This window comes from Tinamus guttatus, unplaced genomic scaffold (genome assembly GCF_059628265.1).
Source record: "Tinamus guttatus ecotype Peru unplaced genomic scaffold, ASM5962826v1 Tinamus_guttatus_pri_ptg000086l, whole genome shotgun sequence".
NCBI lineage: Eukaryota > Metazoa > Chordata > Aves > Tinamiformes > Tinamidae > Tinamus > Tinamus guttatus.
The window spans coordinates 2831914-2976092 of NW_028288620.1; the positions used below are offsets into that span (position 1 = coordinate 2831914).

At 39.5% G+C, this 144179-nt stretch overlaps 1 protein-coding gene across 10 annotated transcripts; it reads left to right on the forward strand.

Moving 5' to 3' along the window:
* Nucleotides 1–22088: 22088 nt before the first annotated feature.
* Nucleotides 22089–101492, forward strand: EYA1 (EYA transcriptional coactivator and phosphatase 1). Of its 10 annotated transcripts, none has more exons than XM_088520329.1 (18): nt 22093–22216; nt 23998–24066; nt 28733–28744; nt 35388–35468; nt 37342–37411; nt 37801–37943; nt 42118–42279; nt 48809–48891; nt 49333–49519; nt 61256–61398; nt 62381–62464; nt 67759–67848; nt 89940–89998; nt 90181–90341; nt 90545–90659; nt 90954–91075; nt 93130–93230; nt 100554–101492. In XM_088520329.1, the coding sequence occupies exons 1-18, from the start codon at nt 22093–22095 to the stop codon at nt 100632–100634; spliced, it is 1887 nt and encodes a 628-aa protein (XP_088376455.1). In that variant the 3' UTR covers nt 100635–101492. The 10 variants fall into 10 exon arrangements, with proteins under 10 accessions (XP_088376456.1, XP_088376457.1, XP_010223739.1 ...); XM_088520334.1 differs by lacking the exons at nt 23998–24066; nt 28733–28744 and adding exons at nt 22778–22792; nt 56847–56855 and having other exon boundaries at nt 22125–22216; nt 49333–49492; XM_088520330.1 differs by lacking the exon at nt 28733–28744 and having other exon boundaries at nt 22089–22216; nt 23998–24060; nt 37798–37943; nt 42142–42279.
* Nucleotides 101493–144179: the final 42687 nt, after the last annotated feature.

Below are 144179 nucleotides of genomic sequence, written 5' to 3' on the forward strand. Positions count from 1 at the left end.
AGAAGTGGTAGTAGGGGCTGCTGAAAGCTCAGTGGCCTTATTCTATAGTTTGCCTAAATAGTGTCTAAATGGTGTGTATGTTCGTATTCCAAACTTTTAATTTGGACCACAGTTCTTATTGAAGATAAATAAAGTTTACTGTTGATTTATTAAGAATGATTAGTATTTAAAAACATATTTAAAATCATATATTATTTAAACTTTGGCATAGACATGATGATTCCTGTATCTTGGATTCTGAAGTCTTGGCACTAACTGTTTGCTAGTGCTGTCAGTGCTTGTGGAACAATCCATCTTGGTCTATATTGAGAGCTGGTAAACTGACAACAGTTATTCCCATTTTTTCCGTTATTTATTTATTTGGCAGCTTGAAACTTTGTTTCGAAGTCTCCTTTAAGGAGCATACAGGCTACATACCACTGTATAGTAGCAAATAAGTTGAAATAAAGAGTGGAGACATGGAAATATGTGTGTTTGGCCATCTGTTAAAACTATAGCTACTCAGTTAGGACTGATGCATTGGTAAGCACTCTCAGGTTTTGATCCTATGCAAACTGAAGATTTCAGTGTTTGTAATTCAACAGTGGTTGCAAGTCCCCATGTGCTTCTCTCTTCCTTTTACATGTGATAATATCTTGTTTTTCAAGTGTTACAAGAAAGGTGAGTTTTCTAAGAGCTTCTAGTGCTGAAACAGTAAAGAAACTCTACATACACCTTATATTATGGAACAGGTTTCTTGGGTGCAGTATGGGTAAACTTTTCATTATGTTGGGTAAATTTCAACAGTTTCACATGAACAAAGTTATGATCTATGAGGAAAAATAGAAAGGCAAGGATGATATCAACATTACTATCAAAAACTTTAAATTCACAGATTCTTAACATAAAGCATAAAAACTTCCTTTGACTGTTTTATTTAATAAAGAAAACCATTAGTAGGATATTAAATGGGTATCAAAATGTTAAAAAGTTTAAGCCTTTCTCAGACTTTATTTATATGCACAGGTGATGCAAATATCTACATAATATGGCCCAGTTTAGCTTGCTGTTGCCTTTGGTTCAGACCTTATTAGTAAAGGACAGTTACAAGCTGGACTTATTATGGTTCCACATTTGCTATTATTTTAAAAATATCTTAAAAGAAAGTTTTTAAAGATATTGGATAGAAACTGGAATTACTTAGAAGCACTGAGTCGTGGAAACAATTGTTGTTTCTTTATTGCTTTCCCCTGCAGTAGCTGATTGGCTTGCAGACAAGTTAAGAGAGGGATAAAAAATATGGTGTATCACGGAGATTATGATAAAAGGAAAAACTCATAGAACAACGGCAGTGAGCTTGTTTTTTCAGAAAATAATAGAATGCAATAAAATTTGTAAGGCCCATTAAATTTGTCTTTTCTGTTCTTTCAGCTTTTAATTTTTTTTTTTAGATAAATGACTCTGTTGTTTGAGGGAAAAGATTTCCGGTTTGAGATTTGCCTATTTGAGGAAAAGACTCCTTTTCAACAGATTATCAGTAATTCCGCCAATACAAGCAGCCATAGCTTGAAGTTGTTCAGACAGGTCATTCAGTTAAGGAGAAAGGATCTTGTTTCCACTATCCCTTGTGTGCTTTTATTCCTTATTTTCAGGCTTCAAGCTGACAACATTTTCCATTTGCCTTGAAATAAGTTGATAGTCCTAAGAATTTCTGGTAGGCAGTCTACCAAAGCTCTTGCAAAACCTACTCGATTTAAAATCAGGTCATCATAACTAATAGATGGTGTCATTCTTGTGGCTTTTATTTCTTTTCTAGTAGTCTGATCCCTCACTACATTCCTTTCCTGCCTTGATATTATTTTCCAATATTTGTCAAAAGAAGCAATAGGTTAGAAAGGAAGATGCTCTTCAGTGATATCACTCTTACCTAATACCATGTGCTGCATGGGGAGGAAGAGAAATTCAATCTGGCCAGCATGCGAGAGAGGACACTCCTGCTGTTGAACAGAAATGTGTACAAAATGAAGTCTGAAATGCTAGTCTAAAAAAAAAAAAAAAAGATCTGTAATATGGAAGAAGAAACTTTTTGATCAAAGACACAGCTGGGTTCTGACAGCAGGAAAAGAGCAAACAAAGGGCAGAAGAGTTCTCTGTCATATTGTTTTCATTCCTTCAGTAGCTCTATAAAATGTTCTTGATTTCTTGAGGTACCTCTTTCCTTACATAGGTAGAGACTGAAAGGTTTTCCCTTGTCATTGGGCAGATCTTACGCTCAGGGAACTTATTTTCTAGTTGCTTTCTCAGCAAAGTGAGTGTCACCAATGTGAAAAAGTTCATTAAAATAACTAAATTTGAAACACATATTGGAAAGTTTCTTGTTATAATCTGGTTTCTTAAGGAAAAAAAAAGGCTTTTGCATTTATGCTCGTGCTACCTGTGTTTATAGCTGTAAATGTTTTTGATTTGTTGGGTAATCTCAACCAAGTTCAATGAAGAGTTAGCAGTTAGGCAGACGGGTGGAGAAAGGCACCTAAACATCTTTGACTGAGTAAAAGGCTAAAAACAAATGCGTATTTTAAGCTGAGAAGCTACCAGACAGGGCTCTGCCATTCTGGCAGGAAGACTGGAGGTGTGTGTGTGTCTTCAGGCCAGATCCTCCTTCCCCGTGAGGGCTCTTGGTGAGGTAGGGCTTTGTGTGTCCCTCTGTCCAGACTGGAGTTTTGGTAAGAGATGCAGTCATCCCAGAGCTGCTCCCACCTGAAGCCTCACATCCCCAGTGCTTCTCAGCACAGAGATCTCATATCTGGGCAACATGCATCTCGGAAGACCTACTTTTTCCACTTAGGTCTACACCATCCTCCCGTACAGATCTCCCTTTCTTCTCTACCTTCTGATTACACCCTATTTAAGGCCCCTGAAATCCTCTCTTAGGTTTTCCCAGTATAGATCCTTCAAACCTACTGCTGTTACTTCACCACCTCATTCTGCCTGTTTTGGAAATGCTGCATTGAGTCTCCTGTGCTGGCTACAGGTTTCACCACCTCTCTCTGAGAGGCCACTAAAGTCAGCTGAACCTCACTAAGTTTTCTGAGCAGGAAAGAAAATTCCTTCCTCCCTCACCTTTCTCATCTTCCAGGAGATGTAAAATAGCCGGTAGGAAGCAGCAACTGTGAAAAATGAAGCTTATGAGCTGGAAAATAGTGGGAGTCTCTGGCAAGACATTGTAAGTAACTCTAAGCTTATATTCTTTCTACTTATAGCCTTGCTGTAAAATACCCTGACTGACCTTTCTGGAATATTGTGAGAAAAGTTCAAGTATAGTCAAATGACAAAAATGTTCATTTATACCTGATTTCATTAGCTTTTGAGGGAGAAATGTCAAAGCATAGCTTCTGGGTCCATTTGTTGATCATGTCTTATTCTGGTTTTAGGGGTATCTTTGATCTTACTCTTGGTAATTGTACTTTTAATTACATCAGAGGTTCCCAGGATAATAATTTGCTATGTATCTAAACAAGCATTTTAGCAAAGGAATTAATGGAAACATCTTTAGAGATAAGGATTAAGAGTTGCATGAGAAGTTTTGTAACTTTGACTAGACTAGGGACTTTTTCTTTGGGTACAAAATGCTGCCAGAGCATCTTGATCAGTATCTATAGGAAAAGACTGAATGTCTCTTGTATATTTATAGACTGTAGAGTGGGAAATGCAAACAATACATAGTAGGGATTATACAGTAATTTTAGATGATGAAAAGCAGGAGGTAAGTTTTCAAATTAGAGTGTGAGAACATAACCATGTGACTTATTAAAATTAATAATAACTACATAGTTTAGTCTCTGTGCCCCACTTTGAAAATTTCCCTGGGTGTTTTGCTATGAATATTTATGCAATCAGAAATAAAATGCAGACAATGAAGCAAAAGCCAATGTAAATACAAAGTGATCACAAAACTTATGTTTTCATTATTTACATAAACTCCAGTTTTGCCCAATAATAAAATATACATATAACTGAAGAAAGAAACACACACAGAAAAAAGTTGCTTCAGCAGTTATTAAAGGAAGAAATGCCTTTCTGTTTTGGTTTCTAAAGGAGCTGCTAAGCCTTGCACTTTTGACAAAAAATACTTAGAAATTAGAGTCTTTTGTTAGTCATGTTAAAAAAAAGACAAATGATAGCATCACTTAAGGGCAGAGACATATGTCATTCAGATACCCTGTTATACATCAATTTCCTTGAACTGTACAGCAAGTCTAATTCAACCTCAATGGTGATTTAAACTGGTTTTATATATGCTGAAGACTGTATCTGCATTGAAAAGACCAAGTATTATAAGAAGGTGGTCTGACCCTGAGGAGGAATAACCCCAGGCACCAGATTAGGGGTTGACCTGCTGGAAAGTAGCTCCAAGGAGAAGGACTTGGGAGTTCTGGTTGACAACAAGTTAACCATGAGTCAGCAAAGTGCCCTCCTGGCCAAGAAGGGCAATGGGATCCTGGCCTGCATCAGGAGAAGCGTTGCCAGTAGGTCGCAGGAGGGGATCCTGCCCCTCTACTCAGCTCTGGTGAGGCCGCACCTGTAATATTGCAGCAGTTCTGGGCTCCACAGTACAAGAAGGTTGTGGAGGTTCTAGAGAGAGTCCAGCATAGAGCGACAAAGATGATTTCTCATCTATTGTTTGAGGAAGGACTAAGCGAGCTGGGCCTGTTTAACCTAGAGAAGATTGAGAGGGGATCCAATCAATATGTTCAAGTACCTGAGGGGTGACCGTAGGGAGGATGGGACCAAACTCTTCTCCACACTGGCCAGTGGCAGGACAAGGGGTAATGGGTGCAAGTTGAAACATAGAAAGTTTCATCTCCATATGAGAAAGGACTTCTTTCCTGTGAGGGTGACTGAGCCCTGGAACAGTCTGCCCAGGGAGGCTGTGGAGTCTCCTTCTCTGGAGATCTTCAAAACCCTCCTGGATGCTACTCTGGGGCACGTGCTCTAGGTGTCCCTGGGGCACGTGCTCTAGGTGTCCCTGATGAAGCAGGGGGGTTGGACTAGATGATCTCTAGAAGTCCCTCCCAATCTTAACCATTCTATGATTCTGTGATTCTGTGATTCTGTGTCCAATTCTCTCTGACTTACAAGAACATCTAGTCTGGTAATATTTGAGCAGATCATAAATGCTGTTAATTTTATTATCCACTTGATCTTCCGTTCAGCAGTATAAACGCAAAGCAAAGTAACTAATTGCAGACTCCTCACATAACAGTTCACTTCAGGGAAGGTGAAGCGATAGAGTTATTTCTGCCTGTATTCCACCCAAAACTCAAGACCCTCCTCCTCATCCCTAATTTCAGCTATCAGTATGATGTACCATCTTTGCTGTCCTCAAATGATTGCAGGTGGAAAACTAGCTGTTTTGCAGCTTCCTATGTGCTTCTTTGTCTGCCAAGTATTTTCTACAACCTGAAATCTTGTCAAAATGAGCAATGATACTCCGCAAAATAAACTCATCATCCATTAGTCTGTCATCGGCTTTGTCAGTGGAAAATCTAAGAGAGTAGCTGCCCTGAGAAAGGTGTTCGGCTTTTCTCTGAAGAAGATATTAAATGGCTTATGTAAAGAAAGAGAGAGATGATGTAGTGAGTACAGTACAGATCTAGAAATATGTCCGCTCCATCTCCGATATTCAGACTTAAGGGAAATAAGCTTCAACTCCATAAGACAGTCACCTCTGCATGAGGGAACTGGCTCTTCAGAAAGCACTTATAATGTGCTTACGAGCTACACACCATCACACTGAGTGATTCATTGACTTTTATGATAAACACTTTCTGAAAAGTAATTTCTGGATTTAACAGAGAATTATGTAAATGGAGAAATAACCAGATAAGGTGATCAAGACTGACAAAATTAAACACTTGCAGGGTGCAGTTATGAAAAGATGAGCAAGTAACACCCATGTGCTTATGTTATGTTGATATATGGGAATCTTACAAAATCTGTATGTTGCCATGTTTATTATTTATCATATTATCCTGTCCCCACTGACATCTCCACATGTACTTTCATGTTTGTTGACTGTTATATGACATCACTGCTTCCTAATTACTAGTAATGCTTAGTACTATTAATTCTCAGATGCTTAAGAGAAGGTGTATTGATTGGTATTATATGTGCATCTTTCCAGCAAGAGAAGTCATGTATGTGCTTAAACTTTTGATGTTCCAGCAGCTAAAGTTGGAAATTTGGCATAGAAAAGTGTAGCTTTATAAAAACAAAGAAACTTATGTCCTGTAAAGTTACAAGCAAGCTTAGGTGAGAGCAAAGATTTAGCAAATTGGTATTTTAAACCAATCTTTTAAATCACTTTGATTTATTCTTCTCTTTATTCATAGTCATGAATTTATAAACCAAACATAAACAGCAGCCTTCAGATCTCTTACTCAGGGACTCTAAAGTCCACTTCTACTAAATTAATAGGAAATATTTTTAGTGCGTATTAACTTTCAGCTATTTTTTCATTGCTGTTCACTTCAAGTCATGTTATGGTACCCATTCAAATTTTGAAAAACCACCATCTTGGCAGACTTCAGTGAGTCCAGACATGAAGAGATAACTAGACCTGTATCATGCCATGTGAGCTGAAGGAGTAGGCTCTGACATTGGCACACGGTCCGTTTGAAGTTAAAATGACTATTAATGGGTACGCTCATCCATCTTTTGGATCAGATTGCAGGACTGTGGCCACATCTGAAGCAAATTCTGCTCTCCATTAAAGCCACCAGCACTGGCTAACAGGAATCACTTAACACGGAGCCAGCTGAAACATATCTCATCATGTACATACATCAGATGGTAAAAACATCGGATCGTTCTGTCCTGCAGTGACTGTTCAATTCCCTACTGGCTGGCAGGATGGGGATGCTGCCCCATAAGGCCTCAGCCAACCTGAGCTTTACAGAGCTGCCTCAGCGACTGATGGGAGGGCATCAACACCAGGGTCCTTGTCCAGGCACTGGCTTTATTGAGTGTTTCCCAGGGACCATAAAGAATTACTTTAAGGAATGAGTCCCTATCAATATAGTTCTGATTTTATTTCATAAACAGCCTTCTCATTTATTTATTTATTTAATTGATTGATTTATTCCTTCAGTGCTTTCTTGGTTTTCTTTCTAGTCTTAAACAAACTAAAGTATGGTGAAAAATACTGGTTTAGGCTAAATTTTCCTAGATGCCTCTAATTTTGACTTGGTTGTCTCCCAGAAGAACCTTTTAAAAATCAGCCTACATGTATACAGGTACTTTGCTTATGCACAGAAGGAAGCGGTGCTAGATGCACAAAAGATAAATAGGCAGAACTGAATTGCACTCAGTGCATTCCATATACTGACAGTGGCCAAATTACAATGCTTGAAAATCAAGTGTAATGGTTAAAATCTGTTTAACTCTTCTCATCCAGGTCCATTTCGAGTTCTTTAAACAATTTTGATCTATTCTGTATCCGTGTGTCCCATTCTTGACCATGTCTGCCTCTGCTCAGTTTACAGTGCCTATGCTGTCTCCTTTGGCATATAAACCGGCATTCAGAGTAAGGTGTGTTTTTCCGGAGTTCTCTGAAGCAATAATTTATCAACGTTATTTAATTGTGTATGTTGCACATAGAAAATCTTATACTATAAGAGGCAAGATATCCGTAAGGACAGATTTTCAGAACCTTGGCAGGTGAGTTGCTGCTTCAGATCCAGCTGCTTTGGTTTTTGTCTCGTGTGTTATGGACACAAGACAAAGCAGCAGAATAGCTGATTTTTTTTTTTCAGATCTTGAAATCAAACTTGGCCGTTCCTAAATTCTCTGTGAATCCCTTTTGAAATCTTTATTTCAGTCTACCCGCCCCTAAATTAATGAAAGGTTTGTTAGAAGCAAAACTAGTGACCGCCTTCCATGATTGTTTTTACTTTTCTTTTTTTTTTGTCTGAGCCTAGGTCTGAAAGGAATTTATTATCTTGTGTTCAAAAGCTGAAAATATACCATAGAATTTGTTTAGGAATTAAGTGTTTAAATTGGGAAGATATATAGTCAAGCAGGACATAAAGGTGGAAAACCTGCATGATGCATTTAATTAAAGAAAAAAATCCGTATTAGTAGCCTGGAAGTATCCAAGCCGTAAAAAGAGTTTAAGCTTTGTTTACATTTTGGCTGCAAGAGGTGCCTCTCTTTAAGTATTTAGATAAACAAACCGAAGCTGCTGTTTTCATTAGCATGTGACACAGAGCCCAGTTTCCTTACCTCCGAGAACACTAAACTAAAATTCAGGGGCAGAAAGCAACCTGATCTCTTGCAAATATGAGTCCTGATAAACCTTACAGTATGGAAAAAGACTCCCAATTTTGTACCTATTGACATTGCTTAATAAAAACATCTCGAGTGCTGGTGCTTCTGGGTGTGTTTCCAATAGCAATGTGATTGCAGAGCTCTGTGGATAAAGTTACCGGTCCTTTGAATTCTGACCTTCAGTCTACAACAGCTTTAGAGGTTACTCTTTTTCCGATTTGGGAGATTGCAGAGAAAAAGTTAATGCTGCTGGAAGGAAGCGGGGGAGGGAAAGGGGCTTGTCGATGAGAACTGGGGCTTTGAAGCCATCCGAGAAGTTTTCCTCTGGCCTTGATTTGTAACAACAAATATTGGCAGCCTGACGCTCCGTAATTATTCAAAGTTTCAAAATAGAGTAGGCAGGAATTGCAGTTCTCTGAATACAATTCCTGTTGAGATCCAATCCTGCTTACACTGATTTTAAGGGAAATTTTACTGTTGGTTTCAAAGGGTAAATTGGGAGGTTTAGGGGACCCACAGCCACCCCAACCTGAAATCTAGTTTAAGTTGGTCATCTGTATTTATGGAGATAGCAAACCCCCAGATTAGTAGTGTCTCCCTGGATGCATTGCCAGAAGGGACTGAATATTTCCGTGGAAGAGAAAGGTTGGCACCATCATCTTAAATTAAGTGCTTTGTTTTATGTGTTTACAGGTAGCTGAGAGGAATCTAACTCTTGCTGAATAAATAAGGGTCCTGGTATAATCACTGTAAAGCTCAAAACCATTTATTGTGAAGAATTTCATATGAACAGTTTAAAGGACAAGTGTGAAATAAATTGCCCTCATAATGATTATTTTGATTTAGACTTGCATTTTTTCCTTTTCATTACAAAGCTCAAAATGCAGAATATTTTTCTTTTTAGAAGATACTTCGCCATTCCTGAACATCATAGGAAAAATAAGTGTGACTGAGTATTTCAATGCTAAGGACATACATATATGTTATATTCAACTAATACAAGGTCTGTGATTTTGGATGTGTGTTTATGAGACATCTATTCTAAGTAGCTTTCCTTAACCATTTGTCAGAGCGAGTTTTGAATCTAGTCCTATCCATTTCCTTCATAGTGCTAAATATTTCAATTAAACTTTTTTTCTCTATATTATTATTTTATATGCTTGACTGATCTCATGTGTCAGCAGCTGAAAAAAAATGCAATAATTGACACAAATAACTAAAATACGGTAATGATCGACTGCTCCATCTACTGTTGAACAGTGACATGAATAATGCTTCAGGAAAAGAGTATGGAACATGTTTAGGAAATAATAACAAAATGGAATTCGCAACAAATTGTTTCTGTGGTTAGTGAACAAACATATTTTTCTTGCAAAATTAAGAATTCTGAGCTAGACTTGAATTCAGAGCTGAAGCACAAAGAGGAACTTTCCATCTCCCTTTTCACCTTGCAGGAGGTGCTGACAAAACTGGTTTTGTTCATGTTAATGGAAAATAGTTGGAGAAAACAGTCTAGCATTACTGAGCTGACTCATGTTATATAGTGTACTGTATTTATGCAGCTATCAAAGTTTAAGTCATTGCTGTGAAAAACCTTGTAATGATTTGTTAACTCTATCTTTTTCTAGTAGCACTCCATGGAAGATGAGGAAGGCTTAAATAGTTATGGAAGAATGAACTATGGGAAAACTGAATGTGTGTGAAATGATGTGTTTTATAGTCTTTACAGGCTCAGGGTACTTGATTATTTTGTTAGCTAACTGGTAATTTCTTGTTTGTACTGCATTGTTTCACATGATTTAGTCTTCTGAGGAATTACTGATTATAGCTTTTATTGCCCAGCAGAGCGATAACTCCTCATCATCACTGGTGCATTTGATTTGACTTGTACATTTTTTTAAACAAATTGTTGTTCACACATCAGAAGGAAGGATGATTATTTTGGATTTGCTGCATATTATATATTCGTGTGTTGTTGGAGTAAGAGCTTGAAGTAAATGGGAAAAATTTGCCTTTCCCTCAGGATACTCATGGTTTCCAGCTTACTCCCATTTCATCCTTTATCTTGCAAACATCTCATTCTCCATATAATCTATTTCAGCAACAATCACATAGCCTTCAGTGGGATATACAAACAGTTACTGAAATGTTTATGCATCTTTCAAGCTGAGTTTTTTGGTCAAAAATATGTCGCATATGTCTCACTGATTCCTAGGTATCTGAAACAGTATTCAGTATCCCACTCTAAAGCAATTGAACTGGAATATGATAAATAATTGTCAGTAGTTCAATTTAAAATGCTGCTTTAGTAAAGGCTGTTGCATATAGTAGAGCTGCATCAACATGACTCCTGAATGAGAAGGAGAGTCTTGATCTGGCTGCTATGCCAGCAGCGTGTTGTGGCCTGGTCTTCTCTGTCTTTAGGGAAAAATGGTGCCATTCCTTATGGGTAGAGTGTCTGAGGTAGGCAGAGCATTTACCTCAGATGATCTAGAGACAAAAATTAATCAGTATTGTCATGTGGGAATCAAAAGTGTAATTCCGTTGATGAGATTTCTAGAAGAGAAAAGTGAAGTGGGAGATGCTCTGTTGGGTGTGATAATGTACTGGAAGGAAAGAGACAGTATTAAACACATACAAAGCTTTCCTTCATGTTGGGAACCTTCCTCGCCCCCTGCTAACTGCTAATGTATTTTTCAGTTAGATTACTGAGTACGTTTTTACTTTACACTGTTTGTGGACATAAGTACATATAAAGTATATATAATATATGTATTTGTTTCTTGTTGCATAATGTTTTTAGGATGTTCTGAATGTATTGAAAAACATGCATAGCTAGACTTTGAGAAATGAAAAATTGAGAAATGGCAATGTACTGCTATCAAATTAGAGTTTGACCATTATTCTGGAGTAAAGTCTGTGAATTTGTTTTTATGATTATTTCAGAATGATATAAAGTCATGAGTCCCCGTAAAGAAACAAAGTAATATCTACTTCAAGAAAATAAGGATTACTATTTCCTACTTTAAGTTATATGAAATGATCCCATACTTTGTATTGAAGCTGTTGACGTAAAACAAGAATACTTCCGTGCAAAATAGTGAAAACACAGTTCATACACCTCTGGAGTATGGACTACAGTTAGCAGTTTGCATACATTTTTATAGCACTTGTATCTCAATTCATTATTCATTTTAGTTGGTATAACTTGGAATTTAAAATTGCCCTTCTCCATCACACTGATATTTTTCAGCTAAGGCGGTTTAAGTGGTTGATTTCTGTCACTTTTTGCTGGCTTGTAATTACCCAGGTCTTCCTACTTTTGCTCTCAGCAGCACGAGACAATGAGGACCCCTGTCCAACGCTGCAAACCTCAGCTACAGCCAGGCACGTAGCTAGGCAACAGCTGCTATGTGTAAGATAAAACTTGTCTGGAGACATAGGAAAGCTATTGCCTGCTTCAGAGGGCTCGACGCTGCATTACAATTGTTATGGGAAAAGCCACACAGCAGCTTCCGTGAGCATCAGAATGTGTCTTTAGCTTTAATAAAGTGCAGAGGTTTTTTTTTCTGTGTATATTTTTAATCTTAAAAATTTCATTAGCATTGCCTATTTGCAGAAAAAGATTCAGCTACTGCATTCCACTATTTCATACCTCACATATCTATTTTTCATTAATTATTTGTACATGTGTAGTTGTGGCATCTAAATACCCAGTAAATACCATGCACAGAATAGATTCGTTTTACTTGTGTTAAGCTGGTGACGCTGCTTATGCAGCTAGAACTGTATTGCATGAGTAATAGTTATAAAAATACAGCCAATAGCTTGTTGTACACTTGATATTATGTAACGGGCCCGGTCCTTTACTTCTTGTGACTCTTGAGATGCCAGCTGAGTCAAGAGGAATGCATAATCAGGGCAAATTCAGACTTGATGTAAACATACACAAATCTCACTGAAATCTCTATTCCAAACCCAGTGTTAGGATAATTGTGGTTTAAAATTAAGAGTGGGTGACAGCAGCAGAAAACCTAATGTGCACTGATTTGGTAGTCAGCTATCTGGAAGAACAAAACCCAAACGCGAAGTAAACAGATCCCTGCTTTCCGCGCAATGAATGCATAACCTGGTTTCAAACAGGGTTGTGTGAGGCTGGCATAGTTGCTTTATTGTTATAATAAGAAAGCTGCACTCACCCCAAATGAGGATCTCGTCTGTGATATCAGCCGTATGATAAGTTCATAGGTTAGACCATGCCATGAGGTAATGATATAGACTAATCTGAAGTCCAATCTTCAGACATCAGATAAAGAACTTTAAGGCACTGTTTAATGGCTGTATAAACACAGAGGACCGACTTTATCTTATATCCTCCATCTACTTCATTTATATGGCTTCAGTTCCCATACTATCTACATGCCATCCTACAGAAGAGATTAAAAATTCAAAGCCAATTCTTCTCTTACAGAGCTTCGTCAACACCCTTTTTCTGATCATCTTAGCCTCAGTGTAATTCATCCCATATTTATCATCACATCATCAAGCTCTGTATGTGTGTGGGGGGGATCTGTATTAGTTTAATTAAATACAGAGACTGGGCAAGCTCCTAAAGTTATTACTTAGACAAAATTCCCATTAGGGACTGCAAACTCCAACAGGAAGCCCATTTTGGTAAGCTTGAGTTTCAAAATGGCAAAATTTATGCACATATTTGAGATGCTTGATTTTTTTTAATGTAAAATGAAGTCGATTCTTGTAAAAATTAATCTGCGTTGCTGAAAGTCCCAGTCATTGATTTTTAAATCTTTTTTTGCATTTCCATGGCATAATTTAAATATCGCTGTTTTTGAGAGAGGGTTTTGAGTTACATTTCTCAGTGTGAGATTAGAATGTCACAACAATATGATGAATTTTTGAGATTTTTTTCAGAAAACACTGAGCTGCTTTTTCATAAAAGTATGTGTTTCATTTTTTGCATGAGCCATAGTGCTCCTAGAGACACTGAGGCAGGACATGTGCTTAAGCGTACGTGGGATTAGACAGACTTTTGTTTTTTAATGATCTTATTAACACCAGTAAATGCTGCAGGGGTAAGTATTCTTCAGGGGATCAAGGCCCTTCCAAGGGCTATGTGGTTCAGAGTGATTACATTTGCCTGTATTTCAATATTTCAGCAATTTTTACCTGACAAAACTGCATAGCTCTGTAATGAGTAATTTGTATTTCTTTCACAGTTTAATACAGAACATCACAAATAGCCTTTTTGGCAGGAGGTCTGTTTTGTGAATAGAAAGAAGTAAATGAATTCTGTTTGTGCTGGCTTCACGGACAGGCCCAATAGAAATCTGCTTATTTTGACATGAGTTCCCATATATGGTATGTGACCGTCCCGAGATCCCTTTTCTGCACTAAACAAAATGAAATCCTAGGTGCGTTTTCAGCTGGAGGTTGACTTGGAGCTTTGCAAAACGATCTGCTTGCCTGAAGTATTCCCAGTGTACTTTCCACAAAATAACGTATCGCTCACTCGGATATAGTAGCCAGAAGATATTTCTCCGCTAGAAGTATTGCTTTCATTCACAGATTAGTTTGTTGAAGGTAAGGATATATTAGCAGTGAGTAGCATCAGATTTTTGAAAGAAAAAAAAAGTTCTCTTTGAATCTACTTATACCATGTGGAGCTGTTTTTTTATTTAGTGCATTAGAGCGGCATATTAAGACCTTTTTTTTTACTTTTTTTTTTGTGGGGGGAGATACTGTTTTCCTCATCATATTTGGATTACGTGTACTGAAAAAGTGTAGAAAAATAAGAGTTACATGAATCGAAAGATATTCTATGTGAAGTGGAAATGCTCCAGAGAGCCCTGGTCAAGTTTAGTCATTGTGTGTGCTATAGTTATTGTTAGCATATAACTTGGTGTATGTATTTTTATATATCGGTGGTTTGAATTATGAGTGCCTGAAAGTGCTGTATTAGAAATGCATGATATGTTTCAGTTTAATGACTTACTAATTAAATTATTTAATTACTTATTGATTGGTAGAAACTACGCTTTTAAGGGTTGCCGTTAACTTCATGCTCAAATTTAACTCCCCGCAACCCTCTCTCTCGCCTTTGGAAATACTTCCAAGGTGCGTGGAAAGAGCCATTGCACGGTTTGGAATAACAAAGCTCCAATCTCGAGAGCTGAAGATGAGCAATTTAAAATATAAGTTGACTCTAATGCTGTTTTTAGAAGCAGCTACCACCTACCTGCACGGTTTAAACTATTTAAGAAGTTCCGGAGACTTTATTTAAGTACCTATACCTCGGGAGAAGGCCGCCTCTAAATACTTTTAGCAGACCTTTCCCTTTACAAGGCTGCAAGAATCTCAGATATTCGAGAACAAATCTGTGACACATCCAATCAAAGCGGCGTGTCCAGACGGGCTGGGGAGCCGCCGCGGGCGCGGATCCTCGCTCCCAGTCCCTCCTATTAGCGCGCCTTTTCGCGTAAACCCGGCTTATTAGAGGCGACAGCGCTCGATTATTTATTTATTTATTTATTCGATTATTCGATTATTTATTTATTTCCTCCTTCGCCCGTGGCGGGCGGGGGGCCGCGGGGCCGGAGGCGCGTTCCGCGGGCGCGCAGCCCCCGCGCCGCCTCCCCGGCCCGCCGCGGGGGGAGGTTGCGCGCGGAGGCCGCGCGCGCGCGCCTCGCTTCGCCCGCTGCTTCTTTTAAACCAATAAGGTCGGGACGAGGGGCGAGAGCTGCGGTTTGCGTTACCCAAACAAAAACAAAACCTTTAAAAAAAGGGGGAAAAAAAAGGAAAAAGAGAAAAAGGAGGGGGGGGGGGTGTGCAGGGAGCGGGAGAGCCGTGGTGCCCCCGGGCAGAGCAAAGAGCCGGGCGGGCTGCAGCCGCCGCCGCTTTGTGCTCCCGCTCCGCGCCCCGCTCCGCTCCGCTCCGCTCCGCCATGGGAGGCGGCGCGCGCTGAGCGCGCGGAGGCTCCGCGCCCGACGGCACCGTGAGTAGCGCGCGGGCGGGCGGCGCGGGGGCTGGAGCGGGAGGAAAGCAGGAAGCAAAACAGGGCGGGAAAGCCCAAACACCCCAAATCCCCCCCAGAAAGACGGAAAAAGAGGGATGGAGAAAAAACCTAATCGCGGAGCAGCCCGCGCTTCCTCCAGCAGCTTCACCTTGCCCCCCGCCCCGGGGGGGCCGCCGGCCTTCCCCGATAAGCGCAGGGCGCGCGTATAAATCAGCGGGTCCGGGTGATTTTGGCCGGCGCTCGCGCTGCCCGCGCAGCAGATGTGCCGCGTTCCGCGCGCCGCCTCCAGCCGCGTCCGCGCCGCTCCTGCCCGGGCTCCCGGAGGGCTCCCGGCTCCCCGGGTAGGAGCAACGCGGGGAGCGGGGAAGAGGAGGGATACGTAACGTAGGAAGTGCATGGATCTTGCTAAGAGAGACGCGGGAGCGTGAGAAAAGAAATGATAGAAAAGCTGGAAGGCAGAATGCACGGCAGAGATTTTGACAGCGCTTTGTGGAGCAGGAAATCCTTTTGCTTAATATGTTTAATTTTTCCAAACACCAAGCAAAATATGCAGATCCCCAAAGGGGAGATTTTCTAGATGACAGAATAAACATCTACGCGACTAAAATATTTGACTTTTGTTGACATTTCAGGTGGCTTATTTAGAGCCCTAAGCTTAGAGCTAGGGAGTTACAAAGCTTTTAAACTCTCACAAAACTTTGTGTCCTGCTTTTGAGCAATCGGGACCCCCAAAGCATCCCCAAGTATGTATTTCTCTGGGTGCTTTCTGCAAACATGAGTAAGAGGAATGACTGATTTCTGAAGTGAAAACTTGATCCTAGAGAAAAAAAAAAAAAAAAAAGGAAAGGTGCCAATGCCTTTAAAAGTGGTTCTTTAAAGTTTGGGGGGCTTGGGATTGGGTGGTTGGTTTCTTTTATTTATTTATTTTGAGACCAAACCCTTAAAACCAAAAGGCAAGTGGAAAAGTGAACAGCTTTCGGTTAGAAAGACTGGTGTAGTTCCTGTCATTTGTTTAAATTTAAATTAAGGCAGGGATTTGGAGAACTGAGTGTAAATATTGTTTAGTGCACCCCTGGAAGTACTGAGTACTAGATACTGCTTATAAAAAATCCGTCTCTTATTTTCCATCCCATACCGAGACAGTTTGGAAAGTATCTACCCGGACACAGGCTGCTGGTGGGATGTGTAAAATAAATAACTATATGTTTCTGTGTGCCTCTGTAGTGTATAAAAATGCACCTATCTACACGCACACAGAGCCCATTTTGCATGTTCGCAAGTAGGTGGAAGGCAGGACTTGGGCAGCCTCCTCCTGGGCCGTCCGAGGCTCCCCAAGGCCTGGTCGGCTCTGCGGAGGAGCAGCCGTCGCCTCTCGCTGCAGTGACGGAGCGCGTGAGTCACGGTTCATTCCGGGAGCGCGCAGGCAGAAAGGAGAAAAAAGAATGAGTAATCATTTTGTTTGACTTTCAATAAGTATGAAATATTCCGTGGGAGCCAAAAAATCTTGGAAAAGCAGAAGGTCATTCTTAAATTTCTGCTCATAATAGCAGCCTTGTCACTTTGTAGCGCTCCTCTCTTAGAGCAAGGAGCTGGGTCGCCTCGCGGGGCGTTTCGCTCCTGAGCGTAGGAGCTGAGCAGAGGGGAGAGCACTTTCTGAAGGATTTAAACGGGTAATTAAAAATTAAATAACTGTAATTATCCACTGCCGTTTTAATAAGTGCAATTTGTCTTTGAAGCAAGCACCTTAGTGAGAAAAGGTCTACCCCGCGCTCCAACAATACGGTTATACCAGGAGTGAAAGTATCTCAAAGTTTTATGCGTTGTCAGCAAGGTGCCTTTCGGTGGCCAGTTCGTGTTTTAATTTCTTGCCATTGCTGAAATCTTTATGGCTGTAAATACTGATTGCATGGCACTGGCAAGGCGGAAAAGAATGCTGTTTGGGGAAAAACACTCTTCTCTGCCTCCCTGCCCCCAGCCCCGCTTGGAAATGACAGGGTTGGTGGTGTGGGTTTTTGTCGTTGCTTTTTTTCTTTTTTCTTTTTGTTTTCCTAAGGAGAAATTTTCTGATTAGAAAATTGCCATTGTCTTGGAGATTTGAATCCTTGAGTAGAAGTGTGTTTTTTAAAAAGCAGAGCTCATATAATGTCTATATTTTTCTAGGTTAACTGATTTTTTTCACTTAGAATTTTTCTTTTCAATTGGAAAAATGCTTTAAATTATAGTCATTAAAAAAAAGTCTCTAGCAAGGAAAATAATGCGGAAAACCTGTAATCCAAACAAGCACCTACATTTTATTCACTCTGTGCTGCTGAAATTTAGAATCCCTTCCCATTTACAGTTTACTTTTCACAGAACATTATTAACTTTTTGGCTTCATACATGATCTTCTGTCAGATGCTTTTGATTTGTAATTTAGCAAAGTATAATAAACAGTGCAAAAGTCATGAATTTTCCTCTGCATCCTGAGCTCTGTGGTAGGGAAAATGTGATAAAATGTGTACCTTAAGTCTTGTTTGATGATCTCTCAAAGCAAGTTTGCCTTCTGGAAATAATTTCTGGGGTTGAAGAGCATGGTATTAACAGATTTAATGTGGCTATTCAATGGATTGGTGGAGTACTATGTGAGGTTTAACAAAATGAGAGAGACAAATTGAACATCAACAAAACCTACATCTGTGAGGAATTATAAATTTAATTAGAAAAAAGGCAAACTTAAAAGACCTCATTAACTAATCAGAATTTGATGTTACTGATTTAAGAATCTTACATGGATGAATTTTAAGTAGCTTTGCTGTCATTGTCCTTTTTTTTTTTTTTTTCCTGTTCAACCACTACCTACTGCCAGTATCTGCTGACCATATTAAGGAGAAAGATGTGAATGTTGCTTGAAGCAGTCAAATTATGCAAGGTCCTATTTTTGATGTATTAAGGAGAATATGTACGCTGCCTATCATTTTTTAGTTTAAGCAGAGCACGGTGGATCAAGTGTGAGTGATAGCCACTTTTTTTTTTTTCATTTTGAATTTTATGTGCCCCTTTGCCTAGACGCGTAGGGCCACTGCATTTTTTTCCCCACTTTTTGTTTGATATGCGAGTTATGCTGCAGAACTTCAATTATCCAGAAATCTGTTGGCAAAATAGGGGAGTGTAGGAGAACAAGCACACGCCACCCAGAAATGTTTTTGTTCTATGAACTAGTGGTCATAAGTGTGGTTCCTTACTACATTGTAATTTTGTACTACACATAAAAAACTGAAAGCATGTGAAGTGTAGCATTTTGTAAACTGTAACTAATTTCACTCACATCTGTGTCTAATTGTTGTCTGCATTCGCATTCTTGAGAGTAGATTTATTTTTCCTGGACCACTATGTGGATTCAGCTGACCAGCCTAAGTGAGGATTAGTTGTTTTAAAGTTATTTTGATTAAAGAGTCATTTTTAAATATGGTAACGTGCAACACATGGTTTAAATAATCTTTGAGACACAAAGGAATATATCTAAAGTATGTCTAATGAAAATGAAGATTGTGGATATGAATTTTCACAAATCGTAGGGTGTAAAAGGACATATAAGGTATATATTTAATTTACTCAGAATGAGCTGGATTTTCTTCTGCCCTCTCCCGTGAATCCTTAAATTGAATCTCTCTCACTGAACACACAAACACACATGCATGCACGCGTGCACATGCACATGCATAAGTATATATAGAGGTAAGGAAATTATTACTTTTTTAGGTTTCAATAGATAAAATAGTGAGGAATTGATGTATTTTAGAACTTGGTGAAGTGTGAATAATACTAAAGGGTACTTTGGAAAATATCAATTAATTAATAAATATAGTTGAAAAAGGAAGCTTTTTACAGGATAAGAGATATGTTTTTAATGATCCTGCACAAGAGGGAGTGAAGATAGCTTTGTAAGCAAACTTAGTTCTCACCTATAATTTTTTCCAGGTGTTTAGAAGGAACAGCAGAAACATATCCTAAGGCACTCTGTTGCAGTTTCTGGAGTAAAGAATGGAAAAAAAAAAAAAAGTTTTTTTTTTTTTTTTTAAACAAAGTGCACAGTTCTGAGCATATCTGCTCCTCTGCTCTTATTTGGCATGCTGTGACAAACTGAAAAGCACGTTGCACAGGACTTTAAGTACCCAGTTGTAAAAAGATTGATGTTTTTCAGCGTGCGTCGGTGCAGGCTCCTTGACATCATCGGTGGCGTTACGCACTGCCTGGCTTCCCCCAGCCCGTGTTTACCCTTGCTGGTAGTAACTCTGCTCGTGATTAAAAATAACAGAGAAAAGCTACGGGCACATAAGTGAGATTCGCTCGGATGGTTTTTGTGGCACTTGAAACATCTTGTTGTCTCCCTCGTCTTTTGCTCTATGATCATTTGGAAGATGTGGGCTCAGGTTAAATGGAAGCACGCTTGAAAGGTTCTCTGTGTGGACATTAAGGCTGTATATATATATATATATCTGTGTGTGTATATATATGCAGACACCCACACACACACACGCAGTTTCTGAGAGAGGCTTGTGTATGCTTTTTAAACGCATAGTGTCTCTTCACCTGAACTTTGTCACCTGCCACGAGACCTTGCGGGCCGTGGGCAGGAGCCATTGCCCATGCAAGGCTTTGTGGATAGGGCAGAAGGGCTTGTCTCCCAACTGAACCCAAAAAGGAGGCATTTTATCTCAAAGAAGGGAGCCGTTGCTGGCTTTCCCCATGGAAGCAAGTGAACGTGGCGGCTTCCTCCTGCCTTGAGGACCTTTGGAGCCACTGTATCCAGACCCTTGTCAGCGAGCAGGCTTTTTATGAGGCGCGTGGGTGCCCTTAGCTTTAACACCCCCCGCGCGGGGAGAGGACACCGGATGGGCTCCCATGGGAAGGTGGCAGCAGGTAGCGCCCCAAAACACCTCCCGCAGGCCCTGCGGCCACCGCGGCGTCGGCGCGGGGCTGGCGCGGGGGCGGAGGGAGCCCCTGGGCAGCTGTCACGGGCCCCTGATGAATCACTGCCCCCGTCATTTGGCTGCCGTCTCGCGGCCTCCGCGGGGAGGAGAGGAGAGGAGAGGAGGGAGAGCGACCTGCCGAGGGGAGCGCGCCGCGGCCGCCGCGCGCTCGCACACAATATGCCTTTCAGGGCCGCCCGGCCCTCCTCCTCCTCCTCTTCCTCGGGGTTTAAAGGCCCGAGTTGTCACCCGCGGTGATAACGCTTGGTCCAGGCGGAGGCTGCGCGTCGGGGCGCAGTAACGAACGCGTCTGTTCGCTTCCCTCCTTGCAGGTGCAAACATCCCAGGCCGGCTCCGATGTTGCTGTTTCCTCAAGTTGCAGGTAAGGAGACTCTGGAAAACTGCTCTCTCTCCTTTTTTTTTCCTACGAGCTTTTCCTTTTGCACTTCGGTGAGAGATTGATATTTATTGTTGGTTCCCACATCAAGCCTGTAAATCCAGAGCTTCATATGTGAATGCGGGCAGCAAACTCTGTAGACTATGGACGTGTTTGCTTTTTCACCAGTATTTTACTTTCAAGCAAGCGACTGACTTTTTTAAATTCATTGTGGAATCATGCGCTTTATTTCACGTGTAGGTCCGTTTCAAGAGCTCTAAAATTAAGGATTTGTGTTTAGAGTTTACACTAAAAATCTCAATTTAAGGTGAGAACTGCATGGTTGAAATAACACCAACATTTGAGGATATTTAAACCATTCCCGTGGAAATAATTTTTTATAAATTTTAATAAGTCTTTAAAAGAGCCTAGCCATTTCATTTAAATAGAAAAATTACTGGTTCAGATGCCTTGGAGGCACCGTAACCTATGAAATTTCTACTGGGAGCAATTACTTAGAATAAGTACATCAAATAACATTATCAGATGTTTTAGGTATAAAAAGACGGAAGTATAGGGCACCGTGCTTATAATCTTCCCAGACATAAACCAAGAGCTATGTCATGGTGGTGATGGCTATTGGCCTTTTATACAAGGCTATTGAAAAGGTGAATCGGAAATATTCAGCTGCCCGCGTGCTGTGTAACTGCTCGACGTTTGCGCTGGATCTGAATCGCTCTCTTATTATTTTGCCTAAATGACAGCTGAGATAGAGCAGAGTGCTAAGGCATACTAACACCTATATGGATTCGCTGTATGTTGGACATATCCCTTTTCAACTGGGCACGCTTTATGTAATCCACAAAGCAAACAAGCGAGCAGACATAATAATGTTTTAATGCTGCATTTGTTTCAGCGGAAACAGAGGAACAATTAAGTAGTTTGCCAGAGTAAACACATACATCAGGAATATCTCATTCCCTGTCACTAGACGATGGGTTTCCACTATTGCTTCGAGTGTTTTATTTGGTTTGGAGGCCCATTATATTGCCACTGAGTGCTAAATCATGAAAAAGCCCACTGCTAATTTCTTTTAAGAGAACGTATTTCTTCATATATTGGCGAGTCTGTCTTTGCATACACTTTAAAATATCTGATGACACGAATGTTTGAATCTCACTACTCTATCCAGATTTCCTTCTATCAGAAAATGCAAAAATAGTCATGACAGCTGGTTAATATTTATGTATATGGAGCAACCATAAAAGGGTTAACAGGAGAAAAGATCCTGTCGGGAAAAGCAGTTCATTTTGACCTAAGTGATTTTAGGGTGTTTGTTAATAGTGGGCAGTATTTCTTCCAGGCAATTCCTCTCTAATCCATGTTGAATGTGTCATTAAAAGTGGTTGCCTCTTGTTTTCAGGTCTATGGAAATGCAGGATCTAGCCAGCCCTCATAGCCGACTAAGTGGTAGTAGTGAATCCCCCAATGGTCCAAAGCTTGATAACGCCCATCTAAATAATAATTCCATGACACCCAATGGCACAGAAGGTGAGCTATCATTTTTTCAGTTCATTCATTCAGTTTTTTTTTCTCGTTATTCCCTCAATGTTCCTACAATCAGTAAGCTAGAGAGAAAAAAAATTAAGTGTTATGCGTTCATGTATTATGATGTATGGAAGTTATGTTCAATGTTTCACAGTAGTTTCTATAATCAACGTGCAGCAGCAGCTCCTGTTCCAGGTTTATGTTACTTTCATGTAGCTTGAGTGCATTGAGTAGGTACAACATTGAGTAGGTTCAATGTGCAACACTTAAAAATCCTTCTAGAAAAAAACAAAAACATATTTTATCGATGAGAGAAATGGAAGTATCCGCAATTATTTTTTCTATAAAATACAATCTTACCTTTTTTTTTTTTACTATTTCAGTATTCTTTTATGTTTGTATTTCTTGCAAGCTCCCAAGGCTCTGAAAGCTTTGTCAAGTCGCCTAATAAAACTGAGTGTTGAAATTTCCTAGGGCTAGCTTGCTGCTCTGATGGAGTGGCCAAAATTCAAACAGGTGTAGTAATTCAATGGGGTAAACTGATACCTATTTTTCAAGAAACAGTCAGTCAGTTGATAAGTTATGTTTGTTCTCAGTAGAATACTAACAGCAGAACAACTTTTCTGCTTTGCCAGTAATGACATATAATGAAATACAGAAGGATTTATATAATAAGCACTGAAGAACACTCTTTCGAGTAACATTGCTGTGGCGGTAGTAGGAAAGATCATATATGGTTTTTGGCTAGCTGTATACAGAGAGACTTTAAAGAAACATGAGTCTAATAACTAGTAATGCATTAAATACAACTTTTTGATATAAATGTATAGTTAAGCAATTGTTGTAGCAAATATATGTCTTCTTTTTTTTCTTTTTTATTTTTTTTCTATAAACTGGATCGTATTAGTGCTGTCAGGCTGTTTAGGATTTTGGACATGCATTGCATTCTTCCAGGAAAGGCACATGTCAGTCAAACAGATGTCCTCCCCCCTCAATTCCCCAAACATCTCTGTTATTTGTTCTAATTGGAGTCCTCTGTAACTGGGAGGGCTTATGGGTTATCAGATTAACAGGCTTTTGTGCCAGAGTTGTGTATAACTTACTTCTGCTGCTGTTGTAAAAGTATTGTTGCAAATCCAAAACTTAAGCAATTTGGAAAAAAAATAATGCTTAATGTGTTAAAGCAGAAAAGTATTTCACTTCAGTAGATGAGTCTTCCTTTATGATATCAAGAGTCTTAATATATTTTTATTTAGTAGTATCGGGTATATACTGATTTTGCTACAGGACAAAATTATCTGACCCTTTTGAATCAAAATCCTTCTTCAACACTAGGGGTTTTGCTGTAAATTTTAATAGCTTTTTTACCTTGTGTGTGACTCGAATGTTCTTTAGTAGCCCCGAAATGGGAAGTGTTCCTTGAAACGCTGAGAGACATTCACCATCTGTCTACGCTTTTTGTTCCGCATAGTTGTTGTGTGTAGACAGACGCTCTGAACATTGGTTTCTTAATATTGCTTTGTCAAGAAATTAGTTTTATATTGTATCTATTCATGCACTGCTCTCACGTAGCAAGTAATTCTGGAAGTAGTACCACTGTTTGTCAATCCGAGTTTATTGGCAAGTGCAAATTAAACTATACTAAATTATTTCTCTGACATAAGAATTTTGAAGTTCAGGTTTATTCATTTGGGGTGAATTCTCCCCCCAAAATATAACTTGAAATACCCGTTTACCATCAGAGATGATGTCAAAGCTTTCTTTTGTTTGCAATTTCCCCCCAGGTGACATGATTCTCCTCAGCACCGCAGACTGGTTACTAAGTACCAGCACACAAACCGCGGCAGGTTTGTGTAGCTGTGGTGAACACACCAGCAGTGTGCTGTTAGCATGCATTTCAAGGTGTTGTCCTAAAGGAGTCCTCAGGAATAACTCATGCTCGAGGAATCTGGTCTAAACTTTTTAATGTTACAATTCCTGTCTCTGGTTGCTCTCAAGTGGCAAATAATGAAAAAAAAAAGAAAAAAGAAAAGAAATATTGTAGAATCATTTGTTTTTGAACTAGATGTGTGCTAAGAGTCACATTTTGCAAGCTAAATAGATGCTTAAGAATCCATAGGTGGAATTTTGCTGTTAATCTGTTTTATCTTGAGAAAATGTTTGGTTTGGGTTCTTCTAGCTGCTAAACAAGCCTAAGAAAAATATGGAGTGAATGTAGTGACGCTTTCATTTTTAATGAAGGGTGAAGTTAAATTTTTTCTTTTCCTGAATTTCTTGGAGCAGAATCTCACTGAAGTGCAAATCACAGATATAAGGATGCACGTGTGTGGGGTTGCCAAACACCTTCCTTAAAATGCTCCAGTGTGGTTTGCTTGTTTGTTGCACGTGGAATAGAAATTGGTGTTGCTGAACATTCACTTGTTAAGCAGGCTATGGGAAGCTGACTTCTGACTGATGCACTCATTTTTACTGATAGAAAAGCGCCCTCCTCTTTTGGCATGAGGGCTGTCATGTGAATGAGAAATGGGGCCTCCAGGTATATACATATTTGCATGTTATAAATGTGTTGTAAAGATATGTTAAATTTGATTTGATTCTGGGTGTGATTTAGGCAGCTTTCCATACCCCAAAGTGAAGCATATGTTCACTAGATTAGAAAAAAATAAAAAAGAAAAAGAAAAAGAAAAAAAAAAAGGGAAAAGAAAGAAAGAAAAAGAAAAATCTGTCCCGAAGTGAAATGGCCCTGTTTCAAACAAATGTTCATTGATTCCTCTAAGGCACACTTTCAGACTTGTCTCTTATTGATGTTGTTCTACAAGAGGATGTGGTTGGAAGATAGCTCGCTGTTATTAGCTGGATTTTTAAGCTTCACACTTAGTGGTAAATTTTCAAAGGACTGAATGGGCGTTTAGTTGTGTGATTGAATCTTAGATTAATCCCTGCATGCAGCTTTTATATAACTCTTTGTGTGAGCTTTTATGTAACTCTGGAGTGCTTAATTTCTCATGGGTAGAACAAAATCGTTATAGTGCAAAACTGACCAAATAGTGATGTCCACGGCCCACATCTGGAGAAATTCTTCCTCCTCTTCTTTTATCTCATTGTCTTTTTTTTAAGGCAATTGCTATTTAGTTATTTTCTTCTATCTAAAAATTTCTAAACAAATCAGTTGACTAATTCTTGCGTTGGACAGCAGTTCTTCTGTGAACTTCTTATGGAGTATAGTTAGTTCTCTAAACCAAAACTTCCTTTAAGCTCATCTCAAGTTGTGAGAACAGCTGTGGGCCTCTGCATTGTGAGAGGAAAATAAAATTTCCTTATCATTTGGGTTTAAAAAAATCATAAATATTATTAGGAAAATACTGACAGTAAGAAATCCGTTTGCTGGCATTTGTTTTTTCCTCCTTTACTCTGGGCCAGTCAAGCAGCATGGACCTCAAAGCAGTTCTGGGGAAATTACAGGAAAATTATTGATCTTATTCAGTCAGGAATTTCCCAGGTACAAAAGTAGAAGAGTAACAAAAAATGTTTGGCTAAAAGTATTCAAAAAAAAAAAAAAGGACAATCTTGTCATATTAAGAGGGACAGGATGGTCTATCATAAATAATGCAGGATTTGAATGTTTCATGATCATTTAAACATTTGAACCTTTAAAGTATTTTTGAAAAAAAAAGTTCTCTGTCTAAGTGAACATCAGATGCTCTGGACACCTTTAAAATTTGCCCCTGTGTGGCTTGCCTAGGAAAATCTGTAAATAAGGAGAAAATGCCTTACAATTTTAAAAGCCGTGCCTTATCTCTAAAGTTACTTTGTCAGCAAACAAGTTGCTGTGGGGGGTTGATACAGAATGACTTAAAGAACCAATAACCTAATTGCCACTTATTAATTTTCATCAGGCAGCTACAGGCTGTTCCAACAGCAGGACCGACTTTGAAGGGGAAAGGCTGGGAGTAGTTAAAAGATTGTAATGACATGTAAAGTTGTTTTCCACAGAGGCCAGTTCGATGCTTTCTACTTAAAATGATCTTTTCTTTTATCTTAAGAACGTGAATCAATTTTCTTGGCTTCCATGTAGTGAGAAACAGAGGCCTCTGACCCATGATTATGGTGGTTTAGGCAACCATCATGAAAAAGAAGAAATGAAGACTGGGAAAAGACGCAGTGGTTTTCCAAGCAACTACATTTAATTTGTATTAGGAGTATAGAGGTGCTTCCACCCTTATTTGAGTATACAGAAGGAAAAGAGAAGACATTTTTATATCAAGTGGGTAGGGAAAATGAACAACAAATTGAAGCTCAGATTTTCAAAGATAAATAGGGAGGGAGGCTTCAAAGGCAGTTGGACATCAAAATTCCTTTGGAAAGGAAAAAAAAAAAGCTCCTGCTCTTAAAGTACCTGCTGCAACATGAGAATGAGATCCCACACAAAGGCACTCAGAGCTCCCCACCAGATGACTACCAGGAAGGTGGCCATTAGAAAGGTTGCCTTAAGTCTGGTGAATGTAAATTCGTCCTCAGGGTTCAAAAGGCAGCACTACTCAGCAGGTTTGCTGTCCATTTGTAATATTATAGAGTGGAGAGACACTTGTATTAGGCATTGTCTGAGGACTTGCAAAAAAAAAAATCTTACCTGCCTTTTCCCAGAAACTTTTGAAAGAGATCTTTGAATTTGAAGACTTCAGTGGCAAATTTCTTTTCGGTAGACCACCATTAGCCGGCTGTGCCTGTGATCTATATATCAGCAGTGAAGTTACGTAGATGCCTCTGATGAGCAACAAGGTCTATCAGGTTGGGCCTGTTGCAACATTTAAGAGCTGCAGCTACAGAGGTCCATCTGCATTCGAAAAAAATCAGAAAACTCTTTAAGTTTGTCTGTTCCTTTAATGAAAGAAGAAAATAACGTTACAATGAGTTTACATATACATATACAAAAGATACTTCACAGTCAATAGCATATTCAAAACAAAAGCCTTTGTCTAAAAAGGAAGATATAATTTACAGCATTTTTCAAGAAACAGCCCCACCAAAAATCTGTTTTCTTCCTCAAAACTATCCAAGCCATGCACTTGTCCTAATTTTTCATAACTAATTACCTCATCCTCAGTTACTCGCTATCGGGCCAGCTATTGCACCTTGCTTTGTTTTGCAATGGATGTTATTTTTGGATTTATGCTTTCTGAGATGTTACACTCCTTATTAAATGTGTAATTTCCGTAAGACTCTCTCTGCAAAGTAGTATGATAAACTAGTGGAATAAAATATTGACACCTGTAGAGAGAGTATGAGCTGGTTGTCACTGTGGCACATGTTGTTCACATGGTTATGTGGATTTCTGCAAGTAAAAAGACACCGAGTTGTCTTTTATTAGTCTTTTATTAGTCTTTTATTGTTGCAGTCAATCTTGTGCATGAATAGTTCTTCCTTTTTTTAACAATCAGTAATTATAATTTTTTGTATATTTTAGGGTACATATTGTGCGAGCTGATGCCAATCAGGCAAAATGATCCTCTTTTAGGAGACTGTTGGCATCTTTTAACGGCTCGTGTCTGGAGTTTCTGCCAGTTGTGTATGTTCAAGTGCTACACCTGTGTTTGTGAGGAAGGACTTGGTGGTGTGAGAATTTTAATTGATACACCTCCACATTTAGACAGCCTGAAATAAACCCCTATGGAGATGGAACTAATATTTGCATTAAGGGGGGTACTAGTGTGAGGAATTATTGATGTGGGAACCATGGAAGAGCACAAGAGCCTCTTGTGTGGCAAGTGGTCCCCATCCAAGCAGCCCTGCAAAAGCAACCTGGGGGCTTGTAGGGGCTAGTCTCTGACCTGGTGCCACTTCTGGAGACTGGAAAACAGATACTCATCACTCCATCTGTCTATGTGAAGGCAAGGGGGAGACTTGGGCTGCCTTTCTCTTCCCCGCTCCTTACCTTTTTCCTGCTGTATTACCTTGGCTTCCTTCCAGACTGTCTTATCTGTGCTTTTGTTCTGCTTCCCTGGGAGTCCTTCCGCCTATTTGGAGCACATGTAGCATAATGCTCTATTATTCCCCTTTCAGAGCCTTCTGGCCAATGAAACTTGTCTGTCGCCTCATTCCAGCAACTTCTTTTGCAAAGTCTTGAGTGAGGAGACTGACCTCTAAATATTTGTATATTCCTCACTTTTTCAGCAGGTGTGTGCATGTATTTGCGAAAAGAAAAAAATCACCACTTTATTTTCCCCTGCAGTGTTTTCTTAAGAGAAAGGGGAACTTACTTAAAATAAAATAAAATTAAAAAAGCCAGTAGCAATACTGATTCCCAGAGCCATTTGAGAGAAAGAAAATACTCCAAATAACAAAACTACTTAAGAAACAAAAATGCAAAAATGAGTGGAGTGTCTTGGAAGCATCATTATTTTAATATCAGCCCTTTTCACAGGCTTCTCAGAGTATGTTGTTTGCAGCAGGTACCATTCCCGGCAGTGGGCAGAGCAGAGAGACATGAGGCACTTGCCCAGAGTGCATGAGGTCCCCAAGCCCTGCTGGCACGTGGTGGCTCCATGAAGGCTCCATGCCAGGAACCCGTGAGGACCTTCACTGCGTAATCAAGGACTGTGCCTGCCCTCCAGGCTTGTCCCGTGGGCCTTTCCAACACGTCTAGGCTCTATGTGATGCATGATCTGCATATGTGCAATTGTAGTGGTAGGTGGGTCACCCTCTGCCGCAGATAAGCATGACCAGTAGTGCAGAACAGAAGGAAATCCAGCCCCCTCTCTCCGTGTGTACTGGTAGGAACTTCAGGGAACAGGCAAAAGACATCCAAGTGCGAGCTACAAAATCCCGCCTTAATAGAAAATAGGGTGACAGCATCTTCAGGGTCCTGTGACCCTGCAGACATTGTGGTACTTCCATTTGGATCTCATAGACTTCTGAAGGGATTTGCTTATCATAGGCAGATCAAAAAAGATGACACTTCAGAGTTAGCCGATGCCCGAACTGGGCCAGTGAGTGCTGAAACCGGGCAAGCAGCACCCGTGCCACGTTGTCTGGCTGGACAGCCCGGGAGTTTCCTGCTGCTGCTGCAGGGAGGGGAAGGCCGGCTGATGCTGTCCCTCCTCGTCATGGTGAATCTGGCTCCAGCTCCATCAGCCCTGCAGTCCAAAGCCTGGCTAAGGCTTGTGAAAGGTCTTGCCCGCCTTGTCATTCTGCTTCTGCTGCTTATGCCTCAGTGATGCATCTTGTACACCAAAATGGTAGAACAGGCTTGAATTCCCCATGAGGTCCTCTGTTCATTGCTTGAAGACCTCTGAGGATGCTGCAAGGTAGCTGAAGCACCCCCCTTTGCCATTAACGGCTCTGGTAGATACCACGTGTGCTCCTTGTGGAGAAAACTACTGCCCATGTGCAGAAGGAGTTTCTGTGGTCAGATGCACAACAGAGGATCTAAGAAGAAAAAGATAAAATAAAAATATATACCATAACTCCTCTAAAAGGGTTTTTTATGGGTATATGCAGCCTCCATTTGGGCAGGAGATTCTTTGATATAAATTGACATGAAAATGTCAAGGGTTAAGAATGCTATGTTAATTCAGATATTCTGATTTCCTAGCCAGAGTGAATGAAGCTTTTTTAGCTTATGGCTGTGCTTATCAGATAAATATTCAGATTTAAAACTTGATTAGCAGCTACAAATATTATCAAAACTTGCCTCCACCCAATTGGGGTTTTGAGTTTTCTTTATGATTTTGTATTGGTGTGGTGGTACCATATCTTTGTAAATTCAAGAATTTTTGCTTGCAGATGAGCAGGAAGAATTAAGTTAAGGCTCTTTCAGTTACAGTACACAGTACAAGCGGAAGATGAGGTTTGCAGGGGAAAAACATGTGCAGTGAAAGCTAGGGGCTAGCGGTAGCCAGAATACCACAGGATTTGTGGAGACTTCTCACATCAGAGGAAGATAGAGCAGGATATAGTCTGGGCTTGAACTAGAATGTGCTTCTTTGGGTGGGGACTTTCTTTGAAAACTGAACGTAAATTTAGTCTGGAAATTACCTTGCAGTAATTACCCCCTGGTAATTCCCAGACAAATGAGACTCAGGAAGAATCTTCTGGTCGGAGAAGCAGGAGCAAGTAAGTTTATCGGGCTTCATGGCCAAGAGTTGACCATTTGATTGTCTGTGACAGCAGGAGAGGATGATGCCCTCAATAGCAATTAGTATAATATAATAGCAAATATTTATTAAAATATTGGAAGTCAGCTCAAATTTCAAATTTCAACAAAATATTTGAAAGCTTCATTTGCTTAGAAATCAAAATTTTTGTACCTTTGTTATTGACCGATAATTATCTTTGAACTTTCATGTGAGATTTGGGCTTCTGTTGGGTACCGAAAGGGCATAGTATTAAGCAAAATAGTGTATGGTTAGTAATCAACACATGGAATACTTGATCAAGATATACCAAGGCTGTGAAAAGGTGAAAGGCTGTATTAACATACTGTGCAGTTACTAATGTTGTTTGAAGATTGAGAATTTGTGAGCATTATGAAATTTTCTGTTTTTAAACAGTAATAGGTTTAAATTCTGCATTTGCTTAATGCTAGTGCTAGAAAAGGGGGAGAAAGTGAGAGAGATACTAAAGGTGTTATCAGATGAAACCGAAAATAAGGTGGAGCCATGATTAAAGGATAAACTCTGCAGACTGGAGGAAATGCAAAATTTCAGGGTCTTTTAAAATATAAATTGCAACTGTAGGATTTTAAAAATAGATCAACCTGTCTAAGTGTGGTAAATTTTTTTGCTAAAAAAAAAGACTTTGTAACATCAAAGGAATCTAAGTAAGGAATATAAAGTGGATATGTTTTGTGTAGCTTTAATGATACTGTTAAACTCTAGACATGTATATGTCTAGACATATCAGTGCTAATCTTTTTTTTTCACCGAATGTAAACAACACAGGAATAACATCCTAGGAGAGTATTAAAACTGTTCAAAATTTTTGATTTTTAGTTCAATTATATTAAAGCAATTCTTCTCACACAATATATCACCTTGAGACAAAACAAATTAGGGCCTAAGATTTGTATTTAGAAGCATGTGTATAAATTAATCGCTTCATTTATTTTGTTGAGACCTTTGTGCCTCATGAATACTGAGAGCCGTCAGCCAGGACGGATTTCATTTTGCTCATTTATTCATATAATACAACCACATGAGTTTGTGGGTTCTGATATCAAGCACTCTCTCCTAGTGGAGTTCAGAAACTAATTTGTAATTCATCACTAACCACCTCTTGCAATATTGCTGACAAAACACGGCGCATAGTGCTTACGTTCTAAAAGTGTCTTAAGATGAAGCATTTTGACAACCAATTTAGAGCTCGATCAGCAGTTATGCTACCTGAGAATTTTTGTGCTTCATTTTCCATGTCTTTTATAGATTGATTATCTGCTAGTCTTATTTTTTTCCCTATTATTCTTTTGTGTCATTTTCTTACACAGTCTCTTTTTAATTCTTGTTTTTAAAACCTCGTCAATAAATAGGAAGAGAAAAATAATAGAGAAAAATATCTTTCCGGTGACACAGATATTTAACTCTCTCAATCAAATCTAAATTAGTAGTTCTCGATAAGTGTTTAATTTTTGCAGCAGATGAGGAATCCATCAGATTTCTTGAAGTTCTTGTTCATACTCTGTTTTCTTACAGAGTGAGTCATTCGCCAGCATTAAAACTTAGTAGCATATTGATAAAACAAAGTCTCTCTCTGATGTGAGCCTAATAATGTCTTGCTAAGTTCTACTCTGGTACTGGAAGAGCAGAAATGGGAACTCTTTTGCTTTGCTCTCTTTGGCATCTGCCAGAACTGTGCATGCCGTTGGGAATGCCTGGAAAACTCGCAACGCGTTCTGTATAGAAGTGACACAGATTTGCCAGTGTCCAATTGTGAAAGCTTAGAACGGGTTGCAGGAATATTATTACACTGGAAAAAGAGACTGAGCCACCATCCGGAACATGTTTACGGAGCACGTTACTAGGCCCTGGGGAAGAGACGCAACATGTAAAAAGGGAGTTTGGGATCTGTGCTTGCTGCACACAACATAACCCGGGACCTTCCAAAACTTTGCTTGCATGGACAGCTCCATATTTTCATGTGATAGATACGGATTCTCGGACACTTGCCACAGTAGCAGCTCCTTTCACAGTTCTCTTTCCACATGGCTCTGGGGGAAAAGTCTGCTATGTTGGAGGCCTGTTTTGTCTAGGGCGAATGACAGATCTCCATCTACAGTGAGAATCCTCATGATGGAGTTTTTCTGATGGGGAAAACCACGGCTGTTTCTTCTTAGTTCTCCGCTTTGTATAGCAAATTTTTATCCTTTTGAAACATTTTTTAGGCTGCAGGCAGAAGGAAATACATAGCTGTTTTCTGGCATTTTGATTAAAGTGCGTGGGGAATGGAGGGTTTTCCAGTCTCTATCCATCTTTATTAAATTCTCAACTAGTTGCAGAACAAAGGTCTGTTAAGGTCATGGTCATTTCTAAAGAAGGAATGATAGGGCTTGTTTATTCTGACCTTACTAACATATATCCAAATCAGGAACAACATGGGCAGCCTTTCTTATCCTATTTTTCATATATTCAGGAAACACAACAGTTGAGAGAGGAGGAGACTGAAGCAGCTGTTATCAAAAATTTAGTGAGCATATTAATCAGCAAATAGAATCAATTTCCATGAAGAAGACACTGAAGTGTTTTTCATATATTTTTCCTATATCCTAAGAAGCAGTGTGTCAAGTAAACAGATTCGGCTCTAGCCACTCTTATACTAAAATACTGCTCATGAGTCCTTCCATTTTGATTAGATTGTTCCTCAACTCATATCTTTAACAAAGGTGTCTAAGATCCAGACTGGGGGCGAACGATACTAGGTCTCTGTGTTGTGGGAAGTGTCTCAGCCTAGTCCTAAGGCTGCAAGTTACAGTGATCCAAAAGAATAGTATTTTATTTTACAAGGAATAAAATAATCATTTCCCCAAGATAGAACAAGGAAAGAGTTGGAAGAAGGCACATACTGAAATCTTTCTTCCTGTGAACCTTTACCCCAAATTGGGTTGATCTTTCTTCTCTTCCTTTCTTTTCCCCCCTCTCAGTTGTCAGCTATAGCGAAAAACATCCTTTCTTGCTATTCCCAAAGGTATAATTGCATTAAGGAAGTTAGGCTAGGAAGACTTGCAGAGTTTTGGGAAGGCTGGAGCAGTTTTTGAAGCTGGACTGATTCAGAGCCTCATTGCAAAATGCATTGGTGAAAAACTTTTAAGAGAAAGCAGAAGATAGTGTAGGTGTAACTCCGGATCTCTGCATTTAATGTAGAACATTTGTAAAATTCTGGCAGTTTCCTGAAAATGACTTGGACTGGACACTTTTTTTTTTTTTTTAAATCTGTGTATTAGACTTTACATATTTAGTAGTGAAATGACTGTCTGGACAACCTTGTGTTCCTAAGCAATAGGTTTGGATTGGAGTTGTGGTTCTGACTGTGCTGTCTCGAAGGCAATCTCCTAACCAGGAGTGCGGCCAGTGTGCTCCAGCTGTTGTGGGCACTGTGTCCTTGGGACAAGGTTAAACCTTGTATGAAGTAATGCCCCTAAAACAGCCAGTTGTGGCTACCAGACCCTCTGCACCAACTGCTTCTCTCTATAAATCTCTTCCCATTGGGCTCCACTTCTTTCTGAATTCTGCGTGGAGCTACTACTGATCTCCTGAGTTAGCTGGCACAGACAAAACTTCTGTGTGAGAATCAAATGGAAGTAGAAGGTGATTCGTAAAATCTTGAGAGACTGCATGCAAATCCCTTGGGTGAGGTCAGGTGAAAGAAATAGTGAGATGTGGAAATAAGAATTTGTATTGACAAAGAAGAGAAAGGTCCTTCATCAAAAGGGAAAAGGTCCCCTCCAGCCTTTGCAAATCTAGTGAAAAAGGGTCTATGTTAATGATGGTTGCAATTCCTATCTATATATTCTTACAAAGACAGGCACACACACACACACTTAGCGTCAAGGTGACACTAAGGCTTTAGGTGTCAGATAGGATGTAGTTCACCTTATTTTTCCTGGATTACTTTTCTGCCATCTTATTGAACTGAATTGCCCCACTGAAAGGTCAGATATTTACCAACGCCGGTGCGTAGGAAGCAGTGACTCCATGTCAACAAGATCCTTCTCGGGATGCAGATCGTAAAATCAGCTCTGTTGCTTTGTGAAACACCATCCTCATGCTTGCTTTCGTATGCTGGAACTCCAAAAGCTGCGCGTGTGAGACGGGAGCTGACACATGGCCGTGCGCTGCCGCAACTCGCTGGGAATGGGTGCTGCTTGAATCCATGCCGGATCAGCCCTGTCTCTGGAGACTGAGGCACTGGCATTGCACCGTAGCAACAGAAAGTGAGATTTGTTAGCAGAAGAGAGGCTTTACTAAAAGCCAGTAGTCAACAATTAATTAGGATATTGCACGAGCCAGGAGTGAATCTCTCTTACTCTCATCCTTTTTTAGTCTCTGACAGCTGTGTTTAATTTCTGATGGAAAGAGAATAAAATATAAAAGCATTCTTTTTAGTAAAATATCTTCTTTATCCAGTGCTGCTGAGTAGGGAGTTCCTTTTTATTTTCAGAGCAGAAATCTACTGTGATTAAAGCATTTTTTTTTCTTTTATTTCATTTGAAATTTTCATTTTTCCTCTGCAAATTAATTTGGATTGGAACATTTTCACTAGAGCTCTGACAAAACCATTTAAAAAATATATATATATTTTAATCTTAAATCATTGTGTTTCAAGCTTGCAAATGTCTCTTTGACCTGATCTAAATGTAGCTCCTTCTTGCTGGGTCTGGAGGTTTAAGAGGAGTCAAGACAGGTGCAGAGAGTTGCATGGGGACTTCTCATTTGTTACAGTGGCTTTTATTCCTTGGGGACAGAAATAACTCTCTTGATCATTTTATATGTATGTGTAAATCGTAGCTGCCAGTATTTTGCATTGTCTGTACACACAAGTACATAAAATGCAAAATATCACTAGCCATGATTTAAACATTTTTGGCATATGTTTGTTTTATTGAATTTGTGACTGTGAGCGTGTGTGCATGTGTGTGCAAGAGTACTAGGTGCATATAGAATATATTTTATTTATATTTCTATAGTTAAAACAGAACCAATGAGCAGCAGTGAGATTGCTACTACTACTACCGCAGACGGGTCTTTAGACAATTTCTCAGGATCAGGTAAGAACAAAACAAAGGTCTTAATGCTCAGTGGTCTTTCACTCATTATTTTCTTTTCCCATATGGCCTAAACCTGTGCACAAATGTTTGAAAAGTTTGGCGCACTTTGCAGCTTATCCCTATTTCTGCTCGTCTTATTCAAGTCAGTAAGAGTTTCCCCTGAGCGAAAACCATATAGTATCACTGATGTCCACTGGTGTCTTCATTAAGAGTCTCACCGGGGAGCTGCGGAGCAGTCTGGCCCAAAGTAATTACTCTTTTGTTTTCTATGAGTAAACATATCTGCCTCTGTGGTTTGTGTTGTAATTGAGGTGAAAGTCTTCTTCGTTTTTCTGTTGTAATTTGTTATTATCGAGGTATTTTTGTCAGTCTTTTTTTTTTTTTTTTTCTTTTTTTTTTCCCTCCTTACTGGAAGCCAAGCACATCTTAGCTGCTGACATTCGTAAGGCAAATACTGTGAGAAAGCCCCAAGATGTTTGCAGTTTTACATACCTACGGATTAACAGTGGTATTTCTAGCACATCGTTTTTATGGCACAAATCAAAACAAAGCAGGGATCTAGTAGTGGCATTACATTTCCAGAGCAGCAAAATTTGACATCTCACAACCACTAAGGCTGCAAGTAACCAGCCTTTTCCTACCCTGCTGATATTCCTCATTTTCTGTGTATGCAGTTGAGGATGAAAGGGGCAGACCTTAAAGGCAAATGAGGTTTCTAGAATATTTTAAATCTTTAAAAGAAGAGGAAAGCAGTAGCTATGTAGGTCTGTGGTGATGTGACTAAATCCTGGGCCATAACATTATATATATATGCATCATGTGCCATGAAAAAAGCCAGAGTGCGGAAGGATGAGAGAGCAGCTCTCTGCTTTAGTCCCTGCTTGTTGAGCGCTCCCGGAGCGCAAAGATGATGGATTTTCCCTGTAGCTGGCCAGGAAAGGGGTAGCTGGCCAAGGGTAATTATCGGTGCCTTGTTTACTTGCAGATACTTAGCGGTGGGGCCTGTTGTTTCTCCAGCTGTCTGGTTTTACAGTAGTCTCCTAACTCGCAAGCGACCCCTTCCTGGCAAAGGGCTCCAATACCCCCTTGGGACAGGGAGCAGAAGTGGCACCCAAATGGCAATCAGAGCAGGAAATGCTCTCTGAGTAGGGACCTCCTGCAAACAGGGGGAAAATGGGAGCAGAGCACCCATTGCATCCGACCCGAGCACCCCTAAGTGCTGGAGGCTTCCCACAAAATCTTGGTTTGCGAGGGCTGCTTTTGGGGAGCTCTCAGCATCTGGACCACAGGAAGGGAAGTTCAATATTTAGCCTTTGTGCACTACTAAGGTCTAAAAGCATTTTAGAAATAAGTAGATAACATGGGGGAAAAAAAAAGAGAGAGGGAGGTGCAGTATGGTAATGCATCTTATGCATTATGAAATTATTTCAGAAAGAGGCACGTGCGCTGAAGCTGAGCATATGTTTTCAATAGAGGCATGCATAAAGCTCCTTCATAAAATGTAGGTCTTAAAAATTCTAAAAGTTAATAAAATGTTGCACTTGAGATATCACAATCCTTTGAAAGTATGAAGGAAAATGTTTCCATTAGGAAATAGATTGTTTGCATTGAAAATGTTGTCTGTGTGCAAGCAAAGAATCAACTATTGCTCTGGAGTTGTACAAAGGGGCAATTTAGCATTTGTAATCAAGATTTTAATGTTAAGCATTCTTGCATAGTTCCTGATAAAATATTATTTTCTACCTCAGGTATCAATTATATTTGAATTTAATTAAAGTCTTGTTAATATTCTGAAATTCTATTAGGAAAAATAATATTTATCTTTGGTGTGTGTATTTACACTTCTGTGTGCTTTCTTTTCTCCTCGGCGCAGCAATTGGAAGCAGTGGTTTCAGCCCAAGACAAACACACCAGTTCTCCCCACCACAGATTTACCCTTCCAAGTATGATATCTTTTAAAAATAATAATAATAGTAGTAATAATAATAACTGAAATAGGCAGATTTTAACCTCATTTAAAATAATAATTGGGTCCATCTGTTAAGTCATAATTTAAACCACAGCGGCTTCTAGGAAAAAAAAAAATGTATTTTTTTTTAACGCTAAGAATGTATTTGAAAAAAATATTTGGAAAAGTCCTTATTTTACTTATTCATTTATTACTGATTTATTGTTATTGTTTTGTCTTTGCCTCGCAGTTTCGGTTCTCTAGTGCAGCCTACGGTTGTGCGTTAATGAAGTAGCGGGGTTGTAATAAGGCTAAAAATAAGTGCTGGCCTGTCTCTCTAACGCAGTGCCTGTCCTCTTTTCTGTCGTTTGTAATCAATAGCAGACCATACCCACATATTCTCCCTACCCCCTCTTCGCAAACCATGGCTGCGTATGGGCAGACGCAGTTTACAGCAGGGATGCAGCAAGCTACCGCTTACGCCACCTACCCGCAGCCCGGCCAGCCCTACGGAATCCCTTCGTATGGTAAGAAACCGCATCCGTGCCGTTATATTCCTGAGGTAAACATTTCTGAGCAGATCGCGTGGCCCTCACGTCAGCGTTCGGTGGGGCAGCTGCGCGCTCGCAGGTCGTGGAAAAGCCGCATAGAGCTTTCCTATCGGAGCGAGCGCGGCTGGACGGGGGTGTTGGAGAACTGAGAAGCCACTCGAGGCCTGCTCCGATCTCGCTAAACCGGTGGGTCAAGGAGAGAAATTCGTCAGGCTCTTACCAGGGGTGTAACAAAGGCAGCGCTGAAATGGGGAAACAGAGCTCGGGACTTCCATTACACCGGCACAGCTCGTGGTAACCCCCACAGGGCTGTGCTCGCCAGCATTGTGATAGAGTAAGTTCGTAAATACATTTCGGCCGACCTGGATTATTATAATGACAAGTAAATCAGTCAAACTACAGTGAGTTTGATGGAATGAAGACCTGATTCAAAAGACCCCCCAAAATCTCGCTCGCAATGCTACAGAACTCCCCAGAGGTGGAAATTGAGGCAAATTGCCACTAAAGCTCCGTTTGTGTGATGAGGAAGATAGTACTAAGTAACAAATCTTTCCCCCAAAATTTAATTTAAAAACAAGCTGCTGTGGGTGAGACCATTTTGCTGCCAGACTGTCTGCTGGCAGACCACATAGCGGTTCAGCAGTGAAGATGCATTATTAGAAAATAGGTCTTATATTCCTCTCGGGGAATATACCGAAAATATATGATCCACGTGCTTTTAGCAGCATATTTTGTAAAAGTACATTCAGATAATGTAAGTTTTATACCCAGGGGGACGGAACTCACAGTGTAGGCTTGTGCCCCTTAAAATTATTAAAAAGGGTAAGTGCAAGACTGGTGAATTTTTCATCTTGAATCTGCAAGTTGAAATGCACAGGAGCATAAGCATATGTTACAGCAGATTACTGTGGACACTAGGTAGAATAAATAGGTTATTGTTTTTCCTGACTTTACAAGATAAGTGTTTCATTAGTTTTCTCAATAATTATGATCCAAAGTAACGTTCTTCCTATGGTTTCATTCCTGATTACTTACTGCCAGAAATATGGTTATAAACATGAATTGGACATCTCAGACAAACAAAATACTTTAAAAATATTTTAAATACATTTTCAAAACTAAGAAGATGGGAGTTCTCTTCCCCCACCAAAAAAGAGAAAGCTTTTGTTCCCGATGAGTGCGTGTCTGTTTTTTCCCACTGTCTCAGGTGGTCCCCCAACAGACAATATCTCTTCCTACAATCCTTTTCCTGACACGTCTGCCCTGTGGACACCTCGTGTTCCTATTTGGCTGTCTGGTGGCTTGGCCAGCCCAAACAGTGACTTTTTGTTTTTGCTTGGTTCCTCTGGATGAAATCCTGACCTCACTGAAGTCAGCTACAAAACTCCCACTGACTTGAGCGGGGCCTTCATTTCACTGCTTCAACGTAGCTGTCTTCCTGCGTCGCAGCTATAATTGAGAGCTGCTTTCCTTGGCAGTTGCTAGCTGGGGGCTAACATGCCTGCCTGCTCTTTTGTTTTGTTTTGTTTTGATTTTTACTGAGCCCATCCCCTGTGCCTAAGACTTTGGATAATTTTTACATTGTAGAGTTGCTTTTACTGCTGAGCCAAATGGGTCTTTATACATTTCGGTCTCTTCAGACAGAGCCTCATGACAGGGACCAAGGGGCTTCTTGCTGGTGTGCTTTATCATCTAGAAGCAATATTTAAAAGCAAAAAACATTTAGAATGTTTTAGGAGTTACCACCATATATATTTTCCACACTTAAGGTGCATCATATAATCTGTGTTCCTGAAATAAATTGCTTGGGGAACAGCGGGATGCTCACTTGCACAAAGCAAACAAAGAAGGGAAGCCTTGTTTAGAGCACGATTTCTCCTCTTGGGTCCATAGCATAGATCTCATGTATCATATGCTCTGCCTCTCTCTTTTCCAGGCAGAAAGGTTCCAGCAGGTATAAAGACAGGAGACTTATGTGACAAAAAAAGCTTTGAATTGGGGTGTGGGAGGGATTCTTGTGCTTTTGTTTCTTGACTCTGGGACTTGCTTAAGAGTGAAAAATGTCCTTTTAAGTTCCTTTTTTCCTTTTTTTTTCCCTTTTTTTATGCCACCTATAATTACACATTCACATATGGACCTCCCTCAAGCTGTTCCCTTAGGGCACAATTTGGGAAGGTGCTGTCTTGAATGCATCCAGCCTGTCTGCTTTTCCCCACCCACACCTCGACCATGCAGAAGTCGGGAAGGCAGGAAAGGGGGTGGTGGGAATGCCAGGGACAGCTGTGCCTGCCAGCGCGCTCCTGGCGCTGCTTCATCCGCCAAGCCGCTGAGAAGGCTGCAGAATTTCCTGGAGCTCCCTTCTCCTGCCCGCTCCCGCAGGACCCCGCGGAGGGCTCCTTTACCCGCTGCTTCTCCTCCTCAATACTGGCAGTCCCGTTAGGTTTTCTTACGCTGATACTTCCTGCTTCTTTGAGTGTTTTAGAGCTGGTAGCAAGGAAAGGAGGAAGGAACATGGGGACTTAGCGAGTGAAGGCCTTGTAGAGGAGAGCAGGTGAGCAGAGTGGGTCTCCACAGGGGAAGGGCTCCTCAGGGCTTGGAGTTTGGCAGAAGGGCACGTCCTGTCAAGCTGTCTTCACTCGAGTGGCATCCTCCTGCCGCCACCTCTGATCAGCTCTCATCTGAAACTGAGCATTGAATCAGTCTGTTAAAGCTGGGCTAGAACTTTAAAAACTGATTTAGTTGAACTTTCTCTAAGCAACATTTAACCAGCATTTCAAAAGTCCTTAAACAGGCAACAAATGGGAATCGTGGGTACTAAAACATCCATAGCAGGAGGTTCCCATTGGAAGGAAGTGTCGAATCCATCAGTCTGATTGTTTAAGTGCAACATGAAATAGAAAGGGAAAGTAAGCACCAGGGAAAAACAAGCAAACAGGGTTAGCCTGGCAGCTAGCGAGCGTGGCAGAAGGAATTAAGGATAATTAATGACCCCCATTGGCAAATAATCAAGAAAATATGCTGCCATTTGTGCATTGGGAGAAACTGAAGTTTTGCAAACCCAGTATCTTCTAAGCTCTGTCTCACCTTCAAATATGGTAGAACATTTTTAAACAAAAAATCCAACCAGGAAATGGACTTAGATCAACAGACATTTTCAAATGACTGTTACTAATGTTTAGTTCATTCTGTTCAAATAATGGTGGTTTCTGAACAATGAGGTATTACTGAACACCACAGTGACACATAAGAGATTTATATTACTTTTCCATTTCTTTGACTCTAGTGTTTTTAAATGGCTTAAATGATAGTTCATGTTGGGACATGGATATTAATAAAAGTAGATGACACAGGCTGAATTGTGTGCATTCCTCAGTATGCCATTGGCTGATATTTACTTGCTTACTCATTTACAAATTTATGCAAAAAATACTGAAGTTGGGAGGCAAGTCATTCATTTAATTGGCCTTTGGGTTATTTCATGACTGAATTTGGAAATGAGAAGGTGATGTGTAATGGATTTCCCTGTCAGTGCAGATTAATGAGATTGCTATGTTTTTCCTAGTTTGGGAGATTGCTCTAGGAATATTTCATATTTGTATGTGTTTATTGGTTAAAAGATTGAATGTATGCTATCATTTTAATTAGCTTTGAAAATCCACATTACTCTTGATGCTGAAAGTTCTTTTTATCTGCTTTTAAAGAGATGTTTAATTCCTTAGAAAGCTATGGAACTGGGGCCATGTAATTTTGATGCAGGAATATTATACAATGCAAATCTGAGTTATGTCATTAATGGGTAGATGGCAGGAGAGTTTGGCTATGTTATGCTTCATTAAAATCATATAAAGTTGCTAATCTACCTCTGTGAAATGTCATGAATATATGGAAAAGTTAGCCTCTGGCAGGAAAGGAAAAAAAGAATAATGCAACTTCCTGTTCATGTATAAATTTCTTTTGCAGTTATTGGAAACACAGTTTTAAATTTAACCTCTCCCTGGTGAAATTCAGTTTTATGTGTACTTTTATACTGCCTTTACTCCATCTATTTGTTATACACTCTCGATACTCCTTCTCTCATGCATGCAGTAGTTAAAAGTGCTATTAATGAAGTGATTTAATTTTCCAACCCTGTTTGAATATGAACAAATAGATTTGCTGTCACTAACTGATTTAGGTGCATTGTGGGCAGGCATCAAGACAGAAGGTGGATTGTCACAGTCTCAGTCACCTGGACAGACAGGATTTCTAAGCTATGGTGCAAGCTTTAGCACGCCTCAACCTGGACAGGCTCCCTATAGCTACCAGATGCAAGGTCTGTATACATAGATACTACCATTAATTAACTAACACTGTTTGATTTTTTTCCCTAATTTCTTTACATTCCTAGAATAAAAATGCATGTTTAACTGAGTACTGGCTTGCCTCTGATACTGTTGCAGCTGGAACTGAAATGCTGATTGCCTCTGCTGAGAGTGGTGACAGGCCAGCTCGGCAGTTTGGAAGATCCCTCACTTCAAGACTTCATTAGTTTTTTAATATTGAAGTGTTTTAGTTTTATTAAAGTAAAACTCGTTTCTCCAAATAGCAGAAGCTTAAAAAATAATGAATGTGACAAAGTGAGTCCCGGAAAATGTGTCAGGATTATGAATTTAGGACGTGCCAAATATAATTTGACACCTAAGTGTGTTTGGGGAGGGAAAAGATAAAAATACCTACTGCAGCTGTGGAGGTAGCTAAGTAATGATTGAAGTCCTCTTGTTTGAAGTCTATTTAAAAGCTTTAAGTTCTATTTTAAATCTTTAAGTCTTTGTACACGCTGGCTACTATTATCAATTATATTTTGTTGTCTTGTTTGCTTTACTTAATGTCTTAAAAATCTTTCCCTCTCATTCTACTCTTTCTCATCTTCCTCTGCACTCACTCAGTACTAGTTGACTGCTGGGTGTGCCTGATTCTGGATTTTCACCACTTTGCAGATATTTAAAAACTCCTTTTTTTTTTTCCTCATACAAATAGCTAATTTTAGATGTCCACTTTAGGATCCTTCAGTCCTGAATGAGAAAGCACTGCAGATAGAGATTCTAGCAATGGGGAAATAAGTACCCTGTGAGTTCCAAATCTTACACATAACTGGACCATATTTTTCTAAAGTTTACCTCCTTTCTTTATTATCTGCTTCATTAAAACTGTACATCATCCTATTCACACTCTGTGAAATGTCTTGAGGCAGAAATGCATTCAGAGATTAAGTGAAGGAAGTTTTGTCTTTGTTCCACAGCTTTAAGGGTATATTGATCCCGTTCTTTGCTCAGACAGGAGAGGCCTTTTTCTTTCTTTCCTTCCTTCCTTCCTTCCTTCCTTCCTTCCTTCCTTCCTTCCTTCCTTCCTTCCTTCCTTCCTTCCTTCCTTCCTTCCTTCCTTCCTTCCTTCCTTCCTTCCTTCCTTCCTTCCTTCCTTCCTTCCTTCCTTCCTTCCTTCCTTCCTTCCTTCCTTCCTTCCTTCCTCCCTTCCTCCCTTCCTCCCTTCCTCCCTTCCTCCCTTCCTCCCTTCCTCCCTTCCTCCCTTCCTCCCTTCCTTCCCTCCTTCCTTCCTTCCTTCCTTCCCTCCTGTCCTTCCTCCCTCCCTTTTTGAATTGTGAATGTTGAGCAGCTCAGTATGGCAGAAGTGACCATCTCACATCTGAAGTGCTACTTACTTGTAATGCACTTTGGCAAGGAAGAAGAGGATGATATGATTAGTATGTTACCTTTCATCTACCTGTTGATTAGGAGTGAACTTGTACTCATCTGCATAGACAGAACTCTAGCCAGATCAAAACCATAGTTTGATTTCAGCTGATAGCCTATGTAGGTATATATGTAGGTATAGATAGATTTGTTAAAAGAGAGAGACACAAAAGTGTTTACCTGTGGTTATGAGGAGCTCCTCATGAGGAGCTGTCTCATAATGAGAGACAAACATCCAGCTTCTAAGGAAGTGCATTCGTGGTCATTAGTAAATACAACATATTGAAAAATCATGTCTATATGGTTTACAATTTCTACTGTCATAGTGCCTTTGTGCCACAGTCAGGTATTGGGACCCTGTTGTTCTGACTTGTGTTGGGACTATATTTTCATATGGCTGCATAACTTGGAGACTTAAAGTAAAATGTAGAGGTTGCGAGAGCCTAAAGTAACAATGAAGCTGTTGGTGCTTAGATATAAAAAACACTACTCATCCCATATGGGTTATCAAACAATTGTAAAGACAGCTTTTGTTCTTTGTTTGGTAAAATTCAGAGCAGAGAGATGTCACTAGAAGGGGATTTTGGGGAGGACAGTGAAGTGGTTTTGCAGATGTCTGTGGGAAACTCATTCAATAGCGGGAGGAAAGGGGGAGCGGCATAGGATAATGTGAGAGTGTTTCTTGGAAAATTTTAAGAGTAAGCAGTGAACTCTGGCATGAGATGAGCAAAACTCAGACTCAGTCAGTGGGCTGCATAGAGACCTGTCATAAAGGTCTCTATGCATTGTTTTATGCAATACACAAAATAAATATCAGATGAAAATTGTCATCTGATCTTGTGTCAGTTGTCAGGACAGGCAACAGTAGGGTTTTGGAAAGCATTTCAGCCATATGCATTGATAGACCAGGTTCTAAAACTGTTATACAAAGAAGCATATTAAAGACTACCCAGTTGTGAAGCCTTGAAAAAGGAGGGGCAATGGCACCACCATGTAATCAATTTCATGCTCATGCTGTTGACCAACGCTGAGGCAGGAGGTGGTTTGTGTCTCAGTCCAGCCTGTACCCTGCACTTCGGCTAAGGGCTGGCATCCGCGGAAGGTGACGGAGGGACTTGGTTGGGTTTGGGTAGAGGAGCCGCAGGTCAGCAGCGGGGGAGTGTGGGCATCACCGCCATGTGTTTGCCCGGTGTGCGGTGCTCACGAACGCAATGATCTCTGCATGGCCTGTGGGTGCAGAAAAGGCTGGTCGGCTATAGGGACCCTGCAGCACATAAGGATGGAAATAATAAGGGGGGCGTTTCAAATGAAATATTGGTGGAGGTAGAAGAAGGTGAAGGAGAAAACCTGGTAACCACATCCTTCTTGCTGTAAAGTGTTCTCAGTATATACCTATATTATTCACTAGAATACAAGCCTTTTTAGTGCTTTCATTAAACTAACTTTTGTATTTCAAACAACTCTAAATTGTCCTAATTCCTCCTTATGATTGAGTAGATGTTAAAAGTAAATGGGAACATTTGTTCCCCTCTCACACTTTCAATTTTGGAAGGAGAAACTTCTCATAGTCTGAGCTATTATTCTAGGGTAGAATTAATTGTCTTCCCAGAAAACCATGGTAGTGCTGCTGCTGTTGGGTTGTTTGTGCAGAAACCTGCAGCAAGGGAAAAGAGCTCACTCTTGGGATAAATCAGGACTTACCAGCAGCCTAGCAGTTGTGGTGCTTGTGCTCCCTGGTTGGGGGTTACCTCGCGCTCCAGAGCCCTGGAGTTATTCCCCTTCTCTTTGTTGGAGCTACCAGTTAAGCGCCATGCGCTCCCCAGCCCTACTGAAATGACAGCATGGTCAGTCCCTGGACGATGGCTGAGGGAGAGACGGTCACATTTGGAAATCCTGAAGAAAGTCACTGTGTGGGACTCCTCACTACACCTATGCGGATAATCGGCTTTGGGTTTCTTATATTTCATCCCTACAGTGGAGCAGAGGGAGAGGGCACCATCCTCTCCCACTGACATGTGCTTTCATGGACACGTCCATGAAGCTGTTTCTCATGAGTTCCTTCATGGACGTTAAAAGGCCCCGCACATGAATAAGGGGAGTGGGAACAGGCCGTGCTTGCTGTACTGACAGGATGGAGGGAGCTATGTGAGGAGAAGCAGTGTGGAGAGGGCAAAACCGGAGCAGGAGCACCATTCACAGCGGTGAAGGGCCCTCATGGCCGTGCGTCCCTGCGCCCCTCACGTGAAGGGCCCTCACCCTGCGCAAAGCGCCCGCGTTGCTCTAGTTACGAAGCTTGTTATGTTTCTGAATATGCTAACCCATCACTTTGGGAATTCGTCCATAAAAAGTAAACGTTAAGGTATTTGGTTATTATTCTACAGCGTAAAAATATTGTGCTGGATGGCTAAGCAGTTACTAGGACAACAAAGGGGAGTTTGCCAAGGGTTTTTAAAACACTGTGAGCGAACGGAAGAAACCTTGATTTTAAGCAGCCCATCTGGCCCGCTTCGGCTCTCCCGGGAGAGCCGCTCTCAACCTCCGCCGCGTAGACGGTGCCCTGACGATAGACACGGCCTGTGGCGAAGCGCCGGCGCCGAGGAAGCAAATGGGCTGGTGTGGGAAAGCCCCAGGGAGGCCCGGCCGCCCTGCGGAGCCGGAGCCCCGGCGGAGCGTCCCGCGCGCCGCAGCCGCGCGCAGCAGGTTGTGGCATTCCTCCCGGCTGCCGGAGGTTCCCAGCTTTAATGTGGGCCCTCGCGCTTGGCAAAATAGACCTTTGACCTGCGATTTACGGCTTTTGTCACGTCGCAGAGCTTGCTTCGTCGGCCAACTTGTCACAGTAAAACTGGCGCCTTTCGTAAAGAGGCCTTATATATTTATCGTGTGCGGGCGTGCAGCCTGCGCGGGAACAGCAGCTCTGTGCCATCCCGCAGCTGATTATTGAAAAAAAAAGCAAAAAAAATGAAGTATTTTAAAAACAATTTAAGGCCAGTCGTTCTGGGTGGCCCACAGAGCAGTTTCTGAGAAACCTGCTTCATGTTTGTTACGGTCTAGGAGACCCCAACCCCTCCTCCATAGGAGCCGGCACTGACCGTAAGATGAAAGGCAGAGATCTGTGCGTCAGGATGTGTGTGTCTTTGTGTGAGGGGCAGAGATGCTGACTGGCATGTAATTACTTCTCTCATTTGCTCTTGCAAATTATTTGCCAAACTTTTGATGGAAAGAGAATGTATTCTTCCAATTTTTTTTCCCTTCCCTTTCAACTATAAAAAGTCTTTTCTCTCTTCTTCAAACGGCTAATGCCACACACCTATAAACATTACGCTTAAACATATTACGGCATCACTCAGAAATAACTACAGAAATGAAAAGAGACATACTGACTTACATTTTTCCAGCCAAAGCACTCTTAGAAATAAAATAGCATTTCAAAGTTTTGCAATTTAAAATATTTTTCAGCTGTATTCTGGCTCTGGGGTTTGTTATAATAAAAAATAACATCTGTTTTCCAATTTTAAATTAAATTTAAAACAACATGTTTTTCTCATTAGTACTATTTATCTGTACTATCTGCTAAACTTGGATGTCAACTCTTCTGTTGAAGTAATCTGATTTCAGTCCACAGGATTAGTAGCATCTATCAACAACCACAGAACTTTAGCACTCAGAGCAAACAGAAGAGAAATGTTTACAGTCATTATCACACATTAAGTTTAAGGCTCATTTTTTTTACTCCTGCTGCTGTCAGACATACTTCACATTTCCTACTCTGAGGCTTAGGCTGTGTATGTTTTTAGTAACTTTTGCGATCAAACCATTTAAATATTTTTTCCTTCTGACTTCTTAGAGCTAGGATGCTTTTTTTTGTTATTATTTTATTTTACAGACAGTAAATGCCCTTTAGGCGTTGCATTAAGCATGCAGCCCTGTATTCCTTGCAGTTTGGGTTTGCAAGAACCATTACTTTTCTAAACATACAACTGTTTTGCAGCATTTGGCTGTTAAGGCGGTTGCGTTGGGCGCAGCAGAGGCTCAGTGACTCCGCTCACCTGGCTGTTCCCTAGTGATTTTCACCCCGGTCAGTCTCTTCACCTCCTTTGCTTGCCCCCGGGTTTCTCCTCCCAAGGTCTCAGCATCTCGTTGTGTGAGGGGAGGACTCTGCGGAGAGGGACGCCGTGAAGTTTAGCGCGAGTTCCTGGCTCCCTGGCCGTCTCCCGCTGCACGAGTTCAATAGGTTGCCTCGTTGCAGGCTTTCTCGGGGCTTTATGTGGTTTCACCCTGTGCATCCATATGTCTCAGCTGGTAGCTGTGTCGCTCCTGGGTTAGCAGGGGCAAGGGCAGAACAGCTGAAAGGGGGGATGCTGCCCTTTCGCGGAGCGGCGTCTCAGGTTGGATATTGTACAAGAGCCCCATCTGTCTATTTCTGTCGGCTTGCAACGGGGGGGAGGGAGGCCAAGCCAGTAATTCAATTTTTGGTCTTGCTTTTAAGAGAGGTGCTTTTTCTCCTTTGTGTCGCGCTCACTAGACTCTGTCAGAAAAGAAGAGGTTTGTGGCCCAAGGCTGTCTATGATCGATTAGTGAATCCTAATGGCTTCACAGTTGGATGGAGATTTTAAGAGCAGGGAATTACTGCTCTTCCCACTCCTTTAAAGCACTGCAGCTCAGTGATGAGAGGTGCCAGTTCTGGATGGTGGCAGGAGGAGGAGAGCCCACGGGCCTGAGCAAGGGCACATGGCATCTCCCAGGACAAGACATGGCTAAACAAAAAATACACATGAAAAAGCCCTCATTACTGCCCCAAAGTTGGGGCCAAGAAGGGCAGAATACCTGGAACCTGACAGGCAAAACAAGCAGTGAGATCTGAGGTGGCTCTGACGCCCATCTAAATTTCCATGGAAGAAGGTTTTCTTTTTTATTGAAATGGTGAAACACAGGGCATAGCACCAATGAATTATCACTTTCCTTATATTGACCTGTTATGCAGCTGATGAAAAGCAAATCAATCAACATACAGGGAATGTTACGTGGAGAATATTATATGGGGAATATATCTCTTGATGGAAGCTATTTTCCAATACTGTGTTTTAGTAATTCCTATAATTTTTCATTTCATTTCAGGCAGCAGTTTTACAACATCGTCAGGAATATATGCAGGAAATAATTCACTCACAAATTCTACTGGATTTAATAGTTCACAGCAGGTAAATTTGTAAATATGAGCTGAGGAAACTTTAGTAAACTTAGGCTTCCAATTTATTGGAAAAAATGTACTTGTTAAATAGCTCTCTGTAAGAAATTAGCCTAATTTCAAGCTAAATGAATGTTTATAAATGATTTTCCTCAGTTTGTCATCTTCTAATAAAAAGTTAATTGTCTGTGTTTTATGTTCTTATTTATGTATCTTAAGTAATGTGCCTAATAAATTATTTGTATGGGAAGATATGCTAAGTTATGTGTAATTTAGATTTAGTTTTACTGCCTCACAGTTTTAGTCTTACAGCCCAGAAAGCATACATGCTGAAAGTCTGACATATGTTTGCAGTTATATTTTGGAATTTATACTAAAAAGTAGCAAAACTTTGATAAATTATTTCAGTTGATCTCTCTTTTTTTTTCCTTTTTTTTTTTTCTGTGTCTTGCAGGAATATCCCTCTTATCCCAGTTTTGGCCAGGGCCAATATGCACAGTATTATAATAGTTCACCGTATCCTTCACATTACATGACAAACAGCAACACCAGCCCAACGACACCCTCCACAAATGCAACATACCAGCTTCAAGAACCACCATCTGGCGTCACCAGTCAGGCAGTTACAGATCCTGCAGCAGGTAATTACATGGATTTTATGGTCCCTATGAGGCACGTTTTTGCGAGTTGAAAGGGGTTTCGATTGGATTTTTTTTCATTTAGTTGTTGATTTTCTTTATTATTATTGCTTAATCCTGGGCCTGTGGCTCGTCTTTGCACAGATTCTAGTAGAAAACAGGCTAAAGGAAAACGTAGATCAGTAAAAGTTTAAGGCTTTTGCAAAATACAGGTTGTTTGTATTGATCTGCAAGCCTTTTTGGTAAAATTTGCAGAATATGGGAAAGTCTTTACAACAAGCCACAGCCTGATACTTTTTAAGCTCAGTCTTTATTAAGATCAGTTCCTTTGGCTTTTCCCAAGTATGACTGGAGTTGACTATAGCCCGACCGTCCACTTGAAAGGGAGCTTTTATATTTTTCATTTTCAAAGGACATAATAACGTTTGTAATGGGTAGTTGAGATTGCACAAGTGTTTTCATTTTAAGAAAAGATTTTCAGTGGTTTGTATTTTTTCCCCATTGTTTTACCTCTGTTTTTTTTTTTCATAGAAATTTGGCAGTCCCTTACCAGTTAAGATATTTTTTGAACACTTAGACCAAACTACTCTAGCACTTTTTTTTTTGAAAAGAAGAATGAAAAATATCTTTCCTGTTATTATTAATAATATTATTATTAATAATAATAAAGTATAGTACAAGCATGACTGGAGTTAGTAGATGGCAGGAACTTGAAATCTGTCAGAAAGAAAGTACCAGGGTCAGATGTGTTTCTCAGCAACGTGGTCAAAAGCAGTTATGATTTGGCAAGGTTATGAGAAGGTTTTGTTTGGGAGCTTTGCTGGTGGGGGTTGGTTTTATTTTTTCCTTTTTCTGAGTACTTTACAGGAGCTGTCGTGCATGTGCAACATGAGCTTTTAATATAACGTGCTAGCACTCTGTTTCTCTGCATGTGTGTACCTAAAGAAAATGTACATAGTTTTGTTTCTTTTGATACATTTGGTGAAGGAAAGGCAGACTGTTTGGGACTGTGTGTATGCGCATATAATCACATATATATACATAAGTGTATTAGAGACAGGAGGCTTTTTAAACGTATGAAGGAGTGTTGGAGTCTATGTAGTTATTTTGCTTTTCATTTTCATTTTGCTTTTAGTTTTGGGGATTTGTTTTCTTGTGTTTTTGTTTGCCTTTCTTTTTCAATTGGAAGCAATAAATTCCTCTTGCACCAAACAAACAAATGTGGTCAAGTTTTAGTTGTCATCAAGGTTACGGAAATTGATTTGTTTTATCATATGGGTCTTGATTTTTGTAAAATCTTTAGATATATATTTGTGTGTATGTATTTTTAAAAACTATTTGATTCCTTCTAAAAGCAGTACATTGTATATGGGGAGAGGAGGAATATATTTCCCAAGATCAAACTTAATAGCTGAGTCAAAGAGTGTCTTCAAATTTAAACAGCTTTCTCTGTGGAAAACAGAAGAATGTGTTTTTGTGTGGAAAAACACAAGCCTCCCCTGGGCTTTTCTATCAGTTGCTTTTTAAGAGGTCTTTCTTTTCTCCCTCGGATCTGCTAAATTCTTGCTCAGTCTGAAAACTTGAATCATTTTGCAGGCTTTCACATGGATAGGTCCTGAACCAGAACCCTCCTCTAGTTTGTGTTCTCTTGTGTATTGAAATCTATGCAGACACTCGTGGTTTACCATTGCTCCACTTACATTTCCCCTTTCCTTTCGTACATGCACACCTAGGCTTACATTACTGGGCCTGGCATCTCTGTCCTTGATATCCTGATGTTACTGATATAATAATTCTGGAAAAGCTCCTTCTACCTGCTTCCAGGAACAAGAGGTTTCGTGCGGCTATGGATTATCTTGGTCTATCATAGCGGACTCATTTGGGAGAGTTCATCCTGTGGACCGCTCTCCATGAGCAGGAGCAGGGTAGGAGTGAAGCTGTGTTTCTCTGCCACTTAATTGCCATGGAAGTTGTTGCAGAAGGGGCAGGGTTAGGCCCAGGTTTCCCCATTTGTCTTTATGCCCCTAACTTGAGCACATATCCACTTAGGCTCCTTAGTGGAAAGAGATGAGCAGCTCTAGAGCAATAGTTAGAGTTCAGTTTAACTACAGTCTTAATCCAGACATGCCAAAGTCTGTCCACTAGTGTGAAAGGAACTTAAGCTGAATGGCCCACCAATGTTATGTTCTCAAGTTAAAATTAGGTAGAAATAATACAGCACCTTTTGTGCTTCACAGTCTTTGAAACCTGGAAGAAGAGAACCAAACAAACAGTCAGTAAATCCAGAGCTGTGCCTGGTATTTTCTCTTGGGCAAAGTTTTTGTTTGTTTGTTTTTCTTTCTTCTTGCTCAATATAACTTTATTTTATACGTGTGTGTGTGTATAAATGTAACTCATTTGTAATTACAAGAGTGATGGGCCATTTAAAAACCAAAGGAAATGTTGAAAATCTTCCAAAAACAGATCTTTCCTTCCAGATCTTTGAAGAGTTAAAGTTTTTGCATCTGTAAGCATATACAGGCCTTGCTTATTTTTGTGTATGGCTAGTTTCAGGACTGTCATCTGCAATAAAAGATAAAGCAAATCATCAGTTGTCATCTGAAGCAAGGCTTTGCTGGGTTGGATGTGTTCATTTATCTAAGGGTGCTACTGAGTTAAATACAGGATGTACAGGAGAGAGCTAAAAACAAGGACTGGCTCAAAGATAAGGAGGAAGAGCATGGAGGAAGGCAATTCTGGTGGCACAGGGACAAGTGAAAGGCACATTAGAATCAAATTCACAATCAGATCAAAATCACAGAGCAAATGAGCAAATTAACCAATTTTTAACAGTGATTAAATTTGTTACAGTTATTCAGATTTCTGTAGAATATCTTAGCTGTCTGGTCAAGTTAGAATGATGATTCCCTTCTTTTTTCTTTCTGTCTTTTTTTTTTCCACAGTTTGAATTATGAGTTTGAGGGATGGCAGGGAGCAGTGCAGAGCTATCAAGTTCAGACTGCTCTCCCCCTTCCCTAGGATGGACTGCAGCTGCTGAACTGCAGCTGTTCTCGCTAGATGTTGATATCCCTAAACATCTTTTGTTAAAAAGAAAGAGAAGCTGTGTGGTTCTGAGCTGTGCCAGGCCAAGCACAGGCTTTACAGAGTCACTTCAGCAGACATTGGTGGCTCCTATGACTTCAGCCAAGAAGTGCAGAAGAGCAGTTTGCTAAGGAACATGCAAGATGAGAGAGATTAATTATGTGCCCTTGTGATATTTTAGTACAGTTTTGCAGACTCAGAAGTCTCAGATAATTGTCTTTATGTTAAATTCCTTGTCAAAGTATAAAATAATCCTTTTATGCTTTCCCATAGTTCCTACTTAGAAAAAAACAATGCAGGGGTTTGCAGGGGTTGTTCAGGTTTTCCAGGATGGCCAGCGATATGTGTAGAAATGTTTGCAGGAGAACCTGAGATTTCCCGTGCTCAGTAGTTCTCCTTTCTGTTCCCCTTGAGGGTCTGAGAAAAGGCATTTTGTGTAGCTAAAGTGTGTGTGTGTTTCATTGTGGTTTGGAGAGAAGTTTCTGCACTCAGAATAGCTGCGCCACTGGAGATTTCATGACAAAGTCATCTGATTATGCAAAGGTTGGTAGTCCCTTTCTATAAAAATCAGCTATGCAATTTGATGTTCTTTTCTTTAATGTTATTTGCTACAGAAAGCTGTAATTTTGCTAGTGGAAATGGAAGCAATCATAAAATTATTAAATAGAATAATAAAACTTAGTATGACATCTTGTACTCTGCTTTAGATTTCACAGAAAACTTCATTATCAAAAGTAAGATTTTTTTTTTCACTTCTAAAATTCTAACTTTTGGCTTTCAATAAAACATGTTCTTCTTCAGAATAAGAGGATAATATTAGTTTCCTTCTGGGATGAGCTCTCAGTCTATACTGATCCCAGATATGAACAATTAGCTGCCAATTTCCACAAAAGACTGAAGAATCTGAGGCATCATTTGAGGTGCAGTATATAAGATATGTAACAATAACTAAACAGTGGAAAGGAATGAAAATTGACTTTTGACAGTACATCACTATTCCAATGCAAAAACAGGAGGACAGTTAATCAAAGTAGGTTCCTAGCCAGCAAAAGGCAGTGTTTCTTCAGGCTGCATATGGTTCAGCTGTGCAGCTCCTGGCTGTAAATGTTCTGCAGTCTAAAAGTTTGGGCAGGTTTGAACATTGCATTGACAAAGCCATAGTTTATATGTACACAGATACCAACATTGATTTGAGAAGTTCTTGATACAAAAATAACACTGCAGATGCTGGATGAATTAGCACCATATAAATTTGTCCTGCTTGTAGAATCATAGAGTCATAGAATCATGGAATTATAGAATCATTATGGTTGGAAAAGACCTTCAAAATCATCGAGTCCAATCGTAAATCACAGTCTTCAAAAGGTTATCTTACCTAGATATTTGCTAGTGACCAATATTGAAATTTACCCTAGACTAGACGGAATTTTTCTCTAATCGATTATGCCAGGCTCTGTGATCTAACATGATCTGAGGAACATCCATAAGAGTATTTCTAAGAGTTAATGAAGAAAATGAGCATTTTTTTTCTAAAACTAATAATTTTCCTTTACATATCCCTTGGATATATCGTCTCCCTCATCATGGCAGGTAATAACAAATTTTTGATTTATGCAAATTTTGTTTTAGAGACAGAGATCTATATATAGATATAGACCATGAATCCAAATTTATTCTTCTATTTCATATGAAACTGTATTTACGATATGTTAAAATGAATTTCTTTCAAGAGAGATGTGTTATTCTTGAGCTTTGATCTCTTTTTTTTTTTTTTTTTTGCTTCATCTACTTTCCTGTAAGTTCTAAAACATTACAAGAAGTTGTTTTTCTTGTTACTCACATGTTACCATGCAGATTAAAAGCCTCACAAGAAATGTTCAATCCCCCAAAATTTGTTCTTGGCCTTGGGTCACCATTTTACAGGCTAAACTACATTTTCCTTAAACACTGTGTCATATTTAGTACTGGAGAATGGAAAGTTACTTCTATACTTGCTCCTTACCATATTTCAAAACAGTAAATCAGAAATAGTAAAGTGAAGCAGAGCAGAGAAACTATGTAGATAATTTTCCACTAATACCTGTACAAATAGTGAGTTCAGAAAAAGACAAACTGTGGAGAGAAGTCCTATCCATCCATTATGAGACTGCTTAACCCTTGTTTTCTTCTTCTCAGTTGGAAGCAGGAGAAAAAATATGGACAGTTGAAGTATTTGTTGATACAGTTGTTGTCAAGGCAAGACTTGGGAGCTTTGGCCAATGCTTGTAGTAGCTTATTTTATCCTAATATAGAGGGTTTCTGTTTGAGTTACAATAGTACTATACTAGTCCCGAATAGACAAATGTGAGATTAGTTTTTTCAAATAGAGATCTAACTTTTTTTTAAAGAAACTAAAAATATCCTCTCTGATCCTGTCAAGAGGTATTATTGCTTTTCTTGCAATATTTACCTACTACCTTTACTTGCTTACTCTTACTACTAATGTAGTAATACTATATTTATTTGTAGAGAATTTAAAAAGTTGTCAAATACATTTGTTATTCTGCTGCATTTTTGATTCTGATACAGTTTTATATACCTAAGAGTGGTATAGGAAGATTTTAAATGTTAATGAGATTCTGATTTTAGATTTATCTATGCAAAAGTAAGAAAATAAGCATGAGACTGGTATACTAGAACTACCTATATATTTATGTATACATGTTTATTTTGGTGTACAGAAGTTGAAATAACATTAGACTAAGCATTTAAGATATTTATTCAAATTTAACTAAAATTTTGTGGAAAACATGCATTATGGCATAATCTAAATAGAAAATATTTGTACATACCTATTTGCAGAGACATTTGGACCATCTCATCAATATGATGTTCATTGAAAGATGAGATACTCTCACTTTGATCGTATGCATCTACTATTGTTTTACGAATTGTTTTAATTTAGTAGGAAAAAAAATGATGATTAAATTTGCAATGTTTTTATCATCAGCAAGAGTCTCACTCTGCCCTCATAGTAACCAGAGGTACCAAGCAAGATGAGCTACACTTGGTTTTTGGGATATCTGGAACAACTAAGCTTCCCCAGAGTGGATCATTTCATATTATTTCTGTACAGTACATTGAAGTCATTAGCAATAAAATACAACAATTACTAAGTTCCTACTACTTAATTAAAAATGAAAATGGATATTGTTATTATTATTATTAGAAAAATATGAAGGGAGAATTTCTGTAGCAAACAAAGGAATTACAAAATATGATGTTGCAAATGGTATCTCTGTGCTTCTATTGTCTATTCACAAGTAATAAAAGTATTCTACTTATGAGATGATGGAAAATTGTCCTACGTGACACAGTGCTGTGGAAACTGCACACAGTGATGTATAATGTGCAAGTATTTTTCCATGGCATTTTAGAGCAAGTTGCAACAACAATGCTTTTGTTTTTGCAATATAAGGGAAAATCATGCTATAGTAGGCTTCATATCTTTTGTGTATAACAAGGAAAATATTTTAGTTTTCACAGTTAAGTAGAGTTTTTGTCTTGTTTGGGAAAGGAGATATACATTTGGGTTAAATTTGGTTAACTTGGGTTAAAAGTGTTTTTCTTACTAACAAGAAGTTACTAGATTTTTCCAAGATACTGGTAGAGCATGCGAAGCTGGAACAAGCTTTAACATTTGGTGTGAGAAAGCCTAAGGCAAGGGAGAGTGTGGAGAGGTGCCACACAAGAGATCTAAAATCAGATGTACCTATTAACAGATGCAAAAGAATAATTTTTGCTACAACATTAATATAGTTTTGAAAAGTCACAGGTAGACACAGGAATGACTGTAGTGGTCTAGAGCAGTGGAGACCCAGCCCCTGTCCTGGCTGCCCTACGCAGGCATCCAGAGAGTAGTGAGGACAGGCAGAGCTTATGTAAGAGTTGCCCTAAGCTGTTTTCCAGCTTCCGGATGTTTTCCTGTCAGGAGATTTCCTAAGCTGATGTTGTTTGTCTGCTTAGGGCGTGCCTACACGAGCATTTTAATTTGGACCAGGAGTCTGTCCTGCTCCCGGCGCTCCGGCTTAGCAGAGCATCCCAGAACATGTTGGCTGGGAGCCTTTCAGGAGGACCTCACCTGAATGATGTGCTCCTGGACCTAATTCTTCCAGCTCTAACAAAGATGTTGAGGCCAACAGACTAGATCTCGGCTGAAAAGATCTCACACGACCTGGTGGTTGTTGGCACTACTTGTTTGGGCTTACAGACCAGCCACGCTACTTGCTACTGAAGACATGGCCATCACAACCCTGAAGGCAGGGACTTCTCCACGCTGCTCTTGACCCTGTGTCATCTGCTGTGAGCCCTGCATTCTTTGTTGAGAAACCCTTTATTTTTTGCTTGACTTGGCTTCTGCAAGCTTCATTTGATGCTGTGATACTTTTCATATCAGAACAGATGGCGAAGAGCTGATCCTGTCCAGCTTTTCAGCTTGTGGTTTTGTAGAGAGTTAGCTTTTCTCCTGCACTTCCCTGTTTTTGTGGAGCTCAAGAACAGGATATAAGTAAATTCAATGCTTTAGAAAGATAATACTTTAGCTAATTTTACACTATGCCTGTTACTGTGAAGGTAGAGCAGTTTAACTTCCTTGCATAACAGACCCTGCACCTGTAGAACAACGGGTGCACCGCTAACATATGCATTTCTATATAGCATGACCTCAGCAAGGCTTTTGTTGCCCTAAAAATTATACTTTTTTTACTTAGCAAGTTTTTAAACAAACAGGGGTAAAGTGGTCTAGAAGAGTGACAAAAATTTTAAAAAGTCATGTTCAGGGAGTAGTCAGTAACAGCTCACTGGTAAAGTAGAAGGGTGGCTACAGTGACATTCCTCAGGGTCTGTCTTGGGCCCTCTACCAGACCACATTTTCATTAATCATTTAGATGACGGAACAGAATGTGTTTGCCTATTAAATATGGGGAGGACACCATGCTGTGCAGGGCTGTGAGTTCTTCAGGGACAGAATGAGAACTCAAAAAATGGAGATGTGATCTGAACAGGAGCAGGTGTGAGGTATACATTTAGCAGGAATGATGAACTGCACAAATGTGGAATGGGGAATGTTGGCAGCTCCTTCCAGACTCTACCTTTCCCTACAGACCTCTCTTGGTGCTCCAAATATTAGCGACACACCAAGTTTTCTCACGCGCTGGGTTTTTTCTTGCTCCAGGATGTATCAGAGACAAGGCTTGGGTTTGTCCAAGCTGCAAGCTCGAATGGATACTCGCTTCTTTGATTGGGTTTCCTTATGTGCAGCTGATAGCAACTGGCCTGACTGTCAAGCAGCCTTAATCCAAAGAATACACGCTGTGGTTTCTCTTTACATGCATAGAGTAAGTTTCTTATGCACTATATCACATTTTCACCCATTGGTTAATGCCATGTGTGACCCTGCGTGTGCAGGTGGGTTGGACTAGATGGTCTCTAGAGGTCTCTTCCAACCTTAAGGATCTTATGATTCTGTGTGTGACTGATGACTGTAGCTCTTTCCAAAGCATACTCAAAAGCTCCAGCTATCAGTGTATGCAGTTCATATACAATATTTGGCCACCTCCATATATCCTCAGAAAATGTGGTAGATGCCTGTTTAGCTTTCCATTACTCTTTTGGAAAACTGAAAGCCTTCTGTCCCAGCAGTTCTATAGCTAAAATGGCTATAGTTAGAATTTCATTGCTTAAATTAGCATTTAATCTTTGAGAAACAACCAGTTAGGTGACACTTCTTCAGAAGATGACCTAGGGAACCTTACGGAAATATCTACTGAAAATGCTGCAGACAGGGCAAATGTCCCCTGCTAAGCAGTGCCCAGAAGGGGAGTCTGCAAAGCCCATGAAGTAAAACTTCACTGTACTCAACCATTTGCTTTAGGCTGCAATGTGGCCAGTTGACAGAAACTGTAGAAAACAATAATGTGAGCCTAAAACGCAGGATTGCTGAAGGAAAAATTGGGGTCACTTAACCTGATAAACAGCAAAAGGGATATGCTAGTAGTCTTCAGATGTGTACAGATACACTGAGGGGAATCGTTTCTTCTCTGCCTTTATCGATTGAGCTTAAATGGCAGCAAGGAAAGCTGAGGTCGCCTACTGTTTTCTAATGGTATGGTTGTAAAGCAGCAGAATAGATTGCCTGAGAAGACACGCAAGAACAAATTAGCCAAACCTCTACTGGGAATGATGCAGGTACAACTGGCCCAGCAAGGTAGGCTAATGACCTCGTGTACTCAGCCAAGCTGGGGTCTCCAGGAAAGCTTGAGTGTAGTTGCATTGAGTGAGGAGCTGGTCTGGTCAGACTTGCGCCTGGAAAGGAAAGATGGGAGAAAGTCCAAATTACAGCCAAGTGTTGGAAAATTTGAGTGCAGGGTATTGAAATGAAGTTCTTGGTGGAGGTGGAAAGCTGCATGTGTCTTATAAATAGATATTCTTCTCCATTCTCACACTGTACACCACACACTGTTGTACATGCTCGCTCTCTTAGGTTTACTTGCTTTTATTTGTACTAAGATTTTATTTATATTTTTTTCCGTGCTATCCATTCCCTGTTTCATTTAGTGTTATTACTAAACCCGAATTCAGTACTCAGGAATTTTAGATATCTCCTATCTGTGACTTTCAAAATCCCAGATTTGAAATTACATGGCTACAAATATGAATATTATGAGAATGTAGTCAGAAACAAGGAGCATCTCTTGTTTGAATTAGTCAGTAGGAAATACAATTGTCCATTATGTCAGAATTTTAGAGCACTTATTTAGAAAATGATTGGTCATTATACCTATTCAACAAATTTTTGTCTACTGACTTTACGAGGTTAAAGCTTACATGAAAGCTTTTGTGTATTACTTTCTTTCTTTAAGCTCTTAATAAAGTTAACATACAGCAGATAGATAGGAAACTCATTTAAGATTAAAAGGTTGCAAAACTGAGTACTGGTTGAATTAAAATTTCTTATTTATGCTTCCATACAGTAGATGAAACATCAATCAGCATTTCAAATATTAATCTAAAAAAATATCTTATAGTGTGCATTATCAAGGAAAATTTACATATCTATGCTGTAAGAATGTCCATGTTCTCTAAGTTTAAATAATTAAAGTTTAAATAAGCCATCTTGCAGTGCCTAGCAAGTTTTTGTTTAAATCTCTTCTGACTTTAGTTGTATGGGAGAAGACAGCGAAAGTTTTTTATTCAGCACATGCCCCAAATCATTCTTTTAGGTATAGGCCAAGTCTCTTTTGAAGAGTCTTTGTTTTACATGGTGTTACATAATAACTACTTATTCTGCCTTGTTTAATGTTATCTATCTGAGATATTTAGGGAAAAAATAATCTTTTTAGCTAAGTGTAGGTTTGAAACCAAGCACGAGACTTTAAAGGTTTCTTTTTTTAATTCAGCACAAGTGATTGTTATTATTTCAAGATACTCTGAATAAGTAGTGTTGCCCAGATGTCCAAAGTCTCCTGCTGTCAGCTGTAATCCACCCTTTGACCTCAGCTGCTCGCTTTTTAGAAGACAGTGTAACTTCTGTGAGATATCTACCTGCCTGCTCAAACTGCCGCACCGTGGCCTAGACGGCTTTAAAAAGTAAATTGGTATTGATAGGAACAGCAACTTTTATTGGAATCTGAAGAATCATTTGTATTAACTAGATATTTTTTAGAAAAATAGTTTAATAATAGCCATGGAAACAAAAGATAGTCTTTCCTCTGCACACTCCAGACCATGAAATGAAGTCATGTAGTGAGCTTCAAAAAATGTGTTGCTACTTTTCTGAGTGGCACATCGCATGTCCTAAAATGAGTTAGGAGGGATATCTGCTTTGTTAATGTTGAATCACTTCCCTGTTACCGAATGTGTCGATTTGAAAGCAGAAAAAAATGTCTTCTGACTAAGGTGTTTGCAGAATAACATTGTTCTCGGTTATGGAAATCAACACTAGATATTTTTGCAAATACATTTGCCTAAGCATAACAGTGTACTTTGTTGCTCATAAAGAATTGTGCCTTGGCTTGGCGTGTTGAGTAGGCCTTTGAAAAATATTTATGCATCAAATATAGAAACAAGATGTAAGTTTCTTAACCGAACCTATCCTAAGAAAATAAAACCTCTACTTGGTGCCTTATTTGGAAAGGTTCCTATTCAGTATTCAGCTGGTTAAAATAAAGTCATTAAAAATGAACTATCTGTGACCAAGCAACCTAGAAAAGTTTTCAGAGGTTTAATATTTAACTTTCTATATTTTTAATTCATATCTGGATTTTTTTCTTACCAGTCAGTGACATCAAAGTAGCTTAAAAAGTATTCTGATTCATCTCCCTTCCAATTGTTCATTTGGGGTTTAAAAAGAATGTATATAGATAGGAGCTTTTCCATGATTTGGTATAATGAGAAAGTTACAGACGAATTTTTTATTTATGGGTTGAAATATTTTTTTCAATGATTACATATAGTCTCTCTTTGATTTAATTTATTTATTTATTTATTTATTTATTAGTATTTCCAGTTATCAATTATGGATTTATTTCAACATCCTATTTTTCATGTTGCATCCAAAAAGCAGCCTGAATGCTTGGAAGTTTAAACTGAAAGGTAAAAAATGTCATTTCTTTACCACAGCAGAGTACAGTACAATCCACAGCCCATCAACACCCATTAAAGACTCGGATTCAGATAGATTGCGTCGTAGCTCAGATGGGAAATCACGTGGACGTGGCAGAAGAAACAATAATCCTTCACCACCACCTGATTCAGACCTAGAGGTATATCCTATTAGATGTTTTTCACTTGTTACGGACTCTGCTATTTTTACCAGCATTTTGCAGAGAGATATTTTATATACAGACCAAAAATCCAGTGGCATTAGAGCTAATTTAGATTTTTTTCTTTTTTCTTCTTTTTTTCTGAAAGACTGATTTTTTTACCTAAGCAGTCTTTCTCATAAAGAGGGCCTAATTTCTGTGGAAATCCTTATGTTGAGAACACATCTCCAATGCTACACCACAGCTATGAATGTCCACATTGCATTACTTTTCCTTTCCAAAAGTTTAGCCCATTAGTCATCTTGGGAAATACAATCCCACCAAGATTCAAAATATTTTTCATTAAAATATCATTTCGTGTGTGGTCAGAGGACAAATTTGAAACATACATATTTTCCAGATGGGTGTAGGCAAAGGAATTATTTACCATTGCCATAAGTTCTCATATATACAGCATCTAAATTCACCATTTGCATCCTTCAGGTGCCTAAAACCCATTCAAAATGAGCCCAAGTTAAGAGGATTTAAGTGTTTAGCAGGAAATCTTTATTCTGTTTTTAGAGATAATTTTTTAAGAATAATTATATGAACTTTGTTTGGAAGTTTTGCAGAAAGGCAAAATTCAAACTCAGAAGATATAATTTTAAAAAGCTTTTCTTCATATATTTCAATTTTATCTCACATCTGACTTTAAAATAATATATTGTTAAATATCATTTTCTGTCTGTATTTGACAATAACTGTAGTTCTATTCTAAAAGAATAACTTGAGGTAATAGCAATTGTAATAAAAATCTAAAAGATTGTATTGCCCTATTCTGGAAAAGAAAAACTAGTTCTGAAAATAAATGGCAAGAAAACTATGGTTTTAATATATAACAATTTCAATACAATTTTCTTATTTATGCACTTATCAAGTCTAAACTTTCCATTTTATATATTAGTTCACAGAGGAACACGTTGATTTGGTTCTCTTTTTACAGAGAGTATTCATTTGGGATTTGGATGAGACAATCATCATTTTCCATTCCTTGCTTACAGGGTCCTATGCTAACAGATATGGAAGGGTAAGTGTCAAGAAACTGTTGTTAATTTGCAGCAATATTTACTGTTTATGGGGAGACCAAAATATTAGCTAATTTTCCAGAGGCATACTAGTCCTGATGGAAGATGGAAGAAGATCAAAGGGTTAAGCTGTTTCACATGTCCATTTTTTTTTGCATTTACTCAGCTGCTGTACGTAATAAATAATTAAGTAGCACTGGGAGTAAGACGTGAGGTTTTGGTTGCAGGGAGATGCAGAGTGCCTGTAAAACCTGTTGATAACACCAAAATGTGCAAAGACCTGGCTCCTCTCAAAAAATGCAGAATTTTCAGGGGTGAGTTAAACCCTAAAGTAACATTTTATACATGGACACAGACACATGAGTTCAACATTTTTCTCTCTCTTTTTTTTTGGTGATCTCCCTATATTGATGTTTTTAAAAGCTTGCTTCTGTGTCAAATCTTTGTTACACATAGTCCTTAACTGAATTTTTGAAAATGTCTGTAGATTAGGATTTTCTAGGTAGTTCTCAGAAGACAAATGCATTTTTAGGTGAATAAAAGCCGTTTTTGAACGGAATATCCCAGTGAGATTCAGTTTTGCTTTTCGAGGGCAGTATTTCTGAAGGCTAATGTCTCAGCTCGCACCAAAATCTGGGTTCTACCACTTCAAAATTCACATCCTGTGAGGTATAAAACAGATTTTATTTTATTTTTTAATATATGACAAACTCCTTCCAAGAAGAGCTTTTGCAGATCATCCGAACATCTGATATTTCAGTTCGGGCCCATATGAGGAGAAAAGTGCCAGTCCTGACGAGGAGCTCGGTGCGAGCAGAAACTCACCACTTGCTTCTGGGCAGCAGAGCGGTGCTGGAAACCTGCAGCTCGTCCTTGCCCAGAAGTGCTTGTGCCAGCATATTTTTTCCATTTGTTAACTAGTTCCCAATAGTGTTTTCATTAATTAGGGCCTGAACATAAACACCTTTTTTGCTGGATACGTGAGGCTGAAGACAGTAGCTGGTATTCAGGTGCACAGAGACATAAGTAGGTGCATTGACAGGAGGTGAATGACTCCTGCCTGCAGCCCCATCGCCACTGAGGCTCTGGATTGGAGCTTTAGCTTTAGCCCAGATGCCTCTGCTTGTGCAGCATGGGACTGAATACTGCTGCCTTTGCTCAGTGGAGTTTTATTGCCTCACTACAAATGAATATAGGTAAAATGGGCATGATGGACATCCCCTGTGCTAGGGGAAACATGCTTCATGCGGAAAAGGACAGGCTTTTATACTGGGAGTGAATGCATGTTAGAATGAATAGTTAGCAATATCCATAGCCATCAGAGGGTAAAAGGAAGATAGTGTCAGATGTACTCAGTGAACATGCTGAAACAACACGTATCTCCCATATAGGAATTTTAGGCTTAATTTGCAACAACCGAAGTTATACATCTTTTTTTAACAGTTTTGTGTTGCTCTCTGTCCTTTAAAATCAGAAATTGTAAATCATAGGTCAGTCTGGAAAAAGAGCAAAAATTGTTGAGGGAAATTTGGGGTTTTTTTGCCTGCCGTGTAACATCTAACATCACTTTGTCGTGTGTTTCTCTATTATGGCAAGGGTTAGATACAGACTTTTAAAAATAAAACTTGGCCTGCTCATGTAGCCATTAAAATACAAAAGCTGAATCTTCAAAGAAACAAAAATATCCTAATTAACTAGTACGTAGTATTTGACTCTTTTCATAATGCATACAAGAGTTTCTTGGTGAAAGACTATGAATGATGAGCCGCCTTCTTGCTGAAGGGATAGATTTTTTTTCCTTATTCTCTCCCTCATTTCTGATTTTTGCCATTGTTCTCTATATTCTTCCTTCCCTCCTCTGTTTTTATCACTTACTTTCCTTTTGCTGCTATTGTGTTGTTCCCCTCCTCGTTTTGTAATTCTTCATTGTTTGTACAAAATAATACCCTTGTTTTGAAGTTTGCCAGGTTATAGTATAAACTGATACATTTTTATTTGCAGCTGATTTGAGTTTTGTGAATTTCATGGAAATGTATGAATGTACTATAGAAATATGATGTTGTACTTCCAGGAAAAAAAAATGTGAACAACTTTTCCATTAGCATTGAGGGGAAAAAAGAAGAAAAAAGATGTACAGAGAGAGATCTGGTGACCAAGTACTTCAAGCTATCAGTTCCTTTAGTTGGCACTAGTGCTTTGAACACTTATGAAAATTTATGTTTTGAGCCAGATGCCTCTTTATAATGTTTAGAAATTTGGAAAAAGTTGAGTTCTTCCTTTGGTGTCGATATTGTGAAGCAGGTGGAAATATGTCTCAGTACTGGCACTAGAATAATGTGGTCTTACGAATTTCCATTCTCCATGCAAACATTTATATTCAACTGCTTTAAAGGAACTTTCCTTTAGATTATAAGCTGCTTTAACATGGTTTATTATATATTCACGACCGAGAAAAACAAAACCTGGTTTCACTTAACCCTTCATTTGTGACCTGTGGGCTTAAGTGGAAAATAAGCCTTGTACCCAAAGTGAACTTTCCTGTTTTTCAGCTTCTTGTTTCTCCACAAAACAATGAAATCAAGTGGGTAGACTTTAGAAATGACATACAGACAATGTTTTGGCTCCAAGAGCTGTATTGCAAACAAGAGGCCCGCTTAAGCAGTCTGACATTGGTATTTCTTTTCTTTAGTCAAGCTGCACCTCCCTTCAAGATTGGTACCTGATTTTGACCATACCTGAAAAGACACTCGGGCTGAACCTGCAAATCCCAATAAGCAGGAGCAGATTGCTTGGCTCGCCTTCGCTTTGTGTGGCACCTCGCAATAATTAGGTAGCAATTAGTGGCTTAAAATTGCAAAAGAAGGCTTGGCATGGGATTTTTTTTTTCTTTTTTAACCGTATTCTAGCCCTGTCTTACTTAGAGTTTTCAGCCACCACTGTAATGCCTGACATCAATGTTTAATCTCCTGGAGTGCCTGAGGCCACGTGAATCGTGGGTTGTGCCCTCTGTACCAGAGCATTTGTAAGACTATAACAATATACGGATCTAAAATCCTAATGTAGATAAGGCTGTTAAATAGGTGGGTATACAGAGCTTCATTTGAACACAATTTTTATGCTAAGTGCAACTTTCTATTCAGGGAGATTGCATCTAATGAAGAAATTACAGTTTATTTGAAAAGAAACCTGTTTTGTTTCTTCTCTTAGACTTTATGGCATTTAAACTGACATTTTCAGTAGGTGCCAATGATTTTCTTTTTTGTTTTCCTTCTAATTAAATTAACCCAGCCAATGGCATTCTTCTATTATTACTTTGGAGAAATCCTTGTTTTGTATTGTGTACCTTAAAAATAACTGACTCAGATTGTTCACTAAAAGCATTACAAAAAGCCATCTTCTCAAAACCAAATGTGCGATGAAAACTAGTAAAATGTTTAGTTTAAAACTTGCATAAACTGAAACCTAAAATATATTTACAGTTATTTATTTAAAATTAACCACATGGGTTCAGAGCAAAGGTGATGCTCTGCTCTCTGCCGATATATCCTGCTTTTGCAAATAATATTCATATTCATGAATGGAAAACCAGGATGGGATTAGCTCTCTACTGTCATGGGAGAAGCTGATAAGCGCAGTGTAACTAGCAATCTTTATTTGCAAGTTAGACACCTCAAACAGCATCTAACTTCTTTTAAAAATGAGAGTTGGGAAGTCTGTTTGGTGACACGTGCTCAGGAGAAATGCAAATTAAAAAATGGCTAATGATGAGATTGTAACTGGGCAAAAAAAAACGATGTGCAGGAATGTGAGAGGGAAAAGTAGCCTCAGGTCTCTACTGCAAAAGAATCACCTACTTTTCACCCAGCTTGCCCACAAAATTAAAAATAAAGAAAGCAAGACATAGGTCTACAAGCATAGCAATATTAAAATAGAGTGGCAAAATACTTTGTTCATATTTTAAAGTCTTTCCATTTGCATCACAAATCCAGATACTCCTTTTACCTGGTACCAGTTTAAATAGAAGACTTATTTTTAAGGACAGAATCCTTATTATCAACCAAATGATTTTTTCTGTCCCATTTAAGGGCTATTTTTGGATACTAGAAAATGCATTTAGTCCTAACGTGTCAGTTCAAGAGTAGATGTTTTCTCTGTGCCTTTTAGTTCTGTTTCTATATTCTTCTTTCCAAAATTCTTGTTTCTGGTTAGCTTTATTTTGTTTTGGGCATTTCCCAAAGACAAACAGGCTGACAAATCACCGCACTTTTCCAGCTGTTTGCTACTGTTATGATTTGCCTTTAAACCAGTAGTTATAGAAACACGTCTGAAAAGTTCAGAGATCATGCTGAAACACCTATTAATTTGATTGAAAGGTGGAAAAAGAAACCATGGATTTCATCTTTTATTTTTAACTTGAAGTTGTCATCGGTTTTAGAATATTAACATATTTTAAGGAAAGTATGGGTTGTCGCTTCTGCAGTTCTATTTAAAATATAATTCCAAACAAACTAACATTCTTAGTAGAGAACATCATGAGATAATATAACATGTTCTTTCAAGCTTATGCTTCTGTGCCCTTGGATGTACTTGGCATTATAAATGAGAAACTGTTATATATCAAATATACATGTTAGGCTTTCTTTTCAATTTTTCAGATTGAAAATATATAAAACACAAAAAAAATCAAAACAAGACAAACATCTGTAATGCATTTGGTAACCACAATGCTGAACATGCTTTTTGAGTTTATTAGCTCGGTAAGGAATAAGTTGTTATGGTAATTTCTGTAGAGAAGTTAAAGTGTGTTACGTATTAATAACAAACAATAGATTTGTTCACTCTGCATGGGTGGGCCGAACTGAAAGAGTAATTAAAGCATGGTGTTGTGGAGAATCAAGGAGTGGTTTTAAATATAATTGTGATTTGCAAATAAAATATTCATGGAGGTTTTCTTTAGAGCTGATAGGTACTCCCTAGATCAGCTCCTTTCCCTGGAGCCAGTGAGAGTTTGCTTTGAGTAGTGATAACGTTATCGTGCCCCTGGCTGATTATAAAATACATAAACAGTTGTAAAATCTGAAGAAGTTTGAGGTGAATCAGATTTGAAGGGTAGAACCCTTCCGTCTTTGCAGTGCTAAACCTACATGGGAATACCCATAGCATGCAAATAAAGTCTATATCTAAAGTCAGATTTCAAAGTGTTACTGATAAGTGTTTTAGATGTTGCTTTTACTATACAAAAATGTAGATATTCTGAATGGTAGTGACAGTGTACTCTTTTAATTTCTTCCTTAAGGATCCACCCACTTCAGTTTCCCTTGGACTCCGAATGGAAGAGATGATTTTCAATTTGGCAGACACACATCTATTCTTTAATGATTTAGAAGTAAGTGTTCATTATTTTAAAACACGTCATGATTATTTGACATTTCTCTCTAACTATGAGTTATTAGATAGTTTGAAAATCATTTTTGGTCATGTTGTTTTGCTATGGAAATGCTAGAAAACAGCCCTATATGAGTTAGTCATTAAAAGGTATAGCAATAGCTACACTAAATGTCCACATTGGCATCTGAAGGTTGCAGTAGTTTGAACGGTAGCTTTTTGCCCCCACAGGTCTTTGTGTTATGATCACAGTAGACATCTTGTAGAAGTGGAGACAGAGACACCAAGCCCATCTATAAACATTAGAATTCAATAGTCTGTCCAGGCCATTAAATATTGAACTTCAGCCTCTATAAACAGTTAGTCACTGGGTACAGATTTCTCACTTACATCCCACTGTGGGCAAGTATTACCTTAAACCTCAGGGAAATCATTAATGTTGCATACGCTGTCAGTCTCCGTGGCTTATTACACTGGGTCTTCTGCCTTCCCCGGTGGCAGGTACCATTTGTTACGTGCTCGGGTTTCTGTGCTGCTCCTGGCTGTCTCCTGCAGCACGCTGAGTCGCTGGAGTGCGACTCACAGCAGGGGCTCTTGCAGCCAGCGCGGCCTCTGGTTCGGCCGCTCTCATGAGATCACTCCAAAACTATCTGATCTGCTGAAAGAGACTGTCACCATCATGCCTGGCCGTTCCGCCTTGAAAGGGAAGAAAGCAATCTCCGATCATATTTTAATAACAAGAAAACATGAAAACAGTCAGATTTCTTTCCCATCATAATGAAGACAGCTGTTTATTTAAAATCCAACTGTTAAGCAAGCTTGTGGTGGGGCTGCCAACACACATTAATCATCAAGTTGTTGTTTTGCTGGATTTTAGAAATGTGTGTTATTCCAGACAGGCAAAAGAATCTAAAAGATTCAAATGCAACTTTTGCTGATCAAAGTTAATTGGCAGCAATTGGCCTTTAAATATTTCCTGATGTTTCCTTTTTCAAAATCAAGCAAAATACACCTTATTTAATAGATGAGCCAAAATCATTTGAAAAATGCCAGTGTGTGATAGACCTCAAATGCGGTTTGTCTAACATCTGTCCTATATTTTGATTTCTTTTCATCTAAAAAGAAACCACTCGCAGATGAATTGGCATCTTGCAATGTAATGAAATTATTTAAATGTGCTTTATTTTTTCTTCCATTCCTTAGTGAAGTATTTATTTTTATACTTACAATAAAGGACATGATTTCTTGCAATTTTAAAAAAGTGTTTCATTTCATTAAGGGTATTTAAAGATGTTATTGTTTTGGATACAAGTAATACCATTAGTAAGCGATATGTATAGGATTGATTTTCAGACTTGTAGAAGAAAAAACAATGCTAGTTATTTTCCAGATCTGTTTCTGATTTATGGCTGTGTTACATTTTATCCAGAGCAGGAAGAGAAAATGCTACCATATCTTGCCAGCGTGTTCAGTAAAGTTCATAGTGTTTTCATTTGTTGTGCATAACCAGATATTTAATAGACATGTAGCTACTTCTCGATACATGTGTGTAACTGTCACTGACTTTAATGGCAGATAATCATATGCATTTTAGGGCGAGTAGATTATCTTCCAGAAATCGGTATGTTATGGCCTTAGCATTACATCATAGCATTATATTCACGGAAGAACTTTGAAGCTATGAAAAAAATACTGCTGTGTGTCCTTCTCTAAGTCATGGGAGCTCACGGCATTGGCTTGACTCTTTGTGATTCCCTGGTAATGAGGAAATTAGTTAAGTGAACGAGAAGATACAGCACGGTACCTTCTTTGCATGCAGCACGTGTGCAGGTGAGCAGTTGTGTTTGTTTGGGTCAAGACCAAATTCTGGATTTTGTCTTGGGTGCGCTGGGAGGGGGCAAGGAAACCATCCTCCCCTCGTGCTCGTCTGATCCGCACTGCATCACAGCAACTGCCCTGTCCTGCTGCGCTCCTACAGCTTTTAGGATGGTAATAGTCAAATTTCATCTGAGCTCTTCAGACAATAAAAATAGATAACAGTTCATGTGGGGAAAGGGAGAAAGGAAATGTCCATGCTACTCCCTGGTGGCCACATGACCCCTGTGAAGTTTCATTACTCTTAAGATAAGAATAGGGGAATGAAGTCATAACTGAGGAACATGAACTTTAATCTGAAAGACAACCTGGTGTCCAGAGGAGTGAAGAACATGCTCTGCCTGCAGAAGAGTGGGAATGTGCTTATGGATTGGCAGAGGTCTACAGAGGAGTATAGAGGAAGGAGCAAGCACAGAGCTTGTACTGTGCATGTTAGGCCTAGACCTGGCCAAAGACTAAGGCTTTCAGTTCCCTGGAAATTTCTTCTTTCTGAAGTATCTTGTGGACACATGGTATTATGGAAAGAACGTACCCACCTGGAGCTGCTGACTGTCCTTGTGGAGGTCACCATCAGTAGGACAGGCCTAGTCCCCAAGCCCTGTGGATTTGGAGGAAATTCCCCACATCCACCCCAGACACTTTTAAGTTCTTGGGTCTGTGGCTTGGATGTTCTGGCAGCTTGACCGCTTTCCATCAAAACTGTGGGCTGTCATCTCAACCATGCCTCAAGCTCAAAGCATCATTCCTCCTTTCTTGCTGCTAAAGGACTGATGCTGAAGGACTCATAGCTGGTGAGGTCTGTCTGAATTAGTGTGTGGATTGTTGCGGGTTGAGAGGCAACTCCACTCACCAGCCCCAGAGGCTTCGGCATTTCTGCCTGGAAAGAGCGTGAAGGATCTGGATTTGAGAACGTGTCTAACCAGCAGTGTAGATTTATCTTTGAGCTTAGGCAGAGTCTAAAGAGGGAGCCTGAGAGGTGCTGCTCCCTGCCGCCGGGCTTGCAGGCTGGCAGTCATAACTTTGCTTTGTGATTCACAGTTTTCCAAACACCACAAAATACTGTTTTCTTTCTTTTTTTTTCCCACTCATCTTTTTACCCATCACTTTCCAGAAGGCTCTAATCTGAACTATACTCCTGTCACCCAAGTTAGGGGAGAAAAAATTTTTCTTCTTCTAACCTGCTAAAGACTGCCTCATATTTTGAGTGCAAAGGACAGAGTTGCAGTAGGAATCTCCAAAGAATCACTTCACCTGCCTGTTACCTAACCAGCTTTTCATATCCTAAACTTCTCAAACTACTAGAGATTCATTTATTTTTATTAGGTTACATTATAAACTTCAACAGTGATTCCATAGATTGCATAAATTGATTCAATGCTAATAAGCATATTGGGGCATTCAGAACTCCAGCTTATCCATCTTAATTTAGTAAGGGATAAGGCCAGGTTAAATGAATTAGCTAATTTCCTATATGTTGTTGTAGTAATAATAATAATAACAACAACAACAGTGTGCTTTAAGGAAGGTTTTTTTTTTTTTTCCTCTGTGAATATCTCTAATTTTAGTGTAAAAAAATCTGTGAATCCATTGCTTGGTATTTTTCAAACTCGATGAAAAAATTTAGTCAAATCTCGCTCTCTAGTTCTGATGTAAACATTCTGTATATACATAAGTGACCTATACTCAGATTTCCAATTAGTTATTGCACCTCACTGTGTTGCAGGTCTTCTATAATGGCTTAAAAAGGAAAAAAAAAAAAAGAAAAAAAAGGAGAGATTGTTTGTTTCACTTTGCGTCCATTTCTTTGGAGTAATGAAACTAATTCCAAATTGATATATTAATTTGAAATACTGAAGTAACATTTATAAACTATTTTGCAATGTGTTAAATGTGTATGACAAATACATACTGAAAGGAAAATATTTACTAATGTATAATTTGGAGTAGGCACTCTCACAAGCAATGTTTTATTGTTTTAACTGTATTTTTATAATTGAATTATGGAAGTATAGCAGGCTAAATAAAAGCCAAAAATAAGTACAGTGTTTTCAAAACATAGACTCTGAAGTCCCTGGAGGTCCAAAATAGGTGGCTTCACTTTAAAAAATGGCAGGCACCTGTTGGAAGTAAATGTGACTAAGCATATCTTACTGGTAAGCCACTCCGTTTAAAAATATTTTGTGACAGAGAGCATAAAATACAATATTTTTATGATATTCATGGACTAATTATGAATATTAGGTGTTTTAGAAAGTATGCTAAAATGTTTTATGGAAATCAGAAAATTTATGATTGAACTGAAAGGTAACATCAACCCTTTGCATTTTTAAAGATTGTATGCATTTAAGCTTTTATATTGGCGCATTTCAGCATTAATATTGACCCTCTTAAAAATTAGTCTTTCATTTCTTTGAGGTACCGAATGCCCATTATAGCTTGATATGTTATAGGAAGAATTATGTTGATGAATGGACACCTTTTCTAAAAAAGTGAATTCTCTGCTTTGCAAATTCTATTCTAAATGATAATGGCTCATTAGATCTGTTCTTTAGAAAGCTGTACTCTTCTTTACTGCAGCTGGAAATATCACTTTACTCATTTCCCAGACTGATTTTTTTAAAGCCTTTTAAAAAAAATCTTACCTAATTCTTTTTTATAAATAAGATACTTTCCTTTTATCTAAGTGATGAATTTTATTACAGGCGTTAGAAATCCAAATAGTTTGTAGTTTTCTTTCAGAATTATTTGATTTCTCTTTCAGGTTTTTTACTCTATTTCTCTTTGTTCATTTCAGATTTTCTGGGAGGGTTCTTATGAGTTTATTTTTTTTTTCCAAAATAAGATTTTACTTTATTATGAAACTATAAATAATTGCATTTTGACACCTACAAGAAAGGAAACAATGTGTAACAGCATGATAAAGATGACTGGCATTCTGTTTCTTCCATTAAGGATACATAATGCATAAGAGCTTCACAATCCGCTTTTGTTTGTGAAGTCCCCATATGCTAAGTGCTGATATGTTTATGAACGTCAGTTATTCTGAACGACAGTATGGCATGATTTTTTCAGCTACTTTAGTATCTCTTAATGATAAAAAAGAAGAAGGAAATGTATTAGGCATTACTGTAAGGCAGTAACTTTTGCTCTTCAGGAAAAATAAAAGGCAGTTAATGTTACGTTCTAACAATTAGCATTAGTGAACTCAACTACTTTCTTTACATTTGCCATTGTAGCTATAAAGAGAAAGAACAAATAAGGGCCGTGAGAGAGATAGTAGCCTGGAGATGCAATAGAGATTTATATTCCATTCTCACACAGAATTTTTACTTCAAATCCACTTGGATATTCATTAGTGTGCTCTAGATGGACATTCAGAGCATAGTCTCTTCTGTGATTAGAAAAGAGCTGCATAACTGCTTGAGGATAGAAGCAGGAGCTTTGTGTTGCTTCAGTTTAATCCACCGTTAGAGCGTTGCATTGGCGCATTGCGCCAATCCAGCCCCCCTCAAACGCTGCTGCCTTCGGGGTGCAGGTCATGCCCACGATGAGCAGCTCTCTGTGCTCTGGGCTGCAAGCAGCAGCTCGCTCCCCACTCCTTGTCAAAGGCCAGGGATCCAGTCTTGGCCAGGCCTTGTTAAAACACCACAAGTAGAAAGAGAAGCCTGCTGAGCTCCTTTGTGCAGAAACAGCAATTCAAAACTGTATTTTATCTGAGGTCATTGCTCGAAACTCTGAACAGGCTAAGCACTTACAGGTCCTACTGCGTGCATTTTGCATATATGTGTGTTCAATGAAGAGGCCCGGGATCCATTTTTTGTAATTGCTATTAATTTGTAAATGCTCGTCAATCTTTTTATTTCCCCTCTTTATGCCTTCATCCCTTTATCTACGGAAAAGATGATAATAATGATGATAAGGGTGGTATCACTTGACAGATACTGTCCTCAAGAGGGAATCACAGAATTCAAGAATGGCTGAGGTTGGAAGGGACCTCTAGAGATCATCTAGTCCAAACCCCCTGCACACGCAGGGTCACCTAGTAGAGCACATGGCACAAGGTGTCGTCCAGGTGGGTTTGGAAGATCTCCAGAGAAGGAGACTCCACAAGGAGCCTCTCTGGGCAGCCTGTTCCAGGGCTCTGCCACCCACCCAGTGAAGAAGGTCTTCCTCACATGGAGGTGGAACTTCCTGTGTTTTAAGGGAGACAAGGGAAAGGAAAGCTAGGCAGATGCTGAGGCTGGAGGCTGGGCTAGGTTTACTGTGTATAGTAGTAGCTGACTTGCTGAGAGTGCTTCCGTTCAGCCTCTTCAGCTTCTTACATACCTCAGGGACATTCAGGAATAGCCTCTGTGTTGACACAGAAAATTCATGGATGCAAACAAATTACAAAAAAGATCTAAAGTGACATAAAACATTGCACATAGTCATCCAAGAATTTTTCCATTTTTCTATTGCATTTCATGTATTTCCTATTGTATCTCATTTTCATTTTCGATGATTTTTGATAAGTTGGAGTTGTGCAAGTTTGAGTGATTCATGCACACCATTTGAAGTCCTCCTTTAAAAACCACTATAAAAATATTTAGATAATAGGAGCATTAGTCACCATTAGTCACTGCAGTATTTCGGGTGGCTGTGGCTGTGACCTAGTGATCACTGTGAAGTCCATGGAGTCTGATGTTTGGTAAGCAGAGACTTCTGTTTGGGAGCCTGGGATTTTGCTGCATTACAAGTAAGCCAAAGAGTAGGGAGGCACGCTTAGTGATGAAATGCATTGATTTATCAAATTATCCCACATCGTAAAGGGCTTTTGTCAGTGGCATCCATGCTAATGAAAAAGGATTTGTGATTGACAGCAAATTATTTTCTAGTGGTATTAATCCCTTTAAAAAAATTTATACCAAAAAAAAACAAAACATGTTTTGTCCACTTACTCACCAAATTGCACATTCAGAAGTCTTCCTTCAAGTGAAAGACTATAAAAGTCTTTGTCCCAAACCCAGCAAATGAAATATCAAAATTTACAAGCTTTTTGTGAGTTGCTACCCCTGGGTACCTTCACACTGCAGCTTGGTCAGTAGAGCCTGAAGCAGCAGAAGGCAGGTTTAAAGACCTGCTGCTCGAGGTGATACCGAATTGAAGGGCAGTGGTGAGGTACTGCCAGAAAGAGAAGTACAGAGACAGCGTCAGCCTCTGGGCTCTCCAATCTGCCCTGGCTACGGTCGCTTTAACTGCATCGCTGCTGGGCTGCAATCTCTGGCTCTGAATTGTAACATAAAAATAGCAGTGTAATTAATGACTATCCCGTGCAGAGCCGATCCACTGCTTGATGGTTCAGTGCACTTTAGATCCCAAAGCAGGTTGTGACGTGAGTCATCCCCAAGGCCTCTTAGCGCCAGAAGTGCCGTTTCAGGTTGGAATAGACCCTTTTAATTATGAAACTCGGCCCAGTAGTCTGTAATAGTAAAACAATGGAACCTAATGAATGTGCAATTAGCTGATATTAATGGTACAAGAGGCTAGTGTTACTATTAGTGAAGGTATTGCTTTCAGTTTATTTGTGCACGAAGAGCCTTCTCTTTGACTTTTAATATTTCAGGGAGCTGGCGTGAGCAAAATGTTTTATACATTTTCTTTAAACATTATGAATAGCACTGGAACAAGAACCTATCTAATACAGATGTAAATACTATAGTTATGACTCATTCTATATAACACATTCATAGCTTTCCTAAGTAATCTATTATTGATTTGTAACCTCAAAATCTAAGTTTCGCAAATTCAAATAGCATTCCTGAGCAATAGATTTTGTGTTTGGGTCTCTGATTTAGCTGACAGATGTGTAAAATCTCATGCAGCCAGTCAACCCCCTCATGCAGCTGCATATGCTGAATAGCGTGAGTTATTCCAGCTAAGATCAACATTAATTTACACTCAAATATCTTTCCCAGCCCACCCTTTCCATTCATATAGTGCAGTTATTTTGTGCTGATTCCACCACTTTGAGGCAAACTTCTTTTCCATAACAGTCTCTTCCATTCAAAGTGGAGAAGAGAGCATAACAGTCACCTTTAAAAATATATATATTTTTTCATGTTGCTTTAGGTTCCATCTTAGACATCAGGCCACAGATTCGCATTGGTCATGTTAGAGTGCATTAGTCTCTGAAAACCTTGTGCCTTTTATTTTAGGAAAGCTTGATGAAGTCAGTGTCGTCCTTTTGTGCCTTCTTCAGGGCAAGGCGGCATTAGCCAGTCGTAAGAGTTAAGCACAAAGGCCGGATACTCAGAGCAGGCATCTTAGCAGTGCTCGTGGTAGGTAGTTGCTGTCAACATCTTCCGCCTCGGCACGGTTTTAGCCTGAATTTGCAATGTTATGAGTGCAGATTTGTGGCATCTTGCGAGTTTGCACTGGTGTGCCTAGTTGTGACTAGCAGGATTCTATTTCAATTGTAGGGAGATATGCACATACATGTATTTTAAGCAGATCTTGTTTTGTGCTTTTTTTTTTTTAATTTGGTAGAAATCATATAAAATATTGCTACAGGGAGAAAAATTAAGTGTCTTTCATTCATTTTCTTTGAAAAGCCCGAAAGTAGTGCTTGAAGTTGGTTCCCAAAATGTTTGAGTTTCACAGTCTCTGGAGATTTCTACTGTTTCAGTGTGGTTACAATAAGGGCTCTATCTGAATTTCATCCAGTTCAATGGTCTAATGAAACTTTAAAGAAGGGGTAGGGGGACTATTCCCTTTACTCATTGTGGTACCACTTTAGGTTCTCTGCTTTAAAGTAAAATATGACTGCTATTAATTGTCTGTATTTTGAAAATTTGTCTTTAGGTATAGTCATGGAGCCTAGTTATTCTGTAGCTAAACAGAGCTATCCAAAATTGTACTATTAAAAAGTATTTAATAAGGATTTTAAATATATAAATTAAAAGCAGCAACAAAAGAACCAGCAAAATACTGAAATAATGAAGTGTTTTGTTTTAATTTTTTTTCCACAATCCTCGTTGACTTACAGCAGGGCAGTTCTGTCAGGAAGTCTCTCTCTGTACCCTTTCTGAATGTTGCTTTAACTAATATGCAGTTATGTGACTAGAATTATTATATATTCAATAACAGTGAAATACAGACTGTTGACACTAATGCTAAACTAATACTAAAATACTGTTGCAGCAAGAAGAAAGAGGTCAAATGTATCTAATCAAATGAGCCTTTCAGAATGCTAAAAATATAATTTGTGAATTGAAGGTTCTCCTGTTTTTTTCTGTGCTTTTGTATAATTCCCATCACCAGTGCAAGAGGTGGATACACAGGGAAATAACTTGTTCTTTAACATTGCTAGACACAGAGAAAAGCCAATTGCAGCCATTTCTAAGTGTTTGATCTCACTGAAATGTTTAAAAAATCAGTAAAATATTTTAATATTCATTTATAGGACAAATATGTGTATATATATATATATACAAGTATATGTATTTAAAGGATATTTACAAATACAAAATTACTATTATGGACATCTCTTGGCATAAATTAAGCCATAAACAAAAAGCATTAAGAATCAGAAGAAAAAGCCAATGAAAACATGGACATAACTTTTTTTTATTCCATCACATCACTTTAATAAATTCAGATATAAACTTGAGTATAAGCAACCTTGGACTCCCAAACTATCAGGAGAACTCACTAACAAAATAAATGTCTCTCTCCTGAATCTAATCTACACTAGTGTTTAATAAAACAATTATGATGACTAACATCTTTCACAAAGCTCATAGAGCAAAGGTTTTCTTTTTTTTTAATTATTCATTATGTTGTAAATATATATATCTTTCTTATCATAGGAAGGGAGGAACATAGGAAAAAAAGTGTCATTTGAGTGGAAACTTGTATTATCATCAAAAATAGTTTCAAGCATCTATGCCAATATAATATTTCGGTCTTGGGAAAGGATCTGTAATTTAAAATATAGCATTATATACTATGAAAGAACCATGACTATTGTTTGTTTGAATCCAATTCCATCTCTTTTTTTTTAATTAAAAATGACATACTATGAAGAGGTGATTTTAAAAATAACAAAAATACATTTAATAAAACAAGATAAATCAGCAACATGTAATATAGATTTTATATATAAACTTCATGTGGTTATACAAAGGGTTAAGCTGTGTGATTTCAGGATAAAAGGTTTCCTGAGTTGACTATTATTCCTATGGTCTGCCAACAACTTTGCAATAAATGGAATGATTTTTATGGGAATGTGGTTATTCACAGCAAGACTACAGTTGGTGTCAGTATGAAAAATTCTTCTTTAGTAGATTCTCTCAGCAGGGATAACAGATCTAAAAGAAAGGCAAAAAGTAGTTACAGAGTGCTCTGGCTGGTGTTGGTGACAAATTATGTTTACAGAATGATGGGTTAACCCACTGAAAAGGAAGAAATCAGAATAACAGTAAATCAGAGCTTTGGTCTTTTGAGTACTGCTGTTCCAAAACAAGATGCTTGTAGTAATGTGCCTTGTTTAGTAGCTGCCCTTTCTCTTACCCAGAAAGCAGGTGAAGCTTCCAGGCTTTGAGCTGCAGTTGTGCAAAACAATTCTGCAGAAGTCAGTAAAATTACTGCCAAGTTGTGCCGCTGCCTTTGAGATTACAGTCTCACTCGTAACATAAAATACTGCAATGTAGGAGTTACAGTAACATTTTTCACTTCTGATTAGATTTTTTACTAAGGTATTCTTGGTATGAAATTTTCATTTATAAACTTTTTGATGTATTTTGAAATATTACTAGAAAGAGTGTACTGTGTTAGTCACAAGTGTCCAGAATACTCTTTAAACAGTTGATTAAATCAGTGGAAATTCCATGATAACTCGTTTTATCTCTCATTAAAAATGAGGAGTAATAAAGTTGCATAGAATTTAAGTGGTTCTCCCAAAACCGTACAACAATTTCACGGGTTTAATCATTCACTCATTCATAAATAAAGTTGCTGAAGTGTCTGTTTTTTGTTGCTGCCGTGTTGGTTAGGATTATTTTTGTAAGAAATGCTTAGCAGCTGTTTAAGGGGTAAGCAGCACCACTGAGTGCATCCCGCCCTTAGTTTCTGTCATGCACAATTACCCCAGCTCTATTTAAAACCGTTTCATTTGCAAACCTGTCACAGAGCTTGGCGAGACCTCAGTGTCGCACTGAGGCATGAATTTCCTTTGTTGTGCAGAGATCACCAGCGATAAACCAGCAAAAAAGAAAATTAGCCTCACTGTGCCCGTGTCAGGAAAAAAGTGTTTATCAAGGACAGAAACACAGTGTTGGTGATAGGTGGGATTAATTTCTCTTGAGGTGAACAGATGGGTTTATTGATCCAAAAGCAAATATTGACTGAAGTGGTGCCAAACACAAGGCCATTGCACTTTATGTTCTCTTAAACCAGAGGAAAAAAAAGTGCATTCTTACCTATTCTAAATATCTTCATTAGAAACATTTAAAAACACACTGAACGATATATCTTTTGTTTGAAAATAATATTCAAAAGAGCATGGTTGTACGGATGTAGTTGAAAACAGAATTAACTCTTGATGGTTGTTGAATGTGACAAATCATGTTGATTGTGTGATTGTTTTTTGCTGGTAACATAAAAGTTGAAAATTTAACAGTCCAGCTTGTCATAAAATGATGGGTGTTGCCAGATAATCTTTACTTAGCAATGAATGTCAGGTCTGGTTCTGCAACAGTGAGAAATAGCTATTTTCATGAAGGACCTATCTGGTTTTGGTGAATTTACTCTAATTTGTCTGTGATTATAAGAAGGATTATGGAAAGTCTTGGCAGACTTTTAATCCTTCGCTTCCCAAGTGTACCTGAATGTTGAATAAGAAACAACTGTAGCCAACTGTTACCAAAAACACAGGCAGACAGGATTGTAGAACACACTGAAAATAGATTTCTTTCAATAAGCTTTATTCCTAGTGGCTGTAGAGAGAGGGAAGCTCCACATAGAGCTGGCTGAATTATCCTCCCCCATGCCCCAAAAACGCAGGGATGTCTGCTGAACTAATCCGGGATATGGTCTGCAGCATCCAGGGTCCTGCAGGGGAATACCGATCCCCAAATGCCTTTTCTCCTTCTAGCTGAACTGGGAGAGTGTCTCATCCTACTGCTGGCAATAGCAGTGCCTGGGACTGGCAGACCTTGCTGGTTCTCTATATGAGGGCCCCACCGTGAAGCTTCTGTTATTTTACTTTCAAACTTACAAAAAAATCTGGTAAAATAGAATCCGTTTTCTTTAAAAAGGCTTCAGTAATGCTTGTGTTTTTTTAACATCACTATATTCAATTTTAGATGTAATCCTAAATTTCAAGGTTCTTAAGTCCTCTGAATAATAGCAGATTTTGCTTTCTAATGAACCACTCAGTGGTTGTGGACTGCCTTCCAGCAGGCAGCACAGGAGTCTTGTTATTATTTGCTTTTCTACAATAGCAATCCAAGATTGGCTCACTTTGCTTATAGGAAAGAAGGAAGGAATAAAAGGAAAAGGAACAGGAATCTTGGTGGGGAATTTTCCCTGGTATGTGTGTGAGGGAATGACAGGAAATAGTTTCTCATCTGCTTGACACTACAACCGTGGGTGACTTGCAGACGGCTCCGTGGATAAAGATAACCATAAAAGCGGTCACTTCACGACCATGGAACTAGATTACGCCGCCCGCGTAGCGCTAGGTAAGCGGAGAGCCCGGTGCAGTGTGTGCCCAGAGGCAGAGCGGGCGGCGCTGCTGCTGCCCATGAGCTGCTGCACGCGCCCCGTCCCGGAGCCTGTGCAGCGCCGCTGCCGCTCGCGAGCCCTCCAGGTAGGGATAATAACGGATACGTCCGTTAGCCACTGGAGAAAGTGGCTCCTATAGGGCCTACATAACCTGTTAACCACATAAATCATTTCCTTATCTCACTGGAGATAAACATTTTATGATTTCCTCCCTCAAGAAAGCCAGTTGGAGTGCTCCTTAAGCTCAGCTGAAATCTGCAGGAGCCTGCCAGGCTGGCAGCATCCCCTTTGCTTACCTGCCTGTTGCTTCTCCCCTTTTCTAAATGGCTGAGCTGTAACATGGCACAAAATATTTAGTTACTGGTCCTGCCTAGCAGTGGCATTCGCAGAGCAGTCACAAAATCTCAATCCCCTTTCTGCTGCTGCTGGGCAAGGGCAGTGCTGTCCCAGCTGACACCCTGCCTGTAGCACAGAGCATCGCGATGGGCTCCACATCTGCCTCACATCATTCAGGGAGAGAAAGAGAGAGAAGGAAGGAAGGAAGGAAGGAAGGAAGGAAGGAAGGAAGGAAGGAAGGAAGGAAGGAAGGAAGGAAGGAAGGAAGGAAGGAAGGAAGGAAGGAAGGAAGGAAGGAAGGAAGGAAGGAAGGAAGGAAGGAAGGAAGGAAGGAAGGAAGGAAGGAAGGAAGGAAGGAAGGAAGGAAGGAAGGAAGGAAGGAAGGAAGGAAGGAAGGAAGGAAGGAAGGAAGGAAGGAAGGAAGGAAGGAAGGAAGGAAGGAAGGAAGGAAGGAAGGAAGGAAGGGAGGGAGGGAGGGAGAGAGGAAGGGAGGAAGGAAGGAAGGAAGGAAGGAAGGAAGGAGGGAGGGAGGGAGGGAGGGAGGGAGGAAAAAAAGAGAGAAAGAGAGGAAGGAAGGGAGGAAGGGAGGGCAGGCACAGGTTAGCAGAATTTTATTCCCAGTCTTTGTCCCACTAGCAGGTAATTAGAAGGATGGGAGACTCACTAGCTCGAAGCAGTGCAACTTGCGTGTAGAAATGTGCATTTGGGAGATGAGCCACAGCACCAAGGCACAGCTGGGCTAAACCAATCAGTGACACAGAGCTGAGACGAGTTCACATCTTCTTGTGAACCACAAGAATACTCTCATTTCCTGAGATGTGAGACTTAATTTTCTAGCTTCCAGAGCAAGTTCATTCATTTCATAGGTTTAATTTTAAAATTGTTTATAATTTAGCTATATCTAAACGATTAGATATAGCTAAATTATAAACAATTTTAAAATTAACCTATGAAATGAATGAACTTGCTCTGGAAGCTAGAAATTAAGTCTCACATATCAGGAAATGCAGGGTCATTCTTGTTGCTTAACACAGCAGATTTGAACTCGTCTCAGTTCAGTAGTCACAGGTTTTTTTTTCTTTTTATAAAAGCATATATCCACAGATAACATGAATCATGTCGTAAAGAAGGCATTTACAATCTGCAGTGCAGAACTTTTAAAATAAAGTGAATTTGATATTTAAACATAACACTGTCCTTTCCAGGGACAGACTCTTTAACTAGATAAGATCGAGCGGCTTTTGTCAATTCTATCTATTGGCAAAATTATTTTTCTGGCACCCTCTCCTTCCCCTTTCCAACCTTCAAAACATGTAAAAATGGACTATTAGGGTTTTTTTTATCAGAATCCTGGCAAGAATTGTTAAAGTGATAGTCTGAATCACTTCCCTGAGTATGAGTAGAACCATATATCACAGAAATAAAATAGTTTTACTTTTTATATTTTCTGAACAACTCCAATTTAATGAACATATTCATGAAGTAGGGAATATCTGTGAATTGGAACCAGAATAAAAAGATGAAGTCTAATGCTAGAGATATAACATTTTGATCTTCATGATACATTTTGATCTTCTTTTTCAGTAAAATATAGAAAGCTTTCAATATATTGGCGGATATATTTAGGAAAGAATTGAGACTATATCAGTACTGAAAATACCTGCTCCCTTACACTAAAGAGATAAAGAGCAGATTAGCAAAAGAGAATTTTCTTCTTCTGTGGGATTGAAATGAGCAAAAGTTTATGTCTGTTCAGTCTCAGGTATTATAGTTGCTCTATAGATACAATTTTAGTTTAAATTGGATTCTTCCAGTAACAAGGTACAGCTGAAATGAAATGTAAACGCTGATTTTAGTGTAGCTACTCCAATGAACACAAATTGCAAAATTAGATCAGTGTATATTTTGGAACAAATACTGTTTACTTTGGGAGCAGCATATTTAATTCAAATGCACTTGCTCGTGTGAGCAAGCAAAATAAGATTTTAATCACTTTCTCTGTTACAAAAGAATGGGATCCATTGTGAGCTCTAAAAGGGCTATGTTTGGTGCAGAACTGCTAAGCTATCGGCTGTGAGATATGAATTTGTTATTTCAGTTCTCAGTCCTCATTTTTTAGAATATTAGCTTTTATCTTTTTCCTATTACTTTATTTAGTGCACTATAAATTTGTGCACTTCTCTTTGCATTCAAAATTTAAAATGGGAAGTAGGAGTGTTTTACCAGCTTTCACAGCCTGATTTAATTCCTTGACTGTTCATCCACAAATTGTCAGACAGAGTGAAGTGGATTTCAAGAACTCTCTTTGTTCTTCATATCCTGTGCCTGACCCACAGGTAATCTGCACCTTTTTCTTCAGCACGGAATAATTGTGGTGGGAAAGAAGAGAAAATGTTAGGGTCACAAAGTGCAGGCTAGACGGAGATGACAGGTCCTGCCAATTGACTGCCAGGGCTGAGAACCTGCGAACCGGAGTCTCCGCTTTTTCACATGGATTTGTGTCGTATGTTAACAGGCATTCCATGATGATGGGTTAGGAAGTTCAGCACTTAAGCCTTTATTGCCTCTGGTTGAAATGTAATGCAGGGGTTTTTGTATATTTAGCAAGTACAGTAGAGGAGCTTTTGGCACAGCCTGCACCTATCTATGGGGTATAAGATGTGTTGTTCTATTTGATATTCATTTTCTGACCTGTGTGCACATACTGGAGAATTTGCTGTTTTTCTAGCTAAGTGAAGAATGGACATCTGCTCGTGAAGTTTAGTGACTAGAATTAAAAAATGTTGGAATCATGTTGTTTCTCTAAATTTAGAATAGAGATTAGTTGGAGTAATTTTTATTTATTTTTATTTATTTTATTTCTTATCTTATTAGATAAGTATAAGTAAAAATAAAAAAATAGAAACTGATAGAATCATAACCAAGAAAAAAAAAAAAAACAGAAAAGGACATTCACAAACTAGCTTTGGTCTATTCAAGTGTTGCGTGGGGAAACATACCATGACAGTCTGTGAATGTATGTTTATCAGTGAAGCATGTTGTGATGGTTATAGAAGTGATGAGGATTTGTGAAGCTGACCTTCATCTGAAGGGGCATTTTCTGACTTCTGGAGCAGGTATATGCAGAATTACTCCTGTTCCGCCCCCCAAAAAAAAAGAAAATACCCACACCGCAACAGCAAATGCAGTAGCGTACACGTGAGGATTTTTTTTAGTTAAGGGTTTTTCAGACACATCACATTTTATAAAGGATTGCAGCTTTAACTTGTTATGCCAGATCTGTTCTCACATGGACATGACCAAATTTCTCTACTGTTCAGAGGGAAAATGAAGCAGTGGATATAATTGCATAATGACAGATATGAGAGGAACAGAGAATCCCAGCAATCATTTCCTGTGAGTTGGCCAACTTCCAGGGCGTCTCAATGGACACACTGATGTAAAGCAAAATGAAAATAGCTTGTTCTGAAGGGCTTTTTTTTTTCCCCTCTCATTTTACTTTGCAGACTAAGGTATTGAAACAATTAGTTGACAGCGTGGTGTTAGTTTTCTCACGGTAAATTAAGAAGATTAAGCAAATGTGGAAATGTATTTTAGCTATAATCAGCAGATTTGGGACTGTAATGCTTCGGCATCCTCTGAGGTCATGCTCATAATGTTATTCACATTATTCTTTTTCATAAGGTGCAAACTCGTCCAGAGTTATCTTATACTCAGTGTTTATTCAAAGACAGCAGAGTTACTAGGTTTATTTTTGTTAGTTTTGTAACGCAGAAATGTAGAGGATCAGCACACTAGCCGTTACATCACTGCACTTGGCATGTGCTATTGGCACAGATAAGAGGAACTGTTGTAACAGCCTTAATCTCTTTTTTTATTATTATTAATTTTCCTACAGTAAATTGAATAGTAAGGCATATTTTACGTAATTATGGCAGAAGTGCACAACCTGACGGGTGGTAGCAAAGGAGCAAAGTAATATAAATATTTGCAGAAGGTTTCTGCCATAACTTAATGCTTTGCATATGAACCTTCATAAAGATCCAGAGTTAGCTTAAAGGAATAAATCCAGAAGTCTACATGGGTTCAGACATTTTAAGAGCTGTGAAAGATGACTGTGGAGCATCTCGGGGAATTTTTGGCCCATCGTGCAAAACAGAAAAGAGAAGGTAGAAAGTTAGCAGGGAGGAGTTGGCAAAGCCTTTGGGAATGGAGGCGGGAGAAGACACAGGCTTTCCGTGTACGAGTCTTACGCCAGATTCATCTATTCATTTGGGGATTGTTGACTTCTTTGGCTAACTGCATTTCGCTGGAGACATATTTTCACTTAGCAAACGATAGAAGCATTTCAAGAAGCTCCTGCAAGCACGTATCTCCTGTTGGTTCAATCCCCAAAGCAGAGCTGATGGAAGGGAATGGAAGAGCCAATCTCCATCGTGAAGTGCAGAGTCTGTTGGTGTAATTTTAGCTGCTGCAGACGTATTTCCAGCAAAGTTGTCAGCTGTGGCATTCAGGTGGCTGAGGGACACAAGCGTGTGGTCCTGTGCAACCAGCTCTGCGGAGAGCACAGCAGGTCCCACCAGAAGGACAGCATGCACAGTAACTCCTTGAACGACCCTAGGCAGATTTGCAAAGTTACGTGTGCTAATGCTCTCATCTCCCCCCAGGCTAATCAGTAAGCCCACAGAGAGGCTCACACCATGTCCCTTTTCAGCTGTGTTGAGCATGCTCCTGAAGCTTTCAGGTCCCTTCTGTAGAGTCTTCTCATCCACACTTCAGTTTTAAAGAGATATAGGAAATCTCACCCTTCTCCCATGTGACAAGAGCTTTTGTTCAAGTCTCCTTCCTAAAAGCTTTTATATCCTACTTTTCATGGCGCTCACTCTTCCATTGCCATTCCTGTGCTGAAAAGCCCCGCTCCCTCCACTCGCAAAATGTGACTTTTCTCTCTGCCCCAGGTTCCTTGGTGAAATGTAGCTCATGCCCCGCTCGAGCAAAGCTGCCCTGCCTGCAGCTTGTACTTGCTCGTGCGACTCTGCGGCCGCAGCGTAGCCACGGCGGCTGCCACCAAGGGCAGCCCAGCTCGCACCCAGCACTGCTGGTTCCTCTGATTCCTGCTGTTGTAACTGTAAGGAAACCAGCTCCTCTGGGCAGGAGACTTGAGAGCGAGAGTCCAGCCAGGGCTGTCTGAGTCTGCTCGCAGACAGGCCTGTCTGCATTGGCTGGGGTTTCAGAGCAGCCTCCCTTCCCGTCGTGATCACCCTGTCCTATTTTGTATTTTCCCCTCATCTTCAGAAATTGCACAAATAACTTATTTTAAAATTTCTGCATGTTTTAGGAGTCTGAATCCCATTTTCAAATGTGAGTTAAGCCTGTCAGAGACTGTTTCATTAAAATCAATGCAATTTAGATGGGCCCATATAAGAATAAGGTTTAGACTCCTACCATTGCTTGCACTTTTGAAAGTGTAATCCCTAAACCATACCGTGGGCATTTTGCTTTGCTGTGACTACTCTCACAATGCAGAATTGCATCTCAGTCTGTCTGACTGAAATCCAAACCTTTAGTGCAAACGTGTCATCACTTGTTCCTCATGAAGATTTCAAATTAGATGCACTGAAGTTGCAAGGTCAACACCTTTAGGAACAAAACACAGCTTGCTGCATAATCTTTATACATAAGCCGCAGGCTCTTTTGCTCCCCTCCTTGCCAATCCAACCAATCCTGAAAGAGAATCAAACAATTTTAATATGCTGCTTTACAGCTGACTGCTAAACTGATTCTATCATTAGAAAATACATCTGCATTGATAGTGTTTTTAAAAGGACTTTCAATATTTCATTTAATATAACTCTTTGCAAAAGAAATTGGGGGAGGATACTAATACTGCATTTACTATTTAAATCTTAGAAGCATGAACCAAACAGTGAAGGATTAAAAAGATAAACCTGCAGACAAAACTTTTTTCCTGAGTAGTTGCCTAGCTCTAACAACTCGCAGTTACAGAAGGTTCTAGGGGAAGTACTGGAGGATTTTCTGAGTCTTTGTATTTTTATTAAAAGACACCTTTGCAAAAATATACTGGTTGAGAGTGCATTTTTTCTTTATCATACAGCATCAAGCTTCATTTTATCATATCCCTGATTATGATGCACATTGAGTAAACTAATCAACTTTCAACTTTTTGCTGTGTGACCATAGCCTGTGCCTCAGGTAATTGCCTTTGCCAATGAACAAAATGCTGCACGCAAAGCAAGCAGCAAAAATAAACACAAGGCATTTAAATAGAAAGTTGGTATCAAGCAATTAACAGTGGACAGGTAATTGCCTTCTTTGGAAAGAATTTTCCCTAAATAACTTTACTGCTAGAAGAGTAATTGCTATATCAACATGTTTGCTTCCTGTGTTGAGGGATTGAAAAACACACCTATTGCTCTCCAAGCCAAAGTCTGGGTCGGTGTGAAAAAATACCTGGCGCTTGAATCTCATGTTTAGCCTCAAAGCCCTGTCCTGCCACTCAGGAGGAGCAACACAGTTGTGCACTGTTTGTGACCTTCCTTTCCTTGTAAGGTTGTGTCAATCACATTTGTCTTAATCCTTTCCAAATTATAATGTGTATCTCTTGTGCTTTTTTTTTTCTCCTTCCCTTTCCTGACATGACTTTTTCTTCTTTTATTACTGCCAAAAGATGACAGTATGGTTTTCCACTATATTCAGTATTTCACCTGAAATATGTGATGTTCATGACCTTTTCTTCACTGTGCTTACTGTCTCGACACAGTTTCTGTGCTATTACCCCACCACTTTTTAGTCTTTGATCTCTTTTCTGGGTTTTTCCTCTTCAAAATCCCTCTCTCTTTCAATACCATAATTGCTATTTCAAATCCTTTCAATTTTCACTTTTTACCTAACAAGCAGGAGAAAAATGAGCGTGGTTAGACAAAATGGGGAAAGACTTGCAGTGCCTCGAGGTTTTTGAAGGCCCCAAGACCTTGAATGTTTAATTTAAAAAGTTCCAAGTCCTCTGGCCCTCTCTAACTGTGGGATCAAAGACACGTCATTCTCCTCCTCCCTATTTCTGCCTTTTGCCCAAGACAGTGGAATTAGGACATTTTTAGGGTTCTTCCTTCTTTCTGGATCTCCTATGAGAAGGTGATCTTCTACTCATTTTCTTTGTTTTTGTGGTTACTACGAAAGAGTCCCTAATTTCACTTTTGAATCCTCTTTTTTAACAACTTGTTCCAGGTGTCATTCATCATTTCTGAACTGTGAGAGGAAGCTATTGACTTGATAATTTTCATTGCCATAGTGACAGTTCAGAATTAAGTTTTCTATCCTTGGAGACTTAGAGAAATCACTGAGTAGTTGGAAAGACACTGAAATGGGAAGCTCGCAGGCTCAGGAGGATGTGACTTCATTGATTTATTCTCAGTTCATATTTGAATCATTATCTTTGCCTGCATATAGGTTGGGAATTTCCTTTTGATTTTAAACGAACAAACAAATCTATGAATTTGCTAACTTGCTGAAGCAACTTCCCGCTTTCCTTAGACACATTGATTTTGAAACCCTTAGTACATTCACACTCATAGTTTCAGCACTGTCTGAGCATGTAATCCATTTTTTTTTCTGCTTGAGAAGGAAATTTACTTGATAGTTGAATATGAGCAAATGTAGTAGTGCCTTTCGTATCCTGGCTGCATGTCTTTTCTGTCCTGGTTTTCTCTCTTTCCTTTCTCTGTCTCTCTCTTTCTAAAGCCAACTACCACTATATAAAATACAAAGCGCTATGTATAACAGTAAGAATAAGGACATGACCAAAAGACCACCCCTTGCTCTTCCAAAAAGGTTTGAAAAGTTCCTGAGGTGTTTTTCATAGACCAATGTTTTTAGAAATCTAGAATCCACAACCATCATGTGAGGCCAAATAGACTTCTGCTTTTTTCTTATCTGAGGTTGTTGACCTCAGGAGAGGAGGAGAAGGTTACAGGGTCAAAGTCTTTTCCTCCTTGGAGCTTGCTGCTTGCTGGGAGAGGGTTGGCTGGAAAATAGATGTTTTAGAAAAAGGGTTGAGGGTCATGATTTTAATTCTGTTAGGGAACAGCTGGTTTGAGTTTCTTTTCACTTCTATCTTCCCTCCCTTCCTCACAAATCCATGGAGAGAAAAAAATTTGTTCAGGGGAAAGCAGTAACACAAAAATAAAAGATTCCAATATTTTCATTTTTTAAATATGCCATGTTTGTTATAAGATTCCACATTAGGAGAGAGAAGAGGAAATTATTAAAATAATTGCAACCCATTGTTATTTCAGGGATTGGATTGAGATTGATCTACAGTGCCACAAGTTTATTTGTTTTCCTGCTAAATGTCAAATTGTTAGTAGTAACGTTCTAATGGTTTTTAGTGGACAAACTATGCATTATGATTTTTAAGTTAGTGATAGATAAAGCCAATAATGTGCCATATTAGTTTGTATACAAGCCACTGAAGAAAGATGGTTTGCTTTGGCTATTTCTGTTCAGATTTTCTTCATCTTTTCATGCTGCTTTCATGCACTAAGACCAAAGAGAGAGAAGGAAACTCACAACTCTCAAATGAATGGCAAACTAGGAACAGATTTTTTGTCTGCACTCCTCTGAAAAGCTGGCCTCAGGCTGTGTTGGTGTGTGGCTCAACAGCAATCAGAGGTCATAATTTCATTGGCGGTTAGCATCAGGTTTAATTTTTCTAATATGTTACATTTACCAAAATGTCTGGTTTCAGTTACACTTATGCACTGACTGAATCAGCTTTGAGCAGCGTGATGTTTTAAGGTACCTGAAAGGCTACAAGAACATTTATGGAACACATATGCTAATTGTTTTTAATCCCTTTCCTTTCTAAACACAAAAACGTGTTTTTGGAAAGCTATTTAACAGCAGTAGTTAGTGATGGTGTGCTTTTATTCTAAGAAATGAGCACAAGGAATAGGTAAAATAGTTGTTTTAACAAGACTGCCATCTACTGATTCACACAATTAAAAATAATCCTGATGAGTAGATTGTTCATTTTTTTATAGCTTCTTTTTTGAAGGTTTGCAAGATAAAGAAAATCATAACATCTTTCTGTCACCTCAGGAATGCGACCAGGTTCACATTGATGACGTGTCTTCGGACGACAATGGCCAAGATTTAAGGTAGAGCAGAACTGAGCAAGATAAAATGTTACTTTTCACGTTTTCTTCCTGGGAAAGTGGTGAAGGGTTGTTGAGTGTTACAGCAGTTTATCTCTGCCTTTGCAATTTATCTGTCAATAGCTCATGGCAGAACTCTGTCTCTTACATTTTGTAAATTTGGGGATTTTCTTGTATCCAAATAGCACCTATAACTTTGGAACAGATGGCTTTCCTGCAGCAGCCACCAGCGCTAATTTGTGCCTAGCGACGGGTGTGCGCGGAGGAGTGGACTGGATGAGAAAACTGGCTTTCCGCTACCGACGAGTAAAAGAAATATATAACACCTACAAAAATAATGTTGGAGGCAAGTAACTATGAACTACACAATAGAGACAAATTACTATTAAAAAGGAAAAACTCTTCTTTTCTATTGCTGTTTCTAACATGGTAATGTTTCTTTTGTGAGCTGTACATTGTGTGGAAAAACTTTCTGAACTAACAAAAGCAAAGGAAAATGGCAGAACATTCCTTAATTTCAGTGCAGACATGCCCTTATCTGTTCCACAGGTCTTCTCGGTCCAGCCAAGAGAGAGGCCTGGTTACAACTCCGAGCAGAAATTGAAGCTTTGACAGATTCCTGGTTGACACTTGCACTGAAAGCACTCACACTTATCCATTCAAGGTGTGTACCAAGCGTAAGAACTAGACAGGAAACTCTCAGATGTCTATCAGTATTTTAGAAACTCTGCCGGGTCTGGTGCACAAAACATCTAAACCGGAGGACCTTCTCCTCATTCTCTGTTCTGATTTTACCTTGCCACTGTGTGCCTTGCTCTCCTCTCAAGTGAGAAAAGCTAACTTCTTTGCAAAGAAAGTGTGGCAGCAGTAATGGTGAGGGTTTCTAGTGAGAGGGCTAAGGTGTTTCTCACTTTGTTTTGTTAAAAAAGGATGGATATTTCTGTTTTCTGTTCTACAGGACAAATTGTGTGAACATTCTCGTAACAACTACTCAGCTTATTCCAGCTCTGGCAAAAGTCCTGTTGTATGGATTAGGGGTTGTATTTCCCATAGAGAATATTTACAGTGCAACTAAAATAGGTGAGTTATTTGTATAAAGTGATATAATTAAAGTTGTAGTTCTAAATAAAAAGCTATGTTAGTCTATATTTATTTCTGAACATATATTCCTGTAGCTCATGGAGAATAACAATGACTGATCTCATGAAACACTTCTCATACTGAGGCATCCTAAATCTGCTTTAAAAATGTGCGCCATGATCCAGCACAGAAGACTTCATACATCTCCATAAACACTGAAGCAGCCTCTGGTAGGAGGCAATACAATAGCTTTTTGACATCATTTCTCAGAACCATGAGACTATGGAGCAGTTTAGATCATTTTTTAGTAGGCTGAAAACTCAGAGCATTCAAGTAATCCTAGCTTAACTGAGGAAATTCTATAATTGAAAGCCTTGACTGAATTCATTTTCATATGCTATGAAGCAAATTTTGATAAATAATTTACCAGAAGCCAGAATGTTTTGCTGCAGAAGGTAATTATTTAAGTTCATGCATATTGAATATAATACGCTTCAGCCAGAAATGTTTATTTCTGTTTTCTGGTTCAGTATATAGGATGTTATTCTGAGCATGCAGAAGTACATAGTACCATATGGCATGTGTGCTTTTAGTGTTTAACATGATTATGACATATCTGTTCTGTCTCAGATTCCCTCAAAATTGTGGGCTACATGAAAACATTTTTCATGTGTTCTTAAATATGTATGATACAGGGAAGCTCAAATGTCCAAGAAAAAAATGGTGGGTTATTTTTAATTGTTTGTTTTTGCTTTTAAAAATCTTGGTTGATAATTTGATGTAAAAATTCAAAAGTATTGCTATGAAAGTTGTAGACCTATTTCCTAGATAGGATCGGTGCTGTACTCTTTGTAGAAACTTTAAATTGAATCTTTGAATTATAATACTTTAGATATACACTTTAGTTAAAACATTTTTAATAAATGTTCATTTTTGATTTTAAGAGCAAGACAAGAGGGAAGGTTATTTTTGGAATGCAGGGGGGTTGGACTAGATGACCTCTAGAGGTCCCTTCCAACCCTAAGCATTCTATGATTCTATGATTCTATGCTGAGTTCAGCCATCACAGGCAATCATGAGATTTCTATAACATGAAAAGATACATAATTTTCAAGCACTAGTTAGTGTTGGACTTTGTGTCTTGTGCTATTATTTAAGGGTATTCTTGCATAGTTTTGTTTCTCTCTTGGATAGAAATCTTTGTTTAATTTCCAGTCTATTCTTTTTTGAGCTGGCATTGTCCTGTAGTAGAAATAACTTATTTCTGAGACTTTTTCTTTTGGATGCCTTAGACATACAGTAGACACACAGGTATGCGTGGATTTATGAACAGACTGAAGAAATCTTTCAGAATGGGAACATTTAAGAACATTTCACTTTACAGTTTTTCTAAGTTCCTGGTATTAGCACCTGAAACTATGTGTAGGGTTAGAGTATTGGGGTTCATTTCGCTAGTTCTATGCAATGAAGTAAGGAGCCCAGTGCTGGATCAAGGACCTTGTCCATGTATTGAATTGCAGGTGTTTAAATCTTTCTGGTGACCCTCTAAGGCAGAATACTACTGTTTCAGGAGCTGTGATTAATCTTGTCACAGGGCGTAGAGAAAAAGCCAGAATTTCCACTCAGATTCAATCAATTTACTCTGTTCAGGATCCTCGGCTGTAAGCAGCCAGTGGAGAATTATGCTGGTAGGGAAATTCCCTTGGAAACCTGTCTCAGATTAGTTCAGGAGATATGAAAGGTGATACCCCAAGGTGGCTCACTGGTTGCCCCATTTACCATGTTGTGGGTATTAAAAGACCTTACCAAGCAGATTTTAAGGATGCCTGCCAGGTGCTCAAGCGGCAGGAAAGCTGCAGTGGGCCTTGGGTCATCATCACGCTGGCGATGCTCCTTCCTATTCATCCTGCAGGAGAGGCTTCCCTCTCATCCCTCTCTGTAGTGCCAAACATGTACTGGAAGTGTCGGGGTGGTGCAAACTAAAATAATTTTTAAAATGATTTAATTGTTTCCCATCACCACCTATTCTGAATAGTCTGATTTTTTTCTTTCAGGAAAGGAAAGTTGTTTTGAGCGAATAATTCAAAGATTTGGAAGAAAAGTAGTGTATGTTGTTATAGGAGATGGTGTTGAAGAGGAACAAGGTGCAAAAAAGGTAATGGCCCTTTTTCAGTGCAGGTTGATTTCAAGAGTTTGAAAGCAAAAATGTCCTTTCTTACACATGGAGTATCGTGTACTGAAATTGGATTTTTTTTTTAATCTTTGCTTTATGAAATATGTTTTGGTCGTATCTGGTGGATACGTGCATAAAACTGTATGTAACGATGTGCCCCGCTGTTATCCAAAGGACACTTTTGGGTAGCTATGTGTGTTTGATTTAGTTCGAAAGGGAGCCAGAAAAACGGCCCCTGACTTTTGTGCCAAGAATTAATAGTTCTATTTTCCTTGGCATCCCAAAATACTGAATAGGCTGTTATCAGTGCAAGTAAAAAATGGTAGTTCTTCTGATTGAAGACATTGCAGTAGGAAAATGGGCATTTCTGCCTTTGCTCCATTTTATAGGTAAACCAATTTTACACAAATTCTCTTTTACCCTTAAAATCTCTCTCTGTGGGGCTACTGTAGCCGTTTCCACTGTCACCTCCTAAATGGAGAAGTGCAGCTAAGCGGAGCGCCCGGCGTTTTGTGAGAGGCACCGCTGGCTGGTTTCCCTTCACCAAATGGGGGGTTTGTCCCTGGCGGGTTTCGCTCCATCTGATGTGGGGGTTTGTCCCTGGGAAGGGCTCCGGGTAGTTTCCCAGCTCGGCGCTTTGCAAGAGTCAGTCTCATATATCCCTTTGGCGGACGGACGGGAACAGTTTGCTCCTTTCTCCTTCAGAAATGCCTTTCATCTTTGCAGAGAAATGTTTTCCCGCTGTAAATGATTACATTTTAAAAGCTGCATTTAAGATCCGGGGGGAAAAAAAAGTCTTCTCTTTGTTCCCTTTCTGTTCCTTGGTGAAAAAAAGTGTTGTATATGATAATGGCAAGAATAGTCCTTTCGGTAACATTATCTAATTCAATACTTTTTTTTACAGGAAACATGATTCAGAAAAGCATAAGAAAAAGAGCCTTGCCAGTTGCTAAGAGAAGTAGTAGTATAGAAAGTTCCTTTGTGCCATTACTGATGTATATTCTTTCTCGTTGGAAGGAATTTCCAGATTTAAAGAATGTTAGATGCTCTGCATTAAATTATCCGCTACAGTAAAGCCAGAGAAGTCACTAAGTATACCAGCAGTCCTGCCGAAGTGCACTTTCTGCAGAAACTATTAATTTGATTAAGGAAAACGCTTTTATGGTTCTTGTCCTGTTTCTTACTCCACCTAGAAAGACCCTAGTATTTCCAACGGTGCAAGTCAGATATGCCTTTAGTTTTTGGCCTTCACACAGTGCAAGAGGAAGAACTGCACATTGCCCTGCAGCAGGAGCTGCTCCCAGTTCCTATGAAGCCTTATTTGTTGTCTACTCATCACCTTGTTTTTAGCATTAACGGCAGGAGCAAGCAGGGGTGCCTGCTGGTGCACAGTGCCCCTCCGTACAGGCCATAAAGGCATCACTCTGTCACAGTAAAAACCTAGCCCTTCTCTGCGGAGTATGCCAGCAAAATAGAGGATTTCCTCCTGCAAAAAAATCCCAAACCCATCAACACAAACTGATTTAAGTACCCCTAGAAGTACTCCCTGCCCTGCTTGTCCCTTAACACTGTAGCCGTTTCCTTCACTTGCTCCTTCCTTTGCATAAGCAGCTCTTTGCCAGGGTAGGGAACCTTCCCTGCACTTAACTGGCTAAATTGCTGGTAAACTAATTTTAATAACAAGCCTTAACTTTCCTGCTTCCTAAACTGGAAGTTCAGCTCTTTTCACTAAAGTGAGCGCAAAACAAAAACCTCACAGATGAAATAAGCTTGAATTTCTATCCTCACTTGGCAGTATTCATTGCCTAGCTTATATGTAATCAGTGAAGTGATATTTAAGCATGAAAAAGACAGCTCAGTGTATATGCGATGTGTAGTGTAAATAAATCTGCATAAACTTGGGGCCTCACCGCACACCAAACTTCTTTAGATGCTTCATCATAAAACAGGGTTTTCATTTATGTGCATTATTTACTGAAAATCTTTTACATTATTGTTGCTGCTGTAAAAATTAAGTAATGTAGATTTATTTTATTTATTAATACAGTTTAAAAGATTAGTCTCTTTAAGAAGTATTCTGAGGCTGCATTCTTTTTGTTCTTGTAAAGAAAAATAGTGCCTCTTTTGATGAAAATAAATACAATACGCAGAGGAAACCGCACACTCTTAGGTTTCACGCAGCATGGGACAAGCCATGGTATCCACACCTTTGTTCCGCTGCCGTTTCCTGCAAAATACTTTATAAGACAATTAAAGTTCTGGGGACGTTTGCGTGGCGGGCTGCGGCGAAGCCCGACGCTTGCGCGCGGCTCCCCAAGCAGTCGGGGCAGCTGCAGCTCCCGAGTTCACGGCGAGGTTGCTGCCTTTGCAGCGGCTTCCCGAGAAAAAGAGGGGTCGGGAGAAGCCCTGGGAAAGGGAACGGGTGCCCAGAGCTGTGGCCAGGGGCTCCTGCACCTACAGCAGGCAGAACCGCTCTCCCCAAACAGCCCCAGGGCGGCGTGGCTGTCGGCAGAGTGAGTTTGCACCGGCCGGGTTTCCCTGCCAGAAACTCCCTTGTCTTGGACCCTTCTTTATTTATTATTATTGTTTTGGTTTATTTTTATTTCGGAAACAAAGTTGTGAAATGCTCGCAAAGCAGAATTAAAAAAACTCTTTGAGTTTTGTTCTACTCCGGAGAGTCCTCCGTGGGATTTGGAGCTGAGGCAAAGGAGGGGGGTCTGTGCGCCCCGGAGCTGGATTTTACATCAGGTGGTTGGGGAGAGCGTGGGCAAATCCGCTGCTGCCTTTGTGTTTCTGCAGCGTTCAGACTGCTTTTGTGACGGGGAAGGAAGCGGGGAGGAAACATCATAAATCTTTGTGGAGCAATAAATAGAATATAAATGGGTATCCAATATGCCACTGTTTTAAAGCTCACAGTCAAACTGTGCTGTTCGGGTTTGTGATAGGAAGGAAAGACAACTGTTCAGCAAAACCTGGCAGAAATACAACAAAAATACCAGGAAAGGTGACAGAAACTTATGAATAGTTTCTACTCAGATATGTTTCAAATCTCAGGGGTAAGGTTTTTGTATAAATACCTACGCTTCTAGGGGAAAGGAAGATGGTCTGCACTTTTCAGCATTGCCCCATCAAAAAATGGCTTTGTTTTGCATGCAGACTTACTGAATAGAAACACTTTATTTTCTTTGAAATGCCGTGGGTTTTTGGTTTTTAGTAAATGCACACTGTAAAAATAATATTGTTTTTTCTTTCAGGAAGGAAATATTTTAATAATTTTGCAGTTATTTAATGAGTTTATAATAGCTTTAATAATTTAATAAAGCGTGAACTTTTGATGTCTTTTTACACCAAGCAGTACCAAATTCAGCCTTTTCCCACCATATTTCAATTCAAGGTGTCATCAAAAAGCAGATCATTAAGAGAGGTCGTAAATGTACTTATTATCGAGTACCATGTGTTGTTAAAGATCTACAAAACAACTCATGTTTTTCATTTTTAGAAGTTCCATATTCACTAGTATAATATTAAAACCATACAGAAAATTGTTGTTTTACTACCAGTCTACATGGTAGGTTCCTCCTACGTTCCTCCAGTAAGCAACAAGAAAAACTTGCTCATGTTTTCATTGCTAATGCATCCAGTCAGACTGTGTCATTAGTGGGCAGCATTTGTCCTCCAGCCTCACGCAGTAGTAAGTGAGATATTACTATTTTTCAATGTGCTTAGAATAGAAGGCACCTGTTGTGTATCAGATGTGGGGTAACTGTTGGCAGGGGTGACTTTCTAAATGCAATATTGGGTAAATAATCCACCAAAAGAAACTCTTCCTGCCTCGGCATCTGGTGAGAAAAATGGGCCACTCTCTCAGGGTTGTGTTGTCACTGTTGACAAGGCAGATAGTGGTGCTTGCTAATACAGGAATCACTCGTAAGGTCTTGGACAATCATTTCCGTTTTCTTAAATAAGGGGAAAAGCTTTGTACAGTGCAATAAGCACAAATATGTGTGTGTATATATATACATACATACATAGATATATATAGATATGTATCAAGTTTGTTTCCCCTCCTGTTAGCTATGCAATATGTGCCATAGGATCAAACTGATATGGATCTGATTCAGCCACCAGAGACCTGTGCACAGAGGTCTCGTGCAGATTCCAGTTCGCTGGCAGCAACGGCATTCCCAGCATGTTTTATTTGCTAGGAGTGCAGTATTGGCCCTTTGACCTATAGGCAGGAGAAGTGAAAATAGTTGTAATCCTAAGACTTACACAACTTTTTTTTTACACAATTTTTTTTACACAGAACTTTCCAACCCTCACTCCTGTAAGTAAGTGGAGGCCTCCTCCTTTCACAGAGTAGATAAAAGCAAAGGATATTTAAGTGAATATCAAGCCACAATGAGGTCCACTTAGAGTTTTCAGTTAAAGCCTGACCATAAACAGCTGAGACTAATCCAAAACTGCTATTGCATATGGACATCCAGCGAGGAGCGCTGTGATCTGATTTAGCAGAGACTTAGCCTTCTGCCAAACCCATCAGGTTCGGCGGGCTCCCTGGATGCCTCCCGCGCTCCCTGTGATGCTGAGGCTATAAGCAGGGAAGCAGGATAGCGCGGGAGCTGCGCAACGTGGGAGCTGCATCCAAGGATTTGCTGCTACGCTGTTCACTAACTCGCTGCCCAACCTTGGACAGCTTCCATGCCGTTGACTCTTGGCTTCTGTGCAGACACGTGTCAAAGGCAGACGTCCACCAGGCTCTTCACCATGCCACATCATACGTGTGTTATTAATGCCTCTGATGCAGCATCCAGGTAGGAGCGGTAGGAAGATCTCATGGCCTAAGTGAGATAGGTATGCAGAACCTATCGTTCGGAGAGCCCAAAAAATGCCACAGATTAGAGGGATTTTTGTTTCTTTTTGCTAGTGTTGATTCATCTCCTGAATATGAAGAAGTAAATCTTTAGGAAAGGCTTAAGCTAGAAAGCAGCAGTGTCTGGCTTGACAGAGCGGAGAGGACAGCCTATCAATGTAACAGGAAAGACACTGGGAATTGGATGAGTAACCTGATGAGCTAATTGCACGTAGCACGGAGACAGCACAGTGGAAGTCTCACTCAAAGGTGCAGGGATAGTAAATGTCACAGTTGATATTTTACCACTTCCTTCTTAAGGAAAATGGTAATGTGGAAAAGTCTTTTGGAAAGATTCTAAGCATTTCCTCCAACATCATCTCACTTGTCTCTGAATTTTTCTCCCTGAAAAAAAAGATAATCACACAGTTGTCTGTGCGAGCAGCTGTGGCTCCCCCGTTGTTTTTCATGCTGAGATTCAGTTTGCTCTTTCTCAAGGCTTTGTGACAACTGGAATAGAACAACACAAATCAGAAACCGTTCCAATGGCATTTCCTTGTGGGTCACTTTATTTTCTTCCTGAAGAAGCTTCTTTGCTCTAGAAGCTAGACATTATCTGAACATGGACATCTCCTGATGCACCCGTACAACTCACCAAGAATGTATAGTCCAGGTGCTCGCCAGACGTAATTAGCTGCTAATGAGCATTTTCCAGGATAGCAGGCTAGAGCTATCCTGAGTGGAAAACCCTTAAATGTGCATACTGTGGGTGCTCAGCCTCACCTCTTTAGCTCTACAGCCTGCTCCTACTGTGCAACAGGTCTTGCTAGTGCACAAACAGCCTCTTAGCCCATATTCTATCCTGTATCTGGTGTGCACTTCCAGTTTGCTTCCAGTGCTCCGTTGCTGACCACGCTTTAGCAAGGTCTTGCTGATTTCTGTTAATGATTTCAGCATCATCTCTGCTGTCTCTCACAAGATCAACCATTGCTTGTGCCTCGACGGTTGCCATTTGACTTGAGAAATTTGCCCACTTACACAGTTATATTTCTTTTCAAAATCTCAACTTTTTTCCTTACTCCCAACATCTCATTTTTATCCAGTTGAAGCAGCATAAAAATAATTATTATTTATACAGCATTTGTTGTTTACCTTACCTTCTAAAGACACATTTATCACAGACTGTGTGCCAAGCAGCTTGTCTGGGAAGACACGGTAATTTGTAAGCATTTACAGTAAAACACACATCTGGGAACAGAAGGTTTCACATCAGTGTTGATTTCACTTTAGTATCCAGCTTGTTTTTGATATTATTGTCTAATGTTGGGGGGTGATGATGTGGCTGAAAAAAGAAGTCAGCATAGAAATGATGAATTAAAGAAATGGAATTTTGCCAGTGACTTCATAGAAATAGGTATTTACTCAGGAGCTGCTGAAAGAGGATGAAGGAGGCTTACCTGAGAAACTGTAGATAAAATGCTTGAGGATCTGCGAAGCTATTGTGATAGTGAATTGCTTGTGGTTTGCACCCTAAAGATGCCAGGGCACAAGCTGAATTACTGCATTAATAAGCACGATCAGGTTAGCCTTCAGAATACTGTTGACTTGAAACTACTTTCCCATGGGACCAGTAGAATATCTTCCTGAAGAAAACTGATAGTTGTCTTCTGTTATTTATGAAAAAAAAAAAGGTTTTGCTGATACTATAATCCCTGATTTGCAATATAAAGATAGTGACTGTTCTTAATCAGCTTTTTTACTCTTCATGGATGAGGTAATGTGTGCTTCTTCCTGGTATTTATGTCTTTGGTTTATTCAGGTTCTTTGCAAACATATTTGTGCTGCAGACTGAGATCTTATTACAGCTAATCGGAAAAAAATATGAATTTATTTTAAAATTCTCCCATATGGAAAGATATTTTAAGATCAGTACTAACAATGACCATTATAATACAAACCACTGGGATAAGATTCCTTTCCAAGTGATGTGAGCAACATATGAGCTATTCTGAACCACCATTGGTATGTTCTTAACTCACCTGCCAGGGATAGTTCCACAACGAATAAATAGATTTCGATACTAAATAATACTTTAATTTCCTCTCTTTTTATTTGTAACCAAGTGTTATTCACTTCTTCAAGCTCCCCAAGTGCTTCATGCATAGACCCTTTTTTCCCCTTAATTTATTTCTAGAAATAATATTTTCTTTTGCACTGTGCTGAAATCCTTTTTGGAAAAAGAGATGAGAAAACCCTCCCTTCCTTAAGATTTCCTAATGTGTTTTGTTGTTGCTGTTACTTAGATCTGCTATTACTGAGAATTTATGCTGGGGATGGGGGGTAGGTAAACAGGGTGGCAAATGTGAAGCCCCTCTTCTTGCATAAGACAGTGGGTGGATCTAAATTCCAGAATGCTTGGGGTTATTTTGATATTTTGTCTGTGCTGTTCACAGCATGCTATGCCATTCTGGAGGATCTCAAGCCACTCTGACCTTATGGCCCTTCATCATGCCTTGGAACTGGAGTACTTGTAGCAGCTCAGCAGCACTTTGAAACCCCAGAACCTCCTTGTGCCCGCGGACGGTTTCCCTGTGTCTTGTGTCAGCATTGGACTACAGAACTTTGTGATTTCAACATGTTGACGTACAGCTGCAATTGGTCTTAACCCTTGCCCTTTCAGTAAACGGAGGAACACGTCTTTTTCTTCAGAACAGCTGTTGACTCTGGTACTGTGAGTCGAACAAAAATAAGCCATGCGAATGTTTTAACAACTCGTCTTTACCTTATTTGCTACCAAAAAGAAGTGGAAATGAAAGGAAAGGAAATGAAAGGTTCATACCTGTGAAGAAAAAAAAAGGACCTGCAAATGCTTTGTAGTTTTTAGACTCTTCAATGTGACACACACCGTTTCTTCAACACAGCAAACTTGATTGCACAATGAAGACTGAGATTTTCAAAATACCAGTGGAGTAATTTTCTTGTAAAGAAAGTTTACTTTTTGGTTTCTCATACCCAGGGTACTCTGTACATCTTTACTTATTTATGAACAGACTATATTTTGGCATCATATAATTGAGGATATGTATAATAGGATTAAAGGCTATTGTAAGCCTTTGCCTTATGGTACAGCAACTACTTTTGATTTTAGCACATTACAGAGTAGTTTAAAATATGTCTAATTTAAAGTAATAGGTACATCACTGAGACAATCATGTACAGGAAGATTTTTTTTGTGTAAATTTGTAATAATGAATGATTCTTTTACATATTGTTAAGGTAAATGCTATTGAAAGATAGTAATGCCTTGTTGGTGAAGAATGAGGCCGTGTGTGCACAAAATATTGTGCAGTGCCTTATCAATGTGTTGGATATAAATATGTAGATAATGGATTTTTTAGATAAATTTGTCAAGACCAAAAGCATGGATGTCAAGTGTCAATAGGAATGGGGTTTTGTTCTTTATCAGCTGTTTCTCTACCTTCTTCTCTCTCATCTACTCTATGAAAAGATTGTTTTCTTTACCCCCACTAAGCAAACGCAGATAAAACAAATAAATGAAGAGGAATCTCTTGATATGTCCTTTTAATGTTAACATATTGGTGTGCTTTTAGAGTATTGAAAAATGAATTACAGATTCATTCCATAAAGAAGTATATAGAGAGCACAAGTATATTTTAAGATATGACTTAAATTGAAACCTCCGTACCAAATAGTTTTGTCTCACCCCAAAATAAAGAAAATTATCATCATCTTTATTTTTAGAAATTGGGAATATTTTCGAGAGATTGAGCAAGAAATATTCATACCCAGATCTATACATTTAAGTCTTTTAATCCTCTTCCACCAGGAGTCAGATTTTCCTAAGATATAACATCCATTGCCGGCAATGGAAATACTGAAATAGCTGTCACCAAGAAACTGAAATTCATTTCATCTGTATCCATTTATAGGACAACCTTAGACTGCGTCTGTCTGTGACTTGTGACTTTCCTGATCCTGAAGGCCATGAGCTACTTGGTCAGATAAACTGTGAGTCTGACTTTTCGGCTTGAATTGTACCAATTCCCTTTACCTGATTTAAATCTCTTCATTAAAAAGAAACCTCGGCTTTGTGGGTTCATTCTCCAGCCTTTCTCCTTGTTCTCTTTTGTTAAAAACACCAGCCTTGAAACAGCTACCTGCAAAGCTACAAAGCACCAACGTAGCTTCAAAGCAACATCCTTCTCTATCGGAGGAATCATATTGCTGCTAGAATTCGATGTTTGTGGATTTCCAAATTGCTTTATTTGTTGCTATAACCAACAAAAAGGGTTTTGTCCTACCAAGACTTGCACATGTGCTTTACTTTACACAGTATGAGTATTGGAATTCATGTGGTACTCACATACAGACATAAAGCACGTCGTAGGTAGTTTTTAGAATGGAGACTGTAATTAGCCTTTTTTTCCCTCAAGCAAAGTAGGCAGTGATGGGAGTTGGTTGTCTTTTCTTTTTTGTTGTTGGTTTTTTTTGTTTGTTTTTAGAGCTTTTTGATTTTTTAGTCACTTGCAGACTGAAAAAAAACAGTTTATCTGGGCCCTTTTGTACAAAAAAAGTGTGTTGTGTCCACAATTGTGTACAGATTTTTTCTTCATTAATTTTGTTTTAAATTAATAAAATTGATTTGTGAACGTATTAAATAATCCTCTTGGATGCAAGTGTATAATATTTCTCCTCTCTAAGTCAAGAATGAGGTGACATCTCTCACTTTTCGCTGTGCCAAGGCAGAAGCCCCTTTACTTGCTTGTGCTGCTCACTTGAGAAGCTAGAGTAAAAATATTTGCATGTCGTTTACAAAAGGTTCATCTAGAGCAGCCGTTGCTTCACTTATCAGGAGATGCTAAAGAAGGTCAGTGCAGAATAGGCCATTAGTGTAGTGGGAATTAGGGTATGGTACCCTCTCCTTTTGAAATGTGTGCCAAAGTATATTTCTCATAGAAGTAGATGCCTGAAATTAAGATGTAGAAGTGCTTCAGAATCTGATCCAAAATAATTCATGTGCTGAATAGAGAACTTGTAAAATGTAGTGTTGCTTAGGGAACAGGTAAAGGGTGGAAGCAAGTTGAAGATCCCATCCTTTCAACATTTTAGGACTACGGAAAGTCTTCCATCCTCAGAGGTTCTATAGGTTTGAGTATCTCTAGGAACATGGCACTTACTTATTTTTCATTGCAAGCATGGAACAAGGCTTACCCTTTAAATTAGGGAAAGTGTGGTAGTGCCCATTCTTTTTATGGCAGGCCCAGGTTGCTTCCATAGTAGATCCACACACTCTTCTAATCACTCTGGATAACTTCTGAATCACTCTTCTAATACCCTCATTTCACCATCTACAAGGTCATCCCAGGCTAGTCTGCCTGAGAAGTGTTCTCCACAGCTCCGGAGCCACCCTGCACAAAGGAACGAGCAGAGCCAGAGGCTGCATGGAAGAAATACTTGGGCCAAAGAGAGAGTATCACTGTGCTAAAGGGAAAACCAGATTTGGCCAGGCGGAGGACCTGAATCCATGAACCACATGTGTATTTGGTGCAATGGCTGCTCAGTAGGCCTTGTTTGCTCCCCAACCGCATGAGGAAGAACCTGGAAGGGGAGGCCTTTGCGGGGACTGACGCTCACTTACTAGTCCAGTGGGGCCTGGTTTTACTGCTGGTTTTTGTGGCACAGCTTCAAATGGAGCAAAGCTTAGTTAAGTGTGGGCTTGAATTTTCTTGGAGAGATAAAGGCTTCAGCCTGCATGACTTCATTTTGAACTAATTGTATGATTACAGTAGCGTTGAGCAAAAGGAGTATATTGCACCCCTTCTCTGCATGTTACAGAGCTCCTTGATGTCTGCCTTGCTGGGAGGATCTCATTTGAAGTCCTGGAAGTCCCTGGTCAATTAAGTCCACAGCAGATGTAGGAGAAGAAATGTCTGCTTTCTGCTGGCACTAGGAGGGAGCTGGGAACAAAGACTGGATGTGTAAAGAGATCAAGCATCTCAATACAAGCAGCTCTAACTTCAAAAACTGCAGTATCTGTGAATTTTAGGCAAAAAACAGGGTGACAATTTCATTGCACACTCCACCTGAGTGCCACTTCGGGTAACTTGAATTCTTCTATATTCAGCCTTTAGAGTCTACCTCAGTCCGGTGGAAGAAAAAACAATGTCAAAATGACCTGAATAAGAGCTGGTATGGTAACAAATGAAGCAGCAGGGTTATCAACCTGCATGTGCCAGAAACCTTTTTTGCTGCAGGGTGTCTTCTTCAGCAGCGAGATCTGTGGTCTTGCTGCATGGGCAAAGACTCTGTCAGCTACACTGTGCTACTTGCTACCAGAAATCTTCTTCCCTTAAAAAGCTCAAAAATTGAATTTCTCTCTGTTACAGAAAAATAAGTGAATTCTTTTAAATAGGACAGTTTAGCATATTCTGGAACAAGTATAATTGTTGTCATTTCACGAGTTTTTTGCAAAAGCCTCTGAGATTTGCTATCTCTTGTGATTTCTAGGTCTTAGGTTGGAGATATTTTAGAGGATGAATCCCCTTGCCAGTTAGCCATGCTTTAAGAAGCCAAGTTTAAAGCAATCTCCTTCCCTTGATGCATTGCAGGAAGTGCCTGAGTGCACTCCCAGGAAAAACATGCTGTCGTGCTGAGCTTGTTTTGTGTTTAGACTGCTGTAAGATCGCACAGTTTTAAAGATGTCCTCGTTCATGATTCTTTCTAATCTCAAATTAGACTTAAACCAGGAACATAAAATGCCAAACATTTGCTTCCAGAAATTCTGTTCTGCAAACAGAACTCTGCCAGACCTGTAGCTATACATTATTTGACATTACCAATGGAGGGTATGTAGCCTAAATATTCTATTCTGTGAACCACCTCCTTTGATACATAAATGCACACACTCTTATTAAAGAAATATGGCCTCAGGTCCCTCATTTTTTAAACCTTTCACATCTTTAAATGATTATACATACAGTACTCTCGCTGTTTTTGAGGCAAGAAAAGCCAGATGCGATCTATTATTCTGTAGTAATCCATTAAAGCATTGAGGTTGCAGTGGCAGATCACAAGTACAGCAGTACAAACTTGGGTTTATAACGTGGAGAAGAAATTGAGAGTTTTGTTTATATTCCCCCCTTTGTTGGAAAGATGACAACCTAACAAATGAAATCAAAAACAAGACCAGTCAAGGAACTGCTTCTCTCTATTTGGCATCATGGAAGTTAGATGATGCCCAGAGTTAAGGTCTGCCTATACATTTTCAGTGCAGCACCAGTGGCTCTGGGAAGCAGTCCACAGACACAGTCACCTAAACCCCCTCTGGAATCCATGGTCTTCTCTTATGAGTATCTAAAGCCTGTAACTGTGGTAAGGGTTACCCATGCCCATGACAACATTACACAATTATTTTAAGAACTTAATATGAAGGCCCTATTTAAATCAAAAAGTGACAGGGTTTCATATATAGCGAAGTGTGTTATGTTATATAGGAAGCAAGATATCTACTTGAGATCTGCTTTTGGGAACGTCAATACCACTCCAAGTTTCTGTTTCGTGATGCTCACTGATAACTATGTACAGCTTTAAAAGCTTTAGTTCTGGAAAAAAAAAACACATCAAGATCATTGGAACTACATAACTTTGGGGTAGGGCCAAGAAGTGGAATTAATTATTGTTACTGCTGTCTTTCATGACTGGACAGCATGCTTAGTATACAATATCTCTGTCCACAAAGTGCTTACCATGAAGGCTAATAATATACACTGTTAGGAAGTCTCCTTTGTCTTTTCCTTCACTTTTCTGCTTCTCTCAGTGTTGTGATTCTGCCCTGCAATGTGAGTAGATGATGGGTGTCAAGAGGCATGTTGCTTTGGGTCATTTGATGAGGGAGAGGCACAACTCTGTTCTTTGCCAGCAGCGAGGCTGCACAGCTACTGCTTTCGTTGTGCTCCTTTTAGCCAGGGATGGACTCTAGAAACCACCCCCTAGTTAAACCCTGGTTAAAGCAAAGGGCTAGAAGAAAAAAAAAAGTAAAAATGCAGAGGAAAACAGTCAACCACCAAGTGGAAAAAAGACGAGAGGTATGAGGAGCAGAGCACCCACCATGGCCACACGATGACCCAGGAGCTGCATGGTGCTCTGCCCAGAGCCGTGAGCTCGTTAGAGGCCCCATAGTCCCCAGGCACCCATGAGCTTCTTGGTGTGGGTGGACAGCTTGGCCAGGCAAGGAGAGACTTAACAAGGACATACTGCAACTTGGTACAGACCTCAGAGGAGGAGTGTGTGCACAAGGAGGAGCCTGGTAGCAGTCCCACTCCCGGCTCCTTGAAATCCTCTTTCACTGTCCCCCTCATCTATGTGCGACTCTTGCCCTGTGTAGGGGGGCCATGGCGTGATGTGGAAATGCATGTGCAGGACGTGCTGGGAAGTATAAGGAGTATTACCCGTGTGACCCTTCTTGTGATATACAGAAATATTGCCCAGGTGGATTATGGCAGAGGAACTAGAAGGCTGTGTCATTTAGGTAACTTGGCTCGCTGACTTTAAAGCATATGGTTTGCAATAGGAAAGTTATTTACTCTCATTCTCCAACAGAGTTGTAAGAGATAAATAGAACTACTACAGTTGCCTGCACAAATCATCCATCTTTATAATTGTTTGCCAACTTGTCATTCCAACAAATAAACCTTCACACTGAATACACCTTCACACTGTGCAAATAAACCTTCACACTGAGGAAAAATATATTTTTTTCTTCTGTGATAATATATGGTGCCAGAATAACTGTTGAAGGGAAACAAAGAATTCAAAGGAAAAAAATCTCACTCTGCCAGCTCCCATGAGGGTTGCCAACAAACACCTTGTAGAAGTCAGCCTGACAAATAAGTTTATTAAAAGTGATCTGCCCTTTCCATTGTCTTACCACTTACTGACCGTTATTTTCTGGGAGGAGGTATTTGTGCCTAGGTCTTTATTTCTCACCCGCTCTTTGAAATCTGTTGCGTGGACTGCTGACAACTACTCCCCAGAGGGCTGCCCTTTGACACGGTGCTTTTTCCAGTCTTGGGTACAGACACAGCATTACTTTTCTGTAGTGGGAATTGAGGCATTTGCAAAGGAAGCCCCGGACCACTTCCTTTCCTTCATTGCCAACTCATGTCAGATTTGACATGGAAGTGAGATGAAATCTAAAGATATCACTAAACTCTGTAGCTGGGACCGCAGAGACAGAAGAAGTAACGCAGAGGAGACGGGGAGCAGTTAGAAGAAGAAAGAGGAAATGTAATTTGATTTGAAAAAAAAAAAAGATAATAAATCAGGGAAAAAGTAATCCATAGCAGGAGGTGGGAGGAAGAATGAAGAGCCATCTAACATGGAGGAAATGAGCTTAAGCATAAGGAGTTGCCTGATCATTTTCCTAACCAGGCAGGAGTGGGAGCTTCCCATGCTAAGGCACCTGATGGGAAGCATTCCACTTCCTACTCCCTTCCCCCAGCTCATTTCTGTGCAAAACCTTGGCAATTAGTGCAGACTCACTCAGGAAACACATGAATTCAATTCACGCTGCCTTTCTACCTTATCCAGCTCTCTGTTTGGCACCTCTTGGGAGACCGTGCTAAACACAAGGCTAGAGATTATGGTACTTCCTATTCCTTGCTGTTATTACTCTCAATGAATTAAACATTTCCTGTGGGAGTGGGAGAATATAAGAGAGAGAGAGAAAGAGAGAGAGAGCAAGCATGCAAGCTACCAAACAGTCACCCAAGAGTGTTTTTTTGTAGAGAAAAAACATCTTTTATCACCAGAGGCACTTAATGCAAAATACAGCAGGTACTGGAAGCAGGCTCTTAGATGAGAGCTCTTACCCACCTACTACTACTGAATTATAATCAAGCTCTTTATCCTCCTTAGAAAAATGCTAGATATGTTGAAACAAATCGAGCAGGAGAGAGTAAACATACCCTATCTCCTTCCTCTCCAAAGTGAACAAATGCAGTCCATGAAACAAAATCACGGCATTTCATTTTACCTCAATAAATGCTATAACTCCAGAAGGGAAGAGTAACCTTGCATTACATTCAGATTCAGCTTTCTAAATCTATGAGTGCAATCAGTGTTTATGTTATTCAACATTTGATAGTGCATCTCTGTCACAGATATCAGAGGTTTACTTATTTGGTACTTGCCATTTATTTTGTGGTCATAGAAGTTTATTCTAGCAATATCTCCATTACATACCAGACAAATCCTCCAGAACTGCTCCTGCTATCCTCTTATGAGACTTTGAACTCCATTAAAAAGAAAGACCCAAATTTATCCCTAGTAGCATTCTTCCTGGAGGTATTTGGTTCTAGGACAGAAAATATTTGAATGGCAGCTGAAAAAAAAAAAAAGCCTAGATTACATACTAAGCTTTCCAGAAGACAAGGAAGGATCAGTAAAATAAAATGATAGTGGGAAAAATGAAGGTTGCAATATCAATTTTGAGATATGGCAATTGTAAAGAAGAGAATAGGTTATTTTAAGTGTTTGGGATCTCTTTTCATGTTCTTACAATCTAGTTGTGATCCATCCTTCTATAATCTGAAGTAATCTCTTTGTCCTGCAGAAAACCCAAACCAGAAGATGAGTGCGCAGAGCAGGCAATAGAGCTAATATTAATACAGTCATAGAAGCAAAGGTGAACTTGCCACCATCGTCTTTTCTTCATGGGGGAAGCAAGTCAATATATTTCTGCAGCAAATGATAGCTGAGAAGTTTGATAATCTTTACAATTTATGACTTATTTTTTATACTTACTTTTCTGACAGATAAACAGAATTGGTTTGTAATGGCTAAATTTACTTTCATTGCAGTCAAAGACTAAATTCCCATCAAAACCTGAAGAATCTAAACTGCCTATTACAAAACACAGACGTTGGGACACCCATTCATGTCTATAAAAGTTATGGGCATGCGCTGAGATTTGTAACTGAATCCTAAAAGTTTATTGGCACTTTTTTTCTTAATATTGCTCATTTTTTTCCATTAGGAATAGGAAATAGCCAAGCCAGACTATTGCTATAGTAACCTCTGAGCCATAGCTTTTTCTTAAGACTTTTATTTGGTTCATGAACCTTGTTTTGTTTGAAAACATTGCTTGATTTTATTTCCTCCTTCCTGCTGAGCAGTCCAAATCCTGAGCTGAGCCCCTGGGTGATGACAGCAGATCCTTATCCCCGCTCTTTTTTTTTTTTTTTAAACGATTTTTTCCTCCTTAATTTTTCTATAAAGTGCACGTCTATTATACTGTTCTTGCCATTTTAACTTCTTTCTATTGGGTACAATGTCCTCCTCCATATTCTATGCCCCAATGTTTTAAACATCGACATGTGAGATGAAAACTATTTAATACTTCCATAATAGTACGTAATCTATTTCCTTCTTTTCTGAGATGGAGAATACTGTACCTGAATTTTGCAGAAAAACGTTACAGTCTAGCTACTAATATTTTCCACAGGCTTCTAATTGCTCTTTCAGCTGTACCAAATATAGACTGATGTTCAAACCTTGTGTAGGTCTCTGGCAGGACTTTGAACACTTACGTTGTCTCTGGTCTGATTTCTATAACCATTCTAGTAATTTTGAAAACATGCTGGCAAAAGAAGTCTGTTCCACAAGACACCGGTTTAATTTTTAGACAGTGGCTTTCTTCTGAATATTTGTGGTATCATTCTCAAGCGTTTAAGTACAAGGGTTTTCTAAACCCTCAGTTTCCTGGTGAGAATTCTTCTGGACAGATGGTTTTACTATCCAAATGACAAACTAATTGCCAAATTTAGAAACAAAAATCATATTTGAAATGATGACCTAACTGTTTTGTGAAAGAAGAATAAACTCTTAGAAATGCTGCATTATGAAACACAAATGTGAAGGTAAGATATGAAATCTGCTTGCAGATTAGTCTGAGCATTAGGTTTGTATTAAACTGTAGGTGAGGTTCAAGGATTTGTGTTTTAATTCAGTGGCATAAAGCACTGTGAGATTTTGGCTCCCACAGATGGAAAAAAATAATTTAATCCATTCCTTTCTATCTGGAAATGGAAAGTAGACCCCTTTCAATCTTACTTAAAACGAAAACTGAAGCACAGTTTCAGTCTGAGGTTCAATCCAATTATTTCCACAATTCAGCAGAGAGACTGAGATTTGGATTTGGGCCCTTTGATTTACTAATCCGCCTATATAACAAAATGACATTGCCTTTAGTATACGCAAGGATAACTCAGTGTGAAAAGTTAACCACGCCACAAGATGCTTGTGGCTGAGCTGGTATGTGAACACGCTTCAACGTGGAGCAGTTGAGGCCTAGACCTCTAACCAGTGCATTGCCATTCCCAGTTACTGGGGTTTCACTTCCAGCACCAATTGCAGTCAGTGTCGGTGCTGTCCTTGACAGACCAAGGACGACTGTGTGTCCTTCCCACCACTCTTCTGAAAGATCCTGTTGTGAGTCTGCACATATGCATAAATCAATGTTTTAGCCACTCTTCACCTTCCCTTTTTCTTTCCTGTGAGACTCCAGAAGAGAGAGACAACAGTGTATGCATCCATACCCATCTTATTTATTAGTAGCTTCAACACTGAATATGCAGGTAGTGTTCTTTCATGGCTGGCTTCAAGCTGTTTCATATACAGAAGTATTTCATATATCTGCAGAATACATTCCTCACATCTTTTGATACTACATGGTATGGATTTCCTACATTCACAATCAGTGCTGTAATGCTACAGGAGTGTGAACTGGCAAAGATGTGGCTTGCTGTTATGGCATGTTAGATCTTTTATGCAGATTGGATTTCTGTAAATTCAAGCCAAGTCACTGAGCCAAGCGACCCTCCTCATGTCTCACGCGTTTCATATCTTCTCTAGTTTTATATCTTCATTAGAAAGAAAATTCTCCATTGCTTCTTTATGTACAATGTTTGCCAAAGGTGCTCTGAGTTTTTTTTTTTTTTAATTTAATTATATTCATGGATAGAAAAAAAATGTTTTGGTTCAAATTCACTATAGTGTTATTGAATAGTATCATTTTAAGTCTGTCTAAACAACACCAGGAGGAATTATATTACTTTTGTAAATGAAATTAATCCTAGATTCTCCAAAAGGAGGGCTAAGTATGCCATTAAAGATATAGCCCATTAAAAAAATAATGGGAGCCCTAGTGTGCAGGGGGGTTGGACTAGATGATCTCTAGAGGTCCCTTCCAACCCTAAGCATTCTATGATTCTATGATTCTAGTGGTCAGATTATAACCAGCTCTGACATCCTCAGATTTTCTTCTGAGCGTGTGGCGGTTTGCAGTTTCCTTTGCAGCAAAAAGAAGGAAAAAAAATAAATTGAAAAGCACTGCTATGATTTGAAATCACTCAACCAAAGTTGAACCCCTATAACTGTGTCTTTTTTTTTATCCATCGGTGCTGACATTTTGATCCACCAGAACTTCCTAATTCCTCAGCTCTGCAGTACAGACAGCAAATCCTACTGAACCATGTTTTGGTAACGCTAATTGACACAGCTGCTGAAGGAGACCAAACACCCCCAAAACCCCAAAAAACAAATAGGATAATGATAACAGCCTCTGCCCACAAACCTAGCTTGTGGTCTCTGTGACTTTGCCATAGTTGTTCAGCTTGCCAGATGCTGACTAAATCAGTCTGCAGCTATGCTGCTATTCCTTCATTTACGTATTGTCCAGGTTGCTTGGGAGATAAAGAGCATTCTGTATGTTTAAAAATAAAATTAAAGGATAGGATATGATGAAAAATAGCATAATGAATAAATGGTTTCAGTTGAATAATACAGCTGATGAAAAGACAGATCATTACATATCTTCCAGAAACTAAAAGATGGGCAGCACTCAGGAAGACAGGATCAGCCAGGCTAGGAGAAATGACTTGGCTTAAAGAGCTTGTTGCCCACCATGCCAGCACCTGTGGTTAATTTTAAAGTCCATGGAATAGCTCTTGCAAGTTTAGCTTGTGCTTCACACACCTCACTCCAGAGTTGGAAGGAGAGCAGGCTCCACAGCTGGGGCTGGTGGATCTCCAGCACAATATTCCCCGATTCAAGGGGATACGTGAGAGCGTGCGGACCTCTTTGGAGCTAAAGCAAAATACTGTCTAATGTGCAGAGCTTTGCACTATTTGCATGTCCTGGACACCAGCCTAAGTCCCATAAGAAGGCAAAGCATAAGCATGGTCACCATCAACAAGCACTTACCCCAAAGGCCTCTTCTTCCCTAAACCAAAGCATTTCATGGAAGAAAAGCTTCCAGTTAGAGCTGATGGCACTTGGATTCATCTTCATGTCACCTTTTTAAGGCAAGGGAGTACCATAATTCCTGTTTTCCATATGGAAATGTGAGGTGTGGGAAAAATAAATGTAGATCCAAAAAGGAACCTGGATACTTAAAGCGCAGTGTAGCATCCAGAAGTTTATTTCTTAATATTCTTTCTGCATACTCAAAATTGCCTTTCTTTGAATGAAAGTGGCCAAATTTCTTGATTTCACAGAAAGGCTACAAAGCATAAATTCTGCACAGTCTTTTAAATCTTAGATTTTCTTCTAAACTTCATGAGAATATAAGGGTTGACAGGTGACTTTTTAAGGGAAGAGATTGACAACAACCTTCAAAGTTGTGTTCTACATAGGAAGAGACTATTAGGCAGTAACATCTACTGTGAGCCAGCGATAGCATAGTGGGAGGAGGAGAAAGATTCATGCAGCTCCAGGGATTCAGATTTTCTCACATTCCCTACATTATACTAAGTAAATGACTTATCAACTCTATCTAAAGTCTCTTGCCTTTTAATTAAAGAAAATATGCAAAATAGCTGTTAGGACATTTGCATGCTATCAATAGTGAAGCACTGTGCGCTTCTCAGATGTAAAAAAAATACCAAATGTGTTGGACGTATGTCAGTATTTTACTACTTGTACAATTTCAGTTTAAAAGCAGTATCACTCCTATCTATCATCTCATTTGTTTTTACTTTCCTTACTCCCACAGATCGCAGTAGGTGAGTCACATGTCTTGATGCCTATGAGAGTGCTTCTCCTCTTTCTACTCCTGAATTTCCATGTTCCTTGAGAAAGTGTCACTGTGTCCCAATTTTGTCTTTCCTTGTGATTTGTGGAGGCAATTAGAGGTAGAGAAAACAGTTGTCCTTGGTGATCGTTCAGCGAAGGTCTGCAGAGATGATGCCTTCCGATGTCCTATCACAGCCCAAGCTCAAGTCTCTGCAGGGATGAACCTGCTGTACCTCAACCCAATCCTTGCTCCCACGTAGGCTACGGGCAAGGCATGTGCGGAGCAGTTAGAGTCTTGACAACCTCTCATGTTTTGTGATACGAGAAGTGAAATTAAGCCCTAAAGATACCGTGTCAGCTAAATAGCAAGAGTTTTGTGAAAGGTTGGTTGTCTCACATTTTTGTCTAAACAATATAATCTGAGTGAGAGAGAGGGAGGAAAAAATATTTATAAGGAAAAAAAGGCTACTTAGCTGCAGTGTTGTTAGGTTCATTGTGAGACCACTTCTTTCTTTCTCCCTTACCAAACATAATCCTAAATTCGTCATAAACCTTTTTTTATTCCTCAGGATTTTAATGTGTGGTTCTCTATCGAATCATTTGATAGGCTGGGCCAGGAGTTAGAAGTGAGTTGAGTGTTTTGTTTTCCTGAATCTTTGTTTCTAAGGCAGGAGATCCATGGCAGTCTAAATGTTATGGGCATTTGACAAAACAAACAAGTGTTAAAAATAATCTGTACAAGAAAAAAAAAAGCCTTATATATTTTATTTTAAAATATTGCAATTACAAAGTCAATTAGGTCTAAAATTGTGAGTAGGTCTTGGTGATTTGTTTCCATGAGAGCTAGTGCTTTTGCATGTTCCTCTGAAGGATGCAAATTTGTTTAATAGGGCTTTATCCATTAAAGAAACGTGAACTTTGAAAGCCCTGTCGGATCCTGGCGGTGATTACAGACTCTATGAGTAATCATGCAGACGTTACCGGTTCTACCAGCTGACCTCCATGTGTTGAAGGAGACACAGCAGCAACAGCAGTGTTTAGGCAAAAGCTTTAACTCAGAAATCCTCTCCTGTGTCTCTTGTTTTTATTATCACATTTGTGTAGGTACCACAGCCTGGATGCTTCAAGGAGATGAGGATGACAACATCTGTCACTCAGTCTCTTCAGATGATGTCATTTCTGGCTTCAGAGTAATACAAGGAGGCTCACCTGTTATAAATTGAGCTTATTCAATTGTCCAATGCCTATTTAGGCTATCTATCTGATTTCTAATCTGATTTTGTTTTTATCCTCCTTTATATTTGATTATTGTAAGTGAACTGTTCTTCCAATATTCTTCTATTTTTCTCATTTCCAAAACTTACTGCTCTTCTGTGGCTTGAGGGTTAGAATCTAATTCTACCGGTATCTTCATTCATCAGCCAAGGGAAATAAGGCATCTCTTCTACCAGGCGAAATTTTGCATTCGCATCCACCCACCTGCTCTGCATCCGCAGGATCACTGTCCACCACATCTCTACTAGTCCCAGGCTTCTCCAGGCAAACTCACCTTTAGTCCAGGTGACACTTTTGTGAAATGCTCCTTCATTCAGAGCATTCCCAGGCAGGAAGAGAGATTCTTGGTCTGTTCCTTGTGCCTGTGGTAGGATACTAGGAATGCATTTTTGGTTTTGGAAAGCATCTAGTCAAACTAAATCATTTCAGTTATTTTCACTCATACCCAACAACTGATGATTTTTAGAAGGAAAGCACATAAATCTGGTGGGAGTTGGTAGAAATGTTTTATTCTTATCAGCATGGAGTAAGAAAATTTGTGGTCTGATATTGACAGAACATGGTTTTCCTGGGTTAAAATATACATTTTCCTCTGCTACTGGTTTAGAAATGCTTTAGGAATACACAAAGGATTTTTAAAAATAAGAGCATGGTGCCTCAGGGAGCACCGCTAGTTTAAATAACACATGAAAAGTATTTATGAGCCTTTTTTTATGAGGTGGTCAAAGCAAAGACCATCCAGCATGTAACATAAGACTGGCTAAAGAAGAAAGGTTTTCAAAACCACATCGGAGAGTTAAGCATGAATGGAATTTTATTTCAGTCTCTATTGCTTATTTAGATTAATGATGTTTTCAGATGGAGCCTAAATGATAATACAGATCAAGGTGAGTTTTGCCAGTGAGAGTGGAACTAGTCTATTATTCAAAGACTGTTACTGGCTAATGTTGAAATAATCCTAAATAGATAATAGGTTTAGTGAAAGGGAAATTTTAAGTAGAGGTTGAAAACATTTTCAAATGCTCCTGAATTACACAGTCTCATTCTTTAGCAACAGACATTAATACTCCTGAATAGTCCATGCACCTTGTCTACAGTTCCCCCAATATTTTTACAGTGTATCCAACTTCAGCAAAGTGCAGAATGCAGGTCGTTGTCCATAGTCCAGTTAGGCCGCAGAGGCCTGGTGTTGTAGAAATAATGAGCTTTTCTGTACTACAAGAAGAAGAAGCTCCTCTTCAACCTCATGTAAAGGTGTACATAGCCTCTGTGTCTCATTCCTGAGATTGTCAAGTCCTGGCCCTTTTCCTGGAATCCCTCGAATGCATTCCAAGGGCTTGCCACTCCAAGCTGGTCTCATCACATACTTTTCTTCCACTTCTTAAACAGCTACCCCTGGTCTGCTTCTAAATATTCTCTTCTTTCTCCAACTTTATTACTTCCATTGAAATCTCTAAACTAGGTGACCAATTAGAGAGCCTCAATATCTTATGTATTGCTGTATAACCTCTCTAGGTTTATCGTCACTTCTAGTGCCATTTCTTGCCATTTCCTGACTTGTCCAGCCAAATTTTTCAGCACAGATACATGCAGTTAGGTAGCTTGCCTTTCTAAAACACTACATATCCACACTCCCATTGACCTAAAACACCAATCTCAGCAAGATGAACTTTATAATTCTTGAATCATACCTCACTAAGAGGCTGATTGCATTGACTTCATGGCTATTGGCTTATTCTGCATGCTGACCTCACTGCAACAAGGCTAGTACTTAAACGGTCTGCAGAAGCCCAAATTGAGGAAAACTTGTGAACAGAGGTTGCTTTCTTTATTTCTTCATTATGCACAAACACACATAGATGCATAGATTATTCGTTAAAAATTACTAGCAACTAGTATGCTGGTAAGCAGGACAAAGCCAGCAGGATCAATTATAATAGGACTATCCATAACTGCTTACAATGAAACATGGGCATTAACTCTCCATGTGTCCAAAACAAACTGCATTTGAAAAGAGGAAAGATTCCAACAGAATATCAGCCATTTGTGTAACTTCACTGAGAATGAGACTGGGAGCTGATCTGGCTAAAAACAAATTAGTGGGGAAATAAATGGTGGTTTGTTTGGTTTTTTAACTGGGGAATTTTCTCTCAAGCTGATTGACCATTTTGTAACATCAAACTATAGTCTCACACAGGAAATGTAAATTAATCCTGCCAAGGGTGGCATGGAACTTCAATAACTTTAGCCATCTTACACCTAAATGAGAGCATCTGTGGAAGGGATTAAGATGCTGTAATTTATGTGCAGTGACTTCCCACCTTGAGCTGATTTGCCTTAACTTTCCCGTGTGTCCCTAGGCAGATCTGCAGACATGGAAAGCGTCTGGACTGTGCCGGTTAGTCACTTCATGGAACAATTCCATGGATCTGGCTGTTTGAAACTGATACCGCACCGAGATTCCTTGATTTCAGAGGAGTAGCTTAGCTGAGTGGATTCCCATCACTCACAGCAACGCTGCAGCTGAGCAGACTCTTGGGCAATTTATCGTTAATGATGAGGACAGTATGTCTGTCTTGGTAACTATTGTCATTCAAGAGCACGCTGCTGGCTGTGGCAATAGGGATTAAAAGCATTTTAAAATGAAACAGCTGCAGTCCCTCAGTTGTTATTCATTAGCATTTTATTGTTCAATCTGTTTTATTGATTTTCATAGTGCATAAGATACAAAATGTGCGGAAAATCCAATACCAAATGTAGGAGCAACACAGTCTTTGGAGAATCATGCAGCAAGGGGAATGGCGATACCCAGGTTTGGAATCAGGCTGGCACGAATTCCCTGAAGGAGATGGATTAAGCTACCACTGTTAAAAGGGCTGGGAGAAATCATGTGGATGTGTATAGCTGACATAATAGCTGTGTCCCAACTCAAAGCACAGGCTTACTGCTCAGGAGAAAGGGAGGTAAGATCCTGCTTGAGTGCTTGAACCATCTTGGCAGATAAGCATTGGGTTTACATTAAGGAGGAGGTAGTTGGATGTGTGTATATGCAGCTGTGAATCAGTGTGTGCTGTTGCTTCTTTTACAAAAGGCTGTGCAGATTCAGTGGCAGAAAGCTCAAAAAGGGGAAAGGAAGCTGAAGAATGGCCCAATTCACTATAGAAGGAAACAAGACCATTTGTGTGAAAGCTGCCTCAAAAAAATCGCTTCTAAAATCAAAACTGTCTTTCATTACTTAATTCTGCAACTGCTTAATTCTGTTCAAGAAAACAGCAGCAAGAACTATGTATAAGGTTCCTGGCTCCATCGTCCATTTCTCTTAAAAAGTTCAACCTTCAAGCTTCCAATTTTTTGGTAGAGATGATGAAGATGAAAAAGGTACCAGTTTGACCTGCATGCATAGTACAAACTGCCTCGTTGTCAGGGAGCCAAACCGGCATCACAAATCCCACAGCGGTCAATGGGGTGACTCTGGTTTCACCCAAAGTGTGCTTTAGGTCAAAACCAGTAATAGCAACTATATAATTTAAGTGTATATTGCTTCCCTCCTTGGGTAACCATCAGTTTAATTTTAACTGGTTGCAGAACACCACCGCTACGACGGCTAAACACAGTGCAGATGCTTTGCACCTCATCCTGGCCAGGACCGTAGCTGGGGCTGTACACACACACAGCTGCCATGTGCTCTGACAGGGATGGGAGCATCTAAGACCTTCCAACAAGATGAACAATGTCCCATAATGCGATTCCCAGGGTGTTCTGCACACTCTTTTCGCTGGCCACCATGCACAGTAGAGCACAATAAAGACCTAACAGGATTCCCGGGGCACTTGAGCTCAGTGCCATATGAAGAGCAGTGGTATCCTGGTAGTGGAATAGTCCAACCCTGGACATTGCTTTCTTGTATTTGGGGAGCATTTGGGGTGTGACAGCTGTATGAAATTAGTCAGAGTAGTCTCTAACATTTGGCTATGTTGCGTGTGATTAACATATTTATTAACATGCTTATTAAAGTACCCAGATTTTTCTGCAGACATGCAATACCAGTTTCCACTGCAATGCATTATAAATATTATTCTATAGAAGCAAAACTTAACTCCATTTCGTCCTCTAAAAACGTCTTTTCCTGGGATTTTCATTTATGCTGCTAAACAGTTCAAGTGTATTTAGTCTACTATCTTTGTCTCTCTAGAATATAACAGGCACGTATCTGGCACTATAAAAATATTAATGATAATAACTGAACTGTCTCTAGGTGCTTTTTTTGAACGCACCTGGTAAACACAGGAGAAAGGCTGTATGCACTAATGTATTCCAATAAAAGACAACTGATGTTTTATTTAACTCAGCAATTAAAACTTTTGCAGAAATCACCTCAGGGTGATTTTTTAATAGCTCAGTTTCAGTTCAATGCCCAAATCAACAGGTATGATAATTGTCCAAGAGAATAATTTTAATATAAGCAATAAAGGTTTTAAAGAATTCAGATGTGTTTCCTCGAGAAAATGAGAAATGTTTCTATAGAGATTACAATGACTTTATGAGCATAAATCATGCAAGACTCCTAAATAATCTGAGTAGAGAGCATATAGTTTCCTCCAGTAGGTCAGTGATAGTAGTACTTTCCTGCTTTAACTTGTTCAGAAAGGATTATTGTCTATAAGGACAGTATTTTTCTTAAAGTAAAATTTTCCCTATGGCACAAGAAAAGCTGACAGTGCCTGACAGTGCCTTGAGAATAGCTAATTAGTAAGAAAAGGGGGAAAAAGCTCTCACTTTCCTTGAAGAAATGGATGACATCTCCTGCACATCCATTCCTGGTCTGGTGCAGAAGCTTGACAGCTGATCTCATGTCATTCAGTCCTACAACATGTGTTCTCACGCTGCCTCTCCAACCTCTAGATTAACTGCTTTACCTTTCCCGTGTCCTTTCAATCTTAATTTTTTCCTCATTCATATTGCTGCTTGCTAGATGGAACAGCCTGCTGTCTTCTATGGCAAACCAAGCCTTCTTTCGGTCTCCCTCAGGAAAAGAAAAATAGTTGTTATGACTGGGTGTGTTTTTCATATTCCTGATACACCCTTGCAATCTTGTAGTGGCATTAGATTTAACTCACCATGCCAGGAGTTTGTTATGCCAACATAGCATCAGCAATAAATACGGCAAGTGTTTCCTAATCTGCTTCAGCACAGGGTTAGCAGATTATCTCAAACCACCTTGATGAGTTTTGAAGTTAATTTGGCTGCATTTACCATGAGAGGCTCATGTAAGGTACATCAGGTAGCTCCAGCAAGCAGGCAAACTGGGACAGTTAGGACCTCAAATACTTCCATTTGATCTGGCAGAAGAAATTGTCCTAAGCCTTAAATTTCTTCACAGGTAAAATCTTAATGCTTTATGCCTTGTCTTGTACTTATCTAAAATGACTAAATGCTATTTACAGACAAGGTTTTATGCAAGAACGTGGGATCCATGTGACGCCAGTAGGTTGCACCAATATTAACTGGCTTAGAGTCAATCTTTTATCTTCTAGGCATTGTATAATGATATGAGTGACTGCTCGTGAGCATTGCAATGCTAAGGAGAGCAATCATAATCTTAGTAAAGGATGAACATGAATTGCTGTAGAATTACCATAATAGTGTTTATACTAGTAAGTATAAATGGTGCCATGAGGCTGATTAAAGCTGAAGAGCTACTTTCCTGCTCACTGATTACAATTAGCTCTTCACTGAATTGCTTGCCAAAGAACTACACTAAACTACAGTCAATTGACCTTACAGTTCGTATTTCTACTGTGCATTAAATGCATAGTAAGGCTTTTCACACTGAGAGCTACAGATACTCTGATCATTGTTCTAATAAGGGGAATGGAAGAAAATAACCAATTTAAAAATAGTGGGTATGTACATGCTATGTTACATGACACAATCTCAAGCTCTCATAAGCTTTTAAAAGCCCAAATCCACCAACTATTTCTCTAAGTTGCAGATAAACCTCCATCCGTCTGCTCTCTTATTTAGGTGAGTCATAAGATTACATTTCAGGAGTCTGAGGGGAGGGAATAATTTCTTCATCCCTAAAGGCCACCAGTTGAAAATGTGATCTGGGTGTTCAGTTTTCCAAGGCACGTATACTTCTCATGGTAAGTTTTAAGACACTATGCTTGTATTTGATCAGTCCTTATTTTCAGCATAACAGCTGAGGCATTCACCTCACAAATCTCACTTTCTCCATTTCTTTCCTCCAGGCAAAAACTCTCTTCTTCTGGTAACAACCAGAATCCCCAATACTGTAGCTGATATCTAGACAGCTCTGTACTTTGCTGGTATCTGCTTTTACTTTTATAACTCAGCAGGGAACATTGCTTCCTCCAAGCGCCACCTAAATTCAACATAAACTTTCACACCCTCCTCTTTGTTTTAATATTTGACACCCACCAATCCTCTTCCTTGATGGTTTTCTTAAAGCACCATGAAGCCTGATTTTGATCTCGCTGTGAATCTGACCAAATAAGATTGGCATTTAACAAAAAAACCCTTTTCGAAACAAAGCCCTGAAGTCTAAATGTAATCACACTCATTTTGAGAGCTGCAGTCATTTGTCCTTGGCTTGTTTTTCCCAGAAATGACTGGCACAGGCATATTTTTTTGTAAGGGTAGTTGGCTCTGCTCTCACTTGGCTGGTCTTTGGAGATTATTTCAGTTACAGTTTTGTCTGCCAAGTCCCATATTCCCTTGTGACCTAGTTTGGATTTTAGATTTCCAGCTAGACCACCTGCCTGGTGTTAATTAGTTATGGTTTCCTTTTTATATGCAAAATTGTTTTAACTTCATGAGCTGGCACAGATTTGCTTGGGCTTCCCTCCTAGTTCTACTGTACAAGCAGCGCTGCCTGCCTAGACCTGTCATCCTCAGTATAAAATCACCCAGCCTCAATCAGGTATGACAAATTGTTCATGGGGAAGGGGTAGAAGAGAAGCAGAAGAGAAATTTTTGTGTTTCCCACTTTGAGGCTCTTGTGCTCTCTGGACTTAAAGAAAATCTTCTCATCTCACCAAGCTGCTGAGCTTTCTAAGATGTTAGTGTTTTGCTTTTTTATTTTTTAATTCAAAGCAGCAGAAGAATGTCTTTAATAAATACTAGAAGTCCATGTGCCCAACTGTTTATAATCAAGCTATACAGCTCCGGAAGTTTTGTTTTTCTACATTCAGACAGTTTTCTGTTTACTTGTTACTATACCAGGCAGGACTGGTTATCCCACTGCTCTGCTAGATATGCATCCTACCTCGATGCATCCTACCTAGTTTGTTCCTACTGTAGTTGGTGTTGCAGGAATTATCACACGGACACTACAACAGAGCACCATCTGACAAGCTGCATGGCCCTAAGGCTGCATCGCCAGCCTGGTCATCGCAAGGATATCACATTTGCTTACACTATCTGGTCTGAATAAGCAACCCAAATTTTCTCTTCTATGGCACAGGTCTTCTGTTGGCCCTCTTTTGAGAACAGCCTTTTGACTTTGACACTAACCTACAGCCTTCTCTATGGGTTGCGTAGATTTTACTTCCACAGAATCCCCCCTTTTGGGGGGATTCCAGATTTACAGGTCACTTTTGAGAGGCAACTGTGATAGTCGACAGGTGACAAATAAATGTTTTTATCTTCTATTTATATCTTTACATCTCTGTCAGCTTCACCACATGTCCTTCCAATCTATCCTAGCAGAAAATCATTATTTTCTGGTCAGAATTGTACTTCTTAGATATTGCAGTGAATATTTGGCTATTCTGAGTCTGGCACTAAATCCAGAAGAGTTTAATGGGAATAGATGATCATCAAAACTCACTTATCCACTGTAGTTATCCCTCATTTCAGCAGTGTAAAAGGGAAGTGCTCAGTCCATATCAGCCTCAGGGTACTCTCAGAAGCCTTTCATTCTAAGATAACTCTTCTAGGTACTAAAATTTCCTTTTTGAGCACCTTATGTCTCCCAAAGGGAACTTCATCTAGGTTAAATCAGAGATTTAGCTTCTAAGTTGTCAAATTTAAGTGTCAAACTTGCCTGCTTTTCATGCAAGCTTCAAATGCACTGACTTTTCTGCTTTGCAATTTAACTTGTGAATGACACTTTATGGTTTTGCATCAGCCATGTCAGTCTTCATTTATACAGTCATTGCTCCTACGCTGCACAAATTTGAGGTTGCTTCTTGGGATGGGCTGTGTCACCCTGTCGTCAGTCTTCTGAGACAGGCCTGATGTCTTTCTGTGTTTACATTATGCAAGTCAAATCTAGAGTAACAGAACAGTGGTTAGAAACTGCAAGTCAGAATGGGTAGAGATGAGGTACTAAAAAAAAGAGGTCTAATTTCAGAATGTGGGATGAATTTATCTTGTTTCTTCTGAGATATCTTTTGTGGTGTAAGACAAGACTATCCTTAGAAGGTTCAAATTCCATGAGACGAGACAGCACAAAGCTCAGACTCATAGATGTGACAAGGATAGAACTAATCTCAAGCCTATGAGTTACACTGCTGATGGTCACAGAACTACTTGCTTGCTGGCACAATACTACTTATCTTGGTACATCAAAGTTTAACAGTTCCTTTGAAATGAGAAGGATATTTTATAGGTCCTTCAAATATCAAAGAGATAGACAATCCCTCATCCTCTATCCCCTGTTTAGATACAACTCAAGTTGTATCTAACTACTCAAACTAAATGTGCTTGGAACCATTCTTTGGCATTGAGAGTGACTGGCATTTGCACTCCCCAAGACTGGGTGTCTGCATTCAGGTTGCCCCTTTGGAAGAGTTACGTAGATCATGCCTGGATATCGCCTGGCAGACATTTGTCATGATCCAGAAACATCCCAGGGACCTTCAAAAAAATCTAGTGGTACAGGCCATTGAAGTCCAGCGCCTGGGAATGTTCCTTGGCACTTTCTAATTTACTAGCCTCAGAGGCTGAACATTCATCTCAGGCTACCTACGCATACATACAGACAAGAGAAGAGCGAGAGGCAGGTAGTTAGGAAAACAGTCCCTTTGTGTTTTCTACAAAAGCTGCACATATTTACCTGTTAATCTGGACAAAATAAAATAGACTTTCACCAGGCTGTTGAAATGCTGAAGTATTTCTGGCAGTGGCACTGTATTTCTGTGCAAATTCAAGTCTTCATGCTGGAGATATCCCAAACATCTTTAAGTGTTAATAATATTTTTAACAAGGGCAAAAATTATTTTGTGAACACAGTAACGACTAAGACCTATTTTGTTAAATAAGGAAGGAAGGACAAATAAAAGAATCTAAACTAAAACAAAACTATCCTTCAGGAGGCCAATTCCCTTTGGAAGGTGAAATTTTAAGAAAAGTAGTAATAATATAAAAGGCAAAAATTCCTAGGCAGTCTTAAGCACCTGTTAAGTAGCATTACTGTTTCTATCATACAGGACTTACAAGCACCCACTTCCACTGAGTTAATATTGTACAGGCATGGAAAAAAACATCCGCACTTTGATAGAGAACACATCATTGCCTGAATGGAACAAATATCTGTAAACAACTTGCTGTGGTATACAGCAAGCCAAATGACATTCTGTCAAGCCTGTCCAACTTAATATTATTGCAGAATACATTGAAGAGCAGAATGTGGCCAGTTTCAGCATATGTATGCCCTCACTTTTGAATTATCACAGAAAGAGCATCTGTGCTCAAAAATCGTGGTATTCACTTTCCCTCTATGTCAATGTTCTCAGTGCACCTCCAGGCAGTGTAAAAAATAGAATGATATGCAAGCTACAAGTGCAGTTCTGCTACCTGCTGGCACTGAGGTCATTGCCTGAGTTTTCCCCTTTCCAATTACTTTATGTGCACTTCTGTGCAACTGGATACATTCATCTGTGCATGCTTTAAGAGTATCGGTTCTTTTGCAAATTGTTGAGAAGAGACACTGGAGCTGATGTACCTTACAGTATATGGCTCTGCAGAGAATAAATGAGCAGGGAGTGAGTTGAAAGACAGGACAGAGGATAGTCGAGAGTCCCTGCAATGGAGCAGAGCAGGCAGGAAGTGCCTAATGAAACTGAATCCGACAGCAGCTGTTGCTGTATTGCTTGTAGTGACTAGCAGAGATTTCACTATACAATCCAAAGGATAACAGAGGATAGCATTTGCATTACAGTTGATTAAAGAATAGTCAGAGAATTTTTAAAAGGGCCTAGTTCACTGAAAAAAAAACATCTAAAAGAGCATTTGAAAAAGAATAATATTGTCTGCTTCATATTTTTTCCTTCGGAGCAAGTGACTTATCATTTCAGTAGGACTAATGAGCTTGAGCACAGCCCTCCACATAATTCCTCTGGCATTAGCTCAAGTTGCTGCTGCATCAGAGATCTCCATTGAATAAGGCACACAAGCCCTATTTCTAACCAAATTACTTTCAGATGATATGAGTGCCTACTGAAATTGGTGTATGCCACAACTGAATGGCAAAGCCATTATATTTCCTTGAGTAAATGACTTAGAAACTGAGGAAAAAGTATGTTTTTTAAAAGTAGGCATCTGTACCTTGCAATTTATGCAAGTTCCTGTAGGCTGTTTTCAATAATCTCATCAGAAGGCATTTTTTCTTTGCAGTGTTCACGCCAGCCTAAAAGATGTTCAGCTGGATGCCAAGTTATTGTAAATTTAGTTACATTGGTTTACCAGTAAAGATCAAATAAATAGTCTCTGAAATTCCAGGCATGGTAAAAATAGAAACAAGCCTAAGTGGCCAGAATACATGCTTCAGAAATTGAAAGTGGACAGACTTTTTTTTAGAAAAAAAAGCACCTTTCTTGTTCACATGAACAGGACAGGCTTTGATATGCTTTCCAGGTTTGGAGGGTGAAAGAGAGGAATTTCTCTCAAAGAAAAGAAGAAAGAAGCCTTTAGTGTGAGGAGAAACCACCCCGCTTTCTAAATCATTATACGTAAGTGCCAAGGTTCAGGCACAGACTGAGCTGGAATAACTATGTGTCTTTTAAGAAACGGCATCCGTTTTAGGTTAGAATCTTTCTTAAAGAATTTTTTGAGTCTTATTTTGTGGATGAGAGCCCCCAAACTTTTAAGTAGCCACTACATACTGCTATGGGGTTAGCCTTTGTTGACAGGAGCTCAGAGCTGTCTTGCTTATTTGTTAAGGTTTTTGATAAGGGTAAGTTTTGCAGCCTGGGTTGACCTCCCTGCTGCCATAACTGGGTTGCTAAAATTTCTGAGCTAACTACTTTAGAGGTAGCGTGAATTTGTCTGTACCATCTTTAGTCATTAAAACACAATTAATTTCAGTAGACCGTAGCCACTTTAGGTTAGGTAGATAGTCTAATCCAGTCATCTAAGGTAAGATAGCCTGAATTTACTCAGATGGTTAACGACTATAATAGAAATGGCCTGTGTGCTGATTTTCATGGGAGGGGAGCAGTAAACCTACTACTGCTGCACTGCAGGACTGACAGAAACAAGGGATCTAAGAGTCATCTCGAGGAGGCAGACACTTATGTCCTAGCTGAATCGCTTGCAGCATATTCACTAGTCCAGTACAATGTTACCAAAATCCCAGTCAGAATAGTGGTTTGAAGGTTTTCTTTGATCTCAGCATGGCCTAAGCCAATCTCAGTACCGTGGCTGACTTAGTCTATGCTTTCACCATCACCAGTGGAGACTGAGTTGGATGATGCACTCTGAAAGCATTTGGGGTGCATTAAGAAGAGCCTCTCCAGCAGGTTGAGGGAGGTGATCCTGCTCCTCTACTCAGCCCTGGTGAGGCCACATCTGGAGTATTGTGTCCAGTTCTGGGCCCCACAGTACAAGAGGGATGTGGAGCTGCTGGAGAGAGTCCAGGGGCCTGGAACATCTGCCCTATGAGGAGAGGCTGAGGGAGCTGGGCCTGTTTAGCCTGGAGAAGAGAAGGCTGAGAGGGGATCTCATCAGTGTCTATAGGTACCTCAAGGGAGGCAGTGAGGAGGATGGTGCTGGCCTCTTTTCAGTGGTGGCCACCGACAGAACTAGAGGAAACAGCCAGAAACTAAAGCATCAAAAGTTCCACAGGAACTTAAGGAAAAATGTCTTAACAGTGAGACTGACGGAGCACTGGAACAGGTTACCAAGAGAAGTTGTGGAGTCTCCTTCTATGGAGATCTTCAAAACCCGCTTGGATGCAGTCCTATGCCACGTGCTCTAGGTGACCCTGCGTGTGCAGGGGGGTTGGGCTAGATGACCTCTAGAGGTCCCTTCCAACCTTAAGCATTCTGTGATTCTATGATTCTATGAGATGAGCTTCTTCTGGAAGTACTTGTCTCATTTTTGGACTCTAAAGTGACCTTAGCTGACATACGATTTTTAGCTAGGTAAAGGTAAGTTAAACGACTTCAATGATGTAGTCAAAACTCTTCGGTGTAAGGTTGCAATAAGCTGAGGCAGCTGTGGTAGGCAGATTTGTTCAACTGCTGCTGATCCCCAGCAGCTTGTTCCTGCCCTTTTCTCCAAGAGTACTGGTCCGGACAACTGATTGTCTGAAAGTCTGCATTTGTGAATAAACCAAGTTGCTCATGAGAAAAAAGTTAACAATAATGGAGGTCAGCCCCATAGGCCTGGGCAGCCGGAGAGAGGGAGTTAGCTAGTTGCTAACCACCAAAGGTTAGTTGGCAGTCACTGTGCTATATCACCTGGCCATCGTTGAAGTTTTAATTCTATGGGCTTGAGTCTAGACCCTGTACTAAAGAAGATGGAAATAAAAGGATGGGTTAAACAGTTTTAGCTGAATGACCTTTTGGTTAATTATACTGCGATAGGTATCTAGAAATGCCTTGCCATCATTTGTAGAGAAAATGCTCTCTGGTAGGTCAGAAAATACTTGTGCATATTCAGGTCTAGCTGAGCAGCTCTTATTTAGTTTCAATAGGGTTTTCCATATATGATACTACGAATAATATTCATATTATATTGTGTACCTCCAAGTCATGGGAATCCCCACTGATTTAAAAACTGTGAGCTCTGCATGCAGTCACATCCCTTGGAAGAACTACAGTAATATGCAAATAGCATTTGTCATCACTAACTCCTATGAACGACAGAGAAAATATACAAAAAGCTTAATGAATGGAAGAAGAAAGAAAAGTGGTAACTGACATTTCTAGCTAGGGAATATGACAGTCAACAGCAGGGCTACCAGCAAATCCTCTTATAGGCCCCCAAATGCTAAAAGCTTTAGTTGAGTGTAAACAAATGCCAGGTTCTGAGAAAAGGAGTCTTAAGGGACAGATCTGTTAACCATCAGTGGGCATGTTTCATCTCACCGCTCATTTCAAGCAAGTTAAAGGGAGCTTTGTGTACCTGCTTACAGACAGAAGCTGGGACTCTGTGATGCAGGAAACCATTGCCTTCCCCCCAGGCCTAAAAGCAAAGACCATAGTTGCTGCCTACACATATAAAATATAATATAGACCATTTATAAACACAGAATTCTTCAAACGCCTTCCCCTAGGCTAGCACTTTGCAATTATGCACAAAAAGAGCAAGGGAAATGTCAACTTCAGGTCAACACTGAGGGCAGATTTATTTTTTAATTTGGTGTAAAAGGTAAACCTATCTTGTTATATTAACCTGTAATGCCATGAAGTGTTGTTTAATGCTTTAAAAAATTAAACATATCTTTGAAAACATGCTTTAAAAAGCTGTGTGATGTAAAATGCAAGACCTGTAAAGTATTTAACTATTCATTTAACTTTCGGCTCTGGCATAGTCCTACAGTAGTCAATGGACGTACTCATGTACTTGACGTTCTGCCCACGCTTTGATCTATCTTTGCCTGAGGCATCAATGGCTTGCTTCCATATGAACAGTCAGGGTTCTCCCTTGGAGTAAATACATTCGTTATGTCTGCACAAGTCAAAAGTCAAGTGGTTCAGATCATCCTGAGTTCCCCAAATGCTTATTGAATTGTCACTTGTTTACAACTGGTTAGCTAGTCACCAAACAGCTTTGGTGAACTAAAGCTGTTAAATATCTGCTTTGAGATCCTTAAGATTAAAAAAGAGAAAATCCTACCAAAAGGCACTGAAAAGTGTTAGAATGTATCATAGAACCTTTGAGAAAAAAAAAAAAAAGTCTATTTTTAAGTTTAAAGATGATATAAGAAGCTAAAGCAATGTTAGGATACTCTTCTAATAAATTATTCTGAAGTATTTGGCAGAAGCCTGCAATATGACTAAGTACACACACGCACTGTTATTTGGAAAAGTGGTGCATTTGCTTTATTTGTCTATCACAGCAATAAATCTGTGGTTAATGCAATGATGGCTCATAGCTCATAACGTTAAAATAATTGCAGTTTGATAAACAAACTCCTGAATAAAATCTTCTTGGCAAGAAAAAGATGGGTTTGAAAGGTTTGAAAGAAAACACAAGTCATCGAGTCAAGTCAAATCAAATTAATTAACTGTGGCTGTTTGACAATGTTATAAGGGTACAGCCAATCACATACTGCCTTGAATCATTTTTGTCTTACACGGTTATTTGAGCAAAGTTCTCTCTTGGTTTGTGCTGCTGCTATCCAACAGGTGGGTTTCAGATATCTCACCAGCAAACTGAGGATGTTTACAGCTACTGGTTGATTTTTTCTCCTTGAAAATGCCCCCCCAACATACACACACAGTTTGCCTTGCTAATTCTTTTCTATGACAGAAATTTTTCTTGCAATGCCTAAAAATAGCATATTAAGTATTCTAGCCATAACTTGCACCCCGAAACACAGTCCTTGCAGATATTCAAACAGCTTCATGCTTGCATTTTCTAGCCTGAAGAAATCATTAAATAGTCTTTGATCTCAGCCTCCTGGATTGCAAGGCTATATTTGTGGATAACAGCATAGCCATATGTGTAAGTAGTCAAGTTGCCAGGTGAATTTAAGTCAAATTGTCCATGATCTGCTGATCCTCTAGGACATCTGACCTGCTGTTGGCTGGAGCAGCAATGTGTCCGTGCTGAACTCCCGTGCCCGGCGTCGCTGACTGCTGGGAGCCTGCTCCGGGAGCAGCTGCAGCGTTTCGGCACGGATTCTCCCGGGAAAACAAGCAGCAGCACCGGGCTGGCTCAGCCTGGCTGGGAGGCGCACGCGGCTCCCTGCTGAGCATCCTTCAGCAAAACTGGATGCTTTTAGTAGCTTGTTTTCCTAGTAGAAATGTAACTTCAGTACACAAGCCCAGTGGCTTCCATATTCAAGAACAGTGTAGTAAATTAGGTTAAATACAAGTTTAGCAAAGGCTTTTGCTACTGTCTCACATTGCACATGTGTTTTTTTTAAATTTTTTTATTTTTGTCTTGTCACTGGTATTCTGATTTCAGCTTTGCTTACGAGGTCTGATTGTATCAAAGTTTGAGAAAATAGATCAGATGATAGTAAAAGATCTTCCTAAATTGATTGTAGCAATAATTACATTACCATAGGCTTCTTTCTTCCTCCCTTTGCCTGTGAAGGGACATTTTTACATGTGCTTCTGATGCAGTTATATTCCTGCATGACTTTTGAGTCTTATCATTAGTTTGAAAATCATTGCAAGGTTTCTTTCCTCCATGTAAGTTTGGGAACTATAGAGCCTTAATATAAATTGTATTGCATTGCATACTAGTCAATGTAGCACAATGTCATGTTTGAAATAGGTACTTCCTAAACCCTCCATGAGCAGAGAATCACTAAGATGTGAGACCTACTCAGCTGGGGAGGCAGTAGTGAATTCTGTTACTTGGCTGGACTCAGTTTCCAACTGTAGGTGCAGAACTCATGTAAGAAGGAATTAATATTTGTAGAAGAAACTTCACAGTTGGTTCAAAGAAATGCATTCCAAATAGCAAAGTGACCCTAAAAAGAAACATTTATTTCAGGAAAGTTCTACTTTAATAAGCTGTAAAAGCAAGGAATGAGTCAAGGAAACTACTGTGTATGCTGGCAGAAGGTCATGAAATGTGTACGAGAATGTGCTGGCTTGGCTCTGCATATTTTCCAGGTACCTGATGCTTTAAGTGATCATTCTTGGAGTGCATTATTAAATTATAAATATGTATTTAATAAATAGCGTAAGTATTTTGGGGAAGTCTGTTGTAAGTGTAAGGAAATATCCCAGAGAGAATAGCCAAAATTAAAGTACTTGCCCATTGTACAGTAATGTATGTGTGTGGGATACAAAATATATTATGAAGGTAACACAATACCATGCAGCACATGACTAGCAAAGCCATAGACTTACAGTGCTACTGATCTGGCTGAAAATATATTTAGCAGATCTCTAGAACATTAAATAAAGGAAATTTAGGACCTTATGGAAGTCAATGGACTAATTGAATATTTTCCATTCCAAGAGTGTCTCTAATGGGAAAATAAAATAATTGTCTAAACAATAATTAATTTTATTGCATTTTTTATTTTATGGAATATTACAATTGGAAAAAATATATTTATAGTTTCATTTTTATGCCCACAAATTGATATCTTTCCATGCATAAGATTTTTGTGCTGAAATCACCTGGGATTTCAGGGGAAAAAGTTCAAAACTGTGGTACAGAAAATGTGCACAGCGAATTACAACTTTTGCTTACTAAAGATAAATTCCAGTGGATTTTGAAAATGGTAATGAAAGATTTAGAAACAGAGAAAGGTAAGACCCAAAAAGGTCTTCTGCATCCCTAAATCTTCTGCTTTTAAGTGCACACACATGCTTCTTAAGTGTTTGGAATTACAAGGTAATGTTTATTTTGAAAAAGAATTTGCTAAGGTGTTCCAGGGGTCTGGGTAGAGCGACTTTTACTAAGAACAGTAGAGGAGCATGTGGCTTAAAATTTTAATGAAGAAATTGTTGATTTCATATCGCAGAATATAAGGTATGTCCCATGAACTTGGAAGAATTTAGCAAAGTGGAATAGAAAGTGGAATAAAGAAGGATTTTTTTTTTTGCCTTGAACTAAACAGAAAACATGCTCATGCATGGGAAACTTTGAGATGATGGGCCAGCAATTTGGCAAAAAAAAAAAAAAAAATTTCTAAGGAACTTCTCAAACTAACGTCAAGAGGAGTCCAATGGTTGCTTTTTTTTTTTTTTTGTGTGATAGAAACAATTAATAAAAGAGTTCTTAGATTTTCATGCTAGTGGATGTTGCTACAGTTGCTGGGGGATGTGGTCAGCTCTCTGACTTTTGACAAATGCAACAGCTGCTCCTTCTTGCTATTCAATCTCAATACCTCAGACCCTCCTTTTTTTTTTTTTTTCCTTATAGGATTCCCCAGGGTTCACAGTCAGCTACAAGGTAGCAGTGGGGAAAATGCTTGAATGCTTGGGGTACAACTGTAGCTGGGCTCCGGTGCACCCCACTCCACAGGAGAGGAAGGGCAATGTCCCTGCATGTCCCTACAAAACATATTTGGTGGGGCCAGCCTCTCCATGTCACCTAGCACTCATCAGGAACTGAGTGGAGGAAAATCTCATCAGTGACTCACAGACACCATGGCTGTACAAGAGCAGCACGCTGGCCAAGGTGCATGTGGCAATGCCCTGATTTGCTCTCCTATGCTTCCCTTCCTGGCCCACAGAAGTGATGTTTTTTATTTATCTCATTTTTTCTTTTATTTGATGTACTCTTTCTCACCACAGCGAGATGCAGGAACACAAACCACAACCCTATAAGTCTTGGGGAGTTTAGGTTTCTAAAACTAATTCAGAAGAATTAAGTTTTAATTGCAATTGACACACTGACAATTTAGTCCTGCTCCATTATAGCAATTCAGTATTTTAGCAGCCAGAACCACAACTGATGCCAAAACCTTAGCACTTCCCTATGGTGGTCCTCCAAACGGAGGTCTCCTGAGCTGCCAGAAGAGAGGAGATTCCAGTCGGATTACCAGAGAGAGAGAACTCAGGAGCAGGATAAATGGGGTAATTCGCCACTGTCCCAACAGTCTGCCCTGCCTATAAATTACAGGACAGGCTGCTGCTCTTGCAGGCAATGAAAAAACCTCAGCTTCATGCAACCTGGACACCTAACATGCCATGTCCAAAATAAAACACAATAAGCACAAAGCTAAGAAAGGAAAAGTGAGGGATGAGGAAAACCTTCTTAGTGCCTCAATCTTTTCCTTATTTACAAATGCACCTACAGTCTGCTTCCAGCACAAACAATGACAGATTCAGGACCCAGATTTCATAATTACTGTTTTCTACTATAATTCTTCTGTTGATAGTAACTTGGCATCAACTTGACATCAGTCTTCAGTTTTAAACATATGTTGTAGCTGATTTTAATATTGTAAAAGATAAGATGTCATGTTTTTTCTAAATAATACCTACCTGTGACTTATTTTTATTGTCTCCTCCATTCTCTATTGCACATGCAGAAGCAGGTGTAGGTTGAAACACAACTGACCTGTTGGGTCAGATGCGGGACTGGATCCAGACTTTTCCAGAGTTCAAGAGTGCTCAGACTGAGCCCTCTGCTAATTGCTGTATTATTAAAAAGGGACTTACAAAGCCACTGCTGATGTAAGGTGCATATCCCCACAGTAATAAGCTTATACATAAAGGAACATTTCCTGTAGATAAAGTTACAAGAGAGGATTGTGCAGCGTTTCTCTATATTTAAATTCCTACTAACTAGGAGGTGAGAGCAAGTAGTAACCACTCCACTGAGCCAGCTGTCCCTTTATGGTTATCAAGCCATAAAATTCTCACATGAGAAAAGGTGTCAGCATACCTAGAGACAGCAATTCATATGGAAGTGTTGAAGAAGGTGAAGATTTACTGCAGGCATATGTAACCAGGGCATTAATATTGATGTTGCTGAAGCAGAATGGATTTGCTTGTCTCGTGAGTTGCAGGATTTTACAATTTTTCCAAAGTTCTTTTTCATAGCAGAAAACCATATGTAAATCTCTTTAAAAGCACAGTAAACATAATAGCAACTAGATCTATTCTAGTCTGAGAGGAAGCAGTTATGGGTTGCCCATGACTTTTACATCAAGACAGTAGACATAATGAAAACCCTATGCACTGGTGTTTCCTCTGTCATCCCTCAGAGAGAAGCTCCTCCAGAAAAGGAGGATACATGGATGGACACAGAGGGAAAAGGCCACCAGCTCTCCTCTAGCCCATAATGTCATGCCCTAGTTCCAGGTGATCCGTGTGCTGTAACCAGCACCTCTCCACAACTACCTCGGAGAGATGGAAAAGCAAGTTCAAACGATGGACGTATGGTGGTGCCAGGAAGCTCAGTGTGTCCTTCCTGGGCAGATTTAAACGTTGTTATGAAAATAGTTAAAAGAGGCCAAGAATGTCCAGAGCTGAGATTTATGAACTACATACACAAAGAAGCAAAGAAGCAGGGCCAAATGTTGCTCTCTCTTAGTAAAAGTGGAAATCCTTATGAACTTGCTCCAGATTTGTGTGGGCTTCTTCTGCTATCTGTATAAAAGTATTTAAGCAAATATTGTTCTAATTTGACTGACATGGTGAGAAGGAAAAGTGCCATGAAGGCTAGCCACAAAGGCTTGCAACTTCAGATGCCAGGCACAGAATAAGCCCAAATTGCCATCGCATTTTGTGGAAAAGTCTGGGTACTGCCCTGAATCTGAACTCTAGAATGGGGGTTCCAACATCTTGCCCAATGCAATTGCTCCAAGGAACGTGACATTTGGTGAAATTAACACGTATTAGGATTCAGTATTTCCTAGGAATTTTTTTAATGATATTTTGTTGAGAAAATTGGAGACAGGATACTTCACTTTGACCCACAGTCTGTTTTCAGAAATGAAATGGTCCATTTCCAACAGCCAATTTGAGAAGTAATATTTGTATTTATGAAAAACATTGGGCTTCTGTCTAAATCACCAGGAGCCCAAATTTCCTAGTCCTTACCATGCCACTAAATACTTCAGACGTTGTTATGTTTGCTCCCATAACAAATAATAAGATCTCACTATTTACAAAGTGATAGTGAAGGCTATTACTTTCCAAGCCTATAGTAATAATTAATCCCTATCTCTATCCACGAATCAGACAGTCAGATGGAAGACGTTCTGTGTTTATGCTATTAATTTGTCTAATGCATTTCAATAACATGGCAAGTGGGCCTCTAGGCAGTGCTGTATTAATATGTAGTGGTGTTGATAAACTATGTGCAAAGGTTATTTCCATGGGACTGTGCACTGGTCTCAGTGCAGAGCAAACTCCTTGTGTGCTTTAGGAAAAGCAGAATACTACAATACAGTCCATGTTATTTATTTTGATAAATACACAGTAGTGAGCAGTTATCACTATAGCTCTAGATTTCCTCTCATAAGAGATGGTATGGAAAACGTTTGATTTGAAAACAGGCACGATGTCTATTGCTCTTTCTCCTCAATATTATTAAGTGATAATAATCCCTGCCACATTTTGCATTTCACTAATGCAACCTATTTTATTAAGCTCCTTAGGTAAATCCACATCAGTGGTACTGAGGGAAAAATATGTCCCTACCAACTTAGACATAGGCAAATCAAAACCATTTTCACAAATGATTGGTAGAGTTTTGCATTTGTTTTACATGGTTGAGTATGTTTGTTTTTATTTCTCTGTTCTCACTAAAAGTGAGAATTTGCCTAGACTATGGCCAACTTCAATTAATTGTCAATATTTTCTAGCCGTTTTTTAAATGGCAAACTCAAATATTTATTAAAATGGATTGACATATAACAAGCATGTCTGTAATCTGCAGTACATACATTAAGTGCTGCTTGTTGGGTGATGTTTTTTCTGATTTCCCTGTCTCCTTAGATTTCTCTGCAGGAGTCACACCTGAAGCAATATAGCTGGAAAAGCCAGGAGCAACCCTGATCCCCTGTTCTAGCTTCCAGAACCACTTGGACACAGGCATTCAGACATTATTTCAATGTATGCCTGAGACTACTAACTTGCCCAGGGAGTGTAAAACAGCTGTAAAGACAAAGTTGCCTCATGCTGCAACTACAGCCTCCTAAGACTGAAGCTAATTTATTTGCCACAATAAAATTAACGCACACACAAAATCTGTCAGACCTAAGTTTTGAAATACTCAGATTTAATTATGCAAAAGTCCTGTCTTTAATTATAAAAAAATAGCTCATATTCCCCATTCACCTACAATACTGCACACAGAACAGAATTATGTTCTGCAGTGGAAGCAAATTTTATTTCTATACCATAAATGAAAAAAAAAAAAAGTGAAAAGTGATCTGTTGAAATGAAGAGCACTTCAAATGATTGAGTTCTAAGCTAACAAAAATATTCTTAATATTAAATTTTATATAAGAAGTAAAATTCTGTTAAATTTCTAAACAGTTTAAATAAGAGCATATGCCCAAGAATTCTTGTGGTTATGCACCATATTTCTGATACTTGTCCTATAAATCAGGTTTCCCATTAATTTCATTGGAACCAGAATTTTCTTGGTAGGACCCTTTGTGGTACATAACAGTTTCACCGGGTTCACTTTCTACTATTACCACTGTGTCACATTCATTCAGAACAAATATAATTTAAAAATGAAGTCTCAATTTTTGCCAATGTTTATTCACTCAGGCAGGAATATTATATCCACAAAATGACCTCATTGAAATTAATTGGATTGCTCATACGAAGAAAAATGCGGTCCACTGATTTGTGCTGATTTGGCCTTCTGATATGCAGAAGATGGTCTCAACATTTCATCACTCTTGTAATTTAATAAAAACTTTTACGTGTTTGTTAGGAGGAAAGGCTGAAAACAAGAGATTGGTCCACCAGCCTGGTGAAAGCTTCTACCAAGTGCATGGATTTCAGCTGAAGGAACACGCAGGCATGTGTGCCACGCTTCAGGTCCTCGGCATGTGCTAGGAGCCATAATTACAAACACAGGAATGTCCAACATGTACTTGCCCACATAGCACTGTTATATCTCTGCCAGGACAGGCAGTAAACATACCATGGCAGAGTTACAGGGCAGATAATATGAAAATAATTAGCACGTGCAACTCTAGGTGCTTCTCTAGAAGAGCCTAGTTTCTGGCCTATATGAATTCCTTTGCCCCAAGTTCAAACCGCTTTGAACTAAGTTTGTGAGATGAGCTAGAAGACAAATATTATCACAGAATCATAGAATGGATGAGGTTGGAAGGGACCTCTAGACCTCCCTGCTCATGCAGGGACACCTAGAGCACATGGAACAGGATCACATCCAGGTGGGTTTGGAAGATCTCCTGAGAAGGAGACTCCACATAAGACCCCCTCTCATTCTTCTCCAGGCTAAAGAGGCCCAGTTTTCTCAGCCTCTCCTCATAGAAGAGATGCTCCAGTCCCCTAATCATGTTTTCAGCCCTGCACTGCACTCTCTCCAGTAGCTCCTTGACCCTCTTGTACTGGGGAGCCCAATACTGGGCACAGCATTCCAGACATGGCCTCACCAAGGCTAAGGAGAGGGATACGATCACCTCCTTCCACCTGCTAACCACAGCCTTCCTAACGCACCCCAGAATTAAAATGGAAAATTACGAACATTAAATAAAATAGAATATTATTCCATTTTCTGTTTGGTGGTGAGTGACTAAAAAAAAAGAGGGAGTAATAAAGATGGTTAATCAGAAGCTTGCTATAAAATAGGCTTTAAGTCAGCTTAAGTTGACTGAAAATTCTGATTTTAGAGAAATTAAGCTGTGCCACAAAAAAAGAGCTAGAGAATCACTGTATTATTATATAATCATTATCAAACTAGACCATACCAATTCGTATGGGCTTACCTGCACTTTTTTAAGACTGTAAGAATGTTTATTCTACCACAAAATCATCACACAGACTGCTTCCTAGCTAGAAATCTGCCTTCTTCACTGAAATAACAGCCATGAGTAACGAACAACATGAGATATCGAAGTAAATCCAAGGGAGGATAGAGGTTCATAAAACTACAGTTTTTTGAAATTAAAAAGAAATATATAAAAGTTCTCAAATATATAACTCTGGGAGACTTTTCTTACCTTAATATTCACCTTTCACACACACAGTATTAAGAATACTCACCAGAGCAGCTCTCAGTAAGAAAGCTACTGAATGATTGTAGGCACCCCTCAAAATATATGGGCACAATCATATATAGAATTATATCATATGCCCATTGCAATTACCAGTATTCGCAAAAGGATCTGCAAGAAAGAGGGAAGGAAGCAGGAGACAGAAGTCTTTCTTTTTTGACAAAATTGCAAAGCACAATTTTACGATTTACAGTATGCTTAATGCAGACACTGGTTTCTGCAGTATGTGACATATTCAGGGAATGGTTAACCAATACACAGATGTCCGTGATTTGTACAAGTGTTGGGGGTAGTAAACCTTCCTCTACATGAAGCCCTTTAGGACTATTTACTGCTGCAGCCAAGCTCTGCTGTCAGTAGCCTGGTTCACCTTTCAGCACGTGATTACAACAAAGACTGTTACACAAAAGCTCATACTTTTATTCGCCTTGTGCTGAAACATGGCATAGTGAACACAGAGCAGAACTCACCTCCAAAATCAGTGCAGAGAATTCTTTCCCAAATTTATTAAGCTAAAGCTTGAAAAGTTCATTGCATTTGTCACTTTTGTGGCTGTTTCTTTACTCCTCCACATAGTTATTTAAGAGAGAGAGAGGGTTTTGATGACGTTGGATGATAACATATACCTAGATAGCTCTCCACATAGCTCTCTGAGCTTGCTCCTTGCCAGAGAGGTGTGTGAAGACCAGCCCTTTCCAATATTGCTATTTAACTTTCTCACCCAAAACATGTTGCTACTGAGAAAGAAAAACACCCTCTATGAGCCAGATATGAAAACGTTTCAGCATCTACTGGAACGACCAGATTTTTCCAAAGCTCATATTCAGATACCAAGTTTCTCTATGAGCTTGAAATGCCCTACAGCCCCAACACACGATGTTTACTGCCAGGTTGCTCCAGGAAAACAGCATGTGACACCCTTCCTCCATTGGGGTCCTGAACGGAAACTTAGCTCTTTCTCAAATTTTCCTGCTGTGGATGACAGGAAGGGGGGAGAAAGAAGTCATTCTGACATGGAGAAATACATGTGCATGGGTTGTGAAATGCTGGGCACGGGAGAGCGCTATTTTAAATAAGCATCCCTGCTGCACATTTACCATAGGAGCAGCCCATGCACATGTGCAGTAGATCTAATATGACACAGAAGTATTGAATTTACTGTGCGCATGCTGTAAAGCTCGTCCTTGTGCATGCTGTGGAAATATCTGGCATTTGGGGAGCAGAACTCAGATAAACAAGACACTGAGATGAGGAAAGCAAGAAGTCTGGAAGCAAAACAAGGGCATGTTTGGGACTGCACAGCCCTCCTTGTGTGTCAAGCCCTTCTGAAGCTTTTACCATCAAGTGCAATACAAGTGGCTGAAAATACCCACTGAAGGCCTGAATACTGGGTAGTGCTATGCCCTGCCCTTAACTACAACTGTGCAAATGCAGGGCAGTCATTCTAAGCAAGGAGACTGACATAAGCTTTTGAAAAGAAATATAACACCTTAATAGCACCTCCCATGCTTAAGGATGTATCATTACCACAGGGTTAAACAACACTCCCAGGGTTGACAGCGGCAGTTGACAACTCTCTTTAAGCTAATCCTGACCGTCTTTATGACATTGACAAGTCTGTTCATGCTAGAAATTGCTTTTCCACTTCCTCCTTTACATTTTGGAAAAAAAAAAATAAACACTATTTGAGCATACTTTTTACGTTTGGGATAATTAGAGCATTGATTCTGGAATCAGAGTCCTACCAGAGTAAATGCAGGGCTGCAGTTTGCACAGAGTCTGGTCGACTTTCCTCACCAAACAAACTTATCTGACTGCAGGTTTGGGGCCTTTATTGCACATTCACACAACTATATTTACTGGGGAAAATCATGGCAAGTGCAAGCAAATGCACATGTATTTTATACGGAGACCAAGGCTCCTATTTTTGAGAATATTTTACTAGTTGCAGTCCTGATTGTAATGCTCCATCTGCTGTACAGTATCCTAGAGAAAACTGAAAGTGTCCCAGCTTCCAGGAGGTTTACCAAGCCCTCAATGTCCATCTCTTGAACTGACAATCATGTGCAATATCCTCCAAAGTGCTTTTTGTTCAGGAAAGGAAGTGAACCTAGGAGAAGGCACGCAGAAACCATCTCACTTACAAGTAATGTTTGTTTCATGGAGTCTGTTTATTTTTTGCTTTGCAAATTCATATACTGGGCTAAACCATGCAATCCATGAAAAGCAGTGTTTCCTATGTTCACCTATGGTTCTCTTTTTGCAGCTACACAGGATGGCTTTTCTTCAAGCAATCAAATAAATGATCTCTAAATTAAATAAATGATCTCTAAAAGAAGAACTATTAGAATCTCTAAATTACAAATGCTTGGGGTTCGATGCATGAAGGCTCACTGGGTTCCTACTGCTCGCATGGCTAATCTGGCTTGAGATAGAGGGGAAAACTACTGCGAAAGAGACTGTTGGGTGTCACCTTCTTTCTCTGACCTGAAAAAGGCCAAGCTGGAAAGGCCAAGCAAGTCTGAGTACATTTGGTTGGGGTTTGATTCTTCAACCTAATAAAGCAGGTTCAGAGGTGAAGGTCATGAAACAACCTGACACTGAGACTTAGCTTGTCCTTTTGGCTGGTGAGCTTACACTGGAGATATAATTCCGATAAATACTTAAGAATTCACGACTAAATGTAATTGGAAGCACATAAAAAATCTACCCACAAACAAATGTGATTTATTCTCGAATTAGTGAATCTCAGGGGGAAAAAATGCACAAACACAAAACATAAGTTAGATTTTGTTTCATGACAGTCATTTGCTTTTCAGCTGGAAAGTTAACAAAGGACGAGGAGTTACGTAAAACAAAATCTACAAGTTGTTTTCCTCCAAGCTATTCATTTTGTCAAAGGTTTTCCGTCAATTATATAGCTGTAGGAGAAAAGTTGTCCTTCTAGAATGACAGTTACGCAATTTCTATGCATCTGACATTCAGCAGTGTCCTACATGCGACCTCTTCACAGGGAACTTGTCCTACAGTTCGCAGGGAGCTTGCTGGGTCTAGTTCCAGAGCAGCGAAGGGCAATTGAAACTGTGCAAATGTGCAACATGGTCTTCAGCTCTCCCCTCCTCTCCAGCGTGCAGGAGAGTAAGTCCCAAGGGTATTCCTGAGAGCTGAAGATAAAATCCAGCAGGAGCCTTTGCATGTTCCTTGTTTGGCTTTGGGGGTTTTGGTTTTTCATTATCTTTAATATGCAGTAACAGCTGCTACCCACCGCAGCTTGTCTACATCCCCACAAACTCTGCTCATTTTGCATGGCAAGATACAACGATTCCTTTCTGTTGGTCCCAACTTAAGGATTTATGAAAGGGGGTTGCAGTGCAAATGATGGCAAGGAGGAAAGGGTAAGTAGTGATTTATTTTTAAATAGCAAAACCTCCTAAAGTAGGCCTGAGAATTCATGGCTCTATATCTTCATTAAATATTAGGGGATAAAGTATGGGATAATCATCAAAATGGGGGGAAAAAAGGGGAGTGAAGAAGGGAAAAGGGGATGTCAAGATCTCTGTAAAGCAATGCCATTTCCTGCTTGCACGCTGGCTTGAAAAACAGAGCACAAGTTTGCCACACTAAGGATTAGTTTTAGCACTCCAGCGCCACACATTACAGCTGAAGCTTAGCAAACTTGCACAAGGCTTGGCCAAAATCTGAAGCTGTCTTTCAGGCCTTAAACATGCAACACACCTGGAGTGTCCCTGCTCACAGACAAACTCTGTGCTTCTCCAAGTGCAGCTGTTGGAGCAGATCCAGGTCTTAGGATCAGGCCTTAGTGAGGATCAGGGTATGGCCCATGCAGTGACTCAGATTCCTACAGTCATTTTTCTTCACATTTCAGCACTTTTGCAGCTGTTTGTGTCTTTGTAAATCGCCTATAAAAATGTCCTCTTTGCCTCTGCATGTTTAAGTGCACTTCTTTCAGCAAGCCCACTGCAGCCTCTTTCAGGTCTGCTCAGTGATAATTTGGAAGTAGTATTTGAATGAAATACAGCAAAGGCATTCAAGACATTCCCAATACTCTTGACACTTTATTTCTTTCAAAACTCAGCATATTCTTCCTTTTTTTTCCCCACAGATTCAGAAAATTGAAACAAAAAAAGTCACAAGTGAAACATATAACCTGCCTACAAAATCCTACAGCTTAAATGAACTTTCTACCTTTACCCAATAAAGCATTGATAAGCATGATAGCCAGATACTCCCATTATTAATGATTCACTAGCAGCGTATTCATTAATAATATGCACTAGTGTCATGTTAATAGCGCATCTGAATTGAGCTAATTATTTTACTTGATGCCTCATATTTTATGAGTATAATTGATTCTCTGTGGGATAAATGCTTGGCTTTTTTCCAGAGGCAAGCAAACAAGCCTGGTAGTCTATTCTCCATTGGAAGTGGGCCCCTGCAAAGCCCTTTCTATCCTGTCCTTAGGTCTATCTGTCAGCCTGGAGCTTGCAGCCCAGGCTGCCACATGGGCCACATGGGCCAGTTATCCTTGTATGAGGACAATCAATATTGCTCCTGCCTTTGTGCAGGAAGCAGAAAGGAGTTAGGGAAGGACTTAGTACTGAAGATGGTTAAGTATTTCTGGGTTGTTTTGATATTATTCTAACTTTTTAGGAGTTGGTGTGACATTCAAAAGCACCTGCAAGTTCCCGGCACGATCTCCCGCCTGGTGTAATTCAAAACACAGTTCATCACGTCTTCCCATCATCTCCGACTTCTTCTGCAGACCCATGTAAGCCGATGGGAGCACACACAGAGCAAGCAGGTGCAGGAACATCCTGAACTGCTCAGCCTGGCCCCTTTAGAGGACCGTTTCAGTAATCTGTCATGGAACATACGAACTGCTTCCTAATGTCCAAGAACGTTTTTCCTCTTGAATGAGTCAAAAGAGGCACAATTTCCAGAAGCAATGTCCTTGTCTAGACAGTACAAAAAAAAATCTTCACAATAGGACAAATCTTCAAAACATTTTAAGGATTTTTTTTAATTAAAAAAGGGTACAGGGTTTTTTTTGTAAATATTTTGGCAGAATTTTCCCATTCTTCGTCCAGTTGTGGTTCCTAAGGTCTTTGTGTCCCCAGCTAGTTTATCATCTTTAGTAGTATAAGATAAAATAAATAGGCAATGGAACTGAGGTAATTATCCAATATTTTTTCTGTAGTCATCAGGAAAAGATACTTCCAGACACATATTCAAATCACTTTAAATTAGGTTCCTAAGGTGGCATATTAGATGCAACTTTCTGATTATTTGCATTTATTTTGTTTGGGTTATTGTTTGTTTTTGAAGGAAATTTCAGAAGGGTTATGCACACAAATACCCTTGCATGTTGTTTATCATCTTTCTTTTTATGGGGCCTTTACGAATATAAGTGCAGGCACAATGTCCTTTTCCTAATCTACTAAAGAATGGTAGCATTGGCAATGAAATGATGACCCTGTAATTCTGAAAATGTGTTGCATTATATCTCTCAAAGACAAATTCATCCCCCTTAGAAGGTAATATGATACTAGTGTGAGGATGTCAGGACCAAGCATGCCAAAGGTAACATGGCTTAGAATTTATGCATCTCCTGCCAGCAGAGTTTTAAAAAGAACTCCTATGAAAAGATATGTCCACCTAGAGAGAGGATTGCATTTGTTTCAAGGCTCTATTCTCACCATCTTTTTCCACAAATCTCCTCTCGACTGCAACACGGCAAAAAGAGCAATCAAGTAAGCTGCTCTGATTTATCATATCCAGTGTGGAAATGCCACCTGTGAGATTCTCCTGGAGTCATGAGTGGAACTTTATGCCTGCTTGTATAAGCTGCAAGCTGCCCAGGAAAACCCCCTGGACCCACCGAAAGCCAAGGGAATTTTGCTGCTGTCTGCTGTGGGGCTGGGATTTTTCTGTGGGTGTCCTCTGCTCTGGAGCTCTGTGGCTCCAGGTGCCAGAAACAAAGGAATCTGGTGCCTAGAATAAATGACTCAAAACACAGACAAGATCCAAGGCGGGTTAAAAAAATGGAAAAAAATTTGGCACAGAGCCTATGGAAAAGTCTGAAGGAAGCCTTGACATAAAACAAATCCAATACCCATCCCTACTAGAGTCTCACATTACAGTTGTACTGACTGACATATTATAGCTGCTGAAGACTAATGCTACTGTAAAGAGCCTGTGAGTTAGTTTGGCTCTTCAAATATTCATGAAAATATATATTTTTTAATATTACTATGTAGATTTGACTGCAAACACAATATAATGTTATTACTATTTTTCTATTTTAAAATACTATCACCATGCTAGATGTGAATAAACAATTGCCTTCCTGTATTTGAAAAAAAAGAGGAAAATATGGTAAACTGGGGAATGAAAAGTTACATTGTTCTAGCAAAACATTTTTCAATATAATTTTATTATGTCTGTTTTGCTGTCAGCTTAGTGACTTTTGAGACATCATAATAAAAATATCTTATTTGATTTATACATTCTACTTGAGACCATGAATTTTGAGATAACGCTGCAAGGTCAGGGAAGTTTAGGAATCCAGTGGTCTCAGATGAATGTCAGT

What these genes read in the sequence shown, in the direction of transcription:
- EYA1 (XM_088520329.1), top strand. Translation starts at nt 22,093, where the DNA reads ATGGAAATGCAGGATCTAGCCAGCCCTCATAGCCGACTAAGTGGTAGT. An exon ending in TTACAGTGCAACTAAAATAG is followed by an intron (nt 91,076 to 93,129) that starts GTGAGTTATTTG and finishes TTTTTCTTTCAG; the next exon opens with GAAAGGAAAGTTGTTTTGAG. An exon ending in AGGAACAAGGTGCAAAAAAG is followed by an intron (nt 93,231 to 100,553) that starts GTAATGGCCCTT and finishes TGCTGTTCACAG; the next exon opens with CATGCTATGCCATTCTGGAG.